The sequence below is a fragment of the Plutella xylostella genome, chromosome 2 (assembly GCF_932276165.1).
Source record: "Plutella xylostella chromosome 2, ilPluXylo3.1, whole genome shotgun sequence".
In the NCBI taxonomy this organism is placed as follows: Eukaryota; Metazoa; Arthropoda; class Insecta; order Lepidoptera; family Plutellidae; genus Plutella; species Plutella xylostella.
This window is the reverse complement of record NC_063982.1, coordinates 2355446-2488779: the sequence shown is the minus strand read 5'-3', so window position 1 is coordinate 2488779 and position 133334 is coordinate 2355446. Positions and strand designations below refer to the sequence as shown.

At 37.7% G+C, this 133334-nt stretch overlaps 4 protein-coding genes and 6 non-coding genes across 11 annotated transcripts; 3 read left to right on the top strand and 7 right to left on the bottom strand.

Annotated features, from left to right (window-relative positions):
• Positions 1-24567: 24567 nt before the first annotated feature.
• Positions 24568-40523, bottom strand: LOC105393867. Of its 2 annotated transcripts, XM_011565684.3 has the most exons (7): positions 40293-40523; positions 39350-39417; positions 38359-38462; positions 37640-37760; positions 28569-28640; positions 28014-28174; positions 24568-27760 (listed from the first exon to the last, which is right to left on the bottom strand). In XM_011565684.3, exons 1-7 carry the CDS (start codon positions 40306-40308, stop codon positions 26341-26343), a joined length of 1962 nt encoding a protein of 653 aa, XP_011563986.3. In that variant the 5' UTR covers positions 40309-40523; the 3' UTR covers positions 24568-26340. The 2 variants fall into 2 exon arrangements, with proteins under 2 accessions (XP_011563986.3, XP_048489353.1); XM_048633396.1 differs by lacking the exon at positions 28569-28640.
• Positions 29085-29157, top strand: Trnan-guu. The gene has a single exon. It is a non-coding gene; the product is annotated as a tRNA-Asn (tRNA).
• On the bottom strand, positions 29577-29649 carry Trnan-guu. Its single transcript has one exon. It is a non-coding gene; the product is annotated as a tRNA-Asn (tRNA).
• On the bottom strand, positions 30263-30335 carry Trnan-guu. Its single transcript has one exon. It is a non-coding gene; the product is annotated as a tRNA-Asn (tRNA).
• Positions 31036-31108, bottom strand: Trnan-guu. Its single transcript has one exon. It is a non-coding gene; the product is annotated as a tRNA-Asn (tRNA).
• Positions 31831-31903, bottom strand: Trnan-guu. The gene has a single exon. It is a non-coding gene; the product is annotated as a tRNA-Asn (tRNA).
• Trnan-guu lies at positions 36982-37054 on the bottom strand. The gene has a single exon. It is a non-coding gene; the product is annotated as a tRNA-Asn (tRNA).
• Positions 40524-55246: 14723 nt separating the features above from the next.
• On the top strand, positions 55247-60649 carry LOC105393866. The gene is made up of 2 exons (XM_011565683.3): positions 55247-57559; positions 57713-60649. Exons 1-2 carry the CDS (start codon positions 55265-55267, stop codon positions 60548-60550), a joined length of 5133 nt encoding a protein of 1710 aa, XP_011563985.3. The 5' UTR covers positions 55247-55264; the 3' UTR covers positions 60551-60649.
• A 19137-nt stretch (positions 60650-79786) lies between these two features.
• LOC105393865 (ephrin-A4) lies at positions 79787-83962 on the top strand. The gene has a single exon (XM_011565680.3). The coding sequence runs from the start codon at positions 80318-80320 to the stop codon at positions 81098-81100; it is 783 nt and encodes a 260-aa protein (XP_011563982.1). The 5' UTR covers positions 79787-80317; the 3' UTR covers positions 81101-83962.
• Positions 83963-118914: 34952 nt separating this feature from the next.
• Positions 118915-119957, bottom strand: LOC125491367. The gene has a single exon (XM_048633162.1). It carries the CDS (start codon positions 119869-119871, stop codon positions 119029-119031), a length of 843 nt encoding a protein of 280 aa, XP_048489119.1. The 5' UTR covers positions 119872-119957; the 3' UTR covers positions 118915-119028.
• Between the last annotated feature and the right edge of the window lie 13377 nt (positions 119958-133334).

The window sequence follows — 133334 nt, the reverse complement described above, 5'->3', positions numbered from 1 at the left end:
TTTTAAAAAGCATCGAATCAGATAAAACAGTTATACTTTTAAATAAATAGTGTGAAAAATCTTCAAATTAAGCCCAAGTCGGACGATCCGTGCATGCTGGCTTTACAATTCTAACAAAAGCGGCAACACTGATAATATGCCAAGATGACGTCACGATCATTCTGTGTCAATAGCATTTATATTTTATCGAGACTGGCCGTGAGTCGTAGGGACTACCGTTTTTGGGCCAATCACAATGGAGTCTCTATTGAGTCTCTATAGGATATCTGCATTGATATTTTTTATAACCAATAGCAGACTTGAGGCCCTGGTCCGCGGCTCAGTCAAAACCGAGGTGGTGGTACCAACTGAATCGGCCAAAATTTTTCAACTGAGTTTTAATTGGCTTTTTTGGATAGCGACTATTAATCGCTGGGAGTAAGGCTGCAGGGCCCCAAGTCTGCTATTGGTTACAAAAAATATCAATGAAGATATCCAATAGAGACTCCATTGCAACTCCATTGTCATTGGCCCAAAAACGGTAGTCCCTACGTCTCACGGCCAGTCTCGATAAAATATAAATGCTATTGACACAGAATGACTTCTGGGTGATCGTGACGTCATCTTGGAATATTATCAGTGTTGCCGGTTTTGTCAAATTTGTAAAGCCACCATACACGGATCGTTCGACTTGGGCTTAATTTGAAGATTTTCCACACTATTTATTTAAAAGTATTAGTGTTTTATCTTATTCGATGTTTTTTAAATTCAATAATTGACGTGTTATGGCATTTAAATATATTTTTCATATATTAAACTGGCTGTATAATTAAGACCACAGGCAAAAAAAAAAACTCGTCGTGTCGATATGTTGCATTTCTTATGTCAACTTTAACAACACAGAGTACATTTTAACAATTTATCGTTTTGTTCTCTGACCAACAGGGTTCCTTTTTCTGAGGTTTTGTTTTGGTTTTGTCTGTTAGTTGAGGATAAAAAAAAAAGATACAGGCGAATTGAGAACCTCCTCCTTTTTTCGAAGTCGGTTATAAAACATGGCTAAAAGAATGCAATGCAATGAGTATATGAAACATATATGTATAAGTATTAGATCTTCTACCATCCAGTACAGCTATATTTTGCCAAATTATAGACGGCTCCAAACTTTAATTATAACAGATATACCATCTAGCCTGCGTTCTTTGGCTATCAGTGTAGTTAAATCCGTGGCAATCTCCTTCACCACATCCTTACTGAGGCGAAATGTCTTCACAAACTCCGAGTCCGGCAAACTCAGGAAAGGATCGACATTCCGCCTCATGAAGGCGCGATTTCGACGCCGTTCCTTCAACTCCCGACGACCTCTATCCACTCTGTCTGCTAATAATAGCATTTCCCACCGCAAATTGAAATGAATATTCCAATTCATGTTGACAACATCTGAATAAAACGTGTATCTTAGGTGTATCTGCTCAATGGCCTCACAAAGGTGATTTTTGACAGATAAACCATAATGAAGCCATTGACGGAAACGTTAATAAATAGTGGACTACGCAAATTGTCACCCGAGAGACGATATCGGTGTGGCACTTGTCAGTGGACTAGCGTTTTGTTCAATGTAATATGAGTGGCTTCATGGTGGCTTCCATCCAACTTCCATCGAGCTGACACTATGGTCTTAAAAAATACAAGACTGCCAAATGTGTCATTTTTCGCTGTCGACATGCTGTCGACATACAATCGACATCCAATTTTACTCTAATGCGTTTAGTAGACTTGGGGCCCTGGCCCTGTAGCACGGGGCGCTATTAAGACGTGACAAGAGTTCTCCGTCACGCTCGCTCTTGAGGCAACGCGATGTGAGTGAGCGCGATGCAAAACTCTTGTCACGTCTTAAATGCGCCCCGTGCTAGCCCTTCTGGTCATGCAGGAGGATTATACGTTTGTGGCGCCACTACCGTGGCCGAGTTATAGAAGAGAAATAGGTCGCGAGAAATGGTCCTTTGGTGAAGATGTACCTATAGTAAACTGAAAAGAAGTAAGTCTGAAAACACCTTTGTTCTACAAATTTATAAAATTTACATGGACAAGCTAACTTTTTTTGCTAATTTTCAGAAGGTTTAAATGTCAACCTCTTTCAGCTTACTATAGGTACTTACCTCTTTTGCAACCCTATGTATATCCATATAATAGACTTACCCGTTTTACCTTAAAATTATGGTTTCGTTCGTCGTATAAATCTGAAAACGTCGTCGCTAAATGACAGACTGAAAGACACTACCATTAACTCATTTTATATTTAACTAATCGTGAACTATAGCAGGGTTAGCTCGGACTAGCCTTTTTAGAAATTGAAATATGGAGCCGCCATTTTGAAATGGTTTTTAAAAGCTCTAGATATTTTCGGGACTTTAGTCCTTCTATTCGATTACTTACGTGATAATGACACCTGTATAATGTGACCACATAATATGTAAGTATGTACTACTATGTACCTGTGCTGGATATAATTTTGTCAGTGAAATCCGTGTCGGCAATTTAAAGCTCCATAAATATATTATGCGAGAGAAAAACAAGAGTTTCAACTTTTTCTGTCAGTTAGAGTCAAGTTACCCCTGAATTTATAAAACAAACTGTCAGTTTACAATAGATCGATCGATTTCAGGCCTCTTACAAACTGTTGTGTATGAATCAATGACGAAGGAATAAGGTATGAATACACTCACTGGCAATGAAAAGGTTCCACAGAGAAAAGCACAAAATTACTCCTAAATGAAAAAGGCTAGCTTAATGACGACTTCTAAAATATTGAAGTACATTTAACGGAGCATCAGGATATAACCAACTAAAAACGGTAAAATTTTGTTCAAATTTTAAATTAAAAGTTTGAGAAAATTAAGGTTGTTTAATGTTAGAATTTTGTGAGTGGAACTTTTTCAATACCCGTGAGTGTATTAATCCCTTTATCAGAAACTTGCAAAGAGATATAAATAAATTAGGGGAGGAGTGAACTACGCCTAGGCGGGACTTACTCTGCGATTTATCTTAATAAAATGAGAAAAGTTATTAAGAAATTATCGCAAAATTGCATTCATTCTGGACCGGATGGTAGGTATTTTAATAAGTATATTTGCGTATAAGTAGCTAGAGGGTTTTGAATCTTTGGCGTACGTATGTTTTACATTCTTATTCATCACCATAATTTCCAATGAAGGAAGGGTTTTAGGCCTAGTCCGGTGCTTAACAATAGATTAAAATACAAAAGCAAGTAGGTACCTTGAACATAGGCCGGCACGTTTCCTAGAAATCACGGTTTTCCACAAACCCTAGTTTCCACCAGTAATAGCAACTAGTTGAATGACCAGATAAAGAGAGCTTAGTGCATAATTTGTTAGAAAATTGTCTCCAACCGAGCTAAGCTTAGAAAACGGCGGTCAATTTGGAGCGGCCATGTTGGAAACCGTTAGGACGATGACAGCTCGCGTTTTTAAAGTTTAAAATTGGAACGGGATCGTTGAAAGTTCTGTTAATAGGCTTATGTAGTTTAGTAGGATTAAATTGTACAATTACAGTAAATCGAATCTAAAAAATCCTACTTATTTACAATCAATAAAAAAAACAATATTTTAATAAGCTAGTTTGTTAACACTCTACACACTAGTTTGTTTTTGAACCCCTGAGATTTTATTTTGAATTGGTTCGGTTAAAAGACTTCATTCATTGGTACACCGTACATTGGTTGTCTTTGTACGTGACATCTTATTCCTATATTGTTAATCTAAGGATTCAGGTATTCGAGAGCATAACTTTTAAACTCTATATAGACATAAGTAAGTACAAGTGTGTAGTTAGATAATAATAACTTAAATTATACTATATTCCTTGAGTAAGTACACTGTACCCCTTTTATATCTCTAGTCCATCCATCCAAAGGTTGTCTGGAAGAGATCGCTATAAGCGATAAGACCGCCTTTTGTACCCTAGTTAAGTGTCTATGTAAAATGGTTAATCATTTCTTGGTGTACAAATAAAGAGTACTCTATCTATCTATCTACAAGTACTTATTTCAGTACTGCACGGAATAGATTTTCAGTCAATTATGAAACTTTCTTCCATGAATATTTCAGTTAATTCCGTTTGTACTCACTAATAACGGCATAACGAATACAGGAAGAATAGTTCCAACAACTGATAAACTATTGAGTTAAGTATATATTTTAATTATAGCAAAGAATTGTTAATTGTAGGGTGACCACATGGCTGGTCCCACGGCGGACTGTTCGCTAATAATACTTTTCAGGTTTTACTTTAATATTTAACGTAACGGGATATCAAGGAAATATCAAGTAGCGATTTAAACCATAATATAATAACTATATGTATTTACTTTAAGTTAATTTATATAAAACATTAAGAAAGTAATAAAATGCATGAAATTTAAAAAAAATAAGTCATAGTCCGGGGAACAAAAGCAAATTTTTTATACAATTATTTATTTTTGTGTTGTTTCTGTATTTGTGTGAAATAAATGTATTTTCTTTCTTTCTTTAATATTTCAATTGTACCTGTAAAATGAACAATAAAACATATGTTATTCAGAATACAAAATGGCGGCCTTATTGGCTAAAATATACTACATAAGGTAAGTGCTTGCCAGTAATGAAAACTCTCGAACTAAAAAGATTGTAAAGACGATATAAAGCAAATTTAAATTTCTCTCCCCATAATGGATGAAATTGTGAAAGTATTCGTTCCAACAAGGACTATCATATCATATCGTTGGACCTTTAAGGTAAGCGTCCACCTATCGGTATATCGTACGTATTGGACCAAACGGATTGTCATAGATGGAGAAACGGCGTCGGCAATGCCGATGAAGTGGACGCACTTGTGTGAATTTCTATACTTATAAACAATTATGAATGCCACGCGTCCGTTGCGTACGATGACATTTAGAAATAACAATAAGTTTAGTTGTGTACTTAAGTCCAATAACCATGTAACATACTTTAAGTTTAAATTTAAATTACTTAACATATTTTAAAATTGGGACCATTACTTAAGGTCCTATTGAAATCATACCGAAAGAACAAACTTCACAGACCGTTTCTCAAACAGAAATAACTCACGTTTACCAAAGCATTTCCACCCTCAACCCCTGGACATAGAGGTCTAGGCAACCGTTCGGATGTGCCACAGACGAAATATAACAAAACTTGTGTGAAACTCAATTTCCGCGAGGGAATGTCTTGTTTGCTCAATTTTACACGATTATTCATCGCGTATGATTCTGAAATGCCGTGTGGCGTGTGTTTTCACCATCTCAGTATAACCTATACCAAGCATAGCTTTTTCCATAGCTCTTTCCACGAGCTATGGAAAGAGTTATGCTTGGAATCTCTCTGAAAGATCCAGAACGAAGTTATCCGACAGAGAACTAAAGTCACCGACATAGCTCACCGAGTTAGGAAGCTTAAGTGGCAATGGGCTGGTCACATCTGTCGAAGAACCGATGACCGATGGGGTAAACGTGTACTGGAGTGGAGGCCGCGACTAGGCAAACGTAGTGTGGGACGCCCTCCGGCTAGATGGGGTGACGACTTGCGAAAGGTGGCTGGTAATGATTGGATGCGGAAAGCTAAAGATCGCATCCAGTGGCGTGCTTTGGGAGATGCCTACGTCCAGCAGTGCACTGCTGTTATAGACTGATTATGATGATGTATAACCTAACCAACGTTAAAACCTCCCGAAATCCCACATTAAAAGTAGCATAACTTTTGAACTACTAAGCCAACCAGTAGTTTTTTTTGTATAATATTTTTCCATTGTATTAATTTAATAACCTATTTTTACAAATCAATTTTAGCTCTTATTAGTTTCAGGAATTCCCGTCCCGTTTATGCAACACCCTGTATATCTAACTGGCCAAGAAGACACACAATAAATATGTGGGAACATCTCACACACGGCCATCCGACCCCAAGCTAGGCAGAACCTGTGTTATATGGGTGTCGGACAGCTGTTATATCTACACAAATACATAGATAGATAGATATATACTAAATATAAATATCAACACCCAAGACCCGAGTACAAATATCTGTGTTTAAACAAATATCTGCCCCAGCCGGGAATCGAACCCGGGACCTTCGGCTCAGTAGTCAGGGTCACTAACCACTACGCCATTCGGTCGTCAAACACAAGTAGGTACATTCCACTCCACAAACGCATACATTTGTCATCAGCCCAACTGCTTACCGAGTAATAGTTAAATCGGATCCAGGTCAGTATTCATAGGCCTGACCACCTCATCCGATCGATACTGTCATTAACTATCTAATATTCATAACGCACGGCAGATTGCGAACAGCCGATGACAGCGGCTGAATACGGCAGTGGGGTCATTCTGTGGGTTACAGTTTTATTTCGTAAGTAGAAAATATGTACATAGACTGGTACATCATAAATCATAACTACACATTAAGGAGTACAAAATACAATACATTATTCTTTATTAGCAAAGTAAAGGGTAGCTAAGTACTTAAAAATAAAAGCTTTTTTGCTTATAGCAATCTCTACCAGACAACTTTTGGATGGAAGAGGGAGAAATAGGTCCTACAATGTTTTGTTAGACTCAAAAAAAATGTAGGACGTATTAAATATATTGCAAATGATTGAATAACTTGGTAGGTATTTAACTTAGTAAACTTTCATTACAAGAATTACTTATATAAAATAAAAATTACACACAAATGGCTAAATTTAAAATCCATGAACTTCTCAGCAGATATTGAGCATAACTAATACACTTACAAGCAATGAAAATGTACTTCAATATAGCAGACGGACCACCAACCCGCACTTGGCCAGCGTGGTGGACTAGGCCTAAACCATTCCTTCATTGGAAGGAGACCCGTGCCCCAGCAGTGGGGACGTAATGGGTCGTGATGATAGCAGACGGGGCGTTATTAAGCTAGTTTATTTCCGTTTAGGAGTAATTTGTTGCTATTTATTGTCACTGGAACTTTGTCATTGCTCGTGAGAGTGCTAATCTGTGACTGAACTCACCATCCTATTCTCCAAACATGTGTCATCAAAGTGGACAATTGAACAGCTTACTGAAGTATGCAGGCGATCATGTCCCGAGCGTGGGACGCCCCGCGTGGCCACCCTAGTGTTCTACGCAAATACTCGTTTAGGTGACCACGCTCTTACGTCATGGGGAAATATGGAAATGCTCTTTGAAAACATAATGTAGCTATACCAGGTAGGTATACTGATGTATTAATAAAATTAAGTAATTACTTACTTAAATATGTGTAAGTATATTGATAATTTGTTATATTTTGATTATAATATTACTTAGGGCTGATTTTTCAATAGTCAGATAAGTGCTATCTGAGGAATAAAATTGTTGCTTTCGCATCTGAATGTTTTTATTAGACAATGACAGCAGCAATTTTATTCTTCAGATAACACTTATCTGACCATTGAAAAATCAGCCCTTATAGTAAAGCGAAACACTTTTAAAAATGCTTAAATTTATCATAACATACCTAACAACCTATAATAGTATTTGACCATCCCAAACCTCCTAACCTGAGTAGGTACCTAAATATAACCAAAATAACCTACTTCACCACTCGTACTAACTCTACCAAACGCCTCCTAACCGAAGATTGCTGAAATCCCGCCAAAACCATTCCAAAATGGCGTCCAATATTTTCTCAAAGACTGTGAAATCTTTAAAACGGCTACTCTCAAAGGATACCATAAAACACAGTGGCGAATCCAGCTTTAGATAGCTTTGAGCTTTAGAAGCTGGACTCTAGATTTAGTCTAGATTTAGGTTTGTGGATACAGTTAGTTATTTATCATGTGATATAATAGAGTATGGCTAGTTCTTACTTCTTCTTTTGCCTACTTCTTCTTCTTATTGTGATGGTGACAAATACAAAAGCTAGACTAGTTTGTGCGCCCGACGTAAGTAACAATACAATACTCTTTATTTGCACTAAAAGGAAATATATAAAACAAAAAAACCTACAAACTTAAAAAAAATGTACTTACAAAATTTCTACCAGACAATCTTTACATAAAATAACAGTTGACAACTCGAGTAGGCTGTGCGCCCAAAGAAATAGCAGTAAATATTCTCTGAAATCATATAAAAAAATGTTTAAAATTGCTATTTAAATAGTAAGCTATATTCTATTCTATTCTCTGTGGGGGTGTAAGTACCTGCACCTGGCCCTCTCGAGTGGAACCTTTGTGCATATCCCGAAGGTCTAAACTGCCTTCCTAAGCTTGGACCATTTTCCACCACGCTGGTCCACTGCGGGTTGGTGGGTTCACATATCTAGATGTGCTAAATCTAGATATGCAGGTTTCCTCACGATGTTTTTCCTTCACCGTAAGAGCGATGATATACATTGTACTTAAGTTAAAAGAACTCATTGGTACATGTCAGCGCCGGGATTCGAACCCGCATCTCTTGCGTGAGAAGCGGGCGCTCACCCGACTGAGCTACCACCGCTCCTAGTAAGCTATATCATCAACGATATTATATTTTAATACTTACAAACTAGTGTCAGTGCAAAAGAAACGTCTCGATTAATAATAATAATAACATCCCACTACTACCACTGAGCTCTTATTTTGAATTAACAAGTATGGTTAGAAGACTCATTGGTAGGTACCACAATGGCTGTCATAAGGTTGAATGAACATGGACTTACACTTGTCCCAAATTAATAATGCACATGCAGATCTTCACACCCGAATCATTAAATCGTAAGAGCCTTAAAAAAACACTTGCATTTTGCACCTTGTTCGAAAGAAATAGGAGTCAATATCATGTGTCACATAATCGAAAACAACCGATCTGTCAAAGATTTCTATGCGCATTATCAATTTTGGAGCACTGTAAAATGGTTTGACAGTAATCAAAATGCGGAAAGTTCATCCCTTTGTTTTTGTATGTGACACGCCATCTTGTTCGTATTGTTTATCTAAGTTTGTAATGTATTGTCCGTCGGCAAATCTTTGATAGCTCTTTAATTAAGCAATGCCAATTGTTCGTGTCGTAATGTTGTTACAATTGAATTTGTATCGTAAAGTTGGCAAGACTGGTCGTGATGTTGGGTCATTCGGTATTATTAGTTAAGGCGAAGGTATTTTTACTTTGTAGGTATAGTTATTCCAGAGACGTAGAGCTTAACAAACTATAATATTACTAAACTTTTAAAAACATTAGCGACCTGTCGTAACTTAGATTAACGAAATAGCTGAAATTACAGATAGAATAAGGTAAAAATATTTAGTAAGTAATAAGTTATAGTTACTATATAAATATTTAGTTATAATTATTTAATTATATATAACAAGAAGTTTTTGATAGTGTGATATTTTTGTTCAGAAATAATTATAATCTAGGTACCGACGTACTAAGTTTAAATGTAAAATGCACTTATCTTATGCATAATATACGATAAAAAATAGGTTACCTGCTAAATATGCAAAATCTATTTAAAATTTCAGCACTTGAATATGACTTATATTGTATTGTATTATGTTATATTGTCTATGTAGGTATGTATTAGTATAGTATTCGTTACTTAATGACTGTTTCTTATTTATTTATTTATTACATGTATTATATATTATGTTAAAGTATCGATTTGTAGTTTCCGTGAGTCACAAAAAGGGTTCCTGCTGAAAATCAGCGCTGCAGGTACATTATGTACTTGCAGCAATTGCTGAGCTCGGGGCCTTTTTGGCGCTGCGCTGATGCACCATCTACACAGGCTGGCCAATATTTTCGTTATTTTTATTTTTTAGGAATTTAGTTTAGTTTTTATTTTTATTTAATTTTTTTGGGTGTTATTAATTTTATATGTAAATTGTATTGTTAGGGTTCCGTAGCCAAAATGGCAAAAACGGAACCCTTATAGTTTCGTCATGTCCGTCTGTCCGTCTGTCCGTCTGTCCGTCTGTCACAGCCGATTTACTCGGAAACTATAAGTACTACAGTGATGAAATTTGATGGGAATATGTGTTGTATGAACCGCTACAAAAATATGACACTAAATAGTAAAAAAAAGAATTGGGGGTGGGGCCCCCCATACATGTAACTGAGGGATGAAATTTTTTTTTTCGATGTACATACCCGTGTGGGGTATCAATGGAAAGGTCTTTTAAAATGATATAAAGTTTTCTAAAAAACATTTTTCTTAAAGTGAACGGTTTTTGAGATATCAGCTCTCAAAGTCGTAAAAAGTATGTCCCCCCCCTCTATTTTTATAACTACGGGGTATAAAATTCTAAAAAAAATAGAGGTGATGCATGCTAATTAACTCTTTCAACGATTTTTGGTTTGATCAAAGTATCTCTTATAGTTTTTGAGATAGGTTGATTTAACTGTAATGACATAATAAGTTTATTATATTTGCTGCTACGGAACCCTTTGTGCGCGAGCCCGACTCGCACTTGGCCGGTTTTTTTTTTTTTTGTATTTGTTCGGTGTATTTGTGCTGCACCAAATAAAATCTTTTTCTTTTCTTTCTTTCAAAAATGTCATTAAATTTAAAAATCATTTTACGTAGGTTCTTAATCATAAAACGTAAAATCGGAGAGCACTTACCCTTAACACAAACAGTATGTAATGCAATAATCAAGTCAACTCTATTATTAGATTGTAGTACTGATAGGTACATAGTCTTAACAAATGCCTTATGTACTTTACTTACAACTCTATCTACCTACTAAGTAGGTACTTTGATTGTATTGCCATCCTAACTAATATTATAAATGCGAAAGTAACTGTGTCTGTCTGTCTGTCTGTTACTCTTTCACGCCAAAACTACTGAACGGATTTGAATGAAATTTGGTATACATACGGTCTAGACCCTGGGAAAGAACATAGGCTACTTTTTATCCCGGAATTCCCACGGGAAAACTTTTTATGGCGAAGCGAAGCGCGCGGGAACAGCTAGTAACATTATAAAGTTCCGGATTCAGAGATAGAAAGAGACTTAGTGGCAATTTCTCCACTGTCGGTTATCTAACCGACAGGGATTGATTTATAAATTAAACGTCATCTCCATATAAAATTCATGACTGATGTGTCAAAAGTTAACCACTACTCCCTGGTTATGCTCTAACCGAGAATGGAGAAATTGGCACTAAACTGTACAGTGTACAGTAAGTATTGAAAAAAATAAGAATGTATAATTTACTTTAATTTCCGCCATAAACACCCGTTTTTGCCCCTTTTTTGTATGGAGGTACCTACCTACTTATGACTAACTAAGGGAGTGAGATAATTACCCCTCCATACGTATTCCTTTGACTATATACCGGGTGATTGGTAAGTCGATGTATTCCTTCAAATGGGTTATAAATTAAAAAAACATAAACTAAAAAACTCAGAAATGGTTGACTTTTGGATAATGCATTATGGGGTTCAATCGATTGGAAATGCTTTCGTCTATAACCCATTTGAAGGAATACATCGACTTTCCAATCACCCTGTATATAAAATGGTCGAAGACGTATTCATAGGTCACGCAGAATCTTTTCACAAAGTAAACAGATGTCTTTATCTGCTAATTACGCTGTCACTGTGTATTTTCCAGTTCAGTTCTGACGAGACACGGGCCATATCAGGTGTCCAGAAAACGGGTAAGATTGGCGCCGACAAAAATATATTAATTACTTAACTAAGAGACGACCGAATGGCGTAGTGGTTAGTGACCTGACTACTGAGCCGATGGTCCCGGGTTCGATTCCCGGCTGGGGCAGATATTTGTTTAAACACAGATATTTGTTCTCGGGTCTTGGATGTGCCCGTAAAATGGCAATAGGCCCGCCCGCGCCCCCATTACATTGGGACTAACATAACACTCTGGCGAAAAGTGGGTGCAGCAATGCACCTCTGCCTACCCCGCAAGGGAGTACATTAGTACAAGGCGTGAGTGCGTGTTTTTTTTTTTTTTACTTAACTAAGTAGGTAAAGTAAGTACCTGGTTACTTTACTTTATTTATTTTGTAAAATGACGTGGCCGTTGTGCCGGTTGTGATGGAAGTACTTATATATATTTTTTAAACTCCTGACGAAAAATAGGGGTGTTATAAGTTTACGTGTGTGTGTTAGCATAGCTCCCAAACGGCTTCAGTGATTTGAACCGATTTTCGATAATAATATATATTTTTTATAAGTTTACCTACGACCTTCTTCTTATAGTGCCTCTCCATCATTATAACATCATACCTACGACCGCTAATATAAAAAACAAAATTTTCATTGATAAAAGAAAATGTGCTTTTTCTAAATTGTCACTTTGTTTCCGCTATATATAAGGTTGCCTGTAAGAGATCGCCCTCAGCGATAAGGCCGCCTATTTTACATTAGTTCTAGTCTATAAGTATGTTTTTTTTGTATGTCTGATTTATGTGGTGTTCAATAAAGCAATATTCTATTCTATTCTATTCTATTCTTTTTACAATAATATATTATGTAAGTACCTACCTACTTCTGAGCACTATATTGCTGAGGAAATCGCGCCAAAACTTTAATTTGTATGCCAAGCACAACTCATCCCGAAGACAATAAAAAAGAAATTAGACCACAGACTAAAATAAACGGAAGACACACTCTGTGGAAATGGGACGGCACAGATTAACATGCAGATTGCGTGATTAAATAAGGGGCAGTCGACATGTCATTGTGGCTGAAATATTAGGGAAACCATTTCAGAATAGAATAGGTAGGGTAGATATTTCACTGGTTTTCATACGCAAACTGCTGGGTCAGTAGAAGCTTTTTCCACAGTTCGAGGATTGACAACTTCATAAAAAATTGTTACTAACACAACCTATGGACTAAAAAAAAATGTCTTTGATAAACAATACCAAGTACAGTTCCACAAACTTATCTGTTCCGGTGAGAGCTCACGTAAATGAAATCTAATATTTCTTCATTCTTTAAGATGTTAAGTTTTCCCGTAATGGTAATTTACCCTTGCGGTTTAAATAAATCCATATAATCTATATCAATATACAACAATATCAATATTCATTAGTAAGTAATGAGATATGGATCAATTTAGTTCGCTCTCACCGGAACAGATAAGTTTGTGGCACTGTACTACATGGAATGTCAGTGCAAACGAAACGTCTCGACCGCTAGTGCAGACTGTTCCGCGCTATTCGAACTCACTCTTATCGCTATACGTTTTCACGTTTACTTTTCACGGTTTAAAAAACTCGCACTACGCATGCAGAGCCTTAACATTAACAGTAAGCATTTCCAGCAATTCCAAGTCTTCTCCCGCCCATTCTGTCGTTATTATTTATTGATATCGTCCAGATATATACTTTCAACGACTCCGTAGGTAGACTCGAGCGAACAACATTTTAATAAAATATTATTCGGTGGGTTAATAAGTACCTTTGCTAAATAGGTTTAGTTATATTATTATTATTATTTATTATTATTATTATTATTATTATTACCAAAGTTGTTCAGAAGGACCTCCTGAGTCACCCCCTTTTGGCTTATTAGAGGACTTTTGTAACATTCTGTATAATTAATGTAGATAAGGGAAGTGTATATATAACATTATACATTAACACCAGCTTTCAATACAAAAATCCTTGCTGAAAAGTTTTTAAACGCACATTTTTTAAATTGCGTAGCTCAATCGAAAAATGCACGTCACGAAATTCGATACAGTGTATTTAATTATCCCCCATATTGGTGGTGTTGTAACTCTATCTGGACCCAACGAGGTGTGCTTTGTTACTGCAACAGCATCCGTTAAATTGCTACAGCATTTCTGAGATAGGTTGTACAGTCGGGTAAAGAGATAAGTGCCCGCGCTGTCCTGGAGTTGGTAATAGAGTCGAGTCTTTAGTTTTCATTTTGACATTTTGTGTAAGTAGGTACTACTAACTTTTGCTGGCGAGCTTCGCTTCGCCCTGAAAAGTTTTCCCGCGGGAATTCCGGGATAAAAAGTTCAGTAGATATGTGTTTATCCGGGGTGCCAGCTTCCTGCAAACCAGAAATTTCATGAAAATCCGTTCAGTAGCCTTGATTACCCTAACAGCCTTTTACGTCACTTCCGTTAAATCCTGCGCTTTTTAAGCACTCTATCTAGCTTTAATAACCTGAATACACCTACCGAGTAGAGTGGCGAGACAGTATCCTTGGACGATCATCGGCCACAACTGAACATCTAACAATTTAAAGGCCCATTCGCAAATATCAGGGTCCGTTCATCCGGCGCATCATATCCGGCGCAGTTCAGTGTCAATTATTGTTTCATACGTTATTGTTACGTTCATAGAGAATGTATGAAACAATAATTTTCCCTTACACTGAACTGCGCCGGACCTGTGACGGCACTGAAGCCACTCTGATATGTGCGAATGGACCTTTAAACGAGTGCTCGGCCGAGGATACTGTCTCGGCCACTCTACTCGGTAGGTGTAACCAGAGCCGCGAACACAGGATTCGATAGTCGAATCTACACAAACATATGGAAAAACAAATGCCACTTTTGGAACCAACTTTGCCTTACATTTTGACAGTGACATTTGACGATACGCAACGTAAACGGAGGTTTCGAATCCTGTGCTCGCGGCTCTGATTATAGTGCGACAAACTTATCTGGTCCGGTGAGAGCGAACTAAATTGATCCATATCTCATTATTTACTAATGAATTATATATTAATATAGATTAGATGGGTTTATTGAAACCAGAAGAGCGAATTACCACTACTGACAAACATAAAATCATATAGAATGAAGAAATATTACACATTTACGCGAGCTGTCACCGGAACAGATAAGTTTGTGGCACTGTACACTCTGTGCTCTCGCTCGCACAACTGTCAGATGGGCAAAAAGCTATTTATAACCAGGCATCGATCGGGGGCAGACGTCTGATCGCGTAGTATAGTGCCTACCGGAACATGCCTGGATGACAGGGTAAGGGAAACATAGAGAGTGCTAAGTTAAGTCCATTGGCATTATTAGTTTTATTTTTTTGTTATATTGTGTACTAACTTAATCAGGCTGTATGTATATGTCGCAGTAAGATAGTTATAGCCGTAATATAGTTATATCCCTAGGGATATGATTATATACCGGAACATAGTTATACGAAAGCGATTCATTACTATCTCACTAGGAATATAGTTATAAAACGGACCAAGTTTAGTGATATAGTAATATTACTAGATTAAGTTTAGTGAAATAGCAATTTGAGTGAAACCAAGATCTCACCTTACTTGATAAGAAATAAAGATATCTCAAAACTGTTGATTAGTTTAAAAAGATTTGTTTGATTAGTTTTAATTGTACGTATTGTTAATGCCTTAAATTCCAAAAAATATGATCGTTTTAATTATAATATCAATTACTTGAATACTTGTTCATGCCACAAAGTATCGTAACTGCAGGATACCTACCTATACCTCACTACATAAATGGGGTTCCGCTCATCTGGCATAATCTTTATTGACCAAAACTCATTTCGCATAACTCGTATGGTCTAAACTTTTTTGGCCGAACCATCACTTTGCCAAGACTTATGTGGCATAAGGCTCGTTTCGTCTAAAACTCTTTAGGCACAATCTTTAAACACCTAAGTTTCGTTTGCTCAAATTTATGTTCGTCTATACTTATGTATAATCTTGTTTCTCCTAATGTTATCTTAATAAATAATATATTAAGTATGTAGTAAATGTACAAATTGTGGTATTTTTCTCCTACATCCCGAAAATCACGATGTTGTATGATCAAAAAATCGAAAGTTAACGACCAATATAATTATTACAAACCCCATGAGATTGAAACCTAAAAATAGGTGCGACGACGAGCAAAGCGAGGAGGCGCGTGTTAGGTGTACATGTTCATCAAAACCAAAGCGGAGCGCAGCGAAGCGGAGCGGAGCGTTTTCCAAACAACGGAAACAATACAAGGCACCAGTTTGCGCTATGTAGGGAGACGCTCCGTCAAAGTTAAAGCCAAACGAATATTATTACTTTGTATAAACCTATGCCATAGCATTATTAGGCTATTCAAGATTTGGCCATACCATTATTAGGCTAAACAATGTTATGCGAAATAACTTTTTACTAAACGAGATTTATGCCATACGATTTTCGGCGTAACGAGACTTTGACCAAACGTTACTATGCAATACGAGATTAGGCAAATAAATCTTATGCCAAAAAAGGTAGAACCACATAAATGATGTAGATTTTTTAATGAATAAAGATAAAACATTTTGGCTTTGATGCCAAGGTTATTGAAAATGTTCCTGTGATAAAACGATTAGGTGTTGTACTAAAAGATGTGCATAAAGCATCCAGTGCTATGTTATTCTAGATGTCACTATTACTCTACGTGTCCGAACCATTTTTTTTTTAATAAAACCATGATCTTAATTGATAAAGGGCCGTCCATTAATCACGTGAGGTCGTTTTTCCCATTTTTTGACCCCCCCCTCCCCCTGGTGATATTTGGTGAGGTTTGGGATTAAACCCCCTCCCCCCCTGGATCACGTGTATTTTTTTGGAAGTCTATGTAAAGGCTATTTTTGAGTAGAAAAATATAACGAAAATTGCATTTTGAGGACAAAAGGGCGAGTCAATCAAGGTCATACAACAAATCGTTCAAATTTTTGCGCCGTTCAAAATTTCGGTTCAGAAATACCTAGCGCTTTTTGACAAAAAATTAATGCACGTGATGTCTAACGAGACCCCCCCTCCCCCCTCGTGATGTTTCGTGAGGTTTTCCGTACCCCCTCCCTCCCCCTTTGAGCCTCACGTGATTAATGGACGGCCCCTAAGAGATAAAGATCTCAAAACTGTTAACTAACTTTAAAAGACTTTTAAAATTTTATTTAGTTTTGATTTTATTGTTAATGCTTAAATTCCAAAAAATATAATTGTTTTAACTATAATTTAAATTACTTTAATAATACACGTGTTAATAACACAAAGTAACTAACTGCAGAAACACAAAGTTGATTTTTTAATAAAGATAAAACCAATATACTTTCGTTTTATTTAATTCTACGTGGTAGATTTCTATTTCACTAAGTTTAATCAAGTAATATATTTAAAACACTGAACTTAATCTAGTAATATAACTATATCACTAAAATTGGTCCGTTTTTAGGGTTCCGTAGCCAAAATGGCAAAAACGGAACCCTTATAGTTTCGTCATGTCCGTCTGTCCGTCTGTCCGTCTGTCCGTCTGTCACAGCCGATTTACTCGGAAACTATAAGTACTACAGTGATGAAATTTGATGGGAATATGTGTTGTATGAACCGCTACAAAAATATGACACTAAATAGTAAAAAAAAGAATTGGGGGTGGGGCCCCCCATACATGTAACTGAGGGATGAAATTTTTTTTTTCGATGTACATACCCGTGTGGGGTATCAATGGAAAGGTCTTTTAAAATGATATAAAGTTTTCTATAAATCATTTTTCTTAAAGTGAACGGTTTTTGAGATATCAGCTCTCAAAGTCGTAAAAAGTATGTCCCCCCCCTCTATTTTTATAACTACGGGGTATAAAATTCTAAAAAAAATAGAGGTGATGCATGCTAATTAACTCTTTCAACGATTTTTGGTTTGATCAAAGTATCTCTTATAGTTTTTGAGATAGGTGACATAATAAGTTTATTATATTTGCTGCTACGGAACCCTTTGTGCGCGAGCCCGACTCGCACTTGGCCGGTTTTATAACTATATTCCTAGTGAGATAGTAATGAATCGCTTTCGTATAACTATGTTCCGGTATATAATCATATCCCTAGGGATATAACTATATTACGGCTATAACTAACTATCTTACTGCGACATATACACATAAGTTTGGTGCTGATACTAGATCTAAGCTGTAACCCAGTCATTATTGTATTGTCTTGTATATAGCACTGTTTTGTGTATCAATAGAATAAATAAATATTATGAAGTGGAGAAACCGTGACTAGATAAACGTAGTGTGGGACGCCCTCCGGCTAGATGGGGCGACCACTTGTGAAAGGCTGGTAATGATTGGATGCGGAAAGCTATAGATTGCATCCAGTGGCGTGCTTTGGGAGAGGCCTACGCCCAGCAGTGGACTGCTATAGGCTGAAGATGAGGTATTGCGTTATATTGTAAATTGTTATTTGTGTAAATTGTTTTTAAGTCAATAAAGTAGTATTATATTCTATTCTATTATATTCTATTATCGCAGGGGGGTCACTCTGTATGACGAAAAGTTTCGGAGCGAGCCACGACGACAAACAGCGTAAATATTATAGTAACATATTATATTAATGTTAACACCACTATATTTCTGTCTACTCTATGCAAGTGTTTAATTAATTAGAAAAGTTTGGTACACTATTAGCAGATCCTGAATTATTCGCAGCAAATCTAGATAACTTTCGGTCTAGTCTAGCCACATTTAGGTGTATAGTCCACATTTGAGGGAGGGTATTTTTATTCGGACTCAAAATTTTTGTTTGTATTCTAATGACTTTACGATTATTTCAAAAGTTAATGTAAGTTATGTGGTTTTAAGAGCATTACACTCAAACGCAATGAAAAAGTTCCAGTTACAATAGCGCCAAATTATTCCTTAAAGGAAAAGGCTAGCATTAAATCCATTAATGATTGATAAAATCGCGGCTATTTGATATCGCCATTTTGAAAGTGGAACGTTTTTATTGCTCGCTCTCTTATTTAACTTCGCTGAGTACAAGTATGTTTTTAAAAGTAAACAGTGGGGGAATAATATGAGTTTCTTTTTCTAGTTACTCATGATTTTATGGCTGGAGAGCAGACGATCGCTTCCTCTTATGCTAATATTATTGTCTATGTACTGTCCGGGATATAACAATGATATTTTAATTTAGTACCTATACTCTGTCCATTATACTTATTATTCTCAGTTATTATTGGTTTTTTGACATTACAAATCCCATAGGTACATATTTGATGACTGCAAAAGAAAACCAACTTTACATACAAGACATAGGGAAACGTCAAAAATACAATAACATAGTGGAAGCTCTATAGTTAGAAATACAGACATACAGTGGCCACTGCACGGGTTCGTTGTTAGCGCTATATCGCGATTCGCCATAAAAATGACGCTGTGATTGGAGGAAAGATCCGTGCCGGCGATTACAGTCGTGAGCATTTCTATGTACGAGGGCGGGTCAATAAGTCCGTGACTTTTTGAACAAAATACTGGTTTTTGGATATTTTTTTTATTTATTTTTCAACGTAGTCTCCTTTGAGCTCTATACACTTTGTGCAAAGTTTCTGCAATTTTTTTATCCCTTCCAAAAAATGAGGTTTCTCGAGGTCATCAAAATACCCACCTTGGCCTTCTTTGGCGCCGATTCACCCCGAGAAACCCACCGTTTAGACTGATTTTTGGTCTCTGGTGTGTTGTGGTGGATCCACGTTTCATCCACGGATACAAAACGGCGCAAAAACTCGTCCGAATTTCGGTTTAACAACGCCAAACACTCCTCTGCGAAGTTGTCATTCGATTGCGTTTGTGAGCAAACGCGGCAGCCATCTTGCGGAAAGCTTTTTCATACCCAAGTGATCATTCAAAATTGAAACCAGTGAGCCACGTGATATCCCTGTGGCTTCCACTATCCCTTTCACTTTCAATCTCCGATCGGCCAACACCATGTCGTGAATTTTTTCAATCATTTCAGGTGTAGAGACCTCAACTGGGTGCCATGGACGTCCGGCATCTTCCGTACTTGTACGGCCACAACGGAATTCAGTAAACCACTTTTAACCATAGATATTGATGGTGCAGAGTCCCCATAATCTTTATCAAGCTTAGCCTTGGTTTCAGTGATGGTTTTTTTCCGTAAAAAAATCATGCTTAGTGAGCACAGAGCACACGAAATTCAGTTTTTTCCATTATGTTTTTAAATCACGCGGTTGTTGCTAGGGCATGCAATACCGGAACAATTTTCAATACCGGTATTGAGTTCCGGTATTACAACTCAATACCGGGATCCCGGTATTAATACCGGTATTAGACTTCCTTGTCATAAATGGCATATAATGTGTTTAAAGGTCGTATACGTCAAAATAAAACAAGAAAATGCAATCATATTCTGTATTTTGTTGTAGATTTTTACGAGAATTAAGTTTTAGAGTTTAAATTTTAGAATAAATATTTTTTTACATCCGGTGTCGGTATACGCATGGTCAACAGTAGATTTCTAGCAGCCGAAAACTGCATTAAACGATTGGGAATAAGTGCGCTTTGCATATAGGAACAGTATATAGGAACACAAGGCTAACTAAATCTTAATCGCTTTATTTATAGCCTAAAAAAGGCCGATTCCGGTATTACTTCAATACCGGTATTAACTTTCAATACCGGTATTGAAAAAAGCGGGAATTTTGTCCGGGATCCCGGTATTACGGATACCGGTATTGCGGTATTGCATGCCCTAGTTGTTGCTAAGAACGGGTGTAAAACACAAACCAAGTGACGTAACTTGTGCAAATTTTGACAGATGTCTACTGACAGATGCTTGTTGACAGGAACAGTGTTGTTCTTTCAGTTAAGTGGCGGGAAATTATAAAAGTCACGGACTTATTGACCCGCCCTCGTATATTAGATAGATAGATATACATATAGAGTACTCTTTATTTGTACACCAAGAAATGATTATATTATGTACTTATGCAAATGATAAATTGATAAGGTAAATAGATAGATGATTTATCTGATGATTATAAAGCCCGTCACAGACTTAGCTATAATATATATTAATATACCGTACAATTGGTGACTTCACAGAAATATATATTATAGCTGAGTGTGTGGTCAATGCGAAAATGTATCGAAAATATATAGTAATATATATATGCCTAGCTATAAAAATATTAAAATATATTATAGCTAAGTCTGTGACGGGCTTAATACCCACCTACATACTAACATACATAAATGCTCACGACTGTAATCCCCCAAAGCGAACCACCCGCTTTTAGCTGTACTTACTTAATACTCATTTTGCATCACGTGGTGGGTCGCGGGCCGTATCGCCAGTAGTGACTGATGATCAAGATTCACGCCACTCCTCATCCATCCATCTGCAGTTTGTTGCAGTCCTATGGCACCCCAGAGTTGCAGAGGGTCTCCACTAACGTCCGCCACTTCCGCCTATCTTCGGCTGTACTTTTGTACTTTTGAGTACTGTGGCTATACGCTGCAGCGGCTAGATCCACTGCTCCCTGGATCCCTGATGTCAGACTGCCTTCTGACTGAAGGTATAGTGCCTGTAGTTTATGACCAAGTCGTCGGGAATTACAGGTTACTATAAATAAATAGGTACGTAGTTTAGAAAACGGGTATCGTGTACTTTTGGCCATCTGCAGTTGGAGGTTGATATTTCCTCGACAATACCCGGAAGCGCCTTCCGGTGAGGTTCAACTCTTTGTGCTAACATCCGCCGCAGACTAATGTTGTGAGAGAGACTGCACTCTGTACCCTGCCCTTATACAGGGTGTTGCAAAAAGTGTATACTAAGCCGAACAGAATAAAAGTTACCACCCTTCAGCTTACTATGTATTTCACTTTTGCGGCATCCTGTATATACTGAGCTGTAAGCTGAAGGGTAGTGACTTTTATTCTGTTAAGGTAAGCGCCCACCTTTCGCCATCATACGCAACGGACGCATCGCATTCAGTATTTTTTGTATAGAAATTAGAATTTAGGTTTTAATTAGAAATCAGTACACACAAGTGCGTCCACTTCATCGGCATTGCTGACGTTTCTTCGTGCATATATATCATCCGTTTGATCCGATTCCTATAATGACACTGATAGGTGGACGCTTAATGTTTTTTTTTTATGGTAAGTATAGTAGGTATACTCGTAGGTATCAAACATACGGTGCTAAGTGCTAACCTACTGATCAAGCAGACGAATAAATTAAATCCCAGCAGCTAATGATTCCTTACTAATGTCTACAACGCTAGGCACGTACTTAGTATCGTCTACAACTCTATGTACACAGTCAGATGTAACATTCCGAGCGATCCCGGACAGACAGACGGCCAGACAGGGAAAGGGTTGATTTAGAAGGCGATTACTATAATTAGACGATAGTAGAAAATTTGTGTTTAAACAAATCCAACTAAAAACTGTCCCGCACAGGAATCCCGCCATTGTAACATTTCGACGATTTCAGGTCATCTGCGTGTAGAAAGCAAGTATACTTACATCATATTAATATGACAATCGATGTATGAAATCATTGATAAAAATAATGAATAACAAAGGACTCAGGTGAGACCCTTGTGGGACCACGCAATCAATTGATACAGGAGAGGTGGCTTCTTTTATTAACACCCGACGTAAAAATAAGTGTGTTATAAATTTAACATGTTTGTGGAGCTGTGCGTATCTGTAGTTATATATGTAGCTTCCAAAACGGCTGAACGATTTTTGTTAAGCGATTTTTTGTGTTGAATGTCGTGAGTTTCTTGATCCATTATTCGGTATTCAATAAATGTTTATCTTTCTTTCTATTCTACCTACACTGACGAAAAGTGAACGAAAGAGAGGCTGTCATGCAATGGGCACGTTTAATACAAAGTTACTGTATGCGTTTAATACAGCGAGATATTTTGTCATAAGCTGCGTACAGACCGGCCAAACAAACGCCAACGAACGGGTTTCGTTGACCGTCGTTGCTGCAATCTGTCCTGTATTATGTATGATACAATATCCATCGTTGTGCGTTCGTTGGGCGTTCGTTGGGCCGGTCTGTAAGGAGCTATACAGGTGTTGCAAAATTGGTATACTAAGCCGAAACCTACATGTGCAGCATGTTATATCTAAGCCCGAAACTGAAATCAGAATTTGGAAAATCGGGTTTTTTTTTTTTTTCATAGTAAAAAGTCACGTGACCAACAAAGTTTCTATGGAAAATATTTTTTTTTTTCGCGAATTTTCAAATTCTGATTTTAGTTTCGGGCTTAGATATAACATGCTGCACATGTAGGTTTTGGCTTAGTATACCAATTTTGCAACACCCTGTATAGAGTGACCCCCCAAGTCTCCGTATTTGCGTCTGCGCACGCGCTTGTGACGTCACGTCTGCGTAGTTGCGTACTACTACGGTCGTTGGGAGTACGCCAACTGAGGGAAATACGTAGGGCTGGCAGAAACGTCATTTTACTATTTCGTTTTAAAAGCTTTCTAACCATTGACTTATATATTACTAGCGTAAGGACAGGCCCAACCGTTCTAGAAAATGACACCCGCGCGTTGGCCCTAAAATCTCATAAATCTGTCATAATTTGTATGAATTTAGGGCCAGCGAGCGGGTGCCATTTTCTTATGACAAAACGTTCTGACGGGCGTATCCTTCCTTTTGAAATCATTGTTTCTAACCCCCAACGATAAGCAAGGGTGTTATATTTAACGTGTCAGCCCCCCTACTCTTGAAAGGCAATGTATTGCGTCTGTCTTGCGTTCTCAACATTAAAAAAATCATAACTCTCTTTAAAATCGATTTTACAAAGAGTCAAAATATCAGCAAGATAAGGCCTTTTTTCAGAACCTAGCAGTAAGAACCAAGTACCCAGGATGTACAATTTATTTCTGACTAGCTGTTCCCGCGCGCTTCGCTTCGCCTTAAAAAGTTTTCCCGTGGGAATTCCGGGATAAAAAGTATCCTATGTTCTTTTCCAGGGTCTAGACCGTATGTATACCAAATTTCATTCAAATCCCTTCAGTAGTTTTGGCGTGAAAGAGTAACAGACAGACAGACAGACAGACAGACAGACACAGTTACTTTCGCATTTATAATATTAGTTAGGATTATGGCTGAAAAAGCCTTTTTTGGCCTTTTTGAAAGTTAACTTCTAAATTGTAGGCATTATATTATTGTTTCTAGGTTCTCAAAATAGGCTTTACCTAGCTGATCATATTTGTATTTTTAATTTTTAGAAAAACGCATCTGAGGATATGTTATGATTATTTTCATGTTGGGAACGCAAGACAGACGCAATACATTGCCTTTCAAGAGTAGGGGGGCTGGTCTGTCTATCTGTCTGTGGAAGCCTAGCTCCCAAAAGGCTGACCCGAATTTCGTAGATTTTTCCTTTTGGATCATACATCGAGTGTTCGCAGCCATATATTATCAAAATCGGTTTAGCCATTGAAAGTAATGCGACTTTTAGTATTGAATGTCAGGGATTTTTTTGCGTTGGTTAATTACAACTAAATGTATGTTGTTCGCCCAGTTTCATATCCCTATCTTGAAATGTATACATGTGAAGCATGCTACATAGTTAAAACAAGAAAATAATCGATCAATATTCTTTGTTTTGCATTCGACTAATTATTCGAAATCGTGTGCCAAGCCAAGAATCGCTTATGTTTTTTATTTATTTTTTAAATGTTATCGGTAAGTAGTCTTTATTGAGGTAGTATGCAATATTGTATTGATGTGATGTGCGTGGATGATCATTTTTATTATAAATAAAGTTTTTTTACATTTCAAAATCAAAAGATTTAATATTTTTTAAGGTATTTATTCAGATTACTGTAAAATTCAGCTTGATAAATTACAAACATATGGCAATGAAGATGATAATGATGAAGAGAACCGCAACAACAGGTTATGTTCAAGAAATTCCAAGTATGTACAACATTATTCAAATCGGTTCGTTACGTAATGTCACATCACTCTGTCTTTCTCCTACACCTTGGTCCCCAATCTCTTTTAAAACTCTCTCGTCACAAACCAGTTCAGTTTCACTATTTTCTTCTAAAGTTTCAGTTATAGGATGAAATTCCATCCCAAACTTCAATCTATCGATATATCTGCCTGTCGATTCTTCATCCATTTCTTGCACTGGGCACATTTCGGGACATGGAGAATTTATTAAAGCATTCTTATTATTATTTGCTGCAGCAGCTTTCTGTTCAAATTTCTTCAGTAACTGCGTTGTTGAACAAACGAAATGTCTCAAAAGTGCTGTCAGTGATGTCATGCCATCCGTATCTTCAGATGGGCCTTGACTAGCTGTTGAAGCGCAAAATCTACGGAAGGAATTGGGTTGGCATAAAGCAGCACCAACAGTGCGTGATCTAGAATACGGGTTGTCAACGGAAGTATTAGATTGATTGCAGCTTACACATGCACTGGGATCGTCTGATACATCTTCAAACTCAATGTCATTGGTGATTTTGATAACTTTCACTTCTTCCAGAATAGTTCCATCTTGTTTCCGGATTCGTATAGTTTTTGTTATTTCTTTGACTTCTATGTCGTGGCCTGTTCTTTTTGGATTTGGTTGACACTCGGGTTTTGGTGCTGATTGGCATTGGGGTTGACATTGGGATTGGGATTGGGGTTGCGGCTGTGGTTGTGGTTGGGGCTGGGGTTGCTGTGAACATGGCGGGGTTGACGTTCGTGCTCCAGCCATAGCTGCATACGAAAATATATTTTTAACTATGAAAAGGGACAAATTCAATGATCATCAATATCTTTAGTATCGTGTTGCATTTTAGGATCATCACTTTGGGGCACGTATTCACTTTGTTGTGTAAATTCGTATTTTCTTTCTGTAACTTTTCCATCGTCGTGGTCAGTGGAGACGGGATTCTCTGAAAAACTAAATTGTACTTTCATATCTTCATTTTTGTACAAATCCTCGTATTCGTTTGATGGGTCGTCAGTAGTAGTCATGTTGATATAACTGGAAGTTCTTGGAGAACCTGTATCGCTTTTAGAAAATGTTATATTTTGATTTTCAAATAAACGTAATTTATCGGTTTTGCTAATTTCATCTGCAGAATTTTTGGGAAAGTCTGAAGAAGAACCCACAAATTGTCTTAAAAGTGTTGTCCTAGAGGCAGCAGTTTGGCATTGGTCAGATGCAGTGTTAGTATTGATTATAAAAGATTGGACCTGATTATGAGACCTCTTGTGGCAAAGTGCTGCACCAACAGTGTTTGATCTTGAGAACGGATTGTTACATTTGCTAGCGCAATCCGACATGCATCTGGAATTTTTCTCACTAACTGGCTGACTAGGAGAATCTGATTTGCTTTCAGAGATTTCGATTTCTTTGCGGATTTTAATGACTTTCACTTCTTCAAGTACTGTGCCATCTTGTTTGCGAACCCTTATAGTTTTAGTTATCTCTTTAGTTTCAATATCAGGATTTGGCCTTTTAGATGTTACGGCTTTTGGTTTTGTTTGTGATGTCTTTGGGGTTTCGTTATCCATTTATACTACTTAGGATAATATTATTTATTTATAATGACTAGGCTTTAGTATTATTTATTGCTCGTTATTATTGCAATCTTCCGTATTTGATAAACTCAATTGTTTTATTTCATTTTCAATTATGTTAACTTTAGCTTCTGAAGTTACCGTTTTTAATATTGTTGTGTCTTTTACACATATATCATTATTTGTACATGGTTCAATTTTATTTTCCATATCATTTACTAGTGATAGCTCATTACTGTCAGGTGAAGTAAATTCATCTTCTATTTCCGTAATAATTGCTCTGTGTGCATTTCTGAAAATATCATCCGTGTTTTTGTGTATATCTTCACCTTCACCTTCTTTGAATAAATCGTTTTCTGCAACTGCCATATCAGAAATAGGTCTGGGGCCAACAGTAGAACAAGAACGAGTTATATTCACGTCACAAAAAATACCAGATGTTTCTTCAATACTTTTCCAAGCCTCAGATGTTGATCCTAAGTATTGTTTGAGCAAAGACGTCAAAGAAGCTATCTGCTGATAATTAAGACTTCCATTTAAAATTGAGTTGTTATAAGGACTCGGTGTACACGTTCTGATAAAAGCATTTTGGTGACAATATGCCGCTCTTATGGAATTAGCCCCTGAAAAAGGCTGAATCATTTTGCAAGCAGAACTTTTCAGTCTACAAATTCTATCAGACACATTTTGAGGAAGCTGATGCTCGGTGCGAATTTTAATCTCCTTAACTTCTTCAAAAACAATTCCACCGTCTTTCAATATCCTTAAAATTTTAGTAATTTCTTTTGTTTCTACTTGAAGTGGGACTAGGCGTGGTTTTATCTCAGATATCTTTTGCTCTAACATTGGCAATTTAAGTAGCGGTCTTTTGCATATTGCACAAGTATTTTCGCCCAAATCATCTGTAGAAATAGATAGCGGAACCCTGCATGCGTTTGGAAGGACAAAATTCGGATCTGATGGTGATTGCATGGAAAGTTTGCAGATTTTGCAAACCTTACTTGGTAGTGGTAAAGGTGCTGGTGGCAACGGTATGGGTTTGGCTGCTGGTACAGGTTTTGGTGGTGGTGTTGGTACTGGTTTGGGAGATGGTGTTGGTTCTGGTTCGATTGGCGGTGCCTTCGGAGATGACAGAGATTCCTCCGATTTGAACAGTGGAGTGGGTGGTAAAGATTCTGGTGGAGGGGATGGGAGTTGCACTGAAACTCTAGCTTTTGGTGGTGATGGCGGTAGCGGTATTTCAGGCAATTCTTCTACTTGTTTTTCTTCTTCTTCCTCCTCCACCTGTTTGGGTGTGCTTAGCGTTCCAGCCAGCTCCATCTTCTTTCTAATTTGTTTTTCTTTGACTTTCATGATCTTCTTGATTCTGTAGAACTCTTCTCGGTCCTTCTCCTCCAGTTCACTGAGGATGTACTTGATGGTTGAGTTGATCCTTGGTATCACGATTTTGCCGAGGACATTTGATTTTCTGTGGAATAATCATTGTTATTGTTTTGTTATTCTATTCTATGCTATGGGCTGATTTCAATGGTCAGATAAATGATATCTGAGAAATACAATTGTTGCTGTCATATAAAAACATTCACATGCGACAGCATCTGACTATTGAAAAATCAAGTCTGAGTATATTGTTTATAAAACGTTATCATATTCAAATAGTTTGTTAAGATTTAATCATAGGTAGAGTTACTTAAACTGGCAGTAAATAAACTCAAACTCACTTCTTAGCCCCGCTGTGCGACATCTCTGCGGTGACGAAGCTCAGCTTCAGCTGCAGGATCCTCGTCATGACCCGCAGCAGAATGTACCAGGCCTTCTTGGCTTCCGCCACCGTCTCCCCGCCACGCTCTATCGCTAGGAACACGTAGGGTTCCTTGTCGTTCTGTTGAAGTAATAGAAAGAATGAAAATTCATTTATTTCTAACAAACACAGAAACAGACACAACACAAACATAATTTAAAGAAAGAAAATAGTCTTAATGGCCCCCCATTACCACCAGTATGCCAGCATGCAGCGGTGGGGTCCATGAAAGACTCTTAAATTTGATGGATGCTGCTGGTTAGCTTTGGTGAGGTAAGAAAAAAAGAAAATGACGATGGTAAAGTCAAAAATCTTCTAACAAACTACTTGAAAATAAGAGTTATCTTAGTAAATGAGGTGTTATTATTCGAGACGTGTCTTTTGCACAGACGCTTTATTGACACTTCATCTACATAGTTCGAGTATTATTTATCAAAGCTGTGTGTGTATTGACATTATAACTAATAAAACTTACATTGGAGATTTCGAACTTGACAATTCTGCTTCCAGTGATCGATTTGAATGTCGAGTAAACCTTCGTCTGGGCCTGTTGACAAAACACACGTTATGTTTGATCAGTGTGTTTCAAGTTTTATTTCAAATACTACTCCTATTGTCTTTGTCACAACCCATACCTTTATAACTGACGTCATGGTTTACTAATTACTAGTAATATTTTGATCAACTACATAAAGTCTAAAGAATATTACAAATAAAAGTACAAAGGGTGTTGTACTTTTATTTGTAACATTTGTACAATAAAGAATTAAATAAATAAATAAAGCCACTGTGTGACAAGGTACATATTATATGCACACGCTGAAAACTTCAGAACTACCTAGTTGTTTGAACCGTGCCTACCTACGTGCACCGGATGTAAGTTTGCGTGAGCTATTGTTTGCATGATCATCAACATCATACGTACCTACACGTTGTAATTTAATTATGAAGTTATTGATACAGTTGTAATATTTTGTATCTTCATCGTGTGGCCTCCGTGGCGCAATGGCTAGCGCGTTCGGCTGTTAACCGAAAGGTTGGTGGTTCGAGCCCACCCGGGGGCGATATTTTTTGCCCCATTTTATTGTTTAGTTTGTAGGTATATTTTTCACATCTATCTCATCATTATCAGCTACCGTATTACCACGGACACATTAGTAATTTTTCGTTTCATCGACACTGCGTGTCTTTGTGTCTTTTATTTGCCATATGAGCCCTGTCTTGTCCTGTGGTGCTACCACCACCGAACAGTGGTGGTGTGGTAGCTGTTGGTGATACCCCATGAAGTTGAAGACAGTATAAATTAAGAGAAAAATGCTATTGTGATTCCTTAGGATACTTAATGTTATTGATCTCAGTGGTTATTATTGGTAGATCTGCATGAGTCCCACGCTATGCACTCCTATGCATCGTTCGGTGGTGGTACGATACCCCATGAAGTTGAAGACAGTACCAATTAAGAATAAAATGGGGCAAAAAATATCGCCCCCGGGTGGGCTCGAACCACCAACCTTTCGGTTAACAGCCGAACGCGCTAGCCATTGCGCCACGGAGGCCACACAATGAAGATACTAATATTACAACTGTTTTAATAATTACATATTTAATTACAACGTGTACCTATGCAGATGATGCAGTAATGAGTGATGTAAGCACCGCTCACGCAACACGGTATAAGCACGTATTAGGTCCAATAGTAGAGGAAAAGATAGACGGTGACGAATGGTGGCGGTGATACGTTGTTAGATGCACGAAAGGAGCCTCCTCGAGTAATGTATCATCATTGGTTCCTGATATAGGTATGTTGGCGCACCCTATGCAGTCAGTGAATGACGCTGATCCCACTGCCCAATAAATTCTCCACAGTGACTAACTCCAGTCTGGCTATTGTGTGTAGTGTAAGAAGAAGCAATAGAAGAAGAGAAAGACAAAGAAGAAAAATAATAAGAAATGTGGTAAAATTAAGAAAAGAGACGACAAAGGAGAAGACGAATAGCGACGACGAGTTTGTGATCAGTAGTGCATCGACCTGTTAGTCTAGATGACATGGCAAAGTAGTAAGATAATTTGCAATCGTTATATCCGTGCAAAGAGAACCGTGGAACAAGCCTGTTGATGATAGGCCTGTGGTGAAATTAAAGACAACTAATAAAATGGGGCAAAAAATAACGCCCCCGGGTGGGCTCGAACCACCAACCTTTCGGTTAACAGCCGAACGCGCTAGCCATTGCGCCACGGAGGCCACACGATGAAGATACTAATATTAAAACTGTATCAATAATTTCATAATTAATTACAACGTATAAATTATGCAGACTAAGCAGTAATAAGTGATGTAAGCAACCGCTCACGCAACACGGTACGTATTAAGTCCTATAGTAGAGGAAAGGATGGACGATGACGAATAGTGGTGGTAATGCCATTGTTGGATGCACGAAAGCCTCTTGAGTGACGTATAAAAGGTAAAGTACGTGAATGGATGGACAGTAACGAATGCTGGTGGTGACATTGCTAGATGCACGAAAGGAGCCTCCTCGAGTGATGTATGATAGGTTCCTGTTATAAGTAAGTAGTTACGTTGGCGCAACCTAGGCAGTCAGCGAAAGACGCTAATCTCACTGACCAATAATTTCACCACAGTGACAAACTCCGGTCTGGTTATTGTGTGTAGTGTAAGAAGAAGCAAAAGAAGAAGAGAAAGAAAAAGAAGAAAATTAATAAGAAATGTGATAAAATTAAGAAAAGTGTCGACGAAGGAGAAGACGTATAACGACGACACTTTTGTGATCACCGTGTGTGCACCGAACTGTTAGTCTAGATGACATGGAAAAGTAGTAACACAATTTTCATTCGTTATATGCGGTCGTGCAAAGAGAACCATCGAACAAGTTGATGTTAGGTGGTGAAATTAAAGACAACTAATAAAATGGGGCAAAAAATATCGCCCCCGGGTGGGCTCGAACCACCAACCTTTCGGTTAACAGCCGAACGCGCTAGCCATTGCGCCACGGAGGCCACACGATGAAGATACAAATATTACAACTGTATCAATAATTTCATAATTAATTACAACGTATACATTATGCAGACTAAGCAGTTATAAGTGATGTGAGCAACCGCTCACGCAACACGGTACGTATTAGAGGAAAGGATGGACGATGACGAATAGTGGTGGTAATGCCATTGTTGGATGCACGAAAGCCTCTTGAGTGACGTATAAAAGGTAAAGTACGTGAATGGATGGGCAGTAACGAATGCTGGTGGTGACATTGTTAGATGCACGAAAGAAGCCTCCTCGAGTGATGTATGATAAGTTCCTGATATAAGTAGGTAGTTACGTTGGTGCACCCTAGGCAGTCAGCAAATGACGCTTATCTCACTGACCAACAATTTCACAAAACTCCGGTGTAGCTATTGTTTAGTATGTAGTATATATATATTGCCGACACGGTAATATATGAAGAAGTAAAGGAAGTAGAAGTAAAAGAAGAGGAAAATTGAGAAGAAGAAACGGGACGGCGTAAAGACAGCAGTCAGACACAAAGCGATAGTGAATGTAGTGAAGATGAGTTTGTGATTAGTAGTGCACCGACCTGTTGTCCATATGACACGGAAAAGTAGTAAAACAATACGTATGAGGGTAGTTATATAGGGTCGTGCAAAGAGAACCATGGATCAAGTCTGTTGATGATAGGTGGTGAAATTAAAGACAACTTATAAAATGGGGCAAAAAATAACGCCCCCGGGTGGGCTCGAACCACCAACCTTTCGGTTAACAGCCGAACGCGCTAGCCATTGCGCCACGGAGGCCACACGATGAAGATACAAATATTACAACTGTATCAATAATTTCATAATTACAACAACGTGTACGTATATGTTGTTGATGATTATGCTAACAATTGCTCACGCAATACATTCGTCCAAAAAGCACGTAGTACGTATTTAGTCCAAGTGTATGATTTTATTGGATTTCCACTAAGCAATAAGCATGGTATGAGTTATGCTTGTGTTTTCAAAGAGGATTGAGATGTTCCAGCACTTTCCAGCAGGCCTATTTCGGCATTGGGACATTTGAAACATGTAACGTGTCAAACTATATCATACAGTGTAGTTCTGGCAGGATGCCCTATACACCACATACCCGTACCCAAATTGTTGCTGTAAAATGGTTTTAGGCCTGATACAGCTATGGTTACTTCCGGCGTCCTACAAGGTTTCCACTTGGGACCCTTATTGTTTGTAATATCTTAAATTGTTTAATGTTAAGGGCCTGTTTCACAATGTCTAAAACATAATTACAGAGAGTGACAGCATAACTATCTTTTATCCCACAGATAGCCATTCTTCAGACATTGTGAACAGGCCCTAAGGGGCCCTAACCGTAATTTTAATCATACAATTACGTACAATAATTATATTAGATGGAGAATAATTTAAACATTAGGCAATAATTTTAATAGCCATAAACAATTCAATGAAAGGTAACTGAAAATCAGCGGTTTGCTCCTGGAGTAAACATCCACTCTGAGTTAGAGTTACTTCACCCTTTTGGTCCGCTTCAACACACAACCTGCTAAGTACAAACCTGTCTTTATCTTAGTTATAAGTACAAGTTTATGTATAATTATCTGTCATTGTGATTTGTTATGTATGTAAGAAAGTGGATCAAATAAACTCTTTATCTATCTATCTATCTTAATTTTCACCTATTTACACAATTAACACTTGAACAAATCCAGTGACATTGCTTATTGCTAACGACTTGTGGTATTTCTCATCTTAATCTGAATCCATTGATGTGTTATTAATATCTATTGTTCTGGCTAGACCATCTGATTAAATAGAACGATGTGATATTGAAATTGTAATATTATGCTGAGTATTAGGATTTATACATACCTAAGACAATATTAATAGAGAAATATTTACGCCTGAATTAGGACTAATACAAACATCGTCGCAGTCGTAGAACAGTGACGGATCTGATTTTTTTCGATTTTCGGATTATTGCAGATTCTTCTTTAAAATTTCATTATTTACCTATACAACAAAAGTTTTTTTTTAAATCTTTTATAATAAGCGAAATACAGAGTCGAACACTGACGGTTTTGATTTTTTCGCGTAGAACATGGGCGCTTGTGCCGTCCCGTCGATGTTCCGCGGTGACCCTCGCCCCCTGCGACCCGCTCCCGCGCGACGGTTTGTTTGTTCTGTCAGTGTTCTCTGTAGGAGCACATGGAACACGTAATGAGTACTTAAAATGTTTTTTGCTATAATTATTATTTAAAAAGTTCTGTTTTCCAAGTAAATATTCTTTTAATACTTCTCCCATAGAACAAAGACGGTCTCTTAAATACGTCGTTATTCTTGGAACTTTGTTTAAAAAAAATAAAAGCCCTAGTTTTCGCTAAAATCATTGAGAAGTTAGTTATAATTAGGTACGGTGTATTAAAAAAACAATATTGTTTGTTTGTTAAATTTAGTGACGGTATTTCAAATGCGACTATGTTCTTTGTCCTAACTATTGGTGTTTTGTATATACCGTCATTGTTCTATGGATAAGTGGTAGACGTGTGTAGATAACCGTCGTTATTCTTTGGAATTATTTTAGGATACGTCGTTCTTCTTTCACAATATCACGTATTTTCATTGGAAAATAAATAAATTTATGATTTTTCAGTATATTTTTGCTAATTTATTATGTTTTTAAAACTATGTGCTAAAAAACAATGTAAAATTATGTACTTAAGTACTTTTGTTGTTCATCAACTCTACTGCCAGAGGCAGGTGACGATGGGAGCACGGTACCATGCGGGTAGGTTTGGAATTATGTTTTTCCAGCCATTTACATGAGTTACCAAACATACAAACCAAGTCAGCCGTAGAATCCACATCAAACATTAAATTTCTGTATTAACAGCTACCGTTACATCAACTGCAAAGGAAAAGTCCTAACATCAACCGAATGCTGGTGATTGTCAAACAGCTGAGGATAATGACCATCGCGAAGCAGTTTGATAGGATCCTTACATGGCTACGGATAAGATGACAGCAATTTCCTTCATTGACAGACCACAATCAGTAAATTCTCTAGTTCTAGGGGTGAATGGCATCGTGGGGGAGTTAACGTGATCGGACAGCAGTGAATTTACTGTTTGCGGGCAGTAAATAATTAAGGAAATTGGTATCATCTTATCCGTAGCTATGTAAGGATCATCTTGAACTGCTTGGGGATGATAATTTTCCTCAGCTGTTTCACAATCACCAGCATTCGATTGATACTGGGGCTTTTCCTCTTAAAAATAGGTGAGCCCACCAAGGCGACTCTCGCTGTACACGCTTTACAATTTTCCTCAAAGAGGTCTTCAAGAAGTTGACACAGTCCTGGGAGGACAAGGACATCAATTTCGAAAGTAAAAAATAGTCAAACCTCGGCTTTGCGGGCGATATTGCCCTATTCTCCCACTCAACGCCCGAGCTCCAACAAATGTTGCGAGAGCTATCCACGGCAAGCCTTGAAGTTGGACTAAAGGTGAACCGTTTGAAGACAACAGACATGACAGCACGAAACGTAGGGTTGAGGTAGATAGGCAGGAAATACAATATGTCAATGAGTAATTTATTTGGGCGAGATAGCGTCCTTCGTCGTTGGTGCTAAGACCGCCAAACTGAAGTGAGACTGGGCGGCGCACGTCTGTCGTATGCAGCCGAATAGGTAGGGTAAAAATGCTACCAAATGGGTAGCCGATAACGGCCGCCGGCACAGGGGCAGACCCAGAAGAAGATAACGGAATGACCTAGACGTGTTTAGTAGGAACTGGAATGAGGAGGCCATGAACAGGGATAGCTGGAAGACCCAGGAAGAGACCTTTGCCCAGAAAAAGGTCACAAATGTCACAATTGAGTTGGGAAACTCCGTCACATATTCTCCTGGGCCATCCCTGATCAGAGAAGAAGACTTTTATCATTAGATCCTGTAGACAAAAGTCTTCTTCAACCAGTGCATCTTACTAGTGATGACGTATGGGGCAGATAGGTGGGTAGTACTAGTCCACCGATTTAAAGTCGCTCAGCGTGCTATGCTTGGGGTTTCTCTGATGGATCGTATCAGAAATGAGGGTATCCGTCAGAGGACTAAGGTTACCGACATAGCTGTCAAAATGTGCAAGCTGAAGTGGCAGTGGGCTGGCTATATCTGTCGAAGAACCAATAACCGTTGGGGTCAACGAAGTCTCGAGTCACAAATAAGGACAACCATAGGCTGGTAGCCAGTAGTGGCTGGATGAGGAAGTTCGAGGACCGAGTGTTGTGGAGCTCCTTGGGAGAGGCCTATGTTTAGCATTGGATGATTATTGGCTGATGCTTGGACACAATGGGGTCTTCAAAAAACATTTTATAAAATAATTGTATTTCGTAAAAAAAAATAGGACCTAAACAAAAAATAATATGGCGCACCCTCCTAAATAGGTTATTTAAAGATCCGTCTTTGAATTTTTCCATATATTCCCTAAAACAACGACGAAAATTATAATACGCCATTAGATACGCAATAAAAGTCCGTAAAATACGACGTATCATATAATGCGACATAGTAGGATACATAGAACAATGACCTATCTGATTTTTCAGGAAACCTAGACTTAATACAGACTAATTATACAGGCTATATTGCAAAAGTCCATTCGTATAATAATGTGACCAAATTTCAAATGAATCGCTTCAGCCGTTTTCATTTTATCGAACAAAACGTTGTTTAAAAACTTTAACTGGCTCTCCTGTAAAGTTGCTGTTTTGCAGATCCGTCATTGTTCTACGACTGCGACGATTTAACTGTGCTTATTTTAAATATTTAGGCCCTGTTTCACAATATCTGGTTAGCGGCTACCTGTGGGATAAAATTAATGCTATCCCTATCAATAAAATAATATCAGAGAGTGACAGCATGTATTTTATCACCCAAGCCTTATGTACAAAAAAAACTTTTGCAGGTTGTGGTTGTTGTTGTAGGTACAGTTGCATAGCTGCATTGCGCATTTTTTTTATCCCTTACCGAAAAAGAAGGGTTTTATAAGTTAAACGTGTCGGTGTATCTTTATGAGGTAGTGTAGTTCCCAAAAAGACTTTTTTTTTCAGAATAAGCTAATTTTAGGCCGTTCAAAAGTTATAAGTACTTATGTCTTTTAGTGCTGAATATCAAGGGTTTTTAACGTTGGTTGCGTTATTATGTGTGTGAAAGTATGCAGGAAGTTGACAACCTAGATCAATATTATTACCTAGATATAAGAACTAAACTTGCTATGCCCTAAAGGGCACTATGTTAAGGACCATGTGTACATAATGTTAAGACTAATGTATTATAAAACATTAGTGTATTAGTCTATGGTAAAACTTACATAGTTGCAATAAATATACTATTACTATTACATGCTACTTTTTACCCCCATTCCGATGATTTTAACTATAAGTGGAGCTCGCTGGAAAGTGGATGGAGTATACAATTTTAATATTACAGTTTTGTGGAATAATACGATTAAAAAACTGTTATAAATTCAAGCATATCCAAGAAGGTAGGTATATCCGCCCTCTTTGGGAACCAAACCCACGACCCTTGGCGCATTGGTCAACGGACCAACTAACCCCAAAACAGAAAAATACATAATATCTATGTTTTAAGTATATGATTTGCATAGTCTTTATTATTTTGTATACATAGGTCCAAAAATGGCGGTCTTATCGCTAAAAGCGAATTTTTTCAAGACAACCTAGCTCTGTTTTTCGTGATCGCCCTGCTGATTTCAGTTTCAGACTTAGATATAACAATGCTGCACATGTAGGTTTCGGCTTAGTATACCCTTTTTGCAACACCCTGTATATTTAAAAAATATCGCCCCCGGGTGGGCTCGAACCACCAACCTTTCGGTTAACAGCCGAACGCGCTAGCCATTGCGCCACGGAGGCCACGCCAAAACAGTGCAAAAATCGAATTCTATTCGACTCGTCTTCAAAAAATCATCTTCATCCATCAGTAAATTGAACTTTAACAGTTAAGTCATAGGTGTTATAGATAACGAAGGTTAAAACGATAATTTAAATTTAATTGTTACGTGAAAGTTAATTGTCCGATAAGCGTGTGTGGAGCAATCTTTGCGATTGTGTAATCATAATCAATATAACTTAACAGTAAACTAAGTACCTATATTGACTATTTTTTATGATAATGCTCGTGATACAGTTGTATCCTAAAATTAATTATAAATTATCATAATAATTGTATGTGTGGATTTTATCTTGATGAAAATGCATTTATCAACGACCGAATACCTAGTGTAGTGGTTAGTGACCCTGACTGCTATGCTGAAGGTTCCGGGTTCGTATCCGGCTGAGGCAGATATTTGTTTAAAGACAGATGTAAGTGCTCGATATGTACCTATGCGTAAATAATATGTATGTAGGTAGATATATTGGCTGTGAGGCACCTATATCACAGGCGCTGCCTAGCTTGGGGCCAGATAGCCGTGTGTGAGTGTCCCCACATGTCATTACCTCTTTTGGATGAGCAGGCAGTCCCTCGACCACCATGGCGTTGAGGTTGGGGTAGTAGTAGCGACATCTAGCGAGCAGTAAATACGCGTTTCGAATCTCGTTTTCGTAGTCCTTGCAGGCACTGAAAAAAAAACCATTTATTTTGCGTTTTCTAATGCTAAAGTAAAGTAAAGTAATTAGTCAATTTTGTTGTCTTGTTTTTCACTTACTTATGTGATAGAGCTCATTTACGCGATCTCAATAAAGTTAAAAAAACGTTTTCTTAAAAAGTGGACTTATTACTGTTTACCTCTGAGGTACTGAATGATAATAAAAAAGAGATGGCTATAACCCTCCAGTCTTGGTAGAGGCTATCATGTTCTGCTGTGGATTATTCCAAGCGCTGTGTTTTATGTCTCTTCTGAACTTACAAGAGCATCTCACCAGCTTGCTATCCTGTGTAGACGTGACAAAAGTTTTCCATCGCACTTGCTCTCGAAGCTGCGCGATGTGAGTCTTGACGTGCGCGTCTTTTGCCCCGTTCTAGGCCTTCAGGCAGTTGCAGGGCGTCCCACGCTACGCTAGACTCCAATAGCGATACCCAAGCTATGCCACCTGGACTTACATGGGCAATTTACCAGCCATCGTCCTCAGGTGGATGCTATCTAATACCATCAGTTCAGTGCGTCTCACGCTACGCTAGATACCAATATAGCCGTAGTTATGTATCCCAGACTTACATGAGCATTTCAGCAGCGATCCTCCGCAGCTCCTTCCTGGTGGCGATGGCGGTCCACTTCATCAGCTTCTTCCCGAGCCTGGCCAAGTGCAGCCGGTTCCTCATCTGAGGAAATCAGCCGCCAAAAATGGTTTAAGTAATGTGGGGAACCGATTACCGTTGGGGTAGACGAGTTCTCCATTGGAGACCACGAACAGGCAAACGCAGCGTGGGACGCGGTCCTGCCCGCTGGACTGACGACCTTAGGCGGGTGGCGGGTAGTGGTTGGATGAGGAAGGCCGAGGACCGAGTGTTGTGGCGCTCCTTTGGAGAGGCCTATGTCCAGCAGTGGATAATTATTGGCTGATGATGATGATGATGATGATGAATGTGGGAAAAATTGCATCCAGCGGCGTGCTTTGGGAGAGGCCTACGTACAGCAGTGGACTGCTATAGGCTAATGATGATGATGATGACGAATGTGGGTCCTTCTCGTCCAAGAATTCACAATTTCTTATGTCATTTGGATTAAATCCCATTCCATGGGATAGACACCATAGAATAATACCAAGTGTTACTAAATGTGTTACGTAACATTCATGATCGGTTAATTATCATTTTGTTTTATTAAGTTTTAAATGCTTTATGAAAACCTTTTATATTTGACATAAATAAAGCTTTACAGCTTTGGTACACTTAACCCTTTGCATCGAAATATCCTTCCACACAAAGGTTGTCTGGAAGAAATCGCTTTAAGCGATAAGACCGCCATTTGTACGTATGTGTTAGATTAAGTTTTTTGTAATGTTGTCCATGTTTTTGTGTACAAATAAAGAATATCTATCTATCTATCTTTACCTTCTTATTATGCCTAGCCTGACCTTTTATCCGTACTCGGATGTACAGTAGGATTTATCAATTTCACGTGTGTTACCTTACTTCACGAATGTTACCGTGTGTTCCATATAATAATATATCCACGACTGTTACCGTACAATTATTGGCGGCCTTACCTGCTGTAGCGCCACCAGCGAGGGCACGCAGGGGTACTTGCCACCCCCCACTGACTGCTCCTCTTCGTCTGGTGGATAGAGACGTGATGGAGTGTATGGTCAAAAGTGTTGAAAAACGATCGTAAATTGACAAAACAGTATCGTACAATCAGGCCCGGTTTCCACCATAGCGGAGAGGAGAGGAGATGTATCAGCTTGCTCATGAGACATCTCCTCTCCTCTTGGCTTGATCCATTGCCATTGCCACCGAAGCGGAGAGCATGGAAATAACGAAATCACATCTCCTCTCGTCTCCTCTCCTCTCCACTTACGTGGAAACCGTGCCTCACTGGCACATTAGCAATGGGGAAGAAAACGCAAAGTCAATTCCAGATGTCGCCACTGTCCAGCAGGCCCGATTCCCCAGTTCTAATTGGTTGGTTCAGTCGCCATTTTTTCTTCCCAATAATGTAACTGGTCAGAACCTGAAAGGCACACTCGATTGTGTTGCTAAAGTTTCACTTGGTTTTCTTCCCCATAAACAATCCATATTCAGACATAAAGATAAGCGTCTACGTCTTAGGGGCCGTCCATTAAACACGTGAGGCTCTTAGGGAGGGGAGGGGGTACTGAAAACCTCACGAAACATCACGAGGGGGGAGGGGGGTTCTTGTTAGACATCACGTGTATAAATTTTTTGTCAAAAAGCACTAGGTATTTCTGTTTTGGTCCCAAACCTCACCAAATATCACCAGGGGGGAGGGGGGGGTCAAAAAATGAGAAAAACCACCTCACGTGATTAATGGACGGCCCCTTACGTATCGCACCAATAGGATTGTCAAAAAAGCAGGAGAAACGGCGCCGGCATTGCCGAAGAAGGGACGCACTTGTATGAATTTCTATGAAAACAACACTGCCGAAAGGTGGATGCTTATCTTAAAATGGAACCACCATAGGTACTTACCATCATCATCTTTCATTGTGGTGGTCTGCTGTGTGTATGATTATTGATTAGTTTGTCCAGTGTGTTTGGTTTGATTGGTTTTGTTTAGAACGGGTTTCCCCATTTTGTCCTATTCATTGTGGATTAGGATTTGTAGTTATATCTGTTTTATGGAATTTCTTCATTTTGGTGATGTTTTGGAAAGAAGAGTTCGCGAACTTTAGCCGAATGACGTCATAGAGAAAATAATGCTTGAATGAATTTTCTCTATGGAATGACGTTTACCAAGTGTGGTTTTTAATTTGTATTCTTTTTGGCTTGTGAGGACGTAATCATTCTGAGAGCGAAATCCTCTCTTGAATATTTATTTAGGTATGAATAAAATGGTTCCAAGTGCCAACCGAGATTCTACCTTGGTACCTTGATAAAAGTAAATAAAGTACCTAACGTTAGCAAAACTCAGCTCGGGATCACACGGGATCAATAAAGAAAGATACACACCTACTCTAATTCCTTCATTAATTCATGAAAATATTTATTCCTTAATCAATAGTTAAAATGTAACAGCTTTTCAGAAACGGTACGAAATCATGATCAACTTTACCGACACCCTAATTACTTAGCCCGCTACCTCTCAGGCACTTAGGATTAGGCAAGGTAGGGTACCTAGGAAACCTAGACCCCAGCCATTGCCCTAAATTGAAATTTTAACCTGATTAGTTCCTGCCGAGGTTTTAGGATAGTTTTACCCCTTTTACTCTAACTGGAAAAGTCTGAGCTAAACTTATAATTCTGTGGTAAAATTACCCCTGACAGTCAAAACTAAAAGTCGGATAACTTGTTAATGGCTAAGCCAATTTTGATAACATATGGCTCAGAACAACTAAGGTAACATTACCTACGAGTCCTACGACCCAAAAAAACAAAACGAAAATTTATTCAGCTGTTTGGGAGCTACTTACGCTACTAAAAACATATACTTACACCCACATAGACACACTGACACCTGAAACTTATAACACCCCTCTTTTTCGTCGGGGTTAACTATTACGGTAGTGAGGAAGCTAGTTTACTTCTTAGAGCTGTCTTGGCGTAACGGGTAAGATTCTAATCCTGGCGTGCACCAATGCTTTTTTTTAAAAATAAGGAATTTAGGTACCTACCATTTTTGCGACGTGCTCTTACGTTGAAGGAAAACATAGTGAGGAAACCTATACAACATATTGTAGAGTAGTGGACCGGCGTGGTGGGAATTGAGAAATAGCTTAGGAGGGTGGTTTAGAGTTTAGACCCTAGGGGAGGTGCACAAAGGTTCCATTCGAGAGAGCCTGGTGCACTAACACCCCCGCAGATAATAGGATAGAATAATATTTTCTTTGCGCCTGTTGCACTATGTTTAAAAAGGTAGATAAAGATTCTCCGGCATAAAATAAGTGTTGACGACATCTTAAGACGTGCTCTTAGAATAAGTAATTATTTATTACTACCAACAACATAACACACAGACTAACTCTCAAATTCATACAGTGTGACAAACTTATCTGTTCCGGTGACAGTTAACTAAATTGGTTCATATCTCAATATTTACTAATAAATTGTATATTGTAAAAGATTAGATGGGTTTATTAACACCGCAAGAGCGAATTAACAATACGAGCAAACTTAAAATCTTAAAGAATTAAGAAATATTAGACATTTATGTGAGCTGTCACCGGAACAGATAAGTTTGTGGCACTATACACCGTGTTACAGTGCCACAAACTTATCTGTTCCGGTGACAGCTCAAATAAATGTTTAATATTTCTTAGTAAATATGCAATTCATTAGTAAGTAATGAGATATGGATCAATTTAGTTCGCTTTCACCGGAACAGATAAGTTTGTCGCACTATAGTAGTTGGTTAGTAGTTTTAATACTAATTTTGAAAAACACTGCAAAACACGAGTTTCGGCTCTTTATGTCGCGTCGGTAAAAAGTTGGTTTTCGTATATCACAACGTAAATTTTAAATCTATTTTAATGTGTCAAAAAGCTCTATGAATTCGGGGCTAAGTATAGGTACAGGGTGTCCCATTGCGATGCCAATGCCTCATATAGGGGAAGTACCCGACAAAAGTATTTAGCGAGACAGCTTCAAAACATAAACAAAATAAAGACAACACAGAATAATATCTCCACCTTCCCTGAATCATAGATGTCCCATTCAAAATAGAAAACTTCAACCAATTCAAACTTGGAACGTTAACCCTGCGCCACGCATTGTGTCTAAGAGACCGCGCGCTTTCATTATTTAAATTAATCGAGAATATTCGAGAACAATTCGAGAGCATTCGAATACAAGATCTCACACGTCTCCGGTAGCGTCACTATTGTACACAGATAGACGTCGAGGTGTGAATGTGATTCGAGGGTTGAATTTTTTATGTTTGCGTTATGGCTAGGAATGTACTGTCGTTTTTTTTCTGCTTTTGAAATCCTAAGTCCTATTTTGATGATTGTTTTATAGAAAAAAAAAAATGGTTTGACGACATTAATACTTGTTAATTTATGAAATTAGACTGATTAGTGTATATGTTATTAGTTAAATAACACTTACGTGTTCTAGTAATAATAGGTATAAAAGAGCTTCTGAAAAAGACATTTATGTAATTTAATATTTAGGTACTTTACATTTCTGCTCTGTTAAAACACGATTGTATTATGAATGATGTATGTTTCAGTATAACTATTTATCTGTTATCGTCACAACAAAGTGGGGCTACAATACTTGTAAAAATATAAAATATGTGAATCTATTTCGATTCCACACATCACTAGCTTGCGAAGCGAAACCAACATTCCGAATCAAAAGCCAAGAGGTGTGAAAGAGGGTCCTTAAGTCTTTGTACCTTCATAATAGGCATTGTCCTACTTTGACACGTCCCGAGCACAAAACCACTCTCTATTGATACCTACGATTCCGTTTCACTGAACAATTTTACAGTCTGCACTGGGGGGTTGAAATGTCAGAATAAAATGGTTGCACTCTACTTTTTTTTCAATAATATTCCTGTTATTATTATTTCGATTCAGCTTTCGTTTTGTTTTAAGATGGTGTCATATTTGAGATGGTCTGTCTTTAAAGTGTTCGGATGATTACGTACTTACTTCCACAAAATAAAGAAGAAGTTTTTTTAAATGCTGGTTTTAATGTTCTTTATTTGAAAAGGCGTTTGTATACTTATTTCATAGATTAAAAGTTTTAATTTCTCCTTAAATCTATTATTGGATTGCCTCTTTCATACGAGTAGTTTCATTGTTTTATATGCCTATATCAACCATTAAAGCCCTACAATTTATTGCTACGCACAAGACGAGAAGGAAAATGCAAACATGGACGCCATTTTGAAATTAGAACAATATAACATTTCCGTTTCCGGACGCCATTACGCTTGCATCGCCGGGCAGCTGTGACGTCATTTCCTATTCTCTCTATAACTGGCGATTGGCAGAATTTACCATTAAAATAAAAATTGTGGGCCGACATCTGGGTACTGTCTACATAAAGCCTTCTGTGGCTAGATCAAAAAGAAGGGTTATATAAGTTGGACAAGTTTTTAACATAAACAAGTATTTGTATGTGACTATTTGGTTCGATTTGAGGTTTTGTCGTCTATAAGGTGTCTCTTACACCTATGTACAGACCTGCTCAATGATTAGGTAATAGTGTTTTGTATAAGTACTAGAGTCTACCAATCAAGACTTCTTTAGACCAACCTATTTTTATCACCATCGTGGACACCATAGACTCCTGACAGTACTGACTCAGAATAATGACGTCTTCACGTGATTGCTGAAATCAAACCGCTCTATTTTCGGCCAGTCCCAGCTAAAACCTGCCAGTATCCAGACACGCCATTCTATTTACAACTTTGGCTGACCGTACCCTCTCCATTAGTTTCCATTGCCGCCAGAATTAAAAAAAAACATAGATTTTCAGCTTTTGTGGTTCCATTAAAAATGCGAATTCGAATTTTAAATGTGAATGCAGCGAGTGAACCAATGAATATCTATTTGTAACCGTTTTAAACTGTAAATTGAGAAAGAGGAGTGTTATAAGTTTGATGTGTTATGTATGCTCTTTAGTTTTTGAATGCGTGTTTTTTTGTTCTCTCAGAGGTCAATATATGAAATTATGCGTACGTTTGCGTAGGTTAAGCTAAGTACAGTATAAGGCAGATAAATCTGACCCCTCTCAGAAGCATTGTTACTATGAGAGGGGGGTCAGGTTTCTCTGCACATGACCGTACCTACCTCCTCCTTTTTAATTTTCTGTGCCCGACAGGGTCCATAAAGTTCCTAATTTAATGTATTGAACACCTGTAAAACTTGCTTATGGATGCAATAAAAGATTGAGTTTTGAGTATTGAGTACTTGCTAATGTCATCAGCGGTATCTCAGTGTACCAGACTTACCCGCTGACATGACAATTGTACAAAATACATGAAGTGTAAGTTCAGTCCTAAAGTTTTATGAAGATAAATATGTTAATTTACAAATTCGTAAATTTTATTTTCGAAACCTACCAGCCATCACAGTTATAAAAGTTAAAACAAAAATCCAGACAACCCACCTATTTATCTAGCCGCCATCTTAATATCCCATTACTAGGCACGCTGAAACAAGACCCAGACCTAGGACACAGCAAGACCTATCAATCATACCGTACACAGTCCAAAAACCACCCTTATCACCCTCGAATTAAGGTCCATTAATCTGAAAGCATGTTTTAAGGGCTGCCACAGTACTAACGCACTACCTCTTGACATAATTCCACATCAAAGCTTAAAGTACATAGGGGGAGCGTGGCACCCCTTATAGATAGAGTCTAGGTACTACCTAGGTATTATGTGGGCCCTAGGATTCTATGAGGCTAGATTTTTATGCCCCTTGAGTTATGATGTAGGGTTGCGTACGGAATTAAAGGTAGTAATAAGTTGTTCTGACGAGGTTCTGGCAATGTTGTGAGTATTTTATACGATGTATAAAAGTAGGTAGGTACTTAAGTACTTATAGAATATTTTTGTGAGTTATTTATACAAAAATATTTGTAAGTCGCTAAAGTAGCCATAAGTAGGTATTTGCATTTTGTGAATCGTGGTTTAAGCAAAACGGTTTCCGGGTCACCTGTTTTCTAAGGTAAATGCAAAACATTAAGTTATTATTTAATGTCCTGTAAAAATGCGTAAAAAAAACACTCCGCTAGCTCACTTTGCAGGTTAAAAGTATTTTATGAACCTATGTAAGTACAGTAAGGTGCAGATAAACCTGACCCTCCTCAGAAGCATTGTTAGTGTGAGAGGGGTACGGTCAGGTTTCTTTGCACCTGCCCTTTCAACTTTCTAGCTCATCATTATCAGCCAATAATCATCCACTGCTGGACATAGGCCTCTCCCGAGGAGCGCCACAACACTCGGTCCTCGGCCTTCCTCATCCAACCACTACCCGCCACCCGCCTAAGGTCGTCAGTTTACAGTTTTCAGTTAACTTTCTAGCTAAATACTACCTTTTGGAGAGATTTTTCAGGTTATGTACCATAAGGGATTTCTAATCTACACCACAGGGACCGTAAAACAGTAAGAAAACTCTCATTATTTTAACTCCAAAAACGATTTTACTATGTAAAAGTAACTGTTAAGCAAGCATTTACATGCAAACGACTGGAAAAAGTTTTTTTCTTACGACCTCGGTCGCAATATGAAAAAGCGTAGGAAATGTTTTTTTCATACTGGGTATTGTCGAGATGAAAATGAAGAAAGTTTTTGATATTATTTATTTAGTTTGTTAAATATTTGGTACACGGGGATACTTGAGATTTAATTTTGTTTAACATTTTGCCAACATTTTATGTCTTAAACCAAAAATAAATTAAAACCAATCATAATATGGTTACATAGGTCTTATTCTAGTGCTTCCAGAATCACAATATTAGCGAAAACTTTTCTATGAGTATTTAAGAACTAAGTTTTAAGTTATTCATACAATGTTTTATTTGAACTTTTTCAATATTTTATTTTTATTTAAATTGCGGTGACAACGGCCGTTCGTCTAGCCTGCTATGCCTGTTTGTGGTGTACACTCGATAACGTCGAATCTAGAACAAAAGTTGTTCAGAATGACCACCCGAATCGTCCCCTTTCGGCTTATTATACTTTTGCAACATCACTACAGCTTGCAGATTTTAGATATAGGTATGATGACGGTTAGGTACTCACTGTTAAAAAAGTATATAACTTACTTATATTTTTTCAGCCATGTGTAAAATTACGCTCGCGCATCGAACGCATAGAATCATGAAACTCATAGAAGTGCGTAGTTATAAAGTTACCAAGTGCTCGTGCACTCAACAAGTACTAGGTACCTATAGGCGTAACCTGAAGCTAGAACCAGGGGGTCACTCTATATAATGAAAAATTAAGTTCCGGAGCTTTACTGCGCAAGCCACGACTCTATCTCTTTGTAATAAACGTGCTGATTTCGTGACAGTTAGTTCGTCGTTAGTTTTTCGTCAGTATAGAGTAAGAAACCCTCGGTGCGGCGTGTGCTAACTGCTAGGAACGCGTGAGTTAGGACTCTCGTAGAAGTGACAGTGAAAAGAGAAATATTCTGAAGGCAGCGCGGAAAGGTTATTGTAATATCGATTAAACCATTTGAATTCGAATAAAATTTGAATTTGAAAAATATAGGCCTTAGTCCACTACGCTGGCCTAGTGCGGGTTGGTGCAGCAAGGTGCCGAAGCACGGAAGCGCCGAGAAATTCTATTCTATTCTCTGTGGTGGTGTAAGGACCTGCACCTGGCTCTCTCGAGTGGAACCTTTGTGCATGTCCCCAAGGTCTAAACTGCCTTCCTAAGCTTGGACCATTTCCCACCACGCTGGTCCACTGTGGGTTGGTGGGTTCACATATCTAGATGTGTTAGATCTAGATATACAGGTTTCCTCACGATGTTTTCCTCCACCGTAAGGGCGATGGTATTTATTGTACTTAAAAAAACTCTTTGGTACATGTCAGCGCCGGGATTCGAACCCGCATCTCTGGCGTGAGAAGCGGGCGCTTACCCGACGGAGCTACCACCACTCCCAGCGCCCAGAAAACAACTGGAAATCGGTCATCCATTGGATGGCTGTGGCGCTGTCATGTGATGCTTAAATTCAATGATCAGTTACGATCACTGAGGCTAGCTCTACTATGAACGCTTCATTTATATTGTCGAGGAAATTCAAAAATATTCGTACGCTTCGAACGAACATCAGGTTTAGTACGGGCTATGCAATTTTTGAAAACGAAAAAAGTTTTGGTTTTCTTTAGTCACCTGCATACATTATCTGTCAATATTTTCATGATAGTTTTCGCTAGAAGCGCCACCTTGTATGTGAGAAAACTGAAACTTTTATAGTTTTCGACGAACTACCAAACCTGTACTAGACGGCAAATGACGCACACACGTACGTACGTAATCCAGCAGATAGTTTTTTCTGAACATGGCCTGTCTAGTAGTTAGTAGCTCTATGTTCCACAGGTCGACGTACGCTCTACGAGAGCCTGCGTGAGCCAGATATACAGGATGTTCACGAATCCTGGTGCAGAGAAAAAAAAAACTATATTTTAAATCGTAAATGATAATACTCGTACACTCCCGGGCAATGAAAAAGTTCCACTCACAAAATGCCGACAACAAACAACCCCAATTTTTTCAAAGATTTAATTTAAAATTGGAACAAAATACTCTGGCGAAAAGTGGGTGCAGCAATGCACCTCTGCCTACCCCGCAAGGAAGTACATTAGTACAAGGCGTGAGTGCGTGTTTTTTTTTTTTTTTGGAACAAAATATTGCCGATTTTAGTTGGTAATATCCTAATGCTCTGTTAAATGTACTTTATGTTGCAGAAGACGGCATTAAGGTATCCTTTTCCGTTTAGAAATAATTTGGAGCTTTTCTCAGTGGAACCTTTTCATTGGCCCGTGATATATAAAATGTTATAAATTTGTTTTTTAATTTGAGTCTAAAAATAAATAAAAGTGGAAATCAACAGGTATATGAACAATTATGTTCATTCTACTTACATGCAATGGTTTAATATAGCCTGATTATTTTTTATCGATGAGGTGTCCGGTATATAGCATGATACTGACTAAATTGGTATTTTAATATTTCCCAAAAAGAGTATCACCCTGTATATGTAGAGGAGCGCCGCGGTGCATAATCCGTCGTTTTACCTACATTCAGCCCCCACCAGGGGGCGCTGTGTGCTAGACCTGCTAGAAGACCTAGGAGTGCTAGGTAATGTACCTTCAAAATAGACCAACAGATAGGTTTTAAATAAGATCAAGAAACAAACTTTATTTCCTTCCCCTCGGTGACAGAGAGAGTGAAATGGTGGTAGACTAATAATCAACAAATTGAGTCTTGCTTGACAATCAACAAATGATTTGTAAATTTTTACGATGAATAAAATAATGATGAATAATAATGATACCACCGTATTCGTATATTGTTAATATTAGGCAGAAATAGTTACCTATACCCTTGATACCACATATATCCTATGGTCAAATGCATGGGGTGCGTAAAAAAATACACTTTGTCCTTTTCTCTACTTGATGGCTTGACCAGGGACATTTAAAGGAGGGGACTTTGAAGTATGAAGTACATTTATACAAACATAATAATGACCCGGTCTGGTTTGCTTGGGCTTATTATACTGAATATTCTTTCAACCAATATTGCCTACTGTTTGAATTTTATGAGTTGTAAATTCATTTTGTTTTGTAGGTTTTTTTGCTATGCGTTTTTATGTAAGCATTTAATTATGAAAACTGAAAGTCCTGTTGCCCACTTACCAGACAACTCAATCAACCCGCTAAAATCCTTCATTCATTGGAAGGAGACCCGTGCCCCAGCAGTGGGGACGTGATGGGTCGTGATGATGATGATTATTAAGTACTTATTATACAAAGTACCTATAATAGCTGACTGACTACCTAGTCAGGACACTGAGCGTGTTTTTATGTGTGTCTGTACAACTTTTAGTTCTACACTAAAAAAAAAATGGAACTAGTATTTTTAGCTGTAACTAGTACTAAAGTATCTTATTTCATGAAATAGGTAAGTACCTACCTAAGTACTTTTCACAAAAAAATGTTTACGCAAGTTTGAAAACCCTTCTACAAAAACTTATTTTTATGAGGTTTCCCAAAGTTTTCAGAAGTTTTACAGTAAGCCCGGAGTGGAATTTCATCGCGATTTCAAATGGCTATGATGAAATCATAGAAATATGAAAGCAAAACTTTTGGGATGCTTTTTCACCAGAGATGTGTTATGCCACGTTGGTATGGCTGAGTTTGATATACAGGTTGTTGCAAAAAGGGTATACTAAGCCGAAACCTACATGTGCAGCATGGTATATCTAAGCCTGAAACTGAAATCAGAATTTGAAAATTGGCGAAAAAAAAAATCATTTTCCATAGAAACGTTGTTGGACACGTGACTTTTTACTATGGAAAATTAATTATTTTTTTCGCGAATTTCCAAATTCTGATTTCAGTTTCGGGCTTTGATATACCATGCTGCACATGTAGGTTTCGGCTTAGTATACCAATTTTGCAACACCCTGTATAAAGGAAAGCGTCCACCTATCGGTATCGTACGTATCGGACTAAAACGGAAACGGAACGGACGGAGAAACGGCATCGGCAGCATCGGAAATGCCGATGAAGTGGACGCACTTGTGTGAATTTCTATTCAAAAAATACTAAATGCGATGCGTCCGTTGCCTACGATGCCGTAAGGTGGAGGCTTACTTTTAGAGGGTTCGTTATAACCGTAGGTATAGTCACTCTAGATTACGATAATCGTAATTTCGGAGCCATTCTTAATCTTTGCGCACACCACGACCCAAGTGACAATTTCTCCATTGTCGGTTATCTAACCGACCAGGCACCGTTCATCAATTATACGTCATCTCCATATAAAATTCTTGACAGATATGCCAAAACTCAACCACTAATACCTGGTTATGCTCTAACCGACTATGGAGAAATTGGCTAACCCTCTGCATATTGACCGCATATATCACTAGGTACCTACTTAGACTTTGTTTTAAACTAGGGGCAGGAAAACAAATGAATAATTTAGCCACCATTCGGTCTGAAGGGCTCTTCATAGGGCGAACTCGCTGGACGCAAGTTATTATTCCGAGGACGCAGCTGAGGGATGCATTGTTCGGCCGCCATTTTGTTTGGACGTGCAGGAAAGAAAACAAATAAATGCAAAATCTATTTGGAATTTTGAAAGTAAGAAACTTTTTATAATAGCTGGCGGTTAATTATAGTTATCTGTTGGTTATCGCATTGTTATAATTTATAGCGAAATTATTATAATAGCACGTACTTACTTACGTATCCATAAATATTTTGCTAAAAAGGATATAAGAAGGATAGAATGATACTTACCTGTTTTGCATTATCCCCACTGCCTTTCTAAGCTTGGATCATTTTCCCACCACGCTGCCGCTGGTCCACTGCGGTTTAATCTAGGTTGTGTCAATAATATTTCTTAGTGTAAATCATCCTTTTACGAACTTTTTATCATGCTTTTGCCTGTATTGTACCATTCGCAAGAACGTTACATTACACAGAAATGCTCGATAAAATCGTGTAATCTACATAATAATATAAGTAAGTACTCACCTTTACAGTATTACGAGTATACATCCACCGTAGGTAGGTAGTATTATGAGGATAAAATTTAACCCTACACCAAATACTCCTGGAGTCAATTGAAACTTTCTCTTGAGCCGCTTTATATTTCTATCAATTAAATAACGACCTCTACACTACATACTCCTATTGAAGAACTAGGGTGTTAATGAGTAAAATTTAATAGAACAAAAGTCTAGAGAACCACGGTTCAACGCCTGCTAGACAAAGCACCCCTATGAGATGACAACCCCCTTCATGTTCCGACTGAAAAATAATAGGTGTTATGAGTTGGACATGTACAGGCTGTTGCAAAAAGGGTATATATACTAAGCCGAAAGGGGGTGACTCAGGGGGTCATTCTAGTATACTCTTTTTACAAAAACCTGTATATCTACATCATCATTACCAATAATCATCCACTGCTGGACATAGGCCTCTTGGGACTCCTTGGGAGAGCCCAAGGAGCTCCACAACACTCGGTCCTCGGCCTTCCTCATCCAGCCACTACTGGCTAACCGGCTAAGGTCGTCGGTCCAGCGGGCGGCGTCCTGCGGGCGTCCCTCGCTGCGTTTGGCTGCTCGTGGTCTCCACTCGAGAACTCGTCTACCCCGACGGTTATCGGTTCTTCGGCAGATATGACCAGCCCACGGCCACTTCAGCTTACATATTTTGACAGCTATGTCAATTACCTTAGTCCTTTGATGAACCTCATTTCTGATACGATCCATCAGAGAAACCCCAAGCATAGCTCTTTCCATAGCACGCTGCGCGACTTTAAATCGGTGGACCAAGCCCGCTGTAGCACGGGGCGCTATTAAGACGTGACAAGAGTTCTCCGTCGCGCTCGCTCTTGAGGCAACGCGATGTGAGTAAACGCGATGCAAAACTCTTGTCACGTCTTACATGCGCCCCGTGCTAGCCCTACAGGTGTGTATATCTACATAGGTCCTTAGAACTGCGTGTTTCAAATACGACGGATGTATGCTTGAACTTGAACGTTTGCTTGCTAAGAATAGTTTAGTTACTTGATCTTGAGCACTGATAGAAGTTCACCCACATTCCACCTAGCCCCGCTTCACAGTTGGTTAATTCCACCAATAACCGGGCCGTATTTATCGCCGAATCGCGATATAGTGCCGTTTATCTACGTCGAATGTATCGTCAGCTGTAAAAGTCGACGTCCAAGGATTTTACTCTCAACTGCTCTCAACACTCTTGCCATAATCCTATTGATCTTCTCTATAATCTATGAAAGAACTTTCGCAGAAAGCAACTGACAGATCTGTCATCAGTTACTGACTTTCTGAGCTTTCAAACAACACGTAAACAAAATGTAATATCTAAATTACAAAAATAGAGTGTTCAATTTACATAAATACAATGGCTGTGAACATAATAGTCGATTATCAGTCATCTAACATGTATACTAAGTAATAATTATACCTACACTGCAGGTATTAAAGTTCAGTATGGCAAATTATCTAGACTCAACAAAATTGCCGAAAATATTTCCCTTTTTTTAGCTTTAAGTATGTATTTAATTTTTATTTAGGTACTTACAATTTACGAAGATGGTACGTCAATCTCCAACCCGCCCCCTAAGCGTGGATATTATAGGCATAACAGTGGATTATTATAGGTTGTGTGTCAGCAAAAAGTAACTTGCAATAGAATCACCAATTCGCAGTAACTTCCTGCAAGAGATTGGTATTTGTAGCGAGCCGTTTCGCCGTATCGAAAGAGTTCAGTGTAGTGTATTATGCTAGAATCTTGGGGCCTTACCACAAAAACTTAGACAGTATTTAACAGGTGTTCAGCGCTGTCAAACGCCTACAAAATCTGTCAAATTTTGATTTAAACAGTTGTTAAACAGTGTTTAAAGTTTTTTGTGGTAGCAATGTTGGTGTGCCGGTTTCCTCCCCATAATTTCTTCACTTCTATAGTTGTCATATATATATTATAACCGGCCCATTCATTTTACAATAATTTTGTTATGTTTCAGAAAACAATAGCTGCTATTCGTTAAAAAATCATCGAAATAAATAATAAAATATTGTGAATCTGTAGAACAAGAATGAATTTACGGACATTAAATGATTTGTCTTTAACAGCATCAATATGAAAAAATCTACGTCATCCAGAGATGGGGACAACCCTTGCAGAAACTCCAGCAGAGGAAAGAAGATTGTAAGAAAAAAGACCGCTATAGAAAAAGAACTACTTGCAATTGAAAAAGAGCTGAAAGAGGCTGAAGCAGAACTGCAAAGACTTGAACAACCTAATGCATACAAGCCTAAGCCTAGTCCTCAACCCAGAATTCAAGGAAAAACGTACCAATTTACACTTCACTCAGGTAATGGAAGTCATACATCAAGTAACAATGGCTCCATAGGTGAAGCTAAACGTAACTGTCTGACTGAGAACTCGGGTACATGTCGCGATGAAAAGATTAGTCCAATACAGAGCTTGTGTCCTAAACAAAAAGATGAAACTTGCCATGGAGCAGGAAAAGGAACCAAAACTACCGAGAAACAAGATGTCCCAACCACATTTATAGAGTTAGATGTAGTCAAAAGAACTGAGGCTAGCTGCCAGAATGATGTAGATTCTTTGAAATGTCGAATTACATACTTACCGTCAACTGATGGCTCAGTTAAATCACTTAAAATAGATCTCGAGAGGCAACCAAGCAATTCTTCAGGTGAATGTAAAAAGGGTAGTGAACAAAATAATGTCGACACACTGAAAACACGACTCAAAAACTGTCAGATCAAGAATCCGTCAGATTCAAGAACCGAAAAACAAATACATAAAAATAGAGTGTCTGATAAAAAACCTAAATCAGTATGTCAATCATCAAAAATAAAACAAGCCAATGGGCTTTCTTCTTGTGAGCCAGTTGTTGATGATACCAAATACGAATATAATATGTCACACACAAATTCTACAAATGATTGTTATGGAGCTGTTGTAAAAAATGCCTGTGGTAGTCCAAACTGTGTGACACAAGAATCATCTAAAACAAAAGCAGAAACCATATCAATGTTCAAGGATGACATTACTAACGGAACTTGTGGTAATACATCTTGTTTGCCATTGGAGACTTCGAAAACTCAACATAAAAAGAAAATTAACGCTTGTCCTATTGAAAACAAAAAACCGGTTAAAACTACATATGGAGTGCCAAAATGTAAGTCGCCATTAAATCTCACTGGACAAAATAACTTAAGTAACGCAATGTGTGGACCAAAACCCCCCTTTAAAAATAAACAATCTGTTTGTGTGAACGAAACATGTGATTTTATAAATAAAACAATGGATTCAAAGCTAAAGGTATCAGGAAAACCAAATTGTGAAAATAATCAAACAACCACAACAACTACAAATTGTTCAGTCGGAAAAAAAACTGATCCTGGGAAAAAGTGTAAAATTGGGAGTCATTTAAAAAATCCGTCGGTCAATAATAATCAATCAAATATAATAGACGATAGTGACTTATGTACAGCAGAATACAAATGCGAACCTTCTGATGATGACGAAAGAGACTCTTGTATCATGTCTCGCCTACCACTTTGCAAAGACGATCTACCAGATTTCTCGTTTTATAAGCAACCCTTGAACAATTTAATAAATTCCTATTCGAATTTCGGAAAACGTAGTTTATCTAATACAGATTCATGTTCGTGGAATACTGAAAAAAACAAAGACGAATCAGAACCATGTAGAATGCAAAATCATGCTATAGTTCCAGGAAAATCATTCACTTGTAGAGATAGTGAATATACTGAAAGGAATAAATTTAATTCTTGTGACACTGTAGAAGAGGGATCTGCCCCAAATGATGTATGTTATAGGCACAGAGCTAAAAACTGTAGTGAGCCTCAGTGCAGCAATATAGATATTGTGGGCCATGAATCATTGTGTCCTAATAAAGAAACTTTAAAAACAAGAGGATCTCAGACCAAAGAAGGGTCAGAATGCACAGTTTCAAAGATAAAAACACCTCGGAAAAACGTATCTGTATGCTCATACTGTTCAAAACAGTCTACTGAACCATATAATAAAACAAAACCCACTTGCGTTAGTTGCAATGGAAAATCAAGTAAAGGAGACATTATCCCCTGTGATGCTGAATGTCTTTGTGATTGTCATAACCAAGTTTTGAGTGATGAAGTTAAGAATTGTACAAGCATTTGATGTTTATGAAAGTATTTTGCACCAATTACATTGCCTGAATCATAAGCGTTTTCAAGATGACTTCACCGGTATCATATTCTAGCAAAATGAAATCGAAAAATTCCCATAAAACTTGTGATTCTAGTTCATGTCCAGCCCCAAATAATCCTCAGAATACGCTGGAAGCAGAACTTTTAGAAGTAGAAAAAGAGTTAGTTGCTGCAGAAGAAGAGCTATGGAGACTGGACAAAATGCGCAAAGATGCTGAATTGACATCGGAAGCAGATGAAGATATACACAATACTAAGAATATGGATACTACTCGGCCGTTTGTTGTGAAATCTTGTTTTGATGAGGTTTTGAAAGATTTGATCAATAATGATTGCAAAACAAACATACAAAAAATAAGGAATTTGCCTAATCCAATTTGTAATGAATGTGAAAAAACAAATCATGCAGAGGAGGATGAGGTTGATGATGATTCAACGTGTGGTAACTTCGATTGCCAAAGTAAACAGAAGTCTAACTATTCAACTGGGAATATAAGAAGCAAACAAGCTCCTACTAAGTCAAGGGATTCAACCCATAAAGAAAATATTGAAATTGAAGATGAAGTATGCCCAACGGTCAAACAGTTAAAAAAAAGTTGTAAAATTAAAGAAAGCCGTGAAAATTACAAAATATCTCCAGATGACCTTTTAAAATTTGCCTGTCCTTGTAAACCTCCCAATATAGGAAAAGCCTTAATTATACCAAATACATCAAATAAACATAAAACACCGCAAATACTACCCAAGCGTACGACAAGAAGGATTGAAAGATGTCCGCCACCTAGGAAAAGACTAAATAAGTTGAAATCCAGAGAAAATTCTATTAATAGAGTTAAGCCGTCAGAAAACAAATGTATGATAACAGATTGTAAAAAAGATGAAGATCCATGCCTTGAGTTTAATCAAAAGGTATTGGGAGTGGATAAAGAAACCGGTTGTACATGGACACCAGAAACCCCTGAGATATCCAAAGCAGAGATTTTTTATAAAAACAAAGAAGAGCAACTGGAAGATATAATCTTGGATTTAAAAGACTACATTAAACAAAACACCAAAAAGATTTTAAAAACCTTCGATAAGGGTGTTATTAAATCATATTCTGAGGGCTATCTTCCATGTGATGATGCTTGTGCTTGTGACTGCCAAGAACAACAGTTTTTCGAAATTAAAAGTTATATGGATGAAGACAAATTAGATGATAAAAAAGAAGAAGATTGTACTTGTGATAATATAAAAAATAACTTGATGAACATAAAAAAACTCAAAGAATCCGTAGAAAGGTTTAAGAAAGACGAGAGCATGCGTAAACATCCTGATTCAAATAAATACGTACAGTGTACGGAATGCTTAAACGAAGATGTTCAAACTAACAACTCCAGAGAGGTTTTAAAAACTAATACTTCAATTGAAAAGTCTTATCAAGAAGAAGATTATCAATGTAATAAATGCTGGAAAAAAGATTTAGGGGAATTTCCAAATAAAAGTAAAGATAAAATTAAAAGTTCAAAAACATCTAATGAGCGTGTCAACAATGATGAAATATATGAATGTATTGAATGCTTAATTGAGGATTTACAAAGTATAAAGGGTAAGAGAGAAGAGGATTTAGCTAAAAATATTAATTTGGATAACAATAAGTCAGAAGATAAAAAAGTCAAAATTGAAGCCCTAGATACTGTGAAGATAGGGAAAACCGTGCCTATACCAGCTGATGACACTTACAATTGTAAAGAATGTTGGGAAAAAGGAGTAAAAATGAATACTTCTAAAATTGAATCCTCAAGAACATTGAATCTACCAGATAAAACTACAGAAGTAATAAAAAAAGATGTTCTTAATAATAAACCTAAAAAAGAAAGTGAATACTTAGAATGTACAAGATGTTCAAAAGAGGAAACGCGGGAAGTTGCAAAGATAAATGATGCTAATATAAGAAAGAGTCTTGCTGCTAAAAATGACAAAGGTTATGAGTGCACTGAATGTTTGATCGAAGATCTAGAACATACAATTAAAAATTTAAAAGATTACGTTCAACTTGCCAAAAGCTTACAAAGAGTAAAAACAAATCAAGATAGTAATAATCAATATAAAGTTAATGACTCACAAGACATGAATGCAAAGGATGATGAATTATATGAATGCCTTCAATGTTATGATAAGGATAGCAAGACGTATCCTGAACCAAATGTAGAGTCTTTAGCTAAAAAAGAAACTAGTCAGAACATTACAAAACGTGCTGAAGATATTAATGATAAAGTTGATTTTGAGGATAAAACAGCAATTGATAATAAACATGAGAAAATAGCTCATCTTGCACCCGAGGTTGATAGTGAATACATTTGTTCTAAATGTTCAGAAGAGCATCCACAATATTTACAAGAACCTTCCATGCAATCAAAACTTACACCTAATGAACTCCCTCAAAAACATAAGGAACCAAGTATTCCCGATACAAATAACTTACCCGCACCCGAGGTTGATAGTGAATACATTTGTTCTAAATGTTCAGAAGAGCATCCACAATATTTACAAGAACCTTCCATGCAATCAAAACTTACACCTAATGAACTCCCTCAAAAACATAAGGAACCAAGTATTCCCGATACAAATAACTTACGTAATAATGAACCACTTTCTGAATATAAACATGAAGTAATTAAAGAAAATGAAAAAGAATACGTTTGTTCCAAATGTCCATTTGATGACTCACAAACAGAAAAAGTCCAGAAAGCTAACAATATTCAGAAAATAAGAGCGCCTGAAGAAATCGACTTTACTTGCAAGGAATGTATGGAAGACCTAGTAGCAATTGAAGAATTACGCCAAGCTGTATTAGCTAATAGAGAAGCAAAGGCAGCTGAACAAGCAAATAATAACTCTACAGCATTCGGTTATATTGAATGTGGTGTTTGTAAAGCAAAAGTACCTGATATAAAAAACAAATTATTAGAACCTGAAAAAGAAAAGAAAACTATAACAATAGAAGAAAACACTAAATGTAGGTACCAAAATGAATGTAATTTGTGTGCGAAGGATTATATTACTCCACCTCCTTCACAATATAAGAATAAAATATCAAATGAATATGATCAGTGTGAAAAGTTATGTGTACAGGAACATGTCCCAAATCTTTCTACAAATAAAATAAAAGAAAATGAATATCATCACGGTAAATGTAAAAAAATATGCATGTCAGAAGATGGACAAATAGGATCTGTCAAAACGGAACAAGAAGAAAAATCCTTTGTTAATGAAGAAAAATTACAACTTCCTGCTCAAAACAAAGTAAAAGACGAAGAATATGATTATTCTGAGTGTAATAGTCAATGTAAAGATGTCATTACAATAAAGAAAAATCCAAAAGATGTAATTAAAGATGAAAAAGGTTCCAAAAAATCTCAGAGAAAAAGGAAAATAAAAGATAATGAGGAAATATTAGTTTGCACAAAATGTAGCAATAATGAGGAAAATAATACAATTTTACCAATAGATTCAAAAGCTATTTCCAGCACTAGTACTGGTCTTCAGTCTAGTCAATGTAAAGTCAAAAACGAATGCAACGAATGTACGGTCGAAGATATCAAAGTAATCAATATTAAGGATGAAATTCAAAAAGAAAGTCAAAATTCTGCATGCCCGGAATGTGCGACGGATATCCAACTAACCCAATCAACACACCCCGTTGCTTCAAGCGGAAAAGACATAAATAAGAAACCCCCCGAGTATGATTTCTATGAATGCAACGACTGCCTTGATACAGTAAAAGTTAAGAAGGGTTCATCAACATTAAATAAATATGAAATTAATAACAACCGCGAAGAAACTGTACAAAATGCTGCCAAAAATGATGACAATGAGCACGATATTGGAACAAAAAACATTGAAATTAACCACGAAAAGAAGACAGATAAAAGTTGTGAATATAAAATAGATAACACGAGCAAAAGTAGTGGTTACATTGATGAATGCGATGGCTGCCTTACAGAGGAAGCACTCTCTAATGCTGATCCAACCACTAATAACACAGTATATGAATACTTTGAGTGTGATAAGTGTAATGAAATAGTTCAAGTTAAAAAAGAATCTGATAAACCGAATGCATCTCATAACTCAGCAAAAAATGATAAAGTGCCAAAAAGATCAGCTGCTGGGGTTAAAAGAACAAGTGATGGAAAAGAAGTGTTCATTTGTAGCAGCTGTGCTGAAAAAGATGAATGTAGGAGTAATGAAAATGTTGAATGTCTCACATGTTTGACATCTGGAGTGCGGTGTAGACAAATTTATAGAAATGCTATAAATACTGATCCTATCCTCTCCCGAAGCTGCCGGGATACAAAAAATGTTAAGAGTGAAACAAAAGTCGCTAAAATGTGTCCAAGTTGTGGTAGCTTTTTATTACCAAAAAGAGATATAAATCTTCTTAAAAACAGTGAAGTTCAGAATCAAAGACGCAGCCTGAAGAGTGGTGCAAATAGGCATGCTAGTGAGACAAAGTATGATAAGAAGTGTCTAGGTTGTAGTATCACGATAACAACCAAAAGAGACACCAGGAGCGTAAAAAATTGCCAAATTGCGAAAGATATCGGATCTACAGCAAAAGAATATCATAAAAAGTGTCTGGTTTGTGGTAGCACTTTAGTTCCCAAAAAAGACACGAGTCAAATTAAAAGTTGTCATACCATTAAAAATAGCAATTTTGGTAGTGAGGCCAAAACTAGTACTATTTCAAGAGATTATGAAAAGAAGTGTCTAGTTTGTGGAAGTAAACTAGTACGTAAAATGGATAAAAGCCGTATTAAAAATTTACAGAAAGATACCCGGAGTATTCAAAGCGTTAGTGGTACCAGCATAAGAAATTATGATAAGAAGTGTTCAGTTTGTGGTAAAAAAATGATGAATGATAAGGGAAATGTGAATGACTCTAATGAAAAACCAAAAAGTGATGATCAATTGACAAACTATAGTAATCCCAGTTATGTTGATAGTACAGCAGACAAAGTTAATGAATCTAGCAATATCACTAAATCTAACGATAGTAATAATAAAGGAACGGACAAAGATAGTTATAATGATACACCTGAAAAACGTGAGAACACTGGCAAGACTACTTTTAATGTTCAAAATTCTGGGGAAACCATTACATCTCCTAGAAGCAAGAATGCTAACAGTGATGGAAATACGAAAGATAAAGACCAAGAAGAAGACACATACTCAATTGCTAGCGAATATGTTAGAGATAAAAATGACGAAAGAAGTTCAAAACAATCAAATATACAAGATTATAAGGAGAGGAGAGAATGGAAACGCAAGTAAAACTATTTTATGTATCTAGACTATTAAAGCCAATATGAAAGTTAGTAATTCCTACCATGTAATTTTCATATAAGTCTATTAAATGTTTTGTGCATAAAATACTTTTCTTTGATATTATAAGTAGGTATATAAGAAAGTAGTTATACCGTAGTATAACTACTATAAAACAGCCCTGTATAATACGTTATACAGGGTTGTTTGCAAGTAGACCTGATCCTTTCAGGAGGATAGAGTTTTGGTGGTTCTATGAAGATCATTTTCCGTACATCCTAATCCTAATCCTAACTTCCTAACTAATATTATAAATGCGAAAGTAACTGTGTCTGTCTGTCTCTTACTCTTTCAGGCCAAAACTACTGAACGGATTTGAATGAAATTTGGTATGCAGATAGTCTGAGAAAGAACACAGGCTACTTTTATCGCGGTATTCCCACGGGAAAACGTAGTTAAGGCGAAGCGTAGCTCACGGGAACAGCTAGTACATAATATACTCACGACTGTAATCCCTGAAGTCACCCGCTTTTTGCTGTACATTTGTACTCACGTGATAGGTCGCAAGCCGTATCGCCGTTTTTGAAGGAGTACAATGCACCTAGGATACACATCTAGAATCCGAATGTGCATGTGCAGGTTTCCTCACAATGTTTTCCTTCAACGTAGGGAATTTTCTAACATGGTATTATAAAGGAGTTCTCGAGTGGAGACCACAAACAGCGTTGGACGCCCCCCAGCCAGCCTAGGCCCAGACTTACGACCAGCCAGGTGGTGGTTGAATGAGGAGTGCTGAAGACAGAGTGATGTGGCGCTGCTTGGGAGAGGCTTATGTTAGCAGTGGACGACTACCGGCTGATGATGATGATGACATTGTATCATTTCGCCGTCTTCCTCGCCTACTGCATAGGTACGTGATAAATAAGATTCGATCCTGTATATCTGTGTCCCTACGATTTTTAATTCGAATCAGATGGAGTGTCAGTGCAAAAGAAATGTGTCGACAGTAAATTACATAATTTTGAATAAGTTCGGTAAGAAGATTTGTGACGTTATTCATTTATTCATTATACAATGGTTGCCATTACTTATATAGAATAGAATAGAATAGAATAGAATACTACTTTATTGACTAAACAGAACACAAATAACAATTTATAATACAGTGAATACAACGCAATAGGCGGCCTTATCGCTAAAAGCGATCTCTTCCAGGCAACCTTTGGGTGGAGGAGAGACTAAAAGAATAAATGAGGAAGGTGTACAAATGATGTAGTAAACATTCAGTTTTAATAATAAATACTTAAATACATACATACATAATATACTCAAAGATAGAGGAAATAGTATATTGCACTTAAAATGGTTTGATAGTTAAAAAAATGCGGACAGTTTTATGCTTTGTTTTTGTATGTGACACACCATCTATTCTATTATATTCAGAGAGGGGGGCGAAGCACCTGTACATGGCTCTCTCGAGTGGAACCTTTGTATATATTATCCCTTCAAATTCAGCTCAGCCAGCCTAGCTCCCGAGTAAACTGGAGCAGCAAGCCTGGGTGTTGCAGTAGCTGAGGTAGAATAGAATAGAATAGAATATTGCTTTATTGAACACCACATAAATCAGACATACAAAAAAAACATACTTATAGACTAGAACTAATGTACAATAGGCGGCCTTATCGCTGAGGGCGATCTCTTACAGGCAACCTTATATATAGCGGAAACAAAGTGACAATTTAGAGGGCGAATTTAGAGGTAGGCGCTCTGTCGGTCCAAGAATAGATAATCTTGTCTCCGTTGTAGATGGACAAGGACAGAATATGTTCAATCGTCTCATCCACTTCCTTACATGTCCTACATAATTATAGGACTAGTTGACACACCATCTTGTCGTTTATCGTAAATCTAAGCCCTAGATACATTTTTATCAAAAGCAAACAACCGAACCGATACATCACATAGATAACCATGTATGTATTTAGTGTAAAACATGACAATTTGACATGTGGGTTTACACAGCTAATCTTTTAATACTGATGTATGAAACCGTTTAATCCTTCCTATTTGCACAGTGGCGTAAATAGAAGGGGAAGTTTTTTTTAGTGTGAGGGAATTTTCAGCGGCCTGAAATCGTTGTTTTTGGTTTATTTCGCGATTTGTTAGTGTAATTTTACGGTACTTGGTTTGAAGTTTTTATTAGTTGAATGCATCTTAGTGTATTAGTTCCTGTAACCGCCACTAGATGTCACTATCCCCGTTTCTACATCGCGGTATTAAGAGTTTTTTGGTTTTTCTTATAAGATTATTGTGGATCTGTAATAAAGTTTAGTTTTCCGTGGCCAACCTCGTTTTAATTCTTACCAGTACTAAATAGATAGACAGATAGATAGAATATTCTTTATTTGTACACAAGAACAGAATTTATAAAGCTTGTATACAAATAAACACATAGAGGTACAAAAAGGCGGTCTTATCACTAAAAGCGATTTTTTCAAGACAACCTTTGGGTGGAAGAATATTTATGTTCAAATAGGTACAATAGTGTAAGTACTTAAGAATTTACAAATATAATATTATATAAGAATTATTAATTATAGGTACCTATACATACCTACTTACCTAAAGTTTGAAAGAAATTTCAGATTTTTCACTTTTGGAAGTAAGTTCCTAATCTGCAGGGCGATCACGAAAAACAGAGCTAACGTATAGAATCGAATGCGAGTGCGACAACTGTCAATGGGGACTACCGTTTTTTTGCTCACCAGTTGGCGCCACTGTCGACTGAGGTCAAGAGGTACCATAGCTGTCAAACTTATCAAAGGCGACTTTATCAAATTGGCGCGAAATAAAGTTTTAAAATCTTGAATCTTATAAGCTTATTAATTATAAAATAACTATCATCATATCGAGTTACTATGCCCCAATGTTGTGCAGATCCGTTATGTTCGGAAAGAAAAGGAGGACATATGTTACCAAGTGATAAAACTGTTCTAAAACAGTGGCTTGTGAAATAATTATTATCCGACAATCTCGTGTTTGTGAAAATCATTATAACCAATTTCAGAAAAACATAATGTAAATAAGGACTAGGCATTTAATAAATACAGTAAAAATAAAATAATTACACACTGATTTAACTTTTATTTATCCTTTCCGTTTAAACACACTGCTATACAAAAAATATAACACATTAGTAATCCACACAATGAATGCTGGTTGAGTTGTTAGTTGAAACTAAATAATGGTAGTATAGTATACTAAGTATTCTATTATTTGTGGGGGTGTCACTACCTGCACCTAGCTCACTCGAATGGAGCCTTTGTGCATATCGCCTTATGGTCTAAACTCCACTCCTAAGCTTGGACCATTTCCTACCACGCTGGTCCTCTGCAGGTTGGTGGGTTCGAAAATCTAGATGTGCAGGTTTTATCACGATGTTTTCATTCACCGTAAGAGCGATGGTATGTACACTGCACATAAATTCCAAAGTACTCATTGGTGACAATATCTAGATCTGGAGTTTCATTTTTAGTGTTCACACTGCTATACAACGTTTCTGAAGGCCACTCAATTTTGTTGTATGATGCTGTCCTCTACGTTTCCAACCAAGTTACTGTTACGGTCATAGTCTTGGTGTCTGTATAAAGAAAAAAACATAGCTGTTACCTAAGCAAACAAGCATACATTTCATAAAAAATAAGTTTGTAAACAGTAATAAACTAACCTCTGAATTAGCTGCTCTTTGAGACCGCTTATTTTTGCGCCTCTTTTCCTTAATTCAGCTTTCAAAGCGTGCACATTCATCGACAAATAATCCATATTTGCGATAATTTCGCGAAAAGAGATCACTTTTCTACAGGGAAATGAACGAAAATATAATTTATCACGAAGCCCGCCAAACAAATTATATGAAAAGTAAAATGTCACTTGACCTCAGTCAACACCAGCGCCCCTAGCGGCAAATTCACAAGCGTTAGCTCCCATTCTATAGGTAAAAAGTGTTCGAAAGTGCTGTCAAATTGACAATAGTCGCACTCGCATTCGATTCTATATTTTTCATGATCGCCCTGCTGGTGCTATGTCATTGGAACTTTTTCATGACTCGCGAGAGTCGTGCGTGTAGTATTTGTTCCCATTCACAGTGAAAACCGTGAGAAATGTGTGTCAAAATAAAAATTCTTGACACAATACTGGTAACTCCGGTGTTTACTAAACACTATTCTGTGTGCGTAAATTGACTGCTATGTTCACAGAATTGTAGGTTTGTAAACACATCATGTGACATCATCATCATAACCCATCACGTGCCCACTGCTGGGGCGCGGGTCTCCTTCCAATGATGGAAGGGTTTAGGCCTAGTCCAACGCGGGCCCAGTGCGGGTTGGTGGACCCCAACACAAGCAAGCTTGTGCTGAGAGAGTTGTGGGGTAAGTGGGCAACCCGACTGTCAGATGTTTTCAAGTCGCCCGAAGGCCAGCCCGTCTAGTACAGGTTTTGCTATTTTTTAAACTAAAAAGCTTTACATTATCTCCTGTCATCTGCATACATTATCTGTCAAAAGTTCCATGATAGTTTACGCAAGAGGCGCCACTTTGTATGCGAGAAAACGTAAACTTTTATGGTTTCCGACAATCTAACAAACCTGTACTAGACACTAGGCTGCACGACTGCTGCCGAAGACGTTGTAGTTAATGATAATTCTTGTCTAGTAGGTACTGATTGTACATAACTTTTTGAAATAAAAATACTGAATACTAGTGGGACATCTCACACAAGGCCATACAACCCCAAAGCCTGTAATATGGGTACAACCTGACTGTGATACCTAAACGTTTTTTATGGGATTAGGTTGTGCTCTTTCCTTTATTATTCAAGATTTGGCCATACCATTATTAGGCTAAACAATGTTATGCGAAATAACTTTTTACTAAACGAGATTTATGCCATACGATTTTCGGCGTAACGAGACTTTGACCAAACGTCAATACGAAAACAATATGCAATACGAAATTAGGCAAAAAAATCTTATGCCAAAAAAGGTAGAACCTTTATTAGGACTTTTATTTTCCTCCAAAAAAGTTTACCCCAAATGAGTGTGGAGCGATACCGCAACCATGTTGCAGTAATAGCGTGCCATTAGTCGTTTAACGATACGTCTAGACATGTTAATAGCTGTTTGCTATTTTCTTCATTAATAAAAAAGGTTACGGTTTTCTGTCTGGTAATTTTGGTGATTTTTCGCGATAAACTCAATGTGCTATACAGGGTGTTACATAAAGAGCAAAAATTGGCAACAACTTTAGTTCTAATACTAAAGATAGAATATAAGAATATGTATAAGGGAATAGGCACGGCGGCCTGCGCCTAAAAGTATACAAGCGGAGTTTTTAAAATAGCGATCCCTGATGATGAAGGGACCAGCTACATCTGTTATAAATCCGGGGACGTGTTGTGTGTGATGTATGTAGGAGTGGTGTTTATATGGATGTGCTTGAGCAGCATGTGAGCTTGAGATCGCTATTTTAAAAACTCACTTTTAGGCGCAGGCCACCGTACTTCATGAAAATAGTTTCAGCGCGGAAGCTATTATCAAACTTTTGAAAGATGAGGTAAGTAATGTATGCAGATGACAGAAGAAAACCGAAACTTTTTTCTTTTTTTGTAAATTGAAAAGCCCGTACCTACTAGAGGCTCTGTTGTCGTTTGGTTTGACCACCAATGTTAAAAAACTTTATCCTCAACTAAAATTAACTAAAAACATTTTTACAAAATCAATTTCATGCCAAAATCTAAAGACTATCTATTAACGATAATGATAAGTTGATAACCCCTTAAAGCGAACTTAAAAGAAATAAAACTTTTGACAAAGTATTTACGATCCTTTACAAATAAAAAATACCGTAATGTCATTTTAGTTAAACACTCCACCGAATTTCTTTTTTATTGGCCCCAAAACAAACTAGTGATGGGATGGGGACCTACCTAAGTACTTTTTATATAAAAAATAAACAAAAACAAACACTCACACCTAGTACTAATGTACTCCCTTGCGGGGTAGGCAGGTTGCTGCACCCACTTTTCGCCAATGTTCTGTTAGTCCCCATGTAATAGGGGGTGGGCCTATTGCCATTTTACGGGCACATCCAAGACCCGAGAACAAATATCTGTGTTTAAACAAATATCTGCCCCAGCCGGGAATCGAACCCGGGACCTTCGGCTCAGTAGTCTGGGTCACTAACCACTACGCCATTCGGTCGTCACTACTACTTTTTATTTACGTAAATACTAGGTATAGTCCAAAGCGTCCGTAGTTGAGCTAGCTTCAGTGATCGTAACTTATCATTGAAGCACGGTCTTTCATTGGATTGGATGGGTGACCGATTTCAAGTAGTTGTTTTCTGGGCGCTTCCGTGCTTCGGACGGCACGTTAAGCCGTGTGGGTCCCTATTGCTGTTGCGGCAGATTGAAAACCTCTGTCAGTTGACCACTTACCCGACAACTCTCTCAGAACAAGCTTGCTCAGTCTACCAACCCGCACTAGGCCAGCGTGGTGGACTAGGCCTAAAACCCTCACGTCATTGTAAGGAGACCCGTGCCCCAGCAGTGGGGATATGATGGGTTGTGATGGTTACTACCCCTTCGGGAATTACAGTCGTGAGCAAAAAGTGTACACTAAGGAACCTACGTGTGCAGCATGTTATATCTAAGACTGGGAAAGAAATCAGAATGTCAAAATTCACGTTTTTTTTCCATAGAAACTTTGTTGGTCACGAGAATTTATTCTACGGAGAATGAATTCTCTTTTTGCGAATTTTGACATTCTGATTTCATTTCCGTGTATAGAAACAACGTGCTGCACATGTAGGTTTCGGCTTAGTATACTCTTTTTGCACATCCTGTATATTATGTATGAGTATAATCGTAGGAAGTACGGCACCGTAGCTTAGACGGTAGTGAAGCTGCTTCCGAAGCTTGGGGCCGCGGGTTTGAATCCCGCCCACGGCAAACATTCGTGTGATGAGCACTTGTGTTTGCCTTGTGTCTGGTTGTCGTTTATCTATTTAATATGTATGTATCTATTTATGTAGATATATCAGCTGTCCGTCACCCATAACACAGGTTCTGCCTAGCTTGGGGCCGGATGGCCGTGAGTGAGATGTCCCCACATATTTATTATTATTATTTATTAAGTATCGATACTTTTTCCCATCACTCCGCTAAGCGCTGACCATTACGGGCAAGAAAAGGCGAAGCAATCAATCATACTTTATGTGTACGTCTTTTGTCGAATTTCTATTGAAAGTTGACGAGATCGTGGTACATCAGTGCTATAGATACAGGGTGATGCATCAGTGCTATAGAGGTAGTAAGCAGGTGGGGATGAATTGGTCATCCTGAAACAGTTTTGGTCTACAACTTTAAATAAACTAAAAAAAGATTTAAAAAAAAACTTTTAAATTCGCGACAAAAAAGTACAAAAAAAGGTTCGTCCTGAAAGATTCTTCTTTGCCCGGTTTTTATACGGTAAGTAAATAGTTTCCGTATATTATAGTAAAAAATCCTACTACTTCTTCTACTAAAATAAAATATAAATTTACGTGAGTTTGTCAAAGTCTTTTTTTTGTCACCCTGTATTTACGTAAGGTCCCTTTACACAAGTACTTCATAAAAAACGGCCTCTTTAAAATATGCAAGGGTTCCGATTAGGTAGACAGCTATTTTGCCACTCCTATAGCATATTTTTATGTTTATGATAAGGAATTATTATCTTTTAGTAGCCCGATTCCTATTGGCTAAATTAAAACCCTGCCCCGCCCACTTCAGTAGTTATTGAGGGCATTATTATTATTATTATACTTGCTTATGATAGTTATTTTTATTAGGTAAACGTTGATATTCAAGAGTAAAAAAATACGTAAAAATTTACACAAACTACACCACTTTTGAACTACATAATAAAATGTACCTCTGCATAAATAATAATATTATATTGTGGTCTGAGTTTTCGTTTGACTAATTCATGAAAGAATTAAAACTTAAGTCCCCAATAGGTACAGCTTTACATGACATTTTAAGTTGTGAAATCAGCTGTTTATCAACAATTACCTTAGAGGGTAAGTAGCTACTGTTTCTTAATACTAAGGCTAAAATACAGACCCAGACAGAAATGAAAGCTGACGAAGAAGACATTAATAAAATTATTTATGAAAAGGTATATTGTCACAATCCATAATTATTAACAATTGTTTCGTCTACGGATAGCTTTAATTTGATTTTATGAAGTTTAATTTTGTTTATTTCTGTTAGCCCTAAATAATTGAAGAAGATTAAGGCGTACCACGGCAATGTTAAAATAACAAAGAATGTGTTTTGCCTTTTTTGGCGTTGGTACTTGTTTCTGTTGCATTGCACAGTTAGCTATATCCGACTCTACATCTTATGTCCTAACATCCTGCGAAATTAAACGTAGGTAACTAAGAAAGTACCTGCTTTCCTAGTATGTAACATTAATTAATGATTAATAGTATTTCTTAATATTTATTGAAAAAAAATATTCTTGAATAAAGATTTTAAATATTTTTTAATCTTAACACTTTACTATTCACACCCAACAGTACTAAAACTTTAGTGCACACTAAACAGTCATAAAACAAAACAACAAATAATAAATTTACCCATAAAATTAACGGAAATTCCAGTCAACTAATATTGCGTTTATAAAATTTTACGACTGGCAACCCTTCGACGGAAAGAAAGTGTTAAATTTGAATATGGAATTCGGATTTCTTTCTTTTTCCAAACAAAAGGCAAGGATGAGCAAGGGTTGACAAAAACAATGGCCGGTTATAAAAGAAATTGTAAACAGAGAAAAAAGTTGTTCTTCTTTTGAATTTTCGCCGGTTAGGGTCAACGGTGTCCGGAATGCCAACGGTAATTTTGTTGTAATATTCCGTTGTGTTTTTTAATGTCTCCGTTTTGTTCTAGGCCGCCTATTCTTAGGTACCTAGCCTGTTTTAACTTAACCGACAGAACTTGTATGATTCAGCAATGGCGATTATGAATTTCTCTTTTTTGGCGTTACTTATGCTCGGCATCCGGCATCCTCTTCCGAGGATGAATAAAAATGCCTTTGCGCATTAAAATGTATACCTGTCGCAGTATAATTAATAATAATATGTGGGGACATCTCACACACGGCCTTCTGACCCCAAGCTAGGCAGAGCCTGTGTTATGGGTATCGGCTGGGGCAGATATTTGTCTTTAAACAAATATCTGCCCCAGCCGGGAATCGAACCCGGGACCTTCGTCTCAGCAAAATTATAATTGTTACTTACCCCACCTTACCTTAATTATTGAAGATTTAAGAAAAAAACTCTCGAAAACCGGTGTTAGGACATGATACCCGTACGCAAACAGACTGTATTCTACAAAATTGTATCGTTTCCTAATAGAATTAGTAGGCAGTGGTATTGATCTTACTTAAGTATCAAAGGGTGTTCTAAAAATAGTGACTCATATTTTATGGTTAACTTTCTAACGTCGTTAAGTCGTCTAAGTTCGCAAAAATAATAACTACTTATCTGGTTTTCCATAAAAAAAACTTAAGTGTATTAGGTACTACCTACAGAGTCGGTAAGTTAATCCGTGGGTCTCAGTTGCTGTTTCAGCCTTCGGGCAGCCTGAAAACATCTGTCAATTCTACCAGCACAAGCTTGCTTGTGTTGAGGTCCACCAACCCGCACTAGGCCAGCGTGGTGGACTAGGCCTAGACCCTTCCTTCAATGGAAGAAGACCCGTGCTACAGCAGTGGGGACGTGATGGTTGTGATGGTGATGCTACTATGATGACGGCCGACTGGTGTAGTGGTTAGTGACCCTGACTGCTAAGCCGAAGGTCCCGGGTTCGATTCCCGGCTGGGGCAGATATTTGTTTAAAGACAGATATTTGTACTCGGGTCTTGGGTGTTGATATTAAATTTATATTTAATATGTATCTATCTATGTATTTGTGTAGATATATCAGCTGTCCGATACCCATAACACATGGTCTGCCTAGCTTGGGGTGGGATGGCCGTGTGTTACGCTCGCGCTCACCTAGCATTGCGCTGACGCCGCATGCCCTCGATACCTCGACATGCGTCGCCCGCGGTCACGAGTATGCTGAATTGCAAAACGTGCTTCGTTCCCCGGAATCACCGCGATTGCGATTACCTTGTCTTCACTTCTATACTTGCATTGTTAGAGTCAACTTATAATTAGACTTAAGAATTAATTGTAACTTTTTGGGAATAAATCTCTAAGATAAATTTTGGTTTTTTTTGGATCTTCCGCTGTGGACCAACGTAATTGGCGCAGTCGGTAGGATAAGTCGAGTCAGTGGTTCCAGCATCGATCCCGCCGTCTTATCCGAATCTACGAGTTGGACACGTGGAAGAGTATCCGGACATTGATACGCCCAGAGATACCAAAATGATATTGTGAGTACATCAGAATCGATCTTATGTTTGCTCTCCTTTCTTTTAATCCTAGTTAACTTTTACCTTCAAAATTTTTCACCCACGACAGTCGGGAGCTTCTAGCTCTAAGTTAGATATTAGGAATATTAATAGGTCCCAGTCGCAAGACAGGCTTAGGATCTTAGAAGAAGAAGAAGTACCAGTCACTATGGCCAATGCCAATGCCGAAGTTGATAGTGTGTATAAGTCACTACGACTTCTCCCAGAGTTCGACGGTAACACGAACGTCTTAACTCGCTTTATACATTTGTGTGACCAGCTCGTTGCGGCACATATTAAACCAGGCCCAGATTATGAACTGTCTAATCTTTGTCTTATCAACGGAATCTTAAATAAGATTACCGGACCAGCCGCACGCACGATTAATAGCAATGGTATTGCCGAAAATTGGGCTAGCATTCGCAGTGCACTTATTAATAATTTTGCAGATCATCGCGACGAGACCGCACTGTATAATGATTTGTCTCTTTTGACCCAAGGTTCAAACACCCCCCATGAATTTTACGAACGCTGTCAGAGTCTTTTTAGCACTATAATGACATATATTTCCTTGCATGAAAATGTGGCAACCACTATCGAGGCAAAACGTGACCTCTATAAGAAATTAACTTTACAATCATTCTTGCGCGGGCTAAAAGATCCCCTGGGATCCCGCATTCGCTGTATGCGACCCGAAACAATCGAAATAGCTCTTCAGTTTGTGCAGGAAGAGTCTAATGTCCTTTATTTGCAACAGAGGAGCCAACATTTTCCTGAAAGGAAGCCACAATCCACAGGAGCAGATAATTCATTTAATCAGGGATTTAAAATTATGCCTAACCAGCCCCCTATGAATGCTATGTCTAAACCATTCATATATAACATGCCGCCGGGACCCTCGCGAGCCCCGCCACAGATGTACCAGCCTAACTGGAAGCCGATGCCTATGCATTTTAATCAAAACCAGGGCCCGACCAGGACTCAGCAGATGTTCGCGGCGCGTCCCCCTAACTATAACCAACAGAATAATTCTTTCCGCATGCAACCGCGTAATCCGCCCACTCAAAATTTTACTGGACCCAAGCCGATGAGCGGTGTCAGTCACTTTTCAACTAAACCATTACCACCCACCGGTCACGATTGGCGAAAATTCGGTAATCCACCCCCGAGTAACTATTTTAAAACTCGCGAGATGAATTTTAATGACTGTTATAGTTATAATCAGGAGCAACCTGTATTTTACGACCCTTATTACGAGTGCTATTATCAGGCAGAGCCTTACGAAACGCAATATCCATCAGACTACGTTCAAGAGTCTATCGAATATACCGAGACCTCCCACGATGAGGCCTCCGAAAATAATGCCACGTACGCTGAAAACGAAGAGGATTTTCGCGTAAATTCCCGATCAGACAAACCAAAATAGAAATAAATTTACAAACCCAACGTCAACTACCCTACATAGAAATAGCTGAGCCACCTCTGAAGCTACTCATAGATACCGGCGCGAACCAGTCATTTATCAGTCCAAAATCTGTCGATACGCATTTTCCTCACCTACCCTTAAACTACGACCCCTTCGAAGTAACCAATGTTCACGCCACTACGAAAAATGATTATTCAATAACGATTCCTAGCTTCGATGAATTAAATGACCCGAACGAATTAACTTTATTCGTATATAACTTTCATGACTATTTCGATGGTCTAATCGGCTCAGATCTTCTTACCAGACTCGAATGCAACATCAACTATAAGACAAAAATCCTCGAAACCCAAAACGCTAAAATACCTATCAAAATGTACGACTCGCGAAACGTGAATTTATACGAAGAAATAATTCCCGCTAATTCCTCCAAGTTAATAAGAATACCGGTGAATATTCAAAACGGTGACGCATACGTTTCGGAACAAATAATTTCCAACTGCAAGATACAAGACTGTGTAACGAATGTAAAAAATAACCGTGGTATTTTAGAGGTATCAAACACGAGTAATAATGACGTCATCTTTTCAATGGACCGACCAGTGCAAGCTGAACTGTATAATGTTGAGTGCACGCGCACCGATTATAGCGGTTCAGTACGAGCGAAGGAGGTACTTTCTAAGTTGCGAACCGACCACCTTAACGCGGAAGAACGCGCGAATCTTGAATCGCTTTGTTCTCAATATGCTGACGTATTCTATATTGAAGGCGAACCTTTGACATTCACAAATAAAATAAAACATTCTATCCGGACAACCGACGAAGTTCCAATTTATACAAAAAGTTATCGTTATCCGTTCGTTCATAAACAGGAAGTTAGCGATCAGATTAAAAAAATGTTAGAACAGGGAATCATACGTCCCTCTGATTCCGCTTGGAGCGCACCCATCTGGGTGGTGCCTAAAAAGGCTGACGCATCAGGAAAAACGAAATGGCGACTCGTAGTGGACTTCCGAAAACTTAACGAGAAAACCATCGATGACAAATACCCTATACCCAACATCACGGAAGTCCTTGACAAGTTAGGCAACTGTCAGTATTTTACAACTCTAGACCTGGCATCAGGTTTCTATCAGGTCGAGATGAATGAGGCCGATATTTCGAAAACTGCGTTCAATGTAGACCATGGACACTTTGAATTTTTGAGGATGCCGATGGGATTAAAAAATTCTCCATCGACTTTTCAAAGAGTAATGGACAATGTCCTTAGGGATCTTCAAAACAGGATCTGTCTAGTGTATTTGGACGATATTATTGTATTCAGCACATCCTTACAGGAACACATAGGCAACCTTGAGAAGGTTTTCCAAAGACTACGCGAATCTAACTTTAAAATCCAGTTAGATAAGTCGGAGTTCTTAAAACTCGAAACAGCCTACCTAGGGCACGTTATAACTAGGGAAGGCATAAAACCAAACCCGGAGAAACTAAAAGCTATAAAGAACTACCCTATTCCAAAAACCTCCACTGAAATCAAAAGATTTTTAGGTCTATTAGGCTATTACAGGAAATTTATCCCAGATTTTGCCCGCATAACAAAACCGATGACTCAATGTCTCAAAAAAGGCGCGAAAATTACATTAGATCAGGAATATGTCAATTGCTTTGAAAAATGCAAAACCCTACTCGCTAACGACCCAATCCTTCAATACCCGGACTTCACGAAAGACTTCGTGCTTACAACCGATGCTTCCAACCTGGCTATCGGAGCTGTGTTGTCGCAAGGAACTATAGGTTCAGATCGTCCCATAGCCTTCGCGTCTAGAACACTTAACACTAGCGAGATCAATTACAGTACGATCGAAAAAGAACTGTTAGCTATCGTGTGGGCTACTAAGTATTTCCGACCTTATCTGTTCGGCCGGAAGTTCCAAATTGTAACTGACCATAAACCACTACAGTGGGTTATGAGTTTAAAAGAGCCAAACGCACGTCTCACTCGTTGGAGACTAAAATTAAGCGATTATAACTTCTCGGTCGTGTACAAGCAGGGCAAGTACAATACGAATGCTGACGCGCTGAGCCGAATAGAACTCAATAACGAGGAAATAAGTTCCATTATAGCCAACCCATCGGAAAAACCACCAAGTGTTATAGGATCCACTACACAGACCGCCCATACAAGCGAGGAGAACCCAATACTAGAGGTTCCCATAACTGACGAGCCACTTAATAAATTCAACCGTCAGATAGTCTTTACAATAGTAGGTGACATTAAAAGTCGACCGACCGTATCTAAACCATTTGAAACGCACACAAGAACTAACATTCAGCTTTCAGAATCAAACTTACAGCAGGACTTAGTGAACGCAATAAAGGAGTACGTGAACCCCAAAGTAAAAACAGGCATTCTTATAAACCCACCGTTAGCCATGTACGCTATCATCCCCATTATACAGGAACAGTTCAAAAGCTCAGCTATGAACTTAGTATTAACAAAAATTGAACTTGATAATGTTAAAGACTACCTAAAACAGCAGGAGATCATTCAGAAGTACCACGAAGGTAAAACCAATCATCGTGGCATTACTGAATGCTACTTGGCTCTATCCAAAAAATACTATTGGCCGAAAATGAAGGATCACGTAACCAAATACATAAATGAATGCACTATTTGCGGACAGGTTAAATACGACCGAAACCCAGTAAGGCAACAGTTTCACGTAGTGCCACCACCTACGAAACCATTTGAGATTGTCCACCTAGATCTCTTTACAGCTCACAACGAAAAATACCTAACCATTGTCGACGCGTTTTCTAAATACGCCCAAGCTTATTACCTGAGGGATGGTACAGCCCTTAGCGTAATCCAAGCTCTCCTAGGGTACTGTACTCATCACGGAGTACCTATGATAGTGGTTACGGACCGCGGTACGGAATTCACTAACCAGCTGTTCTCTGAATTTATACGGCTTCATAAGATACAGCACCATAAAATACTAGCTCACACCCCTAATGAAAACGGTATAGTTGAACGTTTTCACTCAACCATACTGGAACATCTAAGAATACTGAAACTCGAACGGAAAGATGAATCTGTCATCAATCTTATGCCCTACGCAATCCTCGCATACAATAGTTCTATCCATAGCTTCACAAAATGCCGCCCAATTGAGATAATTAACGGTCACTTCGATCCTCGCGACCCCCTTAGTATCGATCTATCCGAATTATTGTTACAACAGTATACCCAGGAGCACCGAGACAAAATGATTAAAGTATATGAGTTAATCCACGATTCCTGTACCGAACGCCGAGAAAATATAATGGAGAATATTAACAAGAACAGGGAACCTGAACCCACGTACAACCCTGACCAACCAGTCTTTGTCAAAAACCCCCTCGCTGCGCGTCAAAAGTTAGCTCCACGGTTCACTAAAGACACGGTACTAGCCGATTTACCCATTCATATATATACCAAAAAGAAACGTGGCCCTGTCGCTAAATCGCGTTTAAAACGGGTACCTAAGAACCCTAAATTGTTACAGGATACTACTGACCCTTCTCCTGCACCAGACCCACGGGCAAGAGATAACACTTGATCGACTGGATAACGGACCGGGACTACTACCATTTAAAATCGGACCAGCACGTATAATATCCCACTATCACTCGTTCCTCCAACCTATAAACTTAGCCGACATACAAACTAAAATAGACCTAGTACAAAGTCAATTAAATAGTTTTCAGCCTCAATTAAATAATAAAACATTATCTCTTTTCCAACCCCACTTAGATTATCTTAAAGATAAGTTGCAAAAAGTATCTGAACAGCTGTTGAGTTTTGAACCGGGTCGAGCCAAGAGAGGACTCATTAACGGTCTGGGTTCCATTATAAAGGGGATATCAGGGAATTTAGACTACACTGACGCTCTGCGTTACGACACTGCATTAAAAATACTTTCAAGTAACGAGAACAAATTATTTTCCGAGTTTAATAATCATATAAGTTTAAGTAAGGAGTGGATGTCCAGACACTCAAATATACTTAATACTATTGCTAATAATCAGGCAAAAATAAAAAAGGTCCTAGACACCATCATGATTAGTAATTACCATCATGATGATGAACTCGTGAGGTATGCTCACTTTGCTCAGTTTTTACTTATTTTAGGGGATAATATAGATAAGCTATTTTTTGAATTACTTAGAATTGATAATATATTAGCCTTTGTTCGTGCATCGAGCACTTACCATTCTTCACTGAGCAGAGCCTCTTTGAAAGAAATGCTAATTAGATTAAAATCTTTATATAATTTAGATGAGTTATTAGACGTAGATATTAGAGAGTACTATGACCTAATAAAAGTAGGTTCATATTACGCAAATAGCGAAGTAATACTAGTTTTTAAGTTTCCGATTGTCTCTCCTAAAGTATATTCCCTATTCAAACTATCCATAATCCCAAATAAATTCCACGAATCCATTATTCCACCCCTACCCTATGTAGCAATTCATGAGAAAGATTACGTGTACATGGAGACAGAATGTCCGAAGTTCAATCCATGGTATCTCTGCGAGGAGAAGTTCAACCATCAACTACGGGAAGAACCCGACTGCATCCGCCACCTACTCGCGGAGCAGCGAATCTACGACACCTGCAAGCCAACCCGCATCAACCTGACCATGGAAGCCCACGAGCAACTCGACGAGAAACACTACACCTTGAGTTTCCCAAGGCCAACCAGAGTCCACACATCCTGCAGCCAAGACGAATTCCACAACCTCCAAGGCAGCTATCTAGCTACAATACCACAGAACTGCTATCTACAGACTCCTGAATTCACAATCTCAAACCGAAACGATAGAATCAAAGGACAAGTCATAAAAATTAGCCAAATATTCCCAGAAAACCAGAATACCTCTGGACCAGATGGACCAACTCTGCAACTGCATTCGATAAATCTGGAAGCTCTACAAGCAACCAACACGAAACTGTCGTTGCAACCCCCAATTCAACCCGACCGAACAACGGACTACAGCCTGTACCACACCACTATACCGATCTACGCTATCCTATTCAGTGCAAGTGCACTAATCATTGCACTTATTCTTCGTAACCGTCGTAACAAAGCAACGATTGCTGAAAGAAAAGATAACCCAGAGACATCAAATGTACCAGAAGGGATATACGCCGAAATCCAGGACAAAGCGAAAGTCGATCCACACTTCGTGACAGCAACATTTTCGAGAACCACCCTCAAATAGTTGCTGATCTTCGGGGGGAGGTGTTACGCTCGCGCTCACCTAGCATTGCGCTGACGCCGCATGCCCTCGATACCTCGACATGCGTCGCCCGCGGTCACGAGTATGCTGAATTGCAAAACGTGCTTCGTTCCCCGGAATCACCGCGATTGCGATTACCTTGTCTTCACTTCTATACTTGCATTGTTAGAGTCAACTTATAATTAGACTTAAGAATTAATTGTAACTTTTTGGGAATAAATCTCTAAGATAAATTTTGGTTTTTTTTGGATCTTCCGCTGTGGACCAACGCTTGGTGAAGTGAAATGTCCCCACATATTTATTTATTTACTATTAATACTTACTCTCTCAACTTTTTTAAATACCCTTTTTCAAACACTCTGTAATCATACCTTCTATATTCTTACTAATATGCCTTAATAAGTATTAGTTTGACGAGACGTGAATATTCGAGGTTGAATAACTGGAGCGGAAAGGAATAGCCTCGCTAGTGCTTCTTTGTAGTTGTAGATTGTCCGTCTGATGGTTGACTGGTAGATATTGATGCAGTAAGCGCGGCGTCCCTTGAAAGGTAATTGTGGGGACATCTCACACATGGCCATCTAACCCCAAACTAGGCAGAGCCTGTAGTATGGGTATTATACCTACCTACACAGATAAATAGACTGAGATAGCTAGCTGAAAACGATTTATGGCTTTAATGCTTATGATAGAATTCACTTATTCTTGCTTGACAAACGATGACAAGCATTAGAGCTATAGTGTGACAAACTTATCTGTTCCGGTGACAGCTCACATAAATGCCTAATATTTCTTAATTCTATAAGATTTTAAGATTGCTTATAGTAGTAATTCGCCCTTGCGGTATTAATAAACCCTCTTATCTTGGGATCTTATCCTTAACAATATACAATTCATTAGTGAATAATAAGATATGAATCAATTTAGTTCGGTCTCACCGGAAGAGATAAGTTTGTCGCACTGTATAAGACTAGCGTTTGTCACCGCACCGTTGGTGACAGATTAGCGTCAGTCGCTGACTGCCCAGGGTGACATTATACAGAGTGTTGCAAAAAGGGGGTGACTGTAAGAGTAATTCTGAACAACTTTACTACTAAAATTGGTAAGGAAATGAAGAATTGTAGGAACCTTCCTAGTTACATAAGTGATCAGTTAAGCAAATCATTGGAAAAAACATCAAAAAGTATTTATAAGTAATTATAAAAACATAAAAATTGTTTATCGAATCACCAAACTAGGAATTTACAAAATAAATAAAAATGAGTTAAGTCATTAAAATGTTATAGATACGTTATTTGTCAAGACGTTTCTTTTTCACTGACACTCCATCTTCTTTGTATTGTAAATCTAAGGACACAGGTGAAAGGTAGGCGACATTTAAATATGTACTTAATATCAATCTGTTCCTAGATACCTACCTAGCTAGATATTCATATAAAAATAGCAATACCTGTCCTATTGTGAGTTATATTTACATACCCATATAGAGTACTTACATACCGTATGTGTCCTGGTATTTATATGCAAAATGGTAGACATAATAATTATATTTAAATTTTAAGAATCCTATTAGTACCTATCTATTCTTAATAATTAAGTATCCTATTTTTTATAATATAACGATAACAAATAGGTAGGTATCCAGGTCTTTACAGCAAAAAGCTCAAGCAGTCTGCATCAAAATAGACATCAAAATCGTTGTCCATTCAGACCTCAAGCAAAAGTTCGACCGACTGCGACTGCGGAACACAGAAGCTCTACACGAACGAGCTTTCGCTGCGTTCACGAAATTTAAAAAACAACCCATGTTTCAACATAAAAATCATGAATAAAATCCTTAACAAAACAATCAAAAATATGTCCTCAACAATAATTGAAGTCAATGTTTACAATTATTTACACGAACGCGTGAAAACAAAATAATAAATTTTGAAAATCGAACGGTTTCGAAAAGCTCAATTCTTGAACGCGTCCGTAGCGCGGGGGGGACGCTTGTGCGGGGCGCGGGGGGCGGCCAGGCATGCGTACCGCGACCACATTCCACTAGTTTGCTTCGTCGCCGCGCGGCGCTGACTTCTCCGCCCCACTCCGCGACGCTCCCCAATACAAAGAACTCCTCACTATTGTAAAAAATCTGTGATGTATTGATTTATTCCTCCTTTCCCCTAACACAAAAAGTCGCGTACAACAACAACCCAGTGTTCATAGTGCTGTGAATTTACACAAAGTGACCAGTTCCGACGCTCTACGGCCGGCCACGTCTCACGGAATTCCTCATTTATCGGTGAATAGAATCTGGCTTGCGGACGGCCGAACGAAACATGGTGGACTCGACCGAACAGCTTTCGTTCGTAGCGCTATGCAAGTGAATATTCTGTGCTTTGTGAACGTTTTTGTGTGTGATTTCAGTTGTGTTGGCGTTTGTTTTACGCTAAAAATGGATCGAAGTGCGTGCAGGAGAAGATAAATAGTGCTGTGAGGCGGCGCTTTTGTTGTAGGCTTCGAGCTCCGCCTTCGATCGGCTCTCGCGAATTATGAGAATATCTGGTTAGCGAGGACAGTCACAATGGTCTCCCTCGCCTACCTCGGCCTTCGGCAGACGCCCTGGACCATCCTCGTGCTCATATTCTTCATAGAAAGCGTAATGGGAAATTACGCGAAATCCTTCTACATCCACTGGAACACCACAAACAGCATATTTAGAATAGACAACACAGACCACGTATTCGACTTGAATAAGGGCAACGCTCAGTTCGAATACGACCAGGTGAATATAATATGTCCCGTGTACGCCCCAGGGACCTACGAGGAGGATACGGAGAAATACATAATTTACAACGTTAGCAAAGAGGAATACGATACGTGTAGAATAACGAATCCGAACCCCCGAATTATAGCGATATGTGATAAGCCGCACAAACTGATGTTCTTCACGATCACGTTCAGACCGTTCACGCCTCAGCCGGGCGGGCTGGAGTTCCTGCCGGGGAAGGACTACTACTTCATCAGCACGTCGAGCAAGGACGACCTGCACCGGCGCATCGGCGGCCGCTGCCTCAGCCACAACATGAAGCTTGTCTTCCGTGTGTGCTGCAAGCCGGAGGAGCAGTCGCCTGCGCCGCCGCCGCAGCCCACGCCGCCGCCGCCGCCGCTACCCCCAACCACGCAGCTCACCACCACAACCACCACCACCTTCAAGCCTGTGACCAAGAAGACGCACAAGTACGACAAGTCTCCCAACGAGGTGGTGAAGAGCGAGGAGCTGTCGTACTCGCGGGGAGCGGCGCTGGCGTCGTCTCTGGCGCTGGCGTTGGCGGCGGGCGCGGTGCTGGCGCCGCTGGCACGGTGAATGTGCGCCCGGGCGGCGCGCCGGCCACGACCCGACCTGCTCGCCAAGCCCTGCCCGGCCCACGCGCCTCAAACCATTCATTTGAGGCCTGACACTCTAGTCTTTACGTGAAGTGCAGTGCTGTGAGGTCGAAACTGTGAGGACCGTGAAGGTTCAGTTCTTGGACGACTATGAGATTGTTTTAGTGTAGTGAAGGCCTAGGCCTGACTGTGCCCCAGGATGTGGATTGTGGATGACTTTCTAGTGTAAGTACGTAGATACGACGATAGCAAGATAAAAGTTACTAATTTCATCGATCGACTGTAAAGAAAACATGTTTTGTGAATAAATTGAAGTAGGGTTTTTTAAGTGTAGGTCTGACCAGAATTTTTGATTTCAATTACGAAAGTGGTGCCGAAAAGTTAATTTTGTGAATATCAAACGTTTAACTGGACACAAGCTTCTAGTTCCGGGGATAAAGTTCCAGATAAGATACATTATAGTCAATAAGTTGGAACCTGAATTCAAAAGCCTAACTAACTAATGTAACATTTAGATGTACCTACCAGGCCTACTATAAATAATCGAACTATAAACCTATTATATACAATGGTAACGTTCATTTTATATGGAAAATTGCAACTATGTAGTTATAAACTCAGTTAAATATATATATAAAAATGTTAACATATATAATGGTAAATTAGGTTTCTTAAAGCTTAGACGTGAACATTTCTCATGTCTTTTCATTATGGCAATTGTGGACACCAAAATTACCATGATATTTCGATGAGACTAAGCCCAGATATTATAGACAACTATGCAAACCAAGTTAGCTTCTAAAAATAAAAAAGTTCAAAAGACAATTTTATTTTCCCTACTATTACTGTAAATGTTTAATTTAGATATTATTTTTTAAAAACCCACCGACAAGTTAAAAATCTTGTCGTGAAACTGTGATTTTTGCTTTTATTTAGAATGTAAATTTTCTTTTATGCTTTTTAATATGTGATAAAACACCGTTATATTTATTATCTCAAATTGACTGCATTTTATTGACTCTTAACGTTTTCGATCGACTGAATACGCATTTGCAAGCTTCGTATATAATTAATTTACTGTAAATACTTTAGAAATATGATTCTCATCAAAATTTGACAAGTCATGGTGTCTAGAATGGAAACTACAAAAAACAAATTGTAATTACACTCAAACAAAACTCGAAGCAGATAACATGAATGAATAACGATGAGACTTATATTTTCGAAGTTATCAATCTTCATCTTGAGATGAACTCCATTAAATCCGTGTTGTAATTACTAATCAAGATCTATTCTTTAAAGTGAATAGTCTTGGTATATACCAACAAAATACTCTACATATACAGCCATCTTCTTTATTAATTTTATAGAGAAAAAAGGCTCTAAGTTAATAAGCACAACCGTGCCATTTTGCCTCGTTCACCATAAAATATTTCGCAAGAAACGAAATATACATAGTCAAATAGTTAAATAGTAGTTTGAAATAGTGACTGGTTTTCGGTTAAGCCATACGCATATTAGTGACAGCTGAATATATTTAGATAGATTTAAGACTGGATCTTTTGAAGTTCAAGCCAAATCTAAGCTTTTAGGTAGTGTCTTGGATAATATCTTTTAATTTATTTCATCTTTAAATAACAAAACCCAAGAACTTTTGATAACGAAAGAAATATCAAGTATCATGACAATCCTACGTAAAAATAAGATATGTGCATAAATTAAGGAAAATACCGGACCCCATTAAAAGAATATTGATTTGTTTCAACGTTGAATTAATGACGCTGTGTCGCCGGTGTATTTACTTGGCTTCTCTTGTTTTTCGTCGCAACTTCCAGTAATGGGCATAATGTTAAATAAAATTTGCGAAACTGCCAATTAAAAAATCGAAATTGTCTTAAAATCGACAGTAAAATGAAAGTTTACTGATTGGACAAAAACACTGACAGTAGTCAAACAGGCGCTGAACATTAGAAAGTGATTTACAACAAAACAAATGATATTCTAATTCAAACAAAAGATCAAACTATAATACAAGACAAACAACGTCGAGCTGACATTTCAAACAAAGTCCCAGAACACAGATAAGATGGACTAAATGCATTGTTTTGTAAACAAAAGGGTTATAAAAACCGTTTCTTTTACGGCCGAAAGCTATTTGGCCGGGTTGGTTACCTTACGTTTAGACCGTTCATCTCAACCATATGCTGAGTGGATCTATTTTCGCTCTAAAGTAAACAGTTAAACGTCTTCTTAAGGGCTTCTCGGTATGCCTTGACTTTCATTTAAACATGTCTTCAAGTTATTTTGAGACGTCTCGAGCAAAGGGATAATCTAACCTGTTCATAATGTCCATGAACGGAAACGGTTTGTAAAAATTTTAACCAAACATTTCAGAGAAATGCGAATAGTCTATCAGGTAGCTAATCTATTGAAGTTTCTGAAAAAAAGTTTTCGTTCTTAATGATGCATTTTAAGGCTTTAAGAACTTTTAAAAGTTCTTGGGTTTAAAGAGTTTGAAGTATTAACAATATCTGTGCTTGCCACGACTTGTGCAACTATCTGCTTCTAAAAAGCCATTGGTTTATTTTAGTTTTGCATTAGTGTATTATGAGATTTGTCATGTGTTAGTTACATTGAAAATGGCTGATATTATTCAAAGTAAAACATTTCCGTCCAACAAAATGATTGAAGATGGTAATTTATTAAAAAAATCACATTCTTTGCTGTATTTATCAAATCGCCTCTGACATTATATTCAGTATCAAGTAATATATCACTAAATGTGACATCAAAAGAGCTGTCCGTGATATATTCTCAACCTCAAATTATGTTGTCAAATAAATTAACCTTTTTGCAAAAGAAAAGCAATGTGTTTTTGGTTTGAGATCATAAGAAAAAAATGTTAATAGCTAACTGACAATTCTATGGATATAATACGAAGTTCGACATTTTTTTGTGCAGACCCGACGGTAAAGCTCAGCTAACGATACTCGTACGTTAAGATTTTCAATTAAAAATAGACTTTGAACAAATGAATAGCTTTTAGTAAAGATGGCAAAACTACTGAAAAAAGGCAAAAGAAGATTTGGCTTGGCACTCAAAAGAAAACAAAAGAATACAATCAATAACATTTAGTTTCTTGCATTAGTTTTCAATTAGTTGTGCTGTGTACCTAGAATTTATTGAAATAATCACCTGATTTTTATACGTAATAAAAGTTAATTGGAGGACCTCATTTTTGAATCTCAAAAGAAAAGTTCAGTCCGCTAGTTGTAATAAAAAAAATATAAAACATAATTTTATATTATCTAAAGCAGTGTTTTTCAACCTTTTTCATGACGCGACCCCCCTGGTATAAAAAAATATTTCGCGACCCCCTTGACTCTTTGGGTTTTTTATCATGTATGTATGTGTATGTTACAGTATTCCCAATATTCATTCCAGACGACGTATTTATGGTCTCCATGATTATGATTCGAAGTACAATTACATACTTACATCGGATACGTGTGGCCATGTGCATAGGTACGTACGAATAATGCCATTGCGATCCGGAATTTCTTTTTCGAAATTAGCTTTTTCTTTTTGCCTTTTTTCAGCATTTAAATTTGTTGAATAAAAGTTTTCAAGGGTGAATTAAAAATAAAAAGACAAAACACCTGTCTTTACAAAAAAATTAATACTTGTGGTGGTGCGTCGTCTTTGAACCAGGCAGGAAGGCCACCCACGTATTCGTGGTCTATACTCGAGAACTCGTTTACCCCAATGGCTATCGGTTCTTCAGCAGATATAACCAGCACACTACCACTTCAGCTTGCATATCTTGACAGCTATTTCAGTAATCTTAATCCTCTGACTGACGGAAAACCTCATTTCTGATACGATTTATCAGAGAAACCCCAAGCATAGCTCTCTCCATAGCACGCTGAGCGACTTTAAATCGGTGGACTAGTCCAACCGTCAGTGCCCACGTCTCTGCACCATACGTCATCACTGGCAGGACTCACTGGTTGAAGACTTTTGTCTTCAGGCTCTGAGGAATGGCCGAGGAGAATATGTGACTAAGTTTCCGAATGCAGCCCAACCCAGTTGGATGCGCCTTCAGCCTGCTTGTCGAAGTTGCTTCTGCCTAGCCGATAAGTCTGCTCGAGGTAGACATATTCTTGCACAACTTCGATTGTTGCCTCACCAACGACGACCTGCTCCGGTTTGATGTGAGCATTGTACATGACTTTCGTCTTCATACCGAGGCCTACACGTCGGGAAGCAGCATTTAGGCCACTTCCAGCTGAGTTCCTGCAGAGGTTCTGCCATAATAACGATGTCGTCCGCGAAGCAGATAGGTGTGACATGTACTTTCCATTTATACATATGCCATGTCCATTGTCCAGCGGTATCGTACAGACTCCTCAACTCCTCGATATAGCGCCAGTCGATTTGAAATCTCTGCAACGCTTCCAAAATTGCCCATATCTCGATGGAGTTGTAGGCGTTTTCATAGTCCACAAAGGCTAGATACAGAGGCTCATTATACTACTAAAACATATCCACGATGAGATAATAGCTCAGCCTTTGCATTTAAGAAAATTTTAAGTAAAAGTATTTTTAAAGTCTTTCTTAATAAAATAATACTAATTGTCTTTATTGTTTTTTTTACTAAAGTTCCCAGTTTTTTCGCCCTTTGGCGACCCCCCTACAGAAGCTTCGCGACCCCCCAGGGGGTCGCGACCCACAGGTTGAAAAACACTGATCTAAAGCAAACTAATTGATAATAATGATTAATTCTAAAAAGGTTATCTGTGAAATACATTTTTTATGAATACGGTGGATAGTTCTTATGGAATTTAAGGGAAAAAATACCGTTTTCGTAATGTAAGGTATAGTTATGAGCACTAAACTTGATATTTAGCAATAAATAGTTGCACCAGACTCTTTCACTCGGAATTAGGATAGTATAGTAGGTATTTATAAACAAATAGAAAAAGTGGATTCTTCAGTAAAATATAGTGAAATCTATGTTACTCTGGTAACAGCTGATCTAAATTCGGGTGATTTATGCATTCTTATTGTTACTTTATCATTTTTCTATGGCAGTTCAGATTGGTTAAAACTTTAAAAGTATTGGTTCAGTTCGATCCAAACAACTTGGTAGTTTTGAACTTGGCTGCGATTATACTTTTATGCTTTGTCAAACTAATCAACTGTCAATCTTTGAAAGAATGAATATGAAGTTTAGTGCCAATTTCTCCATGGTCGGTTAGAGCATAACCAGGTATTAGTGGTTGACTTTTGACACATCTGTCAAGAATTTTATATGAAGATGACGTATAATTGATGAACCAATCAATGGTCGGTTAGATAACCGAATATGGAGAAATTGGGGCTTCACAAGTTACAAAAGTCGCTGCCAACTTCAGAACTACTAAGCTTTATGGGCGAACTGTAACTGTGCTAAAATTATAGCTGGTACACTAATGTTTATCAGTGCACTGCAAAATAAAACTCACGGGTAATGAAAAAGTTAGTACCATTACCGATATCACTGGAAGTTTTTCATTGCTCGTGGGTGTAGTTTCAGTAAGTACAAAACACTAGTGACTGTACTGTATATTCTGGCCTAGATATACAGACATACATGATATGTCTGTGTCTAGATACATTTAACTTTTGATTGGTTTTGAAGAAATTAAGCTTTTTTATTAGTTGATTCATGGTAACTAATCATAAGAGATCTGGTTGGCAAATTCGAAGAGTTTACTGATTTTTCAGTACTTATTACATTTAATATTTAACTACGTCCAACGTCCATTTAATTTACTCTTATACCTCAACGTTTAGTATAGGTAACATTTATATAATTTTGATTTATTTATTTATTTATATATTTATATATAAGGTTACACCAACAGGATATCATACATAAAGGTTTTAATATTATTTTATACAATAATTGTTCACGTATGTACCCCAATTATAGGTGAACACAACATTTTTATATTTACAACTTACAACAGCTTACTTAAACTAACATGCAACTATGAGTAGATATAATAAAAACCTAAACCTAATTAACCTAAATGTAGGGCGTCCAGTACTTTATTCCTATATGAGCCGAGAGAGTCATGATAAACGTCAATATCTTTATTTTTTTCGTGAAGTCTAGCGTTTATCCTATTGTACCCCATTAACATACGGTATACAGGGGAGTTTCGGGTGGTATTTGCTTTTAGTACAGGTATGTAGAAAGTTGACGTATGAGGAAGGCGACGGTTTGATCTCGGGACGGAAAGAGATATTCTTGCGAGCGCTTCGGGACTACATATTTGGTGGTTGATGATTTTCCAAAGGAAAATTTGATCCATTAGCTGCCTACGATTTTCTAACGATACCATTTTAAAATATTCTAAGCGGGAATTGTAGTCGTTCCTTCTACTAAATCCCTTTTCATGGTATGCAAGATGCCTTGTGAATGATTTTTGCACACGTTCTAATCTGGTATTGTGTACATTGTACATAGGATTCCAAATAACACTTGAGTATTCGAGACTACTCTTAACTAGAGCATTAAAGAGAAGAATTTTGGTGTTAGAGTTTTTAAATTTTTTTGATGATCTTTTTATAAATCCTAACATTTTAAAAGATTTTGCAATAATATGGTCGTAGTGAGCACTAAAACTCAACTTACTGTCCAGTATCACCCCCAAGTCTCGAATTTCAGTCACTTCTTTTATATGCCCGCTGCCGATTAAATACGAGGATTCTACCTTATTGATGTTTTTGGTGAATTTAATATGGTTGCATTTAGATACGTTCAAGGACATATAGTTTTGGTCACACCATTGTTTTATACTGTTCAGATCCTCTTGAATGAGACGTACATCTTCCAGCGACTTAACAGGTCTATATATTTTCATATCGTCTGCAAAAACTGAGCAACTACAATGTTTTATGTACTTTCCAATTATACGCCATACAAGAAGCACACTGTATTTCTCTGCTCCATCTTACCTGCTCACCTAACCTCAACCTCCGACCACGAGTTTACATTTGGTAAATGATTTGATTTTAAAGTTTACACTTACTATTACACATTTTTAAGCATGTTCCTTTAGTTAATTCCTGTATTTATTGGGTAGGTTGAGAGTATTGGTTTGGATATAATTATGTATGGTATTGTTTATGCCTAGTTAGTTCGTCACTTCTGATTCCAATCCTTTGGTAGAAACATCATTGGATACTCAAAAGTATAGAGTATTATTTAATCCAACTGACAATTATTATTACTTATTTACAATTAAATATTTATTTGAATGATTTAGCTTGAAATTGTCTGTTTCCTAAAAAAAGTTGTGTCTAGATAGTATAAAAATCATCATATGGTGCTACATTATCTATACCTAGCCAATTAATTCGATTTAATTTACAATTATTTACAATTTATTGCTGCTACATAATTATTTTAATTTACCCTATCTTATTGTTTAGTGGCTCATTGAAATTATTTTAATTAATAGATTGAATTTCATCTAATTTTTTTTAATCAAAATGTACTTAATTAAGAAAGTTATTGTATAAATTAAGTAAAATTCTTTTATAGCTGCAGCTACCTCTATTGAAACAAGTATTTTTATAATAATTAGGGATAATAAAAAAAAACGCTCCAATTACCTTACATTTACAAAACGGTGTCTTTTCCATAAAATCTAAATTGTGAATCCTGACATTTCCTAAAAAAACAGATTGTTGGTTATTAAAAATGAAAAATGGTCTAAATACTTAATAGGTTGTAGGACGGATAACATAATTATTAACTGTATATTATATTTTGCAGCGGTATCGTAATCATTATATTGATTAATTAATTGTAATTATTGTAAAGCGGCCATAATACTTTCAGGTTAATTAATAAATGGTCTGATTCACAATGTCAGGATAGTGGCTACCCATGTGATAAAATACATGCTCTTACTGTCTAAAACATACTTACAGAGAGTGACAGTATGTCTTTTATCCCACAGGTAGCCATTATCCAGACATTGTAAAGCAGGCCCTTACACAAATGTTATTATTACGTACTGCAAGCTGGGATAAACGACGATTGCAATGTTTTTGAAACGACCAAGTTTCAAAAAGGTTTCATTAAAATTATTTATGAAAATAAATTCTGCACCTATTGTATGTATATTATGAAACTACTGAACTGGTTTCGAATAAATTTGTTGTAAATTAATACGTATTCTTTCACAGCTAGTAGCACTCATAATGTTTAGTAAAATGAATCTGTTATGGTGAAGATACACTTTGTAAACTTTAGTAATTTTACTATACTTACAGTAATAATGATAAATATTAAGAATTACCCCCAAATTCATAAAGCTTTTTGTCACTTACAAATACAATAGTTATGCAAATTAAAGTACTTATATGAATTTTGACTTTTTGACCGCCACAGAGTTTCTAAACTCCTGTTTCGAAGTAATTTGTAAATGTTCCCTAAACCACTCTAAACTTAAAATATTGTGTATGAATTTGGGGGTTTATGTTTTTCGCATAAGACGAAGTGTACCAACATTTTTTAAAACTCCATAATGTATCAAATGGCTAAGCTGGAAAAACATGAATCATAATAACTAATATTATTCACCATCACTGTAAGTGTACATTCTAATTAATCAAGAATTTATTTAAGTAAGTCAGCGAAATTATTATAGTTAACAGTTTTTTCAATCTTAACATTTAATTTACAAAAGTATGTAAACAATTTCACAATATTTCTAAATTAATCAACACATGTGAGTTTTATTTTTATTTTGGAAAAGAAATCTAAGATGATGGTGTTTAAAGTGCATATAAATAAAATTAATATATATTTTTTTCATTTAATCGACTGTTTGTAACTATTTAAATTATTATATATATTTTAATATTTTTATTTGTTTAGCTAAATGTGTCTTTACCATAACAAGAAAAGGGACGTATAATTATTTGTTACTACATTAAGAAGTAACGATTTTGTAAAAATTGGGGGCAATGACCTACAGGGGAGGGGGAAAAAATAAACTGTACCTACTAAGTATTGTGTAAGTAAAATAAAATTTTGTAAATATGTTGTTAAGTATAAGTATGTAGAACGAGTAGGTATTTATTTGTACGAATTTGGGCCTTTGTTGATATCCAAAGTTTTTAATTTATTTTTCGACCAATAAATGTTGGAAAGAACGTTTTTTTGTTTTTTTTTACCTGTTGTGTCATAATTTTACTTTTAAGTAAAGTATTTACCTAGCCTTTATAGGTAAATACTTACTTTTTGCAACACCTTTATATCAAAAATAAACTCAATTTCTTTATCATAAACGAAAACAATCTGGTAGATACGCCAATTTGTATGCGATAAAACGTAGACTTTCATAGTTTTCGACAAACTATCAAACCCGGACTAGACGTACTTACTGCTTATGTAACAAAATCACTACAATTGACCGGTCTACATCAAAATCCCCAAGCCATAATAACCTTTAGCACAGTTCTATAAGAGTTTATGGCAATTCTGCTGTGAAACCCTCTCATGGATTCTCCTGAATGACTGTCATTGAGAACGATTTGGTTCCGTAGAATAAGGAGCGAGAGAGAACTCGGAATAATAATTCTATAGGTTTAGTAGCTACGCAACTTTAGCGCTCCAGGGGCTCTAAAATGGCACTCTGTAGGATTCAATATAAATGAGATCATAACCTCTAAGCTTGGATGTTTTACGCAAATGTACCTACCTAAAAGTTTGTGTATTATTTTATTACGTATATACAAACCGACGACGCCTCTAGTGGTCATTATGATGAAACTAATGTCAGATTAAGCACGGAATGCTTACCGCCCATTGACAAAAGTTACCGCCACGATTTCAATTACACCTCTACCAGTTTTCAGGCTGATCATACATACATTTACTTAGGTACATACATTAATTTATGCTCACGAATCATGAGTTATAATTTTAAAAAATGTAACTAACACGACTTATTTTACATAACGTTTCGTTAGAAGAAGATATTCCCCCTTATTCACAGACAAGTTATAGGACGTTTTAGCTATTGCACTGATTGTCCCTCTTTGTCAAAGAACAAAAAATACGTCCTATAACTTTTCTATGGATAAGGGCGATTGTGTCGTAATTTTGGTCAACTTACTTGAATAGCTGTCATACTGTCATACCTATATGCAGTCCCGAACTGTCAAGATACTTTTCGCAACGTATCAATTATTATTATTGCTGCAATGAAAGACGTGGCGCAACAGTCGCGATCTCATTCGGGCCATTGCGAAATGCACCGCCCGTGTGGTCAGTTGGCTTTCCAAGTGACTGATTGGCTGTTTGGTAGATAGATAGATAGATAGATAATTCTTTATTGCACACACAAATAGAAATTACACAAGGAAATGTACAACATAGGCGGTTAATTATGTTAAAATTGTCTCTTCCATCCAAAGGTTGTCTGGTAGAGATTGCTTTAAGCAATAAGGCCGCCTTTTTTGTACTATTTTATGTTTATAAGTTGTGAATTGTAATGTGTCTTTAATGGTGCAAAATAAAGAGTATTCTATTCTATTCTATTCTAGACGGTGCAAATGACGGCCTTATCACTTAGAGTAATTTCTTCCAGACTACCTCGGAGGAGAGAAGCTATACAAGAAAAGGGGAAAGTGCAAAAAACAAGGAGTAAAATTACAAATATATACCTAGTAATAGGTAATAATAAAGGTAGGTAGGTACTTACCTATCTAATAAATTTATAAAATCTATATTATTATTAAGTATACACTAATAATCATACAGTCATACGTCCACCAACCCGCACTAGACAGCGTAGTGGACCAGGCCTGTAAAACCCATCATTGATTGGAAGGAGACCCCTGCCCCAGCAGTGGGGACGGACGTGATGAGTTGTGATGATGAATAATCGTAATGATTTAATGTATTTGTGAACTCCCGTTTAATTGTTTGTTTAATGGAAAATCAGACACAATTGATACTGTATTGTGTCTTAAAAGGATGCGAGCTTCGCAATAGAATCATTAGAAATTAAATAAGTACATATATGATCTCTAATGCACGAAATGAGCTTCCCCGAGTGAAATGTCAACCCGTATCCTGGATCAATTCCGGCATTGTTTTTGCAACACTCTTCACATTAACATCACCATCATACGTCCACTTCTGCGCTCAACATTCCTCTAACAAAACTGCGAAACGTAAGTACTTTACACATTCTTTAAACCATAGCTAGACCTACACTTACCGCCTAACTATCCACAATACACCGTCTCAACTTAACAAAGCCAAAGAGGTTTTACGTTAAACTCGTTTGACAACTCCGCATAGGTAGGAAACCTCCTTACTAGGCCATGCACATGGTAACTAACCGTCGTGGCGCCGTCACGGATACTTACCATACCGCTTCCCTTTCACTGCAGATAACTAAGGCATTCTCATACCTAATGATATGAGGGTAAAGGCTGTTGTGGTGTGGAAAGATCGGTGGTTTACCGAGACAAAAATGTTTATTGTAAATGGTTGGTTGAGGCTGCTTAAAATGGTGGTGAGGTTCTTTGTGGTCAATAACGCGGAATTTTGTAGTAAAAATTACTTATAATGTACACTAAAATATTATACATATTGTTAAAAATATTTGGGAATAGTTAGAAATGTTGAAAACTATTACAACTAACTACTACACTGGTGAGCAATGAAAAAGTTCAAGTGACAATACCAATAAATTACTCCTAAACGGATAAGACCACAATGCAATTACAAAGTGTTTAAGACTAGCTTACTGTGCCAATTTCTCCTTAGTCGGTTAGAGCATAACCAGGTATTAGTGGTTGACTTTTGACACATCTGTCAACAATTTTAAACGGATAAGGCCACAATGCAAATACAAAGTGGATAAGACTAGCCTACTGTGCCAATTTCTCCTTAGTCGGTTAGAGCATAACCAGGTATTAGTGGTTGACTTTTGACACATCTGTCAACAATTTTATATGGAGATGACGTATAATAATTGATTAACCAATCCAGGTCGGTTAGATGACCGACTGTGGAGAAATTGCAGCTAATGATGCCGTCTGCGATATTGAAGTAAGTAAATTTAACCGCGTATCAGAATATTACCAACTTAAACCGTAAATATTTTGTTGAAATTTTAAATTGAGTAGGTAAAAGCTTGTGAGTGTCTTAAGTATATCTTTTAGTGACTGTACCTACATAAAGTAGTACATATTGTTAGGTACATTCTGTTTGTGTGGCAAGAAATTAAAAGATTATTTAATGTTCATTTTGTTGAATCATCTTAAAAGACTTGGAATGAATGACCACCTGCGGTTTTGTCGGATAATGGTTTTTTTCTTCATCCATTGTCATTGATTGCCTGTTTCGTGGGTAGATATTGTTGTAGCTAATGACTTCTGATAATGCGTAATTTAAAGAAATGAATAGAACATAAGTGAAAGTGATCAAGATATTTGAATGAAAGTTATAGATAAATTAAATCAGGCCGGTCCCCCAACCCGCACTAGGTCAGCGTGGTTGACTAGGCCTGAAACCCTTCCTTCATTGGAAGGAGACCCGTGCCCCAGCAGTGGGGACGTGATGATGATGATGATGATGATGATGAGTGGAGAACACGTAGCATGGGACGTCTTCCAGCTCGACTCATGACCTGGGACAGGCATACAGAAGTCGTGGAGTAAGGAAGTAGATCAAAATTATGCATGAAAATATAAATAATACACTCACGGGCAATGAAAGGGTTCCACTGACAAAAGCACCAAATTGGTCCTAAACTGAAAACCTTCTGTAACATTGAAGTTATTTAACAAAGAATCATTATATTACCAACTAAATGAACTACATTTTGTTCGTTAAATGTTTGAAAAAATTGGTGTCGTTTGGTGTCGGCATTTTGTGAGTGGAACTTTTTCATTGCGTGAGTGTAATAAAATTTCCTCTACATTTTACATATTTATAAGTAGGTACCTCCTAAATTACTGGCATTCTATGCGGAAAAAAGGATACGAAAAGGTAATTAGGTATTTATTTGAGTTATAATTGATTAATCATCAAAATTATAAGAATTAGACCGTTCACTTACCACCGGAATCCAATCATACGTTTTCATAACTGCTACACAAGGAAGGCAACTCTACCTTGACGAAAACTCAACGGGTGAGAGTTATCATTTGTTCATGCAATCTGGGCCCCAAGTCTGCTAAGGAATGGCGGCACAGTTGTGTGTCGGCAGCATTGGTTTCGCACTGTAGGCATTCATTCATTATCTGCGTTTTAGAGAATATTTATTGCATATTTTTTAAAGAACTAACGTTAATAAACAGTAATAAGTGTTAAGTGTTTCATATTGCACTACTGGGACTCACTAACCAAGTGAAAACGGATACCTAAAGTCGGAAAACTATTCAGACGACACAGCATTGAACCGCTATTCCTTAGCAGACTTGAAGCCCTGTAAGTTTAACAAAACGAGATGGAGTCGTGTTTAACGTAGCAGAGCGCCCCGAAACTTTTCATATATCCATCCTAATCCTAACTAATATTATAAATGCGAAAGTAACTGTGTATGTCTGTCTGTTACTCTTTCACGCCAAAACTACTGAACGGATTTGAATGAAATTTGGTATACATATGGTCTAGACTCTGAGAAAGAACATAGGCTACTTTTTATCTCGGAATTCCCACGGGAAAGAAGCTCGCTGGTACAGCAATTTTTAACGGACTTCGGAAAAAGGAGGAGGTTCTCAATTCGTCTGTATGTATGTTTTTTTTTCATAAGCTAAAGTAACCTGCCGACCACTAAACCGCAGAAAATTCTTGTTCATACAACAAACAAAATGGCGACTGACTCATTTAGGACCTTATTAGTCACAATAAGTAATGAGAAATGCCGACACGACCACCGCAGCTGTGCTTGTTACATGCAAATTGTTATGTAATCGGTAAAACTTGCTACAATTAGATGCACTTAAAGTAAGCATACAATATTTACTTTATGTATTATTATAATGGGCTCTGGTTGCCCTCCCTTTTTCTATAACTAAGTATAAGAAATACTTACTTTATATAATTTAAATACCTAATACCTAATGCAATTCACGAACAGCACAGAGATATATTACGGTACAGAATACATAAATTGCCAATATAATGGGACACCTAAGAAATTTGAATGTAACTAGATTCCTTTTACACTCCCTAACAACTGGGCCATAGATTGGCCACACCTGCTAACTTACGTATCTATCTATATTTACAATAGATTGTTAGTCACTATACCTACTAGTCCTAACACAGGGTGTTGCAAAAAGGGTATAGGTACTAAGCCGAAATCTACGTGTGCAGCATAATATATCTAAGCCCGGTTTTGAAATCAGAATGTTAAAAGTCGCGGAAAAAAACCATTCTCAATAGAAATAATTAAAAAAATTAAAAAACCGACTTCAAAAAACCACTAAAATGTAAGAAATAATTTAAGGTTCACACAAATTATATGTGACAGTACAAATATACCTAAGCAGGAACTGTTCTTTTTTGATGTTGGTGCGGTGACAAAGTAATCTGAAGAAATATGGCACCAACTTCTATCATATTTTTTTGTTATAAGAACTATATGTACGTTCTTAATTTCATTAGAATCGGTTAATATGTGTCCAAAATGGAAATTCATACTCTGTTTTTACCCCTTTACCCTTTACCCACCCTTAGGGGTGAGATAAAATTCTGAAAAAAAATTGGGACCACCTGGGAGCTCAATCCAATACAACAAAAAAAATATTTTCAAAATCGGTTCATAAACGGCGGAGTAATCGGTGAACATACAAAAAAAAATATCCCGACGAATTGAGAACCTCCTCCTTTTTTTGAAGTCGGTTAAAAATAGGTTTCAGCTTAGTACACCATACCTTTTGCGACATTCTGTATATTATGTATATACGAGTACATAGGCTAGAATTTTGTCAGTGAACTTCTTCTTAGCAACTCGGTCACAAACACTAGACATGAAGGCTTAGCACGGGGCGCAAGATGCGAACGCCAAGACACAACTAAAGTTTGCGGCGCGCTCACTCAAATCACGTGACTAGGAGAGATTCTGTGTAGATATCTGTGTGATTTTGTGAGTGTAAGTATCTGTCGTTGTCGTTGGGGTAGACGAGTTCTCGAGTGGAGACCACGAACAGGCAAACGCAGCGTGGGACGCCCTCCTGCCCGCTGGACTGACGACCTTAGGCGGGTGGCGGGTAGTGGTTGGATGAGGAAGGCCGAGGACCGAGTGTTGTGGCGCTCCTTGGGAGAGGCCTATGTCCAGCAGTGGATGATTATTGGCTGATGATGATGATGAAGTATCTGTCTGTGGTACCACCTGGAGGCGGTCAGTTGAGGCGGAGGCTGCATCGACTGGTCTCGGCTGGGACCACCTGGAAGCGGCCGCGCAGGATCGGGAGAAGTGGAATTCCTTTCTTCGAGCCCTATGTCCCTGATGAGGGATAACAGGACTTCATCATCATCATCATCTGTCTGTGGTAGCTTAGCTCCCAAACGACTGAAATTATTTTCGTTTCTTCTTTAGGGTCACAGCAGGTAAAGTTACTCCAAGTGTTCTTAGCCATGTTTCATGTAAATCGGTTCAACTGTTCAACATGTTAGTAGCATGTCGGGGTTTTAACGTTGAATAGGTTTTTAATAGTTATTATACAGGAATCCACACGGAAAATCCTGTAAAGGCGATGTTTGCACCTATTAGTTGTCGCAAGTATACTCACTTCTTGGGTCATACTTATCTCGAAGTAATGTGAGTTAAACAAAGGTTAGGTAGACAAATATTTAACGGGATATGCTAAAGATTGTACAATACCTTCAAAGCTTATCTATCTACCTCTAATATGGAATATTGACATTTCCAAGTAACTTCCTGCCCGTCTAGTATAGGTTTTGCTATTTTTGAAAACTATAAAAGTGTATAGTGCCACAAACTTATCTGTTCCGGTGACAGCTCACATAAATCTCTAATATTTCTTAATTCTATAAGATTTTAAGTTAGCTCGTATTGTTAATTCGCTCTTGCGGTGTTAATAAACCCATCTAATCTTTTATAATATACAATTCATTAGTAAGTAATGAGATATGGATCAATTTAGTTCGCTCTCACCGGAACAGATAAGTTTGTGGCACTGTACGTTTTTTCTGTCATCTGCATACATTATCAGTCATAATATACACCCTGTATAATAATAATAATAATAATAATATATTATATTATGTGGCGACACATGACCATCCAACCCCAAGCTAGGCAGAGCCTGCAATATGGGTATCGTTCAGCTGACATATCTATACAGCTATCTGTACACACAAATATCTGCCCTGACCGAAAATCGAACCTGGAACCTTCGGCATAGCAGTCAGGGTCACTAACCACTACACCATTCGGTCGTCTGACCCTGTCATGATTTAAACCTGGGACCTTCGGCACGATAAGGTTCTTGTGAAGGCACCGAAATCAACGGGGTGCAGTCTACACGTCAGTAAAATAGTTAGGGTTGCCGCTTGCTACCTACGAAGTAAAGGTAAAATCATCATCACACATGATTACCACCCATCACGTCCCCACTGCTGGGGCACGGGTCTCCTTCCAATGAAGGAAGGGTTTAGGCCTAGTCCACCACGCTGGCCTTGTGCGGGTTGGTGGACCCCAATACGAGAGAAGGAAAAATAACAATGTATAAATAATATACCTACATATTAACAATGTGATAAGTACAGCTCAGAAAAAAAAAGTTTGAATGTTTCTTTGAAAATCTGTTAGCTATTATTTCTTTACTGACTTTATCAAGAGTTTTCTTAGGTATGTTTCAATCAAAATTTGTTCAGACAACAACATATTTATCTGTTCATTTGTCATCATTACGTTCAATCAAAAAATTACTACAAACTTATTAATATAAATAAATAAATCATTTCTGTAAAGACCCATTGTGACAACCCTGACTCGCTGTGTGGTAAAGTAAAAATTTTATTTTTTAATTTATTAAATTATGTTAAGGCGCACGCACAACATAACAATCAAAGGTTTATGGCTAAGCAATGTAATTAAATTAAACAATTTGGTCATTAAACGATTGCTAATACAAATTACCTGATTATTTATGACTGAATCACATTTTATGTTTAATAAGTATTTAAAGACTAGCATGTAGATAAAAAAATATTTGTTGGTTTAAAATTTTCATTCATGTGGCATACGTACCTATAGTTAGCTTCATGTATGTAGTACGTACGTAGGTACCTACTGAGGGTTACTGTTAGTTAATTCGTGCATTTTTGAAAGTGGTGATTAGGTATACGTATATTATTATTTTAATACATAATTAATCATGGTCTATTGGACTTGACAAACACTGACATGGCATCCTGCAGAAGACGAAGACTCGGCAGACCGCGAGAGACATGGCAGCGCTCTGTCAAGAAGGAAATTGGCCAGGCGGGGATGTCTTCGGCGGATGTCTCTGAGCTGGCCCAAGATCGTAAAGAGTGACGGCCCTTTGCTTCCCCACGGAGATTGGGAATAAGTAAGTAAGTATTAGACTAGTTCTCGAGTGGAGACCACGAAGACGTAGGACGTCCTCCTGCCCGCTCGACTGACGACCTTAGGCGGGTACCGGTAGTGACTGGATGAGGAAGGCCGAGGTCGGAGTGTTGTGGCGCTCCATGGGAGAGGCCTATGTCCAGGCCAATGTCCAGTGGATGATTATTGGCTGATTATGAAACTGGGCTTGACTCCAAAACTCTTGAACCCAGCAGTAGTCGGCTCTTTGGCAGACGTCTCATATACGTTTCCACTGCCACTTCAGCTTGCAGATTCTGAGAGCATTCATTCGACTCCTTCATATTTTTTCGATAATTACTGACGAAGCTTCTTTACATATTTGCTCAGAACTTGGAGTGTACTTAGCTTTGACAGAAGCTTTTAAAGCTCAAATTTCATAAGCGTTAAATAACTTAAATCATTATTCGTTTTCTGTTAAGGCGCCGACGGTGTATGCTCAAATTCGGGTGTTTCCTAACTGATCATAATTCTTACCTAATTATTTTTTGACAACAGAATGACTGTAGGTCGATTGGAAATGCTTTTAATATAATATACTAGCTGTTCCCGCGAGCTTCACTTCGCCTTAAAAAGTTATCCCGTGGGAATTCCGGGATAAAAAGTAATCTATGTTATTTCTCAGGGTCTAGACTCTAGACCATATTATTATGTATTGCAAATTTCATTCAAATCCGTTCAGTAGTTTTGGCGTGAAAGAGTACCAGACAGACAGACACAGTTACTTTCGCATTTATAATATTAGTTAGGATAATTAGATGCACCTGATTGAGTGCTATAAATTGTGCAACAACTCAACATAAATATTACGAGGAAATAAGATTTGAAATTTCGTATTTGTGTTTGTTAGTTCTACTCTTTCACATAAAACTGCTCAACTGATTTTCATGAAACTTGGTATGCAGGAAGCTGAAACTCTGGATTAACAGATAGGCTTTTTATCCCACAATTCCTACGGGTTTTTTGAAGACAAAACAAAGCTTGCGAGAATAGCAAAAAAAAACACAAATACTTACTGAAGAAAAAGAACATAAAATGCCCCGCATGAATTTGAATTTATTTTTGAACTTATTATGAAACACGAGGGTGCCACTAATAACAAAGTGTTACGTTTAGTTGCTTCTTATACCTATAGGTACACGAGAGTGCCAGAAGTATATGTGTATATTTCTATTCTATTCTAATCTCTGTGGGGGTGTAAGTACCTGCACCTGGCTCTCTCGAGTGGAACCTTTGTGCATATCCCAAGGGCCTTCCTAAGCTTGGACCATTTCCCACCACGCTGGTCCACTGCGGGTTGGTGGGTTCACATATCTAGATGTGCTAAATCTAGATATGCAGGTTTCCTCACGATGTGTTCCATCACCGTAAGAGCGATGGTATACATTGTACGTAAGTTAAAATAACTCATTGGTACATGTCAGCGCCGGGATTCGAACCCGCATCTCTTGCGTGAGAAGCGGGCGCTCACCCGACTGAGCTACCACTTCTAGTTAGATAGTTCTCTTTATAAAACAAATTAGTTTCACCCTTATTCTTGCTCAGGTCATCGATTCTATTTTAGGATGCATATGTTTAGTTGTTAACATATTGTTGTGGTTCGTAGGTAGTCCATAAATTACAGGATGAACTCTGTAACTGAGGACTCATTCTTGTACTTAAAATATATTTAATACAGATCCAAACTGTCTTTTTCTATTAAGACCCCAAAAGTAGATATGTACCGATTGTATCCAAAAGTATAAGTATAAGCTATATTATAAGACTTTGTTTAAAAATAACAGCTCAATTTATAGTAATTTTGTTAGTGAAAATGATATTTGTTTCACACTTGCCATTCCTAAACCAACTTTAAGCTGCATATTTTGACATGATTATTTTCCACAACATGCAGTAGGTACCTATACTCTGTTCATGTTATGATTGGTTTTTTGACATTCGAAATCCCATACATATTTGATGACTGCAAAGGAAAACCAACTTTACTTACCAGACATCAGGAAACGTCAAAAATACAATAATATAGTGGAAGCTTTATAATACACTACAGCTGATCTTCCTTCAACATAAGGTGTATGTACCTATTGTAATCTCAGCAATGGCATGATCTTGACTCTTCACATACACCGCTCACTACTACGGCGCCTTAAGTGAAAATGATCTTTGTTTCACGCTTACCATTCCTAAACCAACCTTAACCCTTTTACTTACGAACATAATTCGAATAACACTACCTACATACATATTACTCAATTACAATTCCTTGTCATTGAAATTAAATCTTTAAAGCAAATGGGTAGAGTCAGTAATTATCTGTGGGGAAGTATGTTTGAACTTTTGAAGATGTTTAGTGCTTATGGAAGTAATTTAGCATATCGCTAATGGGCTTTAAGTTTATGTGTAAGATTCTCAGGTCTATGACTGGATGTTTATAGATCGCAATGAGAAAGGGACAAAGAATGATTCTGTTTGAAAGTAACATAGTAACAATGGGAATTATTCACTATTAGGTATATTTGGCTTGAAAACATCTGACAGTAGGGTTGCCCAATTACCCGACAACTCTCTCAACACAAGCTTGCTTGTGTAGGGGTCCACCAACCCGCACTAGGCCAGCGTGGTGGACTAGGCCTAAAACCCTCATTTCATTGGAAGGAGACCCGTGCCCCAGCAGTGGGGACGTAATGGGTCGTGATGATGATGATGAGGTATACATACTGTAATAATTGATTTGAAGATGTTTGTGTATAATCAAAATAGTAAAAAGTTAGTTAGTATAGTTTGTAGGATCGATTTTATTTATCGATTCTTCGGGCGCATCCGAGATCTTAAGTACGTACAAATAATAACGGCGTCATATGTTTTAATATCTATCTATAATATTTTCTAGCTGGAATTCGAACCAGACTCTTCACCGTTTTAGTCGTTCAAGAAAGTCGCTATTACTTAGATAAGTATTAAATTTAATATCTGTGGCGCGGGTTAAAAGTTTTTTCGCCTTCGTCTCTAAAAATAAAATCAATTAGAAACAAAAATCTAACTCGGATCACGGATGGCCTAATTTTGAAATTGGAACGTTCCCCGTGACAGATCGTGACGTGACACAGAATAGTCACGAATCGGCGGCGCGTGACGTCAGTTCCTGACGGATATTGAAATGTGATCAGTTTGGACTTTGCGATCACTTGAGTGAGTTAATCAAAAAGATTGACAGGTCACCATGGCCCTACATATAGGTACCAGCATCTGTCTAGAATCTAGATAGGTACCTACTTACCTATGTAGGATTTTAATTATAATTTTTCAGGTACTTGATCGGCGTATCAGGGCAATTTTATGTTAAATTCATCGTCATACTATTCCGATATTATAATATTTATTTTATATAAGTGTCTCAGAATTCCAAAGTTGTTCTCTAGTACAGCCAATACAATATGCCACATTTTTGTATCAGATAGGAATAAAAGAAGAAGCGAATAGGTACAATTCCATTTTCAAATTCGAAAATGAAATGTCACGATGTCAAAGATTCACACGGGTCATCTGTGGGTCACTGTCACGACCTGGCCGAAAACTGTTGAACCGTTGCGTTTAAGAAAACATTTCTATTTTTAAATTCCTTAAATTTCTAAAATTTGCCATGTCATGGTTGGTGATGGATGCTTGCTTGAATACTATCGGTTTCTGTGTTTTACTTAAGACTAACCATTGATTTTTGTTAAATACTTACAATTTTTTTCTTTGACAGGGAGGGACAAAACAGTTCAATATAGCTTAAACATTCTATACCTGGTCCACTGCGGGTTGGTGGGTTCACATATCTAGATGTGCTAGATCTAGATATGCAGATTTCCTCACGATGTTTTGCTTCACCGTAAGAGCGATGGTATACATTGTACTTAAGTTAAAAGAACTCATTGGTACATGTCAACGCCGGGATTCGAACCCGCGTCTCTGGCGTGAGAAGCGGGCGCTTACCCGACTGAGCTACCACCGCTCTAAAAAAAAAGTATGTATTATACTAGTCTTAATAATTATAGCTACATTCTGATACCTGAATAAAAAGAACAATTATGGCTAAGTAAATTCTTATACTTACCTGAATTAAAAAAACACAGTTTATTACTTATCGTATTGAGTATGTTTTTAAATAATTTCTTTATTCGTAATTTCACCCAATTTTAGCCGGAACCCCTTAGCTTAGTTCAATGAAAAATAAATAAATGTAATGCATAGTCTTGATCCTGTTTACACTCAATTATATCTCAGCAATATAATATTATTTCTGTTAGAAATGTGAACCAATTCTAATAATATCATAATTTGTTCTTCTACTTTGTTCAGTGATATTATCTGGTTGTCGTTTATATATTCAAAATGTATCTATCTATGTATTTGTGTAGATATACCCATAACACAGGTTCTGCCTAGCTTGGGGTCGGATGACCGTGTGTGAGATGTTCCCACATATTTATATTGGCTCGAACACTGATAAAACCTGACTCTGCAATAGCGCGTGCGCAGAATGGACTATGCGACTATAAACATTTTATGGACATCCTGTATTGCATTACCTAGAAATGATACCCTGTCCCTTGTTCAAAAGACGCCATTAGACGGTAATCTAGATTAACAATTGACGAACAAGATGGTGACGATCGACTGGCGTGGTTAGTGGCCCTGACTACTGAGCCGAAGGTCCCGGGTTCGATTCCCGGCTGGGGCAGATATTTGTTTAAACACAGATATTTGTTCTCGGGTCTTGGATGTGCCCGTCAATGGCAATAGGCCCGCCCCCTAACATTGGGACTAACATAACACTGGCGAAAGGTGGGTGCAGCAATGCACCTCTGCCTACCCCGCAAGGGAGTACATTAGTACAAGGTGTGAGTGTTTGTTTTGAACAAGATGGTGTGTCACATACAAAAACAAAGCAAAAAACTGTCCGCATTTTTTTTACTGTCAAGCCGTTTTAAATTTAACCTAATGACAAACATTGTGCCAATGAATAAAGTTACAAATCTTCTAACAGAACTAGCTATGTAGGTAATTAAAAATACGAGTTCAGTGATAGAAGTTCGTATATTGTTAATCTAACAGGGCAAACTATAGTTCTTATATAATGTTATTGCATTTGAATTATTTAATACACTTGGCCCTATTTGACCACATAAATATACATACACACAAAGGTTGTCTTAAAAATAGTTTTAAGCGATAAGTCCGCCATCGCGGTTAGTGAGATCATGATTCAAATAAAAATAATAATATATTATACATACATTGTTTCATAAATAAATTATGTGCCGGTGCTTACAATGCCACTGAACACTCACACAGACTTATAGCACAACTAATAACACCTCTCTTTTCAGTTAAGCGTTACAAATGAACTTTATGTTCAGTTGTGCATTTTCATCACGAAACGAGCTTTTTTTCTTCTCATTTGAACTTAAAAAAAGCACTTGTGAAGCTTGTAGAAGCAATATTGAACATAAAAAATGCCTGTTGGATGTTACAACAATGCACCGTAAATGTTATGGCCACATTGTTCGTGGTAATTGTCCACGTAGGACCTCTGGGTTTAGGTCCAATAATAATATAATACAGGGTGTTGCAAATATGGTATAGTAAGCCGTAAACGGGTGACTCAGGACTTTCAAGAGTCATTCTAAACCACTTTGGTTCAACGAATTTTGGAAATGCGTAAAATCATAACTTCATAACACGTATCGCCATAGTACTAAATGACGTGAACATGACCAACAAAGTTTCTATGCACAAGATATTTTTTGTAGGTAGTCAATTTTCATAAATTATATAGGTTTAACAGACCCTTTAGCCAAAATTTTCATCGTGAACGTGAAGTAAAATTCATCGATTGATTTTGTATGAAACTTTATATGCTACGGGCTTTGGTCATTCTAAAAGTTTTTTTAAGAATGACCTCTTCAGTGACCCTATTGGGTCATCTAAACGGTACGAAACTGGATGAATCCAGTAGAATGCTTAAACGGAGGTTCCAATCAGATAACAGCATTTCTTTTGTTTCGTGAAGTCCCACCAGGTTCTGTGCAATATGCGGCTTCCATGGAAGTGGAAAAAAAGACGGAAGAAATCTCGCTAACTAAAAAGTGAGGCACCCAAAGTAAGTCGATTTCATTGTTGCGACGACCCGACACACACACAATCACACTCAAGTAAGTCAGTTTGCCGCCGCGCGCCAATCACGTCGCACCTACGCACCCACACACTCTCATGTCGCCACCATTGCTGTGCCTCATTTTTTAGTTTGCGAGATTCCTTCCGTCTTTTTTTTACTTCCATGGCTGCTTTTATGGTTGTAGCATTTTAAGCGCTCCAGAGTCGAGTCGGCAGCGGCGTCCAGGGTTTTGGACGCAGGGAATTATGATTCATTCACAGTGTCAAGTTATCTCTAATAAAAATATAATTATTACAAACAAAAAACCCGACTGCACGCTAAAAAGATGAAAACAAGCCCCAATGTTAATGGAAAGTATCGCAGGCAGGGACCAGCAGAGGGTTCACCATTTAGCTGAATGTTACTTTGATAGGTACATACATTGTGTGGCGGTCAAGTTAGTCCCCGCCTGCGATACTTTCCATTAATCTATCTAACTTAACTATCGCGCAATAAATACGCTTCTAACGATACCTCATACATCAAAATCTATCAAGCCGTTTAGGCTACAGGAGGGAACAAAGAAACAGACAAACATACATACAAACATACAATCGAAAAACATTACCCTCCTCCTTCGGCAGTCGGGTAAAAAAGGCCGAAGCGCTGGGTTTTCAGCTGATCTATTATTTATTTATAAACACTTTATTATACACATACACAAGCAAACATAAAAGAGAACAGTTACAAATCAAAAAACCCAAAAGGCGGGCTTATTGCCAAAAAGCAATTTCTTCCAGCCAACCTTCGACTGGGTGAAAGCTAAATGACATTTATTAGATCCCTTAACTAATTTGAATAGGTATAATTAACAATTATTATACGTAAATGACTCCAGAGGGTTCACTCTACATGACGAAAAATTAAGTTTCGGCAACAACTCCATCTCGTTGTATTAAACCGCTCTTGTTTGTTCGTTTTTCGTCAATATAGAGTAACCTTCCTGTATCTACTACGTTCAAGTTACTTCCAACCACTCAAAAGGCCTATGTCCTAACGACCAACGCTTCTGTGGTGGTCGCCTCAAGTCCTATGTCCAATACAAAGATCTGTGAGAGTTTAACAGCAAATTATTCGTAGTGAAACAATGTGTAATGCCTTTATATTATGAGCAAGTGGTCAATAGGCTTGCAACAATAGTGCCTTCTGGCTAAAACTCTGATAATATTGTTATGTAAAACAATAGGCCTATTGTGCTTGATCAAATTACATTTTATGATTGTGCATACTTCAAAAGTTTTGAGGCTGTGTAAAAGTGTAGTTTTATTACCTACCTACCTAAGGGCCAGCTGAAAACCAGCGCTGTGGCCTCTCTGGCCATAGCACACGCTGAGCTGGTGCCTTTTTGACGCTCTGGACAGCAACCTTGTTTGTTTATATTGTATTATTTTGTGTTTTTTCATATATATTTTTTGTAGTATTCTTTTGTTCTTTTTGTTTCTGTTTTTATTGTTCAGTGCGTCAAATAAATGTTTCTTTCTTTCTTTCTACCTAGGCCATCCTAGGCTGTTTAGTGTTGATATAACTTTAATAAATAAACAAAATAAGCGCGTAATTTTAAACTAAGCCGCTCTACTAATTTGTTGATTGATGTAATAAATACTATATAGATATTTATATAATACACAAAAAAAACACACACGCACTCACGCCTTGTACTAATGTACTCCCTTGCGGGGTAGGCAGAGGTGCATTGCTGCACTCACTTTTCGCCAGAGTGTTATGTTAGTCCCAATGTAATATTTATATAATAACAAAACATTATTTTAATCATTCCTTTCGAATTCTTTAGTACACTTGGTCAAGTGTGGAAGTGATCAAAGAGGGGTCTCTCTTTGATTATAAATATCCTTCCACCACCCTAAGGTTGTCCACCATAAGGCCGCCATTTTTGTCCATATATATTATGTGTTAGTATTTAAGTTATCTAAGTTTATTTTATGTGTATGTACAAATTATATATTCAATTTTATTTATCTATCTATATAGGTATTACATGTATGCATTTGGTAAGTTAGGTAAGTAAGTAATGATGGTCAAAGCTAATGTAACCATACATCATACTTATTATCAAAAGCAATGCGTCTTGTGTTACAGAGGAGAAGGGAAAAAACATTAAACTGTGATAAAATTATAAAATATGCATTTGTCATGTAAGACAAATGAACTGACAATTCGTAGTGATAAATACGACGACGTTGTTAAATTTTGGCGCGGTTTTAAATTGCAATAAAACCTTAGATTAACAATACAGGGTGTTGCGAAAAGGGTCATACTAATTTTGAAATTCTGATTTCAGTTTCGGGCTTAGATATAACATGCTGCACATGCTGGTTTCCACTCTTTTTGAAACACCCTGTATACGAACAAGATGGAGGTTCAGTGCAAGAGAAACGTCTTGACAAATAACACCTCACTTCTACTCCCAATTTGCTGCAATTAAATATTTTTGTTTTGTTATTTATTATTATTCATCATCACGACCCATTACGTCCCCACTGCTGGGGCACGGGTCTCCTTCCAATGAAGGAAGGGTTTAGGCCTAGTCCACCACGCTGGCCAAGTGCGGGTTGGTGGACCCCAACACAAGCAGGCTTGTGCTGAGAGAGTTGTCGGGTAAGTGGGCAACCCGACTGTCAGATGTTTTGAAGCCGCCCGAAGGCCTCTGACTAGGCTTAACGACTGCTGCCGAGCAGCAACCGGGACCCACGGCTTAACGCGCCGTCCGAAGCACGGAAGCGTCCAGAAAAGCACCACTTGAAATTGGTCACCCATCCAATGGCTGACCGTGTCAGTTGTTGCTTAACCTCAGCGATCAGTTACGATCACTGAGGCCCGCTCGACTACGGACGCTTCGCTTTATTATTATTATTTAACTCTTTATTGTACAAATATTACAAATAAAAGTACAAAGGGTGACTCAGGGTGAATAAATTTAGTAACTTACCGATACATCTGGCCCTGTAGCACGGGGCGCTATTGAGACGTCACAAGAGTTCTCAAATTCAAATTCAAATTCAAATCTTTATTGCATTCCATAATTAGTGTTCTCCGTCGCATTCGCTCTTGAGGCTGCCGGATGTGAGTGAGCGCGATGCAAAACTCTTGTCACGTCTTAAATGCGCCCCGTATTAGCCCTTCTGGGCTACTTTGATTCGGTCAGCTATACAGGGTGTTGCTAAAGTGAATTAGTCGTGGACGTCGTGGGGGTAATTCTGCCAGCCTAGCACGGGGCGCAAGACGCGTGCGTCAAGACGTGTTTATAGTTCTCTATCGCACTCGCTATTATGGCCGCGCGATAAAAATCTTTTGTCACGTCTTCACGTGCGCGTCTTACGCCTCGTGCTAGCAGTTCTGCTGAACAAATCAAGTTATACGACTTTAGGAAATACTTCATAAATCTGACTACGGATATTTAAAACTACTAAACGAGAATTTTGAAGACTCGTAGGTAGCATTAGGCCTGGGTCTCCTATTTTATGCTATATGCGGCGTCCGACTTTGACGTAAACGTTTCGATCAACGTCCTACGGCCTACCTACGGCGTCTACGCGCCAACGTCGGCGTGTGAGGGAGACCGCATCAGTACATTTCTATAGTGAGCATCGTGACGCGGCCTACGGCGTGACGCTGGACGCGACCTGCGGCGTAAATAGGAGACCCGGGCCTTAGCTTACTATACCACTTTTGCGACATAAAAGAATATATATGTATAGTCGTTGACTCAGTCAGCTGTGAAGTTGTGGATAGAGGTATGCTGAGCCTTAAGGGAAGATACTATAATTTCAATATCTAAATGCCGTGATAAGCTAATGCCGGCATTTAGTCTATGTCTGTCTCTTTTTGTCCGTATACTTACTGGCAAAACAAAAAAATGCCCTAAAATTTAAGGGTTGAATATTTTTTATTCTCCGCTAGTTTTGGGACAACGCCTATCTCCTATAGTTATGATATTGTTAATGAAAGATATACCATAGATTGAACACCAAGAAGTAATGAACAATTTTACATAACAACTTATAGCGATTTCTTCCAGACATCCTTTGGAGTAAAAGAGACAAAAAGAGCTAGCCCTTAACAATAATTTGTTGTCACTGTCACCACATTGTCCGTACCCTAGCGTTCCGCCGTTTAGGCATCTACCGAAGCAAAACCCCGTTTAAATATGTAATTTTCATATTTCAACGTCATTTTGGCAATGATCAAGATCATTAATTCGTTGAAGTATTGTGTATGTGTGTACATTTTTGAGGGAAGATATAGAAGTCTAAAGCTGCGTACACACCGGGCCAACGAAGGCTAACGAACGGGTTACGTTGGCCTTCGTTGCTGCAATCTGTCCTATATTATGTATGATAAATATCCATCGTTGGGATAACCGTTGGCGATCGTTGGGCGTTCGTTGGCCCGGTGTGTACGCAGCTTAAGACAGTTACTGTAGGTAGCGTAGGTTAACCTACCTCTCTTTAATTAGGATAAATAAGATCATTAATTACTCCCTGTAAATACATTAGCGAGCAATGAAAAAGTTCAAGTGACAGCAAAAAAAAGTCGAGCTTGATGCCGTCTGCAATAATATTGAAGTACATTTAACAGCGCATCAGAATATTAGGGCCTTACCACAAAAACTTAGACTGTGTTTAAAAGGTGTTCAAAATCTGTCTAATATCGTTTTTAACACTTGTTAACTGTTTAAAAGTTTTTTTTTTGGTAGTACAGTTAATATTTGTAGGTAACGACACGTTAAAAAGTAAGTAGATACAGTCCTTTCAAATTAAGCTGAGAGTTGCATTTGTGTCAGTGATCGCCAAAACCTCAAGCCGATTGCCACTCTACACTATAGGTGTGACTCAAACAAATGCTTAAGGGTGCTCACATAGAGAAACGGGTTCCCTGTATCTACCTGTAACGGTAACCTATTTATGCGAAAGAGCTCATGACATTTAAAAATTCGGGAAATGCTCCGTGAGTGAGCGCTTTCGCATAATCAGGTTACCGGTACACGTAGACACAGGGAACCTGATTCTCTATGTAAGCACCCTTAAGCATTTGTTAGACCCCATGTTGCACATTTAAATCAATATAATAAACATCCGTTTCAAAGGGCCAAAGTCCAGTTTTTTTTTATCAGTAGCAGGTAGCAGATACTTCTGTTTCTTTGATATTATTATTCATATTCATAGAGTCAACATGGATAAGTACAGCCTTTAACAAAAAATCATTATGCAATGTTTTGCAATATAAGTAAATAAGAATGGTCCTAAAATTGAGCCTTGGGGAACACCCATACTAACAGGACAGCCAGCTGAACGCACTCTATTTATGTCGAATACCTACCTATTTACATAAATACATGTATAAGTACTATCATTGGAAGGAGACCCGTGCCCCAGCAGTGGGGACGAGATGGGTCGTGATGATGATGATCAAGTACTATCGCTTATCCTGGGAGGCTCTGCACTCTGCTGGACAGAGGATCTTAGCCAGTAGAGGCTGGATGAAGAAGGCGTTTGTCTAAAAGAAGACTCTCATAGCTGGTAATTACGATCACTCACTGGCAATGAAAAAGTTCCACTTAAAAAATTATCGACAGCAAATGACCCCAATTTTTCAAAGCATTGAATTTAGAATTTTATCAAAATATTAAATTACTAGCTGTTCCCGCGAGCTTCGCTTCGCCTTAAAAAGTTTTCCCGTGGGATAAAAAGTAGCCTATGTTCTTTCTCAGGGTCTAGACCATTATGTACCTAACCAAATTTCATTCAAATCCGTTCAGTTGTTTTAGCGTGAAAGAGTAACAGACAGGCACACAGATAGACACAGTCACTTTGCCATTTTTAATAATAAATTATTTAATTAAATAAAATATTTTTAAAATTATATTATTTTAGCGCTGTTCAATATTACTTAAATATCGCGGATGGCGTCATTAAGCTAGTATTTTCTCTTAGTCTCTGGAACTTTTTAATTGCTCGTGACGTGAGTGTAATAGAAATTCATAAATAACCTTCCCACAACAAAGGCTTCACATGCAAGGAAAGACAAAACAAAGCCCAAAAAGAACTAAACGTCAAAGATCAAGACGATTCAAAATGGCGGCCCTTAGGGACAGGTAGGTATGCCGCATTACACTAACATTATTCACTACACATCAGCGCACGCATAGATTACAAATTCACACAAAACTGGTCTGCATTTTATAATGCAATTTCATTAAGAATATCCCTTTTCCTTGCAGCATAATCTTAGGACACGACATTTTAAATTGCCCGGATAATCGTACAACATATTTTAATAAAGCTACACGGCCAAGTTTGACAGCCTCCAATCGATTGTTCGTCGATGGCGCGAAATGCCGTTTCGACACGGTAGGATTATATGCAACCTTTTTCTCAATACCGAAACCCATGTAAGCGAGTAATATAAAAAGTAAAAAAGCTGAGTCAAAACAGCGGGATATCGGTCGGGAGGATGCCATACAACAATCTAAACATAATGACTTGTAATGAACGCTGATAGGCCAAAGAAAAAACAAAAAACGATGACCACAAAAAGGTTAAGAGAAAAAGCGTAAAACAGCAGACGGATTAAAAAATATCAGCTTAATTTGATTGCGAACACATTTCATATTTGGAATTGGATTGCAGTGAGCGTTTATTTAAATTTGCAGTTAGCCAGCAGGGAGCAATTATTCGAATTTCAAAACGATTCCGAATATTGCTACGTATCAATTTGTCCGTTTGAAAGAATAAAGGTCTCGATTACTAATACGGCAGCCGATTTCAAATGTTTCGCTAAAGATATACTTATCTATGCAAATTGACGATTTGTTTTTCGAATCGAATGTTTTGAGATTTCGCAGAATGGTGATTCTATAAAAGAATGCCAAATTAATAGCTGTAAATTTTAAATTGTTCGTTTATTAATATTATAAACAGTTTTAACAGATTAAGTACTTAATATTTTTTTATATACCGCTAATACTCTAATTTTAAAATTTTGAAAAGAAAATATTAGAAACGATATAATGCGTTTTTATTAAATAAAAAAAACAGAATAAAATGTGATCTACGACTATTCTAGTAGTAAGTTTAGCTGAAAATATTTTATTTTTATTTACCTTCCTAAAGATCAGAAATGCATTCCTAACTTTAGCTAACAAGGCATTCCATTAAAGCACCGAAACAAAAATTAAAAACAAAAGTCTTTGATTCGAATCCCGCCGTGTTTAGTATCAGTTTAAAATGTCCCCCGTGGATTGACGGCAAAAATGAAAGGTCATCCTACATCCTAACTAATATTATAAATGCGAAAGTAACTGTGTCTGTCTGTATGTCTGTCTGTCTGTTACTCTTTCACGCCAAAATTACTGAAGGGATTTGAATGAAATTTGGTATGTATATGGTCTAGACCCTGAGAAAGAACATAGGCTACTTTTTATCCCAGAATTCCTACAGGAAATATTTTTAAGGCGAAGCGAAACTCGCGGGAACAGCTATTTTAGCTACGATGGAAAAAGCGGGGTATTTTAAGCTTATCGTGTGTTTCCTCACGATGTTTTCCTTACCCGTAAGAATGATGGTATACATAGTACTTAAATTAAAAGATAATTGTTACATGTCAGCGCCGGGATTCGAACCCGCATCTCTGGCGTGAGAAGCGGGCGCTTACCCGACAGAGCTACCATCGCTCCATACAGCATAATGTGCTTGCACCCGTATCTGTTTTTGTGACAAAGTTATTAAAATTGTTCTATCGTACATGCTTTTAATTAAAAAAGCTGAAAAAGGTATCGGTTTGTTTTTTCCAGCAATAATTACTTTGTCGGTAGCGGGATGGGAATAATTATTTATAGTTTTCGGTTCTTACTTTTTAACAGATGCATTTTGCAGAGAAGGAGGTTTTTTAATTCGACCGGTTCGGTCAGTTTAATTGCTTGTCCCATTTAATATGGCAATAAACTCGGCACAGTACAGGTTTGATAGTTTGTCGAAACTATAAAAGTTTACGTTTTCTAACATACAAAGTGGCGCCTCTAATGGAAACTATCATAAAACTTTTGACAGATAATGTATGCAGATGACAGGAGAAAACGTAAACTTTTTCGTTTTCATAAATAGCAAAACCCGTACTAGAGGGTCGGGTCCTATTTTATATAGGGTACTAGCTGTTCCCGCGCGCTTCGCTTCGCCTTAAAAAGTTTTCCCGTGGGAATTCCGGGATAAAAAGTAGCCTATGTTCTTTCCCAGGGTCTAGACCGTATGTATACCAAATTTCATTCAAATCCGTCCAGTAGTTTTGGCGTGAAAGAGTAACAGACAGACAGACAGACAGACAGACAGACAGACAGACAGACAGACAGACAGACAGACAGACAGACAGACAGACAGACAGACAGACAGACAGACAGACAGACAGACAGACAGACAGACAGACAGACAGACAGACAGACAGACAGACAGACAGACAGACAGACACAGTTACTTTCGCATTTATAATATTAGTTAGGATACTCAAAAACAGTATTTCCGAGTGTCCTAAATGAATAATATTCTGATCTGCTGTTAAATATACTGCAATATTGCAAACGGCCTACTTACCTAGTATCAAAAAAGGGGATTTTAATTACCACTTGCCATAGAACGATAGTATTTCTGATCATCTATTCTACAGGGTGTTAAAAAAGGGTACGCCGAAAGTGGAGTCTGGAGGTAACCCTGAACAGCTCTGGTGTTGAAAAGTTAAAACAAAAGTTATTAAAATCCCAAAAACAGATAATTTGTAGATCATGTGACTTTTTACTATAGAGACTAGTTTTTTTTTGACTTTCCAATAGTCGTAGATTTTTTTTTATAATGACGTCCAGAGTCACCTTTTTTCGGCTTAGTGCCAATTTCTTCATAGTCGGTTATGTAACCGACACAGGGATTGATTTATAAATTAAACGTCATCTCCATATAAAGTTCATGACAGGATGTGTCAAAAGTTAACCACTACTTCCTGGTTATGCTCTAACCGAGAATGGAGAAATTGGCACTTAGTAGGTAGACGACCGAATGGCGTAGTGGTTAGTGACCCTGACTACTGAGCCGATGGTCCCGGGTTCGATTCCCGGCTGGGGCAGATATTTGTTTAAACACAGATATTTGTTCTCGGGTCTTGGATGTGCCCGTAAAATGGCAATAGGCCCGCCCCCTATTACATTGGGAGTAACATAACGCTCTGGCGAAAAGTGGGTGCAGCAATGCACCTCTGCCTACCCCGCAAGGGAGTACATTTGTACAAGGCGAGAGTGCGTGTTTTTTTTTTTTTTTTTTTAGGTATACCACGTTTGTAACACTCTGTATACGCTCCGTAACGCCGCTTTTTCTGCATCTAACCTACAATTAGTTAGACATAGAAATCACGACGATTGTAGCACCGAAAATATCAAAACATCGTCTAAGTATGGGTTCCCAGAGCTATCAACTACCTAGTACACAGTTAGAACAATAATTTTGATTAATACGTAGTTCTTTTGGAGATCCGTCGGAACAATTGACAAGAGTATAATAGGTACTTTTATGTATGTGGTGCATGAAAGAAGATTGATATATTATAACTTACTTAAATAAAACAGTGCAAAAAGGCGGCTTAATACAATCTCTACCAGACAACCTTTGGATGGAAGAAACCATTATATGATCATTTATGGGAGTTGATTTAATTATATTTAAGTATGTGAATGTAACCAAGTATGAAGAGTGAAGACCCAAATTAAAATTTGATGAATTGATCCGTTTGGTCCGATACGTACGATACTGATAGGTGGACCTTTAAAGTACAATAGGTTTGTTGCACGGTTCAATTACTATAGCATGTATAGTATTGTTTAGTACTGGCATGCAGATTGCCTGATTTGGTTCAAGGATTCTAGATCAATTTGAATCTGGTTAGGCTACTTATTACATTCGTACCTTGTTTTAGAATTTTGCAATGTTTACTGACAGATACTCCTATTATACGGCCGAATGGCGTAGTGGTTAGTGACCCTGACTGCTGAGCCGAAGGTCCCGGGTTCGATTCCCGGCTGGGGCAGATATTTTTTTAAACACAGATATTTGTTCTCGGGGCTTGGCTGTTGATATTTATAATTAGTATCTATCTATCTATGTATTTGTGTAAATATATCAGCTGTCCGACACCCATAACACAGGTTCGGCCTAGCTTGGGGTCGGATGGCCGTGTGTGAGATGTCCCCACATATTATCATATTATATTATTATACTGGTGTTGAAATAAGTGGTATAGTAATCTGAAAGACAGTGCTACTATTACTCCAGGGTAGTTCTGAATACCCGACAACTCTCTTAGCACAAGCTGACTTGTGTTGACAAACCATCTGCAATAAGGAAAATAATAACGAAAGACTACTTTACCAGCATGGACTAAGCTGTACAATCGTTTTAGTGGTAATAGGCACTTATAGTAGTGGGTTTCATTGTTATTTTTATATAATTATATACATATATAGGTTTTATAAATTATAAATCAAGTAACATAATATTAGTGTTAGTGTAAATCGAGGCAACCGAAGTAACTTAAAATATATTTTTTTCTATAGCTGTTATGTCAATGATCTTAGTAAATTGTATGTTAGTTATTAAGAAGTGAAAATTTGTAATTGGCTTAAAGTTATCTATATAAGTTACATTTACTTACTTTCATTTATTGTGCTGTATATCTTCCAAATAAAAAAAAAATGTAATAGGTGGCGGGCCTATTGCCATTTTACGGGCACATTCAAGACCCGAGAATAAATATCAGCGTTTAAATAAATATCTGCCCCAGCCGGGAATCGAACCCGGGATCTTCGGCTCAGTAGTCAAGGTCACTAACTACTACGCCATTCGGTCATCAATTTAGACAAGTCTACCAAGTAATTCTTTCTAACAGTTTACCAAAAACATTTCTCACCATTAAATGACGTCACCATGAGTCGACTTAACCCACAGTTAACCCTATGTCAAAATGGCCATAAGCATTTTTACCCACGGTCCGACTGGACCCATTAACTTAGATTAACAATATACGAGCTAGATGTTGTCTCACTTTTAGCACATCTAGATAATTATGTGAACACACCAACCCGCAGTGGACCAGCGTGGTGTGGATATGGTCCAAGCTTAGGAAGGCAGTTTATGTCAGGAATTTGTCTATGTCAACTCCCTTGTCTACTGGTAACAAACAACATGGCTGTACAAATTATTTTCTGCAAATTACAATAAAAGTTAATTATGCCTAATTGTGAGTGTTTCTACTAATCCTAACTAATATTATAAATGCGAAAGTAACTGTGTCTGTCTGTCTTTCTGTCTGTCTGTCTGTTACTCTTTCACACCAAAACTACTGAACGGATTTGAATGAAATTTGGTAAACATACGGTCTAGACCCTGGGAAAGAACATAGGCTACTTTTTATCCCGGAATTCCCACGGGCAACTTTTTAAGGCGAAGTGAAGCTCGCGGGATCAGCTAGTTCTCTATAAATGTCCACTGCGCAACAATACACAAATAACAGTTTAGACCTTGGGGATATGCACAAATTAAGGTTCCACTCGGGAGAGCCAGGTGCAGGTAGGTACTTACACCCCCACAGAGAATAGAATAGAATAGAATAGATGGTGTTTCACGCACAAAAACAAAGCAAAAAAAAAATGTTTACTGTCAATTCTGTCGTCAAACTGTTTTAAGTTCAACCTAATGACAACTATTGCACCAATGAATAAAGTCACAAATCTAACCGAACTAATTCAAAACAAGGGCTCAGAGTTAGTAGTGGGATGTTATTTGTCGAGACGTTTCTTTTGCACTGACCCTCCATCTAGTTCATATTAAATATCGTTGTATTAGGCTATTTTTGAGAATAATTCTCCTTTAAAACTGGACACGAAACCAGAAAAGGAAGCCACATTTAAACTAGGTGTCATAACGTCTTGTAATAAAAAACTTAGTGATCTTTTACTGTGTTTTTTTTGTGCTTCTTCTACTGTATTGTTAAGGAGTTTTTAACCCCCACAAAAAAAGAGAGGCGTTATAAGTTTAAAATATCTGGTTACCTGTGTGGCAGCGTAGCTCCACGGGGTCCGTAGGGTCAAATGTAGTGTTCTTAACTATATTTTATCAAAATTGGTTTAGCCGCTTAAAACTTTGGAGTTTTTAATGTTAGTAAGGTTAGGTTATAATTTGTTAGTTTTAGAAAACAATCTACCTATAAAGTGTTGCCAGAAATGTTATGTTGAATTCTGTCGTGTAGAGCTACATATGTCTAGAATAGTTTTAGTTTTCTCCACTTGCAGGGAAATTAAATGTTCTTTAAAAGGTATAAACTTGACAGTGGTCAAAGGACCAGTCAGATTAGCATCAGCCACTTAGAACTACTGCTCAGGGTGCATCGCCATCATCATCATCATCATCATCAGCTCATAATTACAAATTACTGCTTCGGAGATAGTTCTGCCCTAAGGATCACCATAACTTTTTGGTCTTCCTTGTCCAGCTATCACCTACCTGTCTGTAAATAATTTTGATCCGCACACCAAAAAAAGTGATAATGTTAGCAATTCCAAAAGCATCCAAATAAAGTTAAAAAATTACTTTATGATCGGCTACGTAAATCATTTTTTTCATAAATTGAAAGAGACATGTCGGAATCGGTTTTGCTGCCGTGTCTACATCCACCTAACTCTGTCATTTTCGGCACAAACAAGTCCATACAACAGTTTTCTAGATAAACCGTCGAGTTTTACGTCTTTCGGACTTCGGACACAATAAAAAGCATTCTTATCTAAAGATTAATACCAGCGATACAAACCCCGTATACATATCTGTCATTTTATAACCTCCAAGCGGTTTATTGCGACCAAAAATAGACTTTATTACGGAGACATTAATGTTAATGTTGTTTACGGGGCCGGTGATAGCTGTGTGGGATGTGGAACCCTTTTTTTAGTTGGCGCTTGTTTATTGTAATTATTAAGTTTACGTTTTAAAATAAATAAATAAATATGTGGGGACATCTCACACACGGCCATCCGACCCCAAGCTAGGCAGAACCTGTGTTATGAGTGTCGTACAGCTGATATATCTACACAAATACATAGATAGATACATACTAAATATAAAAATATTAACACCCAAGACCCGAGTACAAATATCTGTCTTTTAAACAAATATCTGCCCCAGCCGGGCATCGAACTCGGGACCTTCGGCATAGCAGTCAGGGTCACTAACCACTACACCATTCAGGCGACCGATTAAAAATATGTAAAAGTCAGCAACGAAAAAATATATAGAGCCACAGTTATACAGAAAACGTCGGTAATATTTATTAAAAATCCGATCGGACATTATGTAACTTTTTAGACATATTTGACAATATGCATGACTTACTTACAAAGGGTACACCAGAATTCGCTTTTTTCTATGCTTACAGGTGACCAGTATAGTAGTATCTGAATACAGTAGGCCTATCAATAGTTATGCCAACTCAATCAATCAACAAGTCGCTAAATTAATTCTATAGCAATTCGAATGTATCTTGATCAGCGCCCCTGTCTGTAACTGTAACGTTAGAAACTAATAAAAAAAAATTAAAAAAAAAACACGCTCTCACGCCTTGTACTAATGTACTCCCTTGCGGGGTAGGCAGAGGTGCATTGCTGCACCCACTTTTCGCCAGAGTGTTATGTTAGTCCCAATGTAATAGGGGGCGGGCCTATTGCCATTTTACGGGCACATCCAAGACCCGAGAACAAATATCTGTGTTTAAACAAATATCTGTCCCAGCCGGGAATCGAACCCGGGACCTTCGGCTCAGCAGTCAGGGTCACTAACCACTACACCATTCGGTCGTCTAATAAAACGAAACTAATAAAACGCATACAAATTCCAATTACTTTTCTATCGAATTAGTATTGACTTAAGTCGACAACACTGGTGATCGGTGTACAATACGTTACACGGAATCTACAATTTTTAAGTTTTCATCGTCTTCATTGTTTCATTCTTTTGTTTTCTTATCACACTGATGCGACACTGGCGGTGGCTCCAGCTCTTTCTTCGGGTCAGTTCTGCAAACCAATGGCTCTTTCAAGGTAGAACTCATGTCTTTCTTGCAGAAAGCACCGTATGCCCTCATGGCGAGCCTTGATGAGTTGTAAAGAGTCGTCCTTACCATCACGTCTGTGTCTTCAGGAAAGCAAAGGAACCCACCAGCTAAAGCCCCCAAAGTTGTGTAAAAAACTCTTTTAAAAAACGTTTTGTTTCTCGCAAAAACATAGCCTGCTACTGCGCTTAAGACTACAACGCCTTGCCTTAAGTCCTTCTTTTCAGGATCCCTCATATATGTTTTGAAATCTTCAGTTGCTTTGGCTACGTCTGTTGATACTTCTTCGTATGTGGCTTTGATTTCATCCTTTGCGTATCCAATATTGGTCTGAATCTTGTTTCTGTATTCTTTCACTATAGGGTATAGAGCTTTTTGAGCGAACTTCAATTCACAATTTCTGTTCGTTTCCAAATCGTCTTTGTATTTCACATATTCGCTTTCTTGGTACAGGGGGAGATCTTTGTAGCTGCTAGGTTTAGGTTTTCCTGGAGGTTCTTTGCTATTTGATTCTGTGTCAGCTGCTATCTTAGGGAATATGTCGAAATTACCACCGACAAGTCCGAATTTCAGTGTTTCTATCCATAAACGACCAATGATGTATAAGTCTCCATAGAATGCTTTTGTAAGAGACTTGGTAAGATCATCTTTGGATTCGAAAAGTGGTATGTTATCAGAATTTAGTGAATTATCTTCGAATGTAATACCATTATTGGCACTATCAATTTCGGTGCCCATTTTGCATGTCTGTTCACGATAATTTTTTTGATTTGTTTACAAAATGTAAAGTTGTTGAGTTATTGTGTGATTTTGATGTTGATCACTTTGGCAATGACAGTTTAAGTTTTTTGAGTTTGCCTGTTGCCACAGATTCGACGGTGCAACGAAAAAGTTTGAAGGGAAGTAATATTTCCATACTACCTATTGAATAATAATATTCTGATGACATGAAACTTAACATGATATTTTATTGTTGCTATGCTAATGTACTTACCCCTAATAATTTTTACTACATATAAACCAACCCTTATCTGCAGCTAAGTATTTACCACCGACACGCTAAGAAGACGGAAGTTGGGTACAACGACGCCGACGGCATAATTGGGGTCATTCACTGATAAATTTCCACCCTATGTGTTCAATATAAAATAAATAAATAAATAAATATGTTGTCCCCACATATTTATTTATTTATTTATTTTATATTGAACACATACGGCCATCCGACCCCAAGCTAGGCAGAACCTGTGTTATGGGTGTCGGACAGCTGATATATCTACACAAATACATAGATAGATAGATACTAAATATAAATATCAACACCCAAGACCCGAGTACAAATATTTGCCTTTAAACAAATATCTGCCCCAGCCGGGAATCGAACCCGGGACCTTCGGCTCAGTAGTCAGGGTCACTAACCACTACGCCATTCGGTCGTCATCACAATATCCAATCGCAGTTAATCACACAGTCCAAATGAAAAGCTGTTGGAACATGTTGGAACATGTTGGAACATTGTCACACTCTCGGCGAAGATTCGATTAAACTGCCCTCTGCTTTCAACTAACTGTACCTACAACTAGTACAGTCGGCTGCATTAACATGTGAACAGTTTTGTTCGAATCTTCCTATCTGCCAATAAGATTTAAAAGAATTTTATGACCAAGGAATTACAATGCAATATTCAAATTAAGTCTCATAATTTTATTATGAAAGTTGCTAGGCATCTGTTTGTATCTCCTTTTTGATTGAATCACTAGCTCGTTCACATTCTCGACAACTCGTCAAGTCGTTGAATGTAACGTTCGACGTCTTGACTGAACATCATTTTCAGCGAAGTCGTTGTAACCGGCGAGTGGCGGCGGCGTAGGTATAATAATATGTAAATCCATATCACACTATTTTAACACAAATAACGCACTTTAATTTATTTGCAAAAAATATCAATATCTCTAGTCCATCCATCCAATGGTTGTCTGGAAGAGATCGCTATAAGCGATAAGACCGCCTTTTGTACCCTAGTTAAGTGTCTATGTAAAATTGTTAATCATTTCTTGGTGTAAAAATAAAGAGTACTCTATCTATCTATCTATCAATATAGGTGCTTTCTGTGCCAGCTGTGCCGCAGTGGGAAAACATTGAACTTAATTCATCACCTGACTGGTTACAATCCGCTAAGTAGTTTGGACGTTCTGTGACGCTTGTAATCAACGTTCGGCCTAGTTATACAATTGAATAGAGCCTAGACGTTTAAAGGTATTGAAAACGGAATAAAAAAAAAATCAGAAACCAATAGAATGCCAATACCTACTTCTCGAGTTTGTTGTCAGTAAACGTGCACTGGGATGGCATTATAGTATTACACTAGCTGTTCCCGCGCGCTTCGCTTCGCCTTAAAAAGTTTTCCCGTGGGAATTCCGGGATAAAAAGTAGCCTATGTTCTTTCCCAGGGTCTAGACCGTATGTATACTAAATTTCATTCAAATCCGTTCAGTAGTTTTGGCGTGAAAGAGTAACAGACAGACAGACAGACACAGTTACTTTCGCATTTATAATATTAGTTAGGATTAGGATTAGGATTTATATATCTTTATCTGACTGTACCACAGTAGCAGGGTTGACCAAAAAGGTACAAAACAGATGAAAAATCTTCCGAGCCCATATCGGTGCCACCTTTTCCATTACGGAAGTGTAGTATGTTCTGTGATTTTACTCCCATTTCTGTAGTGAGTGGCAACCCTAAGGGCATATACAGGATGTTGCAAAAAGGGTATACTAAGCCGAAAGGGGGTGACTCAGGGGGTCATTCTGAACAACTTTTGTAATACGAGTTTTGGAAATTTGCGAAAAAAAATATTCGTTCTCCATAGTAAAAAAGTCACGTGACCAACAAAGTTTCTATGGAAAAGGAATTTTTATTTTCGAATTTCCAAAACCCGTAGAACAAAAGTTGTTGAGAATAGCCCCCTGAATCACCCCCTTTCGTCTTAGTACCTATTCCCTTTTTGCAACACCCTGTAGAGTGCGCGCTACAAATAAAGCCTTACGGCAAAATCCGTACATAACTAATCTAGCCTATTCTAGTCTATTCTCTGTGGGTATAAGTACCTGCACTTGGTCTCTCGAATGGAACCTTTGTGCATACCCCCAATGTCTAAACTGCCTTCCTAAGATTGGACCATTTCCCACCACGCTGGTCCACTGCGGGTTGGTGGATTCATACTTCACACATCTAGATATGCTAAATCTAGGATACGCAGGTTTCCTTACGATGTTTTCGTTTCTTTTCGTTTTACGATGATTCCCTCAGAAAACCATATTTTACACATGGAAGTAGAAAAAAAAGACGGAAGGAATCACGCTAACTAAAAATTGAGGCTCAGCAATGGCGGTGACATGAGTGTGTGGGTGCGTAGGTGCGACGTGATTGGCGCGCGGCGAGGACTGACTTACTTTGTGTGTGAATGTGTGTGTGGCGGGCTCGTCGTAATAATGAAACTGACTTATAAGAAATAGGAAATAAGAACTGATGATGAACTTCCATGATTTCACATTACATAGTAGATACCTGCGTATAACTGCTTCGGTGGTTTGGACATGTGGAAAGAATGAATGATGAAAGAGTGACAAAGGAAATATATAGAGCAAAAGTGAGTGGAAGAGTCGGGAGGGGTCGCCCTAGACGGACGTATGTCGACCACATTGGCGACATACTGAAAAAGGGCCAATTTAAGAGTACCCGTAACCGACGAGCATGTTGCAGATGTATGAATGTGGAAGAAGCGAAAGAGGTGTGTCAGAATCGTGCCCAGTGGAAATCCGTAATCTCTGCCTACCCGTCTGGGATACGGGCGTGAGCGTGTATGTATGTATGTATACCTGCGTATAAGTATTTTTGAGATTCATGCTGTATCCTCATGTCATTCGCTACCAATAAAGGGAACCTAAATTAATAATAAGTAATTTATGGTAAGGCGGACTTGAGGCATATGGGATCTGAAGCCTGCCATAGTAAAGAACATAAACAAAAAGCCACAAACCGTTTTTGCATTCCGTCAAATCACATAAATCAATCATCAATAAACACAATAAGCAACAACCGGTTATCTCTTCAAATCCGATAATAAGTTTGTCCGCCATTTCGCGTCCATTCAATTCATTAACCGCCATTTCATGTTTCGAAATGTCATTAGCGATATAAATGAGTTCGCGCCATAACGTCCCGCCAGTGCTGCCAACAAAGAAACCTCATAAATCAACTGTCACTTTGACAGTCACTGAAAGGCTGCATCGATGCAAACTTTAAAAAACATCTTAGAATGTTTTTAAAAATGGAACGCGTTTTGTGATTAATTACAAAAAAGGCGCTTTTTTTGTTGCTAATGGAGACTGAACAATAAGCTATAGTGTCTTGTGTGAGTTGTGTCGTAAGCTATCGATTTTATTTCTGCGTGTTAGATTTTGTATACGTACTTGCCATTGACTTATTATGTACTAGCTGTTCCCGAGAACTTCGCTTCGCCTTAAAAAAGTTTTCCCGTGGGAATTCCGGGATAAAAAGTAGCCTATGTTCTTTCCCAGGGTCTAGACCGTATGTATACCAAATTTCATTCAAATCCGTTCAGTAGTTTTGGCGTGAAAGAGTAACAGACAGACAGACAGACACATTACTTTCGCATTTATAATATTAGTTCGGATTATGTATTACTAGCGTAACAGGCCCACCCGCTCAAGAAAATGGCCCTAAAATCCCATATACATAAATATCTGTCATAATTTGTTTGAATTAGGGCCAGCGCGCGCGAGTGACATGTTCTTTAGGCAACAATTTGTGACGGGCGCATCTTGAAATCATTGGTAGGTACTTGTATTAGTCTATGGTACTTGGTACCATTAAATTTTTTTATCCTTCAGCTATACCCAGAAAATAGGTAGGTAGGTATATACTTAAAATACATTATATACGTAACTGCGTAACTACCGTAAAAACTTTTCTTTTCCTAATCATAATACTACCATAATATTGACACCATTTGCATTTTAAAACCTTTGAATCCGCAATTAGTGCGTGACTTTACGGATGTGGTGCTAATAGAAAGAAATAAATAAAAAACCTATATTAACCAGTCAGCCATGATACTTCACTTTCTATGAATACTAAACAATTAAAGTGTCTTTGTAAATTGGTAGCTGCTACTGGGCGAAAACAAACGCAGTCTCTTTTTATTTTTTTATGAATGCAAAACGGTTGTTTGTATAATTTGAAATAGGAACTAACGGTATCGACCGATGAATCTGCCATGATGAAAAAAAAACTGACGGAATTAAACAACTAGGTCGTAATACAAAAAATATCCATCTTAATTTGTACTTAAGCCAATTTGAAAAAAATCATAATAAGTCCGTTTGAAAGCGTTTTCCCCTAAACGCGCGTTTCACGCCCTTTACATGCTAATTCCAATTTTAAGAACCTCCCCCCCAATTAAAAAAAAAAAAAAAAACACGCACTCACGCCTTGTACTCCCTTGCGGGGTAGGCAGAGGTGCATTGCTGCACCCACTTTTCGCCAGAGTGTATGTTAGTCCCAATGTAATAGGGGGCGGGCCTATTGCCATTTTACGGGCACATCCAAGACCCGAGAACAAATATCTGTGATTAAACAAATATCTGCCCCAGCCGGGAATCGAACCCGGGACCATCGGCTCAGTAGTCAGGGTCAACAACCACTACGCCATTCGGTCCCCCCTAATACCCAGTACCTACTTACCTAGAATAAGGAAGCTGAGTTCCTTTCCGCCAAAAAACGGCCGATTTCGCCGTTTATTACATACAACTTCTACATTCTCGGTGACCTTAAATAAAAAATATTTAATAATAGATAGATGAATAGAATATTCATTATTTGTACACAAACAGAAAAGAAATCACAAAACTTGCACACTAACATATAGGTAAAAAAATGGCGGTCCTATCGTTTAAAGCTTATGACAATCTCTACCAATTTCTTGTTTTTTTACAAGATTATAAGTTTGATGGATAGATTGGGAAATACCGGGCTGATGGTCTTCTCTAATCTACACAAGACTTTATTTTTAAATTATGTAGACCTCAATAATAATTTTAAACATCCTACTTAATTTACAAAATCATAATGTCGTTTGATAATTGATATTAAAATCGTTATAAAAAACTCTAATTTGCAGTTAATTTTATCGGCAGGATAAAAAAATTATACCCACTCTTTTCACAGATAAACTGATGTAATATTTTTTTGATATATTGCCACAGATAAAATGTTTATTATTGTTTTAATTTCACATTCAACTGTAAACGAAAAAGCCAGATGTGTTGTCACGCTTTCCGAATTTTTAAATTTGTTTTGATTACATTTTCATTTGGGTTAGTTTATTGAAGCTATAAAATGTTTTGTAGAAAATGTACATTACTTAATGGCCAGATGGTTTGTTTGGAGTTTAGGGACGCTAATGCCTAGTTTCACCATAGTCTGTTAGATCACTAACACCAGTGTTACATTGTAAGTGTCATATAAAATAAAATTTCCATATTGACTTCTTCACAGATGCATCACAACTAATCCCTTGTTATGATGTAACAGGGGTGCTAATGATCTAACAGAGTATGGTGAAACTAGACCTAAGTGTCATGCATAGTACAGGGTTCGATTTCAAGCAGACACAGATGGTTTTTATTTATGTTCTTTACTCTTGACTGTTTAATGTGCCGAGAAAGATAATAGGTAAATTCTTAAATTTTAGACTAAGTCTGAACTTTGTCTAAAAGTAGTATTTAACAAAAAAATATCTATGGAATTTAAATTTCTGATCCTGACATGGTAGGTAGGTGGCAGAGTGCTATATTACATACATGTAATATAGCACTCTGTTTTCTACAAGTATATAACTTAAAAAAATAAAATTTAAAAATTTTTGAGATGGGCCTTTTTATTTCTGAGGTCTTGTTATGTGTTGACACCGCGCCTGAATACGTTACTGTATATAAAGGCTCCAGCCTTATAGCTTATACTGAATGAAAAGCTCCTGCTGAAAGCTTGAAGCGCCTTAGAAGCCTAAACTAACATCTTAGCGACCTATCGCGATAGGAGATAGCGGCCTTAGGGCCAATGACATAAAATGGCGTTTTTTTTAAAAAAAAGATCGCATATGAGTGGGGAATAAAAGATTGAGTATTGAGTATTGAATTTGGCTGGTAATTCTGATGATATCAGGGGCAAACGTTTTGAGGCAAAGCTAAGTGCCAATTTCTCCATAGTCGGTTATCTAACCGACAGGGATTGATTTATTAATTTTACGTCATCTCATATAAAATTCATGACAGATGTGTCAAAGTCAACCAGTACTCCCTGGTTATGCTCTAACCGACTATGGAGAAATTGGCACTAAGCCTCCAGTAAAAACTACTTACTTACCGTAAAACTATAAAGAGCTTAAAAGGGAAGTGGATCCTAACTAATTGTTAAAGTCCGTATATAATTAATGTATTACATATACATATTTTATTAAAGGACAAATCCGTTAAAAATCCATTACCAAACGGTATTTTATTTTTAAAATGTGAGTAAATAAACTGATAAGTCGCGCGCGATTGTATCGCGTTGGATCGTCTGAAGGGCTAGCACGGGGTGCATTTAAGACGTGACATAAGTTATGCATCGCGCTCACTCACATCGCGCAGCCTCTAGAGCAAGTGTGACGGATAACTTTTGTCACGTCTTAATTGCGCCCCGTGCTAGCCCTTCTGGTGTGTACTCCCCTAGAGGGAATAAATTTGTAAGTGTTGTAAATAGTGGACCAACGGAACAAGGGTGACTCAGGGCGGATTTGACCAACGACGAGTAACTTTTTACTCACGAGTAAACTACCAGTTACTCGCGAGTAAGCAGATTTTGCATTCTACCAAACCTGAAACCAAGATAAGTAGCTTATCCCAAGAGTAAAATGTTATACCGCCAAAATTGACCGTGTAACGAGCTTATCCGAGAGTAATTTTGTAATGGCGGCAGCACATCAGCTGATTAGAAAACCGTCATAATGACACTTAAATACAAAAAAAAGTCCCGGCATAGATGGTATCAGAGTATGCGATATACAAAGCATATCTAATGAGCTGGTTCCCACTATTACTCACCTGATTAACCAGTGTATAGAAACATCTATATACCCGGACAAAATAAAAATCGGTATCATAAGACCAATATTCAAAAACGGAATAAAAACCGACACTAATAATTATAGACCTATCACTATCTTGTCCAGTATAGATAAGATTATTGAAAAATACTTTGGTACACAAATAAATAACTATATTAGAAAAAACAATATAATAAATAATAACCAACACGGCTTTCAAAAAAATAAAAGTACAACTCAATTATTAGCAAAATTTACTAACGAAGTTAACGAACACTTAAATAACAAAAAACATGTTTTAACCACTTTTATCGATTTTAGTAAGGCCTTCGATACCATAGAATACGAAACCTTATACAACAAATTAGAACAAAACGGTATACAGGGGCCATTTCTAAAATGGATAAAAAATTATCACTGCGGTCGCTTCACGACGGTAAAAATATCAGAGCAGCTCAGTAATATGATACCTACCACTGTAGGAACTGCGCAGGGATCCATATTAGCTCCATTAGAATATTTATTTTATGTCAATGACATGTGTAACATAATTACCGAAGGCTCTGTCTACCAATTTGCGGACGATACATGCTTGGTCATCGCCCACAAAGACCTAAAAATAGCGGAGCGGTCCATGCAAAAAAACTATGACCTATTATGCAAATGGGCTCACGACGCGGGGCTTGTTATCAATGCAAGCAAAACAAAGGTGGTACATATACGTTCATCGCACAACACCTATGACATACAACCTAGTATCATAGCACACGAGCACCAATGCTTCCACACAAAAAATACTAATTGTAATTGCATTTCATTAGAGGTGGTCCAACAACATAAGTACCTAGGATTGATAATAGACCAGCGTTTTAACTGGGAGCCGCATGTAAACCACGTCTGTACCAAGCTCAGAGCACTGTTAGGTAAAATGGCTATTCTCAAATATAAAGTTCCATTTAACATATTGAGACTTATCTATATGGCGATGGCTGATTCAATAATAGGGTATGGTTTAAGTAGCTACGGAAAAACATACAAAACACACTTAGAAAAGATTTATAAGCTCCAAAAAAGTATATTAAAAGTAATTGTTCCTAATAAAATCATGTTAGAATATAAGAAAAACAAAATTAACCTATTCCATTATTGTAAAGTCTTAGATATATACGACAAACTAAAATTACAAACGCTTATCGAGGAAGACTGTAATAAAACATTCCTGAAAAAAAAGGAACGTCCTACTAGACTACGTAAGCTAAGTTATATGCCCATGTATACATTGCCTAGATATAATAACACTTATGGAACTAGGATATGGATGTATTTTTTGCCGGATATTGTCAACGAACTTCCTAACGACCTTCAGAATCTATATATAAATAGCAATATTCATAAGTATAAAAGTAAGATAAAAGATTTTCTTGTTAAAAATAAGACATCTAGGAACTGTAATATATAAGTTAATTGTTAGATACTTAAGTAGGTAATGTAACTCTGTTTCGTTTAAATTAGTTAAGTAATTAGTAACTTTCTGCCAGTAACACTCGCTGCTACAGATAAACCTAGTGGTTTCCGATAGTGGCTAGATAGAATTAAGTAAAAACATGTAATTGGGATAAATAAATGATTTAAAAAAAAAATAAAAATAAACACATCTGTCAAAACATAAACAAAAGTACGTTAAAAGGCAAATTCTCAGAATAACAACAGTGAATAAAATATTAAAACATAAACAATTTTATCCTATAATATCCATTCAAACTAAGTTGGCATGTCATTTCTATTGCATGCTTTGAAACGCAGCTATTTTTATTTTAGTTGCATTACAGTTTCGTTCCTCGTTCATTCAATTAATCATGGTATAACTTGGTAGAATGCAAATGTACTTATCCTAGATATTTACTCGCGTATAAATTTTATTCCGGTATAGTTATTCTCGTGTAAAGGAAGTTTGGACGAATCCACCCTCAGAGGGTCAATCTGAACAACTTTTGTTTTATGATTATTAGATTAGACACAGACAAACGTTATAAGTCCTAAGTCCATTAAGTCCACCTTTTGTACACTTATATTTCATATTTGTGCAATAAAGTATCAAATAATAATAATAATAATAATAATTATCTATGTACCTACTCTCCATTTTATACCCGCGTCTGAAAGAAATGAATATTCTTTACCCAAATATTTTCACACCCTGCCAAAGCCAAAAATATCGAATACTTATTTCAGCAAGCCATTGTATACACAGCTTTACTTTAAAAACACAATGTGTAAAACATAAAACTGTTTTATAGCTCAAACAAAACTGACGTATCACTTACAGACTTTTAGAAATGGGGGCGATTCTCGGTGTCGTGTGAAAAGTCGAATAAAAATAAAGTTTATGAATAATCACAAAAAAATTAGGGATTTTGTTGGTAACGTGATTTTTTACAGTTTTTACTATTGAACAGAATTAGGTACATCCTGAGCATAGAATAACGAGACTAGCTTGTTATTCTATGATCCTGAGTAACCCCGTTTCGGCTAACAATACCAGTTTTGCAACACTCTGTATAGATAAATATCCAGACAGCAGTCATAGGTAGCAAGAGCAAGCCACTTTTTCAAAAGTAAAAAAATCTATTAAAATAATCGGGCTGTCCAGAATCGCACCCCATTATTGTGAGAAAATCTCACTAACTTACTCAAAAATCGACATTGGATTTTCACTCTTACTGCGATGGTAAAAGGGTAAAGTAAAGATGTTTATGTTTGAAAAAGGTTTTTGAACTAAATTAAATAGGTCTGTTTGCTGCGAGTTTAATGTATAAACAATAGCTTTATATACGAGGAGCGCTAAAATGAACGGTTGATGATGATGGTGACCAATGGCCATTGATTTATGATCATTGAGTGAAAGTTTCATAAAACTTATTCTTAAACTTTTGTGCCAAGGTTAGCTGTGTCAATAATCTAAGTAGGTATTAGGTATAAGTACGGTGGCCTGCGCCTAAAAGTATACAGGCGGAGTTTTTAAAATAGTGATCCCTGATGATGAAGGGACCAGCTACATCTGTTATAAATCCGGGGACGTGTTGTGTGTGATGTGTATAGCAGTGGTGTTTATGTGGATGTGCTTGAGCAGCATGTGAGCTTGAGATCGCTATTTTAAAAACTCCGCCTGTATACTTTTAGGCGCAGGCCACCGTACCTACATACTTTTTAAGAACAATCACAAACCCAATGTATTTGTGATGAGAGCCAAGACCTTATCCATTACACCACCACGATTCTAGACTACTAATTACTTCAATTCTACGATTACTGATTTCCATCGTGTGTTTACTATACATATTAATCAAATCTAAGACGCTATAAAATCAACATTAACACTTGGACTCACTAAGCAACCACTAAAGGTAATCGTCCACCTACCGGTACCACATCACACCGTCCGTATCGCATCAAACGGATTGTCATAAATGTATAGTATCAGTCATACAATGGCGTTTATCATTAAACTTCATCACGACCCATTACGTCCCCACTGCTGGGGCACGGGTCTTCTTCCAATGAAGGAAGGGTTTAGGCCTAGTCCACCACGCTGGCCAAGTGCGGGTTGGTGGACCCCAACACAGGCAAGCTTGTGCTGAGAGAGTTGTCGGGTAAGTGGGCAACCCGACTGTCAGATGTTTTCAAGCCGCCCGAAGGCCTCTGACTAGGCTTAACGACTACTGCCGAAGCAGCAACCGGGACCCACGGCTTAACGTGCCATCCGAAGCACGGAAGCGTCCAGAAAAGCACCACTTGAAATTGGTCACCCATCCAATGGCTGACCATGTCAGTTGTTGCTTAACCTCAGCGATCAGTTACGATCACTGAGGCCCGCTCGACTACGGACGCTTCCGATAATTATCATTAAACTTAATTATAAACAAATAATAAACTATAACTTCAAAAACAGCTGATGCTATATTTTACAAGCAATACTAAACTAGCTCAGTGTCATCGATGCTACCTCTCTACTAATCTACCGCTGATCCAGTCGAACTATGTGATTTGATTCAGTGATCCAGCTCAGTAGAGTGATCGAGTCAGTGATGCATTCGGTCGATGCAGCGTTTTACCGCTCCGCCGTGACTCAGACATCGGGGGGGTGTTTATACTGGGAGGGAACTGCTAGCCAAATGCTTGTTACGTGTAGAGTTGGGAGTGGGATAGACTCGGCATTTTATTTTTTAAATTAAGTTGGCCGGACCAAATGTCAAACGTAGGTATATTTAGTCGCCTGTCAAACATCTCGTACTGACAAATGGGTACAAATTTGAGTAGGTACTTTTAGCGTTCGATAAAAGTCACCCTGAGTAAAAAAAATATTATAGGATAGTAAATAATTATGTAGGTACATGCATATATAAGTAAGTGTTACAATTCTATTGTAATTTTAAAATTAAAGATCTAATTAAGTATAACAGTTTTAAATTGATGAAACGTATTCAAACTTGAAAGGTGGATTTTACAAACCAAACCCATTAAATCTTAAGAACACTTTAGTCGTATCTATTACATACCTAGCTCTACATGAGTTAACAGCCTCGAATCTGGATCATAAACCGCGTCACGTGTTCCCGGTGAAATTAGCCCCAGCCGGGCCTCGAACCGGCGCCTCCGGGCAAACAGCGTACCTAGCACGGAGCGCAAGACTCGCACGACAAGACGTGGTAAATTTAACCGTCGCGTACGCTCTGGAGGCTACGTTTTATCGGCTTACGGCGCGAGGTGGCATGGCATGTTTTGTCTTGAAATTTTTACATAGGCACTGTCCCCCAAACTACACGTCAAGATAGCGTCTGCCTATTAGTATCGTACTACGTATCGCACCAAACGGATTGTCATAAATTTATGTATGGAGAAACGGCGTCGGCAACTCGGCAGTGATGAAATGGACGCACTTGTTTGAATTTCTATACAAATGATACTGAATGCGATGCGTCCGTTGCGTACGATGACGGTTTTTTTCTATCAATTCAGGGCTAAGTTTATTTTATATCCAGTTAGTGTGGCGTAGTGGTTAGTGACCCTGACTACTGAGCCGAAGGTCCCGGGTTCGATTCCCGGCTGGGGCAGATATTATTTGTTCTCGGGTCTTGGATGTGCCCGTAAAATGGCAATAGGCCCGCCCCCTATTACATTGGGACTAACATAACACTCTGGCGAAAAGTGGGTGCAGCAATGCACCTATGCCTACCCCGCAAGGGAGTACATTAGTATAAGGCGTGAGTGTGTGTGTGTGTTTTAGTGTGTCCTGCGCCCTGTGCTAGGTATGCAGGCCACATTCGTCGCCACTGCGCCACAGGGTCGGGTCGGGGCTAATGGTAATGATAATCAGTATAATTACTGTATATAATTATAATTACTAACATTTTGTGGTACTCCGTATTGAGATTTGATAAAGGTTTTATTCTGTGATTAGGTAAATTTACTTAAATTGATAAACATTCAAGATCTCTGAAATGGAATGGGTTGAAAACTTGAAAAATTCATATAATTACCAAGGTATCTAAATAAATTTATTTTCAGTAATTTCCATTACTTATGTATAATTTAGAAAAATATATTAGATAGGTAAACTTAAGTCTTTTAATGTAATTTTTAATCCAAGATACAGATTTTTTCGAAATTATGCGAGGCATAATTACTTATATTATTTAAAGAACCTTTAAAAAATACTAAACTTAAAAGCAATATTTCTGCCATTGACAAAACCAGGACACTTCAATAAATTGAAATACACAATCACCATTAAAACCGTATATTATGCGGTTGAGCGTTTAAAAGCGTAAATTTATTAGCTGTAACAAATTATCATTTTAACCATTACGACTGCAGTGGAATGTGCCTTAAGTTTGAAGATATACTTCAAGATCTTCGCCAAAAATATGACTAATAAAAACCAATATTAAACCGCTAAGGGTGACTTGCACTAAACTTTTAAACGAAATTAAATGTATGGTTTTGATTTGCATCACATATCAGTCATATATCACA

What these genes read in the sequence shown, in the direction of transcription:
- LOC105393867 (XM_011565684.3), bottom strand. An exon ending in TCAAGTTCGAAATCTCCAAT is followed by an intron (nt 28,175 to 28,568) that starts GTAAGTTTTATT and finishes TTACTTCAACAG; the next exon opens with AACGACAAGGAACCCTACGT. An exon ending in TCGCACAGCGGGGCTAAGAA is followed by an intron (nt 27,761 to 28,013) that starts GTGAGTTTGAGT and finishes ATTATTCCACAG; the next exon opens with AAAATCAAATGTCCTCGGCA.
- LOC105393866 (XM_011565683.3), top strand. Translation starts at nt 55,265, where the DNA reads ATGACTTCACCGGTATCATATTCTAGCAAAATGAAATCGAAAAATTCC. An exon ending in TAGCTCATCTTGCACCCGAG is followed by an intron (nt 57,560 to 57,712) that starts GTTGATAGTGAA and finishes CCCGCACCCGAG; the next exon opens with GTTGATAGTGAATACATTTG.
- LOC105393865 (XM_011565680.3), top strand. Translation starts at nt 80,318, where the DNA reads ATGGTCTCCCTCGCCTACCTCGGCCTTCGGCAGACGCCCTGGACCATC.
- LOC125491367 (XM_048633162.1), bottom strand. Translation starts at nt 119,871, where the DNA reads ATGGGCACCGAAATTGATAGTGCCAATAATGGTATTACATTCGAAGAT.